This window comes from Delphinapterus leucas, chromosome 7 (assembly GCF_059928025.1).
Source record: "Delphinapterus leucas isolate spDelLeu-1000000601 "Yukka" chromosome 7, BTC_Dleu_Yukka2, whole genome shotgun sequence".
Lineage (NCBI taxonomy): Eukaryota > Metazoa > Chordata > Mammalia > Artiodactyla > Monodontidae > Delphinapterus > Delphinapterus leucas.
The window spans coordinates 110,159,323-110,303,501 of record NC_143135.1 but is presented as its reverse complement, the minus strand read 5'-3'; positions in this window follow the sequence as shown (position 1 = coordinate 110,303,501).

Sequence of the window (144,179 nt, the reverse complement as noted above, 5' to 3'; positions counted from 1 at the left end):
ACAAAACCGAACAGAGTCTCACATTTAGATAAAAACTTATGCTTGCTTAAGGGGAAAGTTGAGTTGGGGTGCTGTATAAAACCAGAGATTGTAATTAGCACACATACCGTTCCATAAGCCAAATATGTAATAGACAAGACCTACTCTTGGCTCAACGAAATAGACTCATCCATGGTGTATCACCTCACACCTGTTAGAATGGGCATCATCAGAAAATCTACAAACAACAGATGCTGGAAAGGGTGTGGAGATAAGGAACCCTCTTCCACTATTGTTGGGAATGTAAATTGATACAGTCACTGTGGAGAACATTATGGAGTTTCTTATAAAACTAAGAATAGAATTACCATATGATACAGCAATGCCACTACTGGGCATATACCCAGACAAAACCATAAATCAAAAAGAGACATTCACCGCAATGTTCATTGCATCACTATTTACAATATCCAGGTAATGGAAGCAACCTAAATGCCCACAGACAGACGAATGCATAAAGATGTGGTACATATATAAAATGGAATATCACTAAGCCATAAAAAGGAATGAAATTGGGTCATTTGTAGAGACGTTGATGGATCTAGAGACTGTCATACAGAGTGAAGTAAGTCAGAAATAGAAAAACAAATCTTGTATATTAATGCATATATGTGGAACCTAGAAAAATTGTACAGATGAACCGTTTTGCAAGGCAGAAATAGAGCAACAGATGTAGACAACAAACGTATGAACACAAAGGGAGGAAAGCTGTTGGGGGGTGGTGGTGGGAGGAGTTGAGAGATTGGGATTGGCATGTATACATTTATATGTATAAAATCGATAACCAAAAAGAACCTGCTGTATAAAAAAATAAAATAAAATTCCAAATTACAAAAAGTAAAACAGACAAAATATTCTTCCCTTCACATACATGTATTTATATGAATAAATTATTTCCATGCTTATATCTGTAAATACAAAAAAGAGGAATAAAATCTACCTTGAACCAAAAACGAAAGAAAGAAAACAAAAGAGAACCCACCAGTTACACAGAGGAAAACCGTATCAGGGCACTTGCTCCAGTTGTAAACAATTCTGAAGTTGGTCAGTGGTGGGGAATCATCTCCCATTCAGCCAGCAGGCCCCACACAACAAGCGTCCTCATTGCAAAGCTGGGGGACCGTGCCGAGGCATCTGTGAGTAAACGTGGGCTGAGCCCCAGGCCAGCTGCTGCTGAAATGTTCCCACCCTTCCCAGGTAAAACACCTGAATATGTACAAGGACTTGAAAGCCTAGAGGAAGGGCCATGGAGCCACATGAGCACCAGCATGCCAGCCGACTTGGTGCCTGCAGGCCAGCCAGGATGGTCCTGGCCCTGGGTGCTCTTCTGGAAGCTTTCCATTTCCCTGCCTGAGATACCCCTGCTGTCCCGGCCCCCACTGCTTTCTTCCTCACTCACCTCTGCCCAGGGAGAAATTCCAGCGGCAGGTATGGGTGACACATCCTCTTCTTTAGCAGGTGGCATCTTGGCAACTGCTGCAGAAAGTCCAGCAGAGCCCCACTCACACTGGGCCACCCACAAAGCCATGGCCTCTCACTCCCTCCCACCAGTCCAGCCCCGAGACTGCTGACAGGGCAGAGAAAATGGCGTCAGGCACAGCTGCAGGGGCTCTTGCTGCCTGGAGTGGTGTTTATATTGATCTCAACCCAGGCACACCTGGGGAGGGCTGGCCGGCACGGTCAGGCTTCCCAGGCCAGCCAATAATCACCCCTCAGGGGCTCACAGTTGCAGAAACTGGAACTTGCTGAATCGGCCCGGTCCAAGGAACAGGTGTGGGCTCCTGAGAGTCAGGATAGACAAGGGGCTGCAGCTCTGGCTTGTTTTCTAATTATATTATCTGGCCCATGAGTGGGAGACAACTTCAAGAAAACCCTCTCCTAATGAGAGGAACCCAGGAGTCAGGGAGAGGAGGGGTGGGTGGTGGGTGGAGACAGAGGCCTGGTGCCCCGGGTGCAGTGGAAGTCTCTGGAAGACCAGGTGGAGGGAGGCCACACAGAGTGATGCCCAGGGTCACAGACCTGTCGGAGCTGCCGTTTCTTAGTTCAAGTCCTGCTCTGAGGTGCTCTGTGTCAGATCTGAGTGACAGGTGAGCTGGGAGTGCTCTGCAATGAGGGCGATGTGCATGGTTCCTGTGTGCCCAGCCCTGCCACAGTACCTGCAAGGGTAGCTCTGTATCCGGGGAGGGGTCTGACCACGAGAGCCCCATGGGCTGCAGGGGAACCTGCCCAGGGAACCCCATATCCTGGGAGGGGCCTGAACACGAGAGCCCCGTGGGCTGGGGTGGGGGTGAGGTACCTGCCCAGGTGAGCTCCATATCCTGGGATTGGCCTGGCCTCGAGAGCCCCATGGGCTGCTGGAGTCCTGGTAAAGGATGTCAGGACAGTCAGTGAAGCCACCGAGGATAGACCTCCAGTAGTTCCTAAATCCTACATCCTGCTGGTCATTCTACCAACCACCAGGACATGGTATTCTGTATTAGTCTTCAATGATGCCTTCTTTTGTATTCTAGTAGTCCCAGAGTCACAAGAAATTTTGGCTTGTGAGTGGCAGGACTCAACATACAACTAAAACAATACTTCCGGGCCGTGTTGCCCCAAGGGTTCAAAAATTCCCACACCATCTTTGGGGAAAGCTCAGCTAAAGACCTAAAAGTTCTACCTCTGGAAAAGGAAACACTCCTTCAATATGCAGACGACATTCTGATCGCCAGCCCTACTAAGGAGACCTCTGAACTACCAAGCCAATAAAGGATACAAGTTGTCCAAGAAAAAGCTCAAATATCACAGACTACGGTGACCTGCCTGGGCTTCATTCGCACAGAAGGTCGGAGAAGCCCATCCCAGGAAAGGGAAGAAACAATTTACAGCCTTACCCATTTCTAAAACTAGAAGACAGCTTAGGGGTTCCTGGGAGGCCAGGGTTTGCTGCTTCTGGATCCCTAACTACAGTCTACTAGCTGGGCCTCTATATGAAACACTGAAAGGAAAAGATGATGATCCTTTTGAATAGAATCCAGAAGTGGCCTTTCAAGAATGGAAAGAGCAGTCAATTCAGACCCTTGCCCTGGAACTCCCTAATTTAGCTAAACCCTTTGACCTTTACATTCCTGGTGAACAGTGAATCGCCATTGGAGTATTAGTGCAAAACCTGGGACCACTTGAAATGGAACAATGCAAGAATGCCATCCAGGTAGGATAAACTACGGTCACCAAGGGGCTTGGCCCACCGCCACATCTGGCCAAGATACTGGCAGTATCTGAAAACCTGGAAATCAGCAGCCCAAAAGGCCACCTCCCTCCTAAGGGAAAAGGACCCCACGTGGTGATCCTAACCCCCAACCAGGCCCTGAAGTTGCAGGGTTTGCTCCGTGGGCACACTGACCTTGAGTGAGGAGGCCCTCCAACTCCAACCTCCAGAGAGATAACCGGGGCAAAGGGGCACCATGACGACTCGTGTGACCATCACTTGACCTGGAGTTTCTCTCATAAAACAACAAGAGTGTGTCCCAAAAGAGTAGACTACTGCTTGCAGGACTTACTGCACCCAGAGGGGAGGTAATAATCTTGGCGGGGGAACCGTATATCACGCTGTCACCATAGAAGAGCCTACAGACACTGTGATGATGGTGGCCAATAAGACCGGCTGGACTCCTGTTTACTTCAAAAGGCTGTTGACTCAGTGGCCATCATGGTCCTTCATCACCACTGACCCTGGACTGTCTGGGAGTTGAGCAGGCAGGGTCCTGACACCTGGTGCTGTTTTTACGTTAATTCAGGGGCCTAATTGAAGAAAGCGCAGACTACTGGTCAGAGCATCTAGGCTGGCAGAAACGGTCAGCCTAAGGTGGCCGAACAAATGTGGGGCGGGGTGAAACTGGACCTCACAGCGTCACTGCACATCTCCTTCCTGGACCCTTAAAGGTCATTAGAATCTATAACACTACCAATACTTGTGCTCAGGCGGACGAGCAGGGAGGCAGGAGGCCTGGGGACAATCAACGTCACCTGGAGGCTGCTGGGGAGAAGTTCTGACCCTCGCCCACGGGTATGAGGGCTCCTAACTCAGCACTCAGCAGTTACAGATGAAGGGTCTGCACCCTCAGCACTCTACGAATGAGGAAGGGGACAAAATGCAGAAGAGGGGTTTGTCCCAGGCAAAGCCCCTTAAAAATCCCTGGGAGATAAAAATAGAATCTGGGCAATAAAATAAAGTCTAACCTTTTTTATCCTTTGTGCTTTGTCTAATTTCACGTGCTCCTAGGGTCCCACATGCAGAGGTTCAACAGCCGGCACTTCAGACCAGATTTCCTAGTGCAGAATGGCTGGGTCGACACCTCAGCTCCTGGGGCACGGTGCAGACTCCGCGATATAGAGCCTGAGCTGCAGCCAACTGGGCCCTCGAGAGCTCCGCCCCCTCCCTCCCACTGACTCTGACAGGATCTCTACACAGCAGCCCAGCCCACAGCCCACGGGGTAGCACATGCTCTCACCTCTCCATTCTCTGATCAAAATATAAAGTTTCCTTTGCTTCTGAACCAAACTCAGTCTCAATCTGTTGGCTCCAATGACACTGGGCAGGGGGACACTTGTTGGGGTCCACTCTGGAGGATCAGTAACAGAAATTGAGAACATTGTAACTTCAATGAACAGATGTGTGAGCCAAACTGTAATTAACATAGAACAGTGTATAAGGCTCGGGCAAAATAAGATGTTTCTAACACTTCCATTTGATATTTCCATCACTTTATTATAAGCAAGTTCAGTGAAAAGGTCTTATTTGTCAGGTCAATACTAGAGAAACGAAGTGATTTCTTTCCAAGGATGTACATCTAATAATCTTGGTTAAAGCTTCAATCTTGTTTTAAATGCTTTTCCATTGAAAATGATACCTCTCTTTCAGCTCCCCCATTTCTGAGAAGTATAAAATCTTATAATTTATTAAGACCAAATGGGAAAGGTGGGAGGAGGGATAAATTAACAGTTTGGGATTAACACATACACACTGCTATGTATAAAATCGATCATCAACAAGGAACTACTGTATAGCACAGGGAACTACACTCAATATTTTGCAATAACCTATAAGGGGAAATAATCTGAAAAAGAATAGATGTTTTTATTGACATCATCTATTAATGACAGTTAAAATGGAACCTAAGGGAAGCCAGTGGTGAGTGCTTCTGACCCTGAAGACTTCAATCATCTAAAGTTTGGACTCTGCCTACTTCCCAAGGCCCTTAATGAACCTATGTGTAGCCGTAGCTTAAAAAATTCCCCAGTTTGGGTTGTGGAGAGACACTGATTTTGAAAAAGCCCTGGTGTTCTCCTCACATGAATGGGACACTTCCTACACCTAAAACATGCCTGTCACACCCAGAGGATGGTATACCGTCTGATCAGGAAGAGTTTGGAAAAGGCATCTCATCTCCTCATCTCCCGGTGCTCGGGTTCACCCCTCCAGCGTCTTTACGAACAGTCTCCCCACTTGGAGATGTCAGCACTGTCAACATCCTGTTTGGAATTTGTCCAGAGGATGAAGCAGAAGGAGGAGGAACAATGAGTGACAAGTCCTAGGTGTTCGGACAGGCACATGTCACTCTAATTTCCAATCAGGAAGACGAATTGACCAAAGGCTAGGGTTGCCCATGGAAACAGAATAGGGCTTGAGGAAATCCCGCTGCTTTGTGGCCAGTTCCCATAAACAGAAGTTGAAAAATGGAACTCAGGGACACTAAAATTCACGAAACTGCAGAGTTGAAAATATCTCTCACTGAAAAATGTCTTGAGGAAAGTCAGAGAAAAGGACTTGTAAGCAACGGAGAATGGCAGGAAAGGGATTGGAAGAGGTAGAAAGGACTCGCCATTAAGCACAAGAAAAGGGGCTGAACATTGCCAACATTGCAGTTGGCCAAAAAGGGTGTATGCGTCTTTTTCTGTATATATTCAAGAAAAGGGCATACACTTTTTTAGCCAACCAAACAGGTGGGCACTGGAAATCAATACTACAAAACATATCACTTCGCATCAGTCAGAAGAGCCTTCCTCGTAAAGTGTAAACACCAGAAATGCAGGACAGGGCAAGGAGAAAAGGGAGCCCTGTGAGGCTTATAGTGGAAATGTATATTGCCAACGGTCACTCTGGATAAGTGTATTGTGTTTACTAAAGCATCTAAAAAATGAGCTACAGAGCACAGGGCACTTGCACTCATGGACGTATATCTTGGGAAAAACAAAAATGGAGAGGACACAGGCACCCCAATGTTTACCGCCTCTCTGTTTAAAAGATCCTTGACTAGGATATAATTTATATGTCTGTGGAGGGAAAAAATGGATAGAGATGTGGCACTTATGTAGAGTGGAATATTACTCAGCCTGAAAATCAATGAAATATGTCCAGCTGTAACAACCCCAGAGGAGTTACGTATGATCATTCGAAGTCACATAATTCAAAAAGAAAAAGACATACGATACTACTAATACATGGAATATAAACGAGGCTACAAATGAACTGAATTACAAAACAGAACGGGGTCTCAGGTTTAGAAAACCAACTTATGCTTGCTTAAGGATAAAGGAGAGTTGGGGTGCTGCATAAAACCAGAGATTGAAATTAGCACAGATACCGTTCCATAAGCCAAATATGTAATAGAAAAAACCTACTCCCTGGCCAACGAAATGGACTCAACACCCCATATTCAGCACCTAGGAATATACGGGACGAGTAAGAGTCTTAATACCTATGGATTTATATGTCTCGGTAAGAGAATCAAGCGTGTGTACAGTGACATAAACGCAGCAGTGAAAATCAGCTAAATCCCATTATCAAAATAAATTTAAAAACAAAACACAATGACAGTGAAATAGAGAGCAATTCTTAAATAATTCATTCAGGGCTTGTGATGCAACCTGGATTTACCACATCTACACCCAGAGATGGGTGAGACATAAGGCTGGACACTTCGGGCTGATAGCATTGGTGAGGTTCCGTAAGCAAATGCAGACCCTTTGAAGTCATACTGCATGGTACCCATTCCATGGGTCCCAACTCTCCAGGTTTAAGGGATTCTTCCTTCAACTTAAACATGCTTGGGAACCCCAGAGTATGGTGTACCGTGTGACCGGGAAGTCTTTTCAAATGCATCTCAGTTTTCGTCCCCTTTTACCCGTGTTCACAATTCCAGACCATTTACTAACACTCTCACCACTTGGAGAGTCAGTGCCTTTAACCTCCTGTTTGGCACAGTTTGCAATTTCCGCACAAGATGAACAGGAATAGGGAGAACAAATGAGTGACTAGCTGTAGGTGTCTGCACGGACAAATTTTATGCTCATTTCCCACCAGGAAGAGGAATTAACCAAAGGCTCAGCATGCCGTGCGGGAACCAGATTAGGGCCTGAAGCAATCCTGCAGGTTTGCGGATAGCTCACAAGAAAGCGAGTTGAAGAAAGGAGCTCAGGGACACTGTAATTCACAAACGGGCAGAGTTATAATTGACAGCTATCGTCCAAAAATATATTGAAGGTAGGCTGCGAAGAGGACTTGAAAGCGGGGCAGAATTGCAGGAAAACGATTTCAGGGGGTAGACTGGAATTGCATTTAAAGCATAGGAAAAGAGGCAGAACGTCGACAATGATGCACTTGGCCAGAAAGGGCGTATGCGTTTTTTCCTGAATATATTCAGGAAAAAACGCATACGCCCTTTTTGGCCAACCAAGCAAGCATGTTAAAGTAATCTGCACTACAATGAAGTCTCACTGCCCCCCGGTCAAAAGGGCCATCTGAAAAAAGTGTAAAATCCAGAAAGGCAGCACAGGCCATGGAGAACAGGAAGCCTTGTTATGCTGATGGGCGGGATGTAAATTGCCAACAGCCACTCTGGAGAAGTGTATGGTGTTTCCTCAAACACCTAAAAAACAAAGCAACGGCACCTACGGCACTTCCACTTATGGTCCTATAGTTTAGGGAAATTAAAATAAAAAAGACGCAGCCACCCCAAATTTTCGAATGGCTCTGTTTACAATATACTCATCTATGGTACAAGTTAAATGTCCCAGAAAGCGGAAAATGGATAAAGAAGTTGTGCTACGAACGTACAATGGAATATCACTCAGCAATGAAATCTATGTCTTCAGGCCCGTCGCGGCATAATGAGTGGATTCAGGTATGAAGACTCTAAGTGAAATTAGTCACACAGAGAAAGAAACATCATAAGATATCACTAATACACGGAATGTAAACTTGGCTACACATGAACTGAATTACAAAACAGAACAGGGTCTCAAATTTAGCAAACCAACCAATGCTTGCTTAAGGCGAAAGGTGAGTTGGGGTGCTACATAAAACCAGAGATTGAAATTAGCACAGATACCGTTCCATAAGCCAAATATGCAATAGTCAAGAACTACTCCTTGCTCAATAAAATGGACTCAACACCCCAAATTCAACGCCTAGGAATATACCTGACTAGTAAGAATCTTAAAACCCATGGATTTATATGTCTCCATAAGTCAATCAAGCGTGTGTACAGCGGTATAAACGCAGCAGTGAAAATCCGATAAATCCCATTATCAAAATGAATTATAAAAACAAAACTCAATGACAGTGAAATAGAAAGCAATTCTTAAATAATTCATTCAGGACTTGTGATGCAACCTGGATTTACCATATCTACACCCAGAGCTGGGTGAGACATAAGGCTGGACACTTTGCGCAGATAGCATTGGTGAGGTTCGGTGAGCAAATGCAGACCCTTTGAAGTCATACTGCATGATACCCATTCCATGGGTCCCAACTCTCCAGGTTTAAGGGATTCTTCCTTTAGCTAAAACATGCATGGGAAACCCAGAGTATGGTCCCTGTGACTGCGCAACGTTTTTAAATGCATCTAAGTTTTCGTCCCCTGATACTCGGGTTGACCATTCCGGACGGTATAATAACACTCTCCCCGCTTGGAGAGTCAGTGCCTTTAACCTCCTGTTTGACACAGTGTGCAATTTCTGCGCAAGATGAACAGGAATAGGGAAAAACAATGAGAGACTAGCTGTAGGTGTCTGCACGGGCAAATTTATGTTCATTTCCCTCCAGGAAGTGGAATTAACCAAAGGCTCAGCATGCCGGGCCGGAACCAGATTAGGACCTGAAGCAATCCTGCGGTTTTGCGGCCAGCTCACAAGGAAACGAGTTGAAGAAAGGAGCTCAGGGGCACTGTCATTCACAAACCTGCAGAGTTATAAATGACAACTATCGTCCAGAAATACATTGAAGAAGGCTGCGAAGAGGACTTGACAGCGGGGCAGAATTGCTGGAAAACGATTTCAGGGGGTAGACTGGAATTGCATTTAAGGCATAGGAAAGAGTCATAACGTCGACAATGATGCACTTGGCCAAAAAGGGCGTATGCGTTTTTACCTGAATATATTCAGGAAATAACGCATACGCCCTTTTTGGCCAACCAAGCAAGCGTGTAAAGGAAATCTGCACTACAATGAAGTCTCACTGCCCCCCGGTCAAAAGGGCCTTCTGAAAAAAGTGTAAAATCCAGAAAGGCAGGACAGGCCATGGAGAACAGGGAGCCTTGTTATGCTGATGGACGGGATATAAATTGCCAACAGCCACTCTGGAGAAGTGTATGGTGTTTCCTGAAACACCTAAAAAACAAAGCAACGGAGCGTACGGCACTTCCACTTAAGCTCCTATAGCTTAGGGAAATTAAAATCCAAAAGACACAGCCACTCTAAAATTTCAGAAGGCTCTGTTTACAAGAACCTCATCTACGGTACAAGTTAAATATCCCAGAAAGCGAAAAATGGATAAAGAAGTTGTGGTACGAACGTACTTTGGAATAACACTCAGCAATGAAATCTAGGTCATCAGGCCCATCGCGGCATAATGAGTGGATTCAGGTACGATGATTCTAAGTGAAATAAGTCACACAAAACAAGAAACATCATAAGATATCACTAATACACGGAATGTAAACTTGGCTACACATGAACTGAATTACAAAACAGAACAGGGACTCAAATTTAGAAAAGCAACCAATGCTTGCTTAAGGGCAAAGGTGAGTAGGGGTGCTGCATAAAACCAGAGATTGAAATTAGCACAGATACCGTTCCATAAGCCAAATATGTAATAGTCAAGACCTACTCCTTGCTCAACGACATGGACTCAACACCGCATATTCAACGCCTAGGAATACACCTGACTAGTAAGAATCTTCAAACCCATGGATTTATATGTCTCTGTAAGAGAATCAAGCGTGTGTACAGCGGCATAAAAGCAGCAGTGAAAATCCGATAAATCCCGTCATCAAACTAAATTACAAAAACAAAACACAATGACAGTGAAATAGAGAGCAATTCTTAAATAATTCATTCAGGGCTTGTGATGCAACCTGGATTTACCACATCTACACCCAGAGCTGGGTGAGACATAAGGCTGGACACTTCTGACTGATAGTATTGGTGAGGTTCAGTGAGCAAATGCAGACCCTTTGAAGTCATACTGCATGGTACCCATTCCATGGGTCCCAACTCTCCAGGTTTAAGGAATTCTTCCTTCAGCTTAAACATGCTTGGGAATCCCAGAGTATGGTCCGCCGTGTGACTGGGAAACGATTTTAAATGCTTCTCAGGTTTCGTTCCCTGGTACTTGGGTTCACCATTCCAGACGCTTTACTAACTCTCTACCCACTTGGAGAGTCAGTGCCTTTAACCTCCTGTTTGGCACAGTTTGCAATTTCTGCGCAAGATGAACAGGAATAGGGAGAACCAATGAGAGACTAGCTTTAGGGTCTGCACGGGCAACTTAAATGTTCATTTCCCACCAGAAAGAGGAATTTACCAAAGTCTCAGCGTGCCGTGCCGAAACCATTTTAGGGCCTGAAGCAATCCTGTGGGTTTGCGGCCAGCTCACAAGCAAGCGAGTTGAAGAAAGGAGCTCAGGGACACTGTAATTAACAAACCTGCAGAGTTATAAATGACAGGTATCATACAAAAATATATTGAAGTAAGGCTGCGAAGAGGGCTTGAAACGGGGCAGAATTCCAGGAATATGATTTCAGGAGGTAGACGGGCAGCGCTCTGAAAGCATAGGAGAAGTGGCCGATCCTCGACAATGATGCACTTGGTCAAAAAGTGCATATGCGTTTTTTCAGGGCCCTCATTAAAGAGGGTAGGAGGCTCCCAGCATGCTTTCGTGGCCAACAGTGGGCCCACATCGCCAAGGCGATGTGAGCCAGCCAGGCAGGAGTGACCTCACATCCGAGGGCCCACCTCACAGAAGGGTAAGGAACCCAGCCAGGATCAGACTCTCACCAGAGTGCCCACATCAGCAAGGGGCTGTGAACCACGCAGGAGTATCATCACACCCGTGGGGCCACATCATCAAAAGTTGAGGTACACAAAAAATGTGGCCTCAAACCAGAGGACCCACATCACCATGAGTTTCGGAGCGAGGCAGGCAGGATTAACCTCACAACACATGGCCCATTGTATAAAAAAGGTGAGGAACCCAGCAGTTGGAACATCCCAGCAGGCGGCCCAGAGCACCGAGGCTATGGGATCCAGGCAGTGATGAACTCACAACAGAGGGCCCTCATCATGAAACTGTGAGCAAACCAGCCGTTGTGACCTCAGAGCACAAGGCCCACATCCCCATGGGGAAGGGAACCAAGCAGGAGTGTCATCGCACCAGTGGGCACACATCAGAAAATGTGGGGAGCCCAGCAGTTAGGGCCTGACGCCAGAGGGCTCTCATCACCGAGGAGAGGAGGCTCCCAGCAGGCTCCAACTGCTACCAGAGGGCCGCCATCGCCAATGCGGGATGTGCCAGCCAGGCAGGAGTGACCTCAGAGCAGAGGGCCCACCTCACAAAAGTGTGAGGAACCCAAAGAGGATCAGACTCTCACCACAGGGCCCACATCACCAAGGGAATGGGAACCAGGCTGGAGTGTCCTCACACCAGTGAGGCGTCATCACCGAAATGTGAGTGACCCAGCACACGTGGCCTCAAACCAGAGGACACACATCACCAAGGGGCTGGGAGTGAGGCAGGCAGGAGGAGCCTCAAAACATAGGGCCCATGGAATAAAAATGGTGAGGAATCCAGCAGCTGGAACCTCCCAGCAGGCGGCCAGGAGCAGCGAGGCTATGGGATCCAGACCTGACTGAACTCAAAACAGAGGGCCCTCATCATGAAACTCTGAGCAACCCAGCCGTTGGGACCTCAGAGCAGAAGGCCCACATTCCCATGTGGTTGGGAACATGGCATAAGTGTACTCGCACCACAGGGCACACATCAGAGAATTTTGGGAGCTCAGAAGTTAGGGCCTGATGCCAGAGGGCCCTCATTACCAAGGGGAGGAGACTCCAAGCAGGCACCAACTCCCAACTGAGGGCCCATGTCGCCAAGGGGACGTGTGACAGCCAGGCAGGAGTGACCTGACAGCAGAGGGCCTACCTCACAGAAGGGTGAGGAACCCAGCCAGGATAAGACTCTCACCAGAGGGCCCACATCACCAAGGGGATCAGAAACAGGCAGGACTGTCTTCACACCAGTGTGGCCACATCATAGAAAGGTGAGGAACCCAGCACATGTGGCCTAAACCAGAAGACCCACATCTCCAAGGGGCTCGGAGTGAGGCAGGCAGGAGGAGCCTCAAAACACAGGGCCCATAGAATAAAAAAGCTGAGGAATCCTGCAGTGGGAACCTCCCAGCAGGCGGCCCAGAGCACCGAGTCTATGCGATCCAGGCTGCAGTGAACTCACAGCAGAGGGCCCACATCATGAAACTGTGAGCAACCCATCCATTGGGACCTCAGAGCAGAAGGCCCACATCCCCATGGGGATGGGAACCTCGCAGGAGTGTCCTCGCACCACTTAGCACGTATCAGAAAATGTGGGTAACCAGCAGTTAGGGCCTGATGCAAGAGGGCCGTCATCACTGAGGGGAGGAGGCTCCCAGCAGGCTCCAACTGCCACAAGAGGGCCGATGTTGCCCTGGCGGGGTGTGCCAGCCAGGCAGGAGTGACCTCACAGCAGAGGGCCCACCTCACAGAAGGGTGAGGAACCCAGCCAGGATCAGACTCTCACCAGAGGGCCCACATCATCAAAGGGATAGGAACCAGGCAGGAGTGTCCTCACACCAGTGGGGCCACATCATCGAAAGGTGAGGGACCCAGCACACGTGGCCTCAAACAAGAGGACACACATCACCAAGGGGCTGGGAGTGAGGCAGGCAGGAGGAGTCTCAAAACAGAGGGCCCATAGAAGAAAAAAGGTGAGGAATCCCGCAGTTGGAACCTCCCAGCAGGTGGCCAGGAGCAGCGAGGCTATGGGATCCAGGCCGGAGTGAACTCACACCTGAGGGCCCTCATCATGAAACTGAGCAACCCAACGTTGGGACCTCAGAGCAGAAGGCCCACATTCCCATGGGGTTGGGAAACTGGCAGGAGTGTACTCGCGCCACAGGGCGCACATCAGAAAATTTTTGGAGCCCAGGAGTTACGGCCTGACGCCAGAGGGCCCTCATTACCGAGGGGAGGAGACTCCCAGCAGGCACCAACTCCCACCAGAGGGCCGACGTCGCCAAGGTGGGGTGTGCCAGCCAGGCAGGAGTGACCTCAGAGAAGAGGTCCCACCTCACAGAAGTGTGAGTAACCCAACCAGGATCTGACTCTCACCGGAGGGCCCACATCACCAAGAGGATGGGAACCAGGCAGGAGTGTCCTCACACCAGTGGGGCCACATCAGCCAAAGGTGAGGAACCCAGCACATGTGGCCTCAAACCAGAGGACACACATCACCAAGGGGCTGGGAGTGAGGCAGGTGTCTGGAGGGGCACATTTAACTCTAATTTCCCACCAGGAAGAGGAATTAACCAAAGGCTCAGAGTGACTTGCTGGACCCTGATTACGGCCTGAAGCAAACCTGCGGTTCTGTGGCCAGCTTTCAAGGAAACGAGTTTTAAAGGAAATCACGGGCACTGTAATTCACAAACCTGCAGAGTTATAAATGACAGCTATTGGCAAAAATATATTGAAGTAAGTCTGCAAAGAGGACTTGAAAACGAGGCAGAATTGCAGGAATCATATTTCAGGAGGTAGATTGGAATTGCATTTAAAGTATGTGAAAAGCGGCAGATCTTTGACAGTGATGCACTTGGACAAAAGGGCGTATACATTTTTTCCTGAATATATTCAGGAAAAAACGCATATGCCCTTTTTGGCCAACCAAGCACTCGAGCAATAGAAATCCGCACTACAATGAAGTCTCATTTCCCATTCGTCAAAAGGGCCATCTGAAAAAAGTGTAAAACCCAGATACACAGGACAGGCCATGGAGAACAGGGAGCCTTGTTATGCTGATGGGCGGGATGTAAGTTGCCAACAGACACTCTGGAGATGTTTATGGTGTATCCTGAAACATCTGAAAAACAAAGCTACAGACCCTAGGGCACTTCCACTTTTGGCCCTATAGCTTAGGAAAATTAAAATCAACAAGACACAGCCAACACAAAATTTAGGGCTGCTGTGTTTACAAGAACCTCGAATCCAGTACAAGTTAAATATCCCAGAAAGAAAAAAATGGATAAAGGAGTTGTGCTACTTACGTACAACGGAATATCACTCAGCAATGAAATCAATGTCATCAGGCCTGTAGCAGGAAATTGAGTGGATTTAAGTATGATGATTCTAAGAGAAATAGAGAAATATGTCACACAGAGTAAGATAATTATCATAAGATATCACTAATAGAGAGAGTGTAAACTTGGCTACACATAAACTGAATTACAAAACCGAACAGAGTCTCACATTTAGATAAAAACTTATGCTTGCTTAAGGGGAAAGTTGAGTTGGGGTGCTGTATAAAACCAGAGATTGTAATTAGCACACATACCGTTCCATAAGCCAAATATGTAATAGACAAGACCTACTCTTGGCTCAACGAAATAGACTCATCCATGGTGTATCACCTCACACCTGTTAGAATGGGCATCATCAGAAAATCTACAAACAACAGATGCTGGAAAGGGTGTGGAGATAAGGAACCCTCTTCCACTATTGTTGGGAATGTAAATTGATACAGTCACTGTGGAGAACATTATGGAGTTTCTTATAAAACTAAGAATAGAATTACCATATGATACAGCAATGCCACTACTGGGCATATACCCAGACAAAACCATAAATCAAAAAGAGACATTCACCGCAATGTTCATTGCATCACTATTTACAATATCCAGGTAATGGAAGCAACCTAAATGCCCACAGACAGACAAATGCATAAAGATGTGGTACATATATAAAATGGAATATCACTAAGCCATAAAAAGGAATGAAATTGGGTCATTTGTAGAGACGTTGATGGATCTAGAGACTGTCATACAGAGTGAAGTAAGTCAGAAATAGAAAAACAAATCTTGTATATTAATGCATATATGTGGAACCTAGAAAAATTGTACAGATGAACCGTTTTGCAAGGCAGAAATAGAGCAACAGATGTAGACAACAAACGTATGAACACAAAGGGAGGAAAGCTGTTGGGGGGTGGTGGTGGGAGGAGTTGAGAGATTGGGATTGGCATGTATACATTTATATGTATAAAATCGATAACCAAAAAGAACCTGCTGTATAAAAAAATAAAATAAAATTCCAAATTACAAAAAGTAAAACAGACAAAATATTCTTCCCTTCACATACATGTATTTATATGAATAAATTATTTCCATGCTTATATCTGTAAATACAAAAAAGAGGAATAAAATCTACCTTGAACCAAAAACGAAAGAAAGAAAACAAAAGAGAACCCACCAGTTACACAGAGGAAAACCGTATCAGGGCACTTGCTCCAGTTGTAAACAATTCTGAAGTTGGTCAGTGGTGGGGAATCATCTCCCATTCAGCCAGCAGGCCCCACACAACAAGCGTCCTCATTGCAAAGCTGGGGGACCGTGCCGAGGCATCTGTGAGTAAACGTGGGCTGAGCCCCAGGCCAGCTGCTGCTGAAATGTTCCCACCCTTCCCAGGTAAAACACCTGAATATGTACAAGGACTTGAAAGCCTAGAGGAAGGGCCATGGAGCCACATGAGCACCAGCATGCCAGCCGACTTGGTGCCTGCAGGCCAGCCAGGATGGTCCTGGCCCTGGGTGCTCTTCTGGAAGCTTTCCATTTCCCTGCCTGAGATACCCCTGCTGTCCCGGCCCCCACTGCTTTCTTCCTCACTCACCTCTGCCCAGGGAGAAATTCCAGCGGCAGGTATGGGTGACACATCCTCTTCTTTAGCAGGTGGCATCTTGGCAACTGCTGCAGAAAGTCCAGCAGAGCCCCACTCACACTGGGCCACCAACAAAACCATGGCCTCTCACTCCCTCCCACCAGTCCAGCCCCGAGACTGCTGACAGGGCAGAGAAAATGGCGTCAGGCACAGCTGCAGGGGCTCTTGCTGCCTGGAGCGGTGTTTATATTGATCTCAACCCAGGCACACCTGGGGAGGGCTGGCCGGCACGGTCAGGCTTCCCAGGCCAGCCAATAATCACCCCTCAGGGGCTCACAGTTGCAGAAACTGGAACTTGCTGAATCGGCCCGGTCCAAGGAACAGGTGTGGGCTCCTGAGAGTCAGGATAGACAAGGGGCTGCAGCTCTGGCTTGTTTTCTAATTATATTATCTGGCCCATGAGTGGGAGACAACTTCAAGAAAACCCTCTCCTAATGAGAGGAACCCAGGAGTCAGGGAGAGGAGGGGTGGGTGGTGGGTGGAGACAGAGGCCTGGTGCCCCGGGTGCAGTGGAAGTCTCTGGAAGACCAGGTGGAGGGAGGCCACACAGAGTGATGCCCAGGGTCACAGACCTGTCGGAGCTGCCGTTTCTTAGTTCAAGTCCTGCTCTGAGGTGCTCTGTGTCAGATCTGAGTGACAGGTGAGCTGGGAGTGCTCTGCAATGAGGGTGATGTGCATGGTTCCTGTGTGCCCAGCCCTGCCACAGTACCTGCAAGGGTAGCTCTGTATCCGGGGAGGGGTCTGACCACGAGAGCCCCATGGGCTGCAGGGGAACCTGCCCAGGGAACCCCATATCCTGGGAGGGGCCTGAACACGAGAGCCCCGTGGGCTGGGGTGGGGGTGAGGTACCTGCCCAGGTGAGCTCCATATCCTGGGATTGGCCTGGCCTCGAGAGCCCCATGGGCTGCTGGAGTCCTGGTAAAGGATGTCAGGACAGTCAGTGAAGCCACCGAGGATAGACCTCCAGTAGTTCCTAAATCCTACATCCTGCTGGTCATTCTACCAACCACCAGGACATGGTATTCTGTATTAGTCTTCAATGATGCCTTCTTTTGTATTCTAGTAGTCCCAGAGTCACAAGAAATTTTGGCTTGTGAGTGGCAGGACTCAACATACAACTAAAACAATACTTCCGGGCCGTGTTGCCCCAAGGGTTCAAAAATTCCCACACCATCTTTGGGGAAAGCTCAGCTAAAGACCTAAAAGTTCTACCTCTGGAAAAGGAAACACTCCTTCAATATGCAGACGACATTCTGATCGCCAGCCCTACTAAGGAGACCTCTGAACTACCAAGCCAATAAAGGATACAAGTTGTCCAAGAAAAAGCTCAAATATCACAGACTACGGTGACCTGCCTGGGCTTCATTCGCACAGAAGGTCGGAGAAGCCCATCCCAGGAAAGGGAAGAAACAATTTACAGCCTTACCCATTTCTAAAACTAGAAGACAGCTTAGGGGTTCCTGGGGAGGCCAGGGTTTGCTGCTTCTGGATCCCTAACTACAGTCTACTAGCTGGGCCTCTATATGAAACACTGAAAGGAAAAGATGATGATCCTTTTGAATAGAATCCAGAAGTGGCCTTTCAAGAATGGAAAGAGCAGTCAATTCAGACCCTTGCCCTGGAACTCCCTAATTTAGCTAAACCCTTTGACCTTTACATTCCTGGTGAACAGTGAATCGCCATTGGAGTATTAGTGCAAAACCTGGGACCACTTGAAATGGAACAATGCAAGAATGCCATCCAGGTAGGATAAACTACGGTCACCAAGGGGCTTGGCCCACCGCCACATCTGGCCAAGATACTGGCAGTATCTGAAAACCTGGAAATCAGCAGCCCAAAAGGCCACCTCCCTCCTAAGGGAAAAGGACCCCACGTGGTGATCCTAACCCCCAACCAGGCCCTGAAGTTGCAGGGTTTGCTCCGTGGGCACACTGACCTTGAGTGAGGAGGCCCTCCAACTCCAACCTCCAGAGAGATAACCGGGGCAAAGGGGCACCATGACGACTCGTGTGACCATCACTTGACCTGGAGTTTCTCTCATAAAACAACAAGAGTGTGTCCCAAAAGAGTAGACTACTGCTTGCAGGACTTACTGCACCCAGAGGGGAGGTAATAATCTTGGCGGGGGAACCGTATATCACGCTGTCACCATAGAAGAGCCTACAGACACTGTGATGATGGTGGCCAATAAGACCGGCTGGACTCCTGTTTACTTCAAAAGGCTGTTGACTCAGTGGCCATCATGGTCCTTCATCACCACTGACCCTGGACTGTCTGGGAGTTGAGCAGGCAGGGTCCTGACACCTGGTGCTGTTTTTACGTTAATTCAGGGGCCTAATTGAAGAAAGCGCAGACTACTGGTCAGAGCATCTAGGCTGGCAGAAACGGTCAGCCTAAGGTGGCCGAACAAATGTGGGGCGGGGTGAAACTGGACCTCACAGCGTCACTGCACATCTCCTTCCTGGACCCTTAAAGGTCATTAGAATCTATAACACTACCAATACTTGTGCTCAGGCGGACGAGCAGGGAGGCAGGAGGCCTGGGGACAATCAACGTCACCTGGAGGCTGCTGGGGAGAAGTTCTGACCCTCGCCCACGGGTATGAGGGCTCCTAACTCAGCACTCAGCAGTTACAGATGAAGGGTCTGCACCCTCAGCACTCTACGAATGAGGAAGGGGACAAAATGCAGAAGAGGGGTTTGTCCCAGGCAAAGCCCCTTAAAAATCCCTGGGAGATAAAAATAGAATCTGGGCAATAAAATAAAGTCTAACCTTTTTTATCCTTTGTGCTTTGTCTAATTTCACGTGCTCCTAGGGTCCCACATGCAGAGGTTCAACAGCCGGCACTTCAGACCAGATTTCCTAGTGCAGAATGGCTGGGTCGACACCTCAGCTCCTGGGGCACGGTGCAGACTCCGCGATATAGAGCCTGAGCTGCAGCCAACTGGGCCCTCGAGAGCTCCGCCCCCTCCCTCCCACTGACTCTGACAGGATCTCTACACAGCAGCCCAGCCCACAGCCCACGGGGTAGCACATGCTCTCACCTCTCCATTCTCTGATCAAAATATAAAGTTTCCTTTGCTTCTGAACCAAACTCAGTCTCAATCTGTTGGCTCCAATGACACTGGGCAGGGGGACACTTGTTGGGGTCCACTCTGGAGGATCAGTAACAGAAATTGAGAACATTGTAACTTCAATGAACAGATGTGTGAGCCAAACTGTAATTAACATAGAACAGTGTATAAGGCTCGGGCAAAATAAGATGTTTCTAACACTTCCATTTGATATTTCCATCACTTTATTATAAGCAAGTTCAGTGAAAAGGTCTTATTTGTCAGGTCAATACTAGAGAAACGAAGTGATTTCTTTCCAAGGATGTACATCTAATAATCTTGGTTAAAGCTTCAATCTTGTTTTAAATGCTTTTCCATTGAAAATGATACCTCTCTTTCAGCTCCCCCATTTCTGAGAAGTATAAAATCTTATAATTTATTAAGACCAAATGGGAAAGGTGGGAGGAGGGATAAATTAACAGTTTGGGATTAACACATACACACTGCTATGTATAAAATCGATCATCAACAAGGAACTACTGTATAGCACAGGGAACTACACTCAATATTTTGCAATAACCTATAAGGGGAAATAATCTGAAAAAGAATAGATGTTTTTATTGACATCATCTATTAATGACAGTTAAAATGGAACCTAAGGGAAGCCAGTGGTGAGTGCTTCTGACCCTGAAGACTTCAATCATCTAAAGTTTGGACTCTGCCTACTTCCCAAGGCCCTTAATGAACCTATGTGTAGCCGTAGCTTAAAAAATTCCCCAGTTTGGGTTGTGGAGAGACACTGATTTTGAAAAAGCCCTGGTGTTCTCCTCACATGAATGGGACACTTCCTACACCTAAAACATGCCTGTCACACCCAGAGGATGGTATACCGTCTGATCAGGAAGAGTTTGGAAAAGGCATCTCATCTCCTCATCTCCCGGTGCTCGGGTTCACCCCTCCAGCGTCTTTACGAACAGTCTCCCCACTTGGAGATGTCAGCACTGTCAACATCCTGTTTGGAATTTGTCCAGAGGATGAAGCAGAAGGAGGAGGAACAATGAGTGACAAGTCCTAGGTGTTCGGACAGGCACATGTCACTCTAATTTCCAATCAGGAAGACGAATTGACCAAAGGCTAGGGTTGCCCATGGAAACAGAATAGGGCTTGAGGAAATCCCGCTGCTTTGTGGCCAGTTCCCATAAACAGAAGTTGAAAAATGGAACTCAGGGACACTAAAATTCACGAAACTGCAGAGTTGAAAATATCTCTCACTGAAAAATGTCTTGAGGAAAGTCAGAGAAAAGGACTTGTAAGCAACGGAGAATGGCAGGAAAGGGATTGGAAGAGGTAGAAAGGACTCGCCATTAAGCACAAGAAAAGGGGCTGAACATTGCCAACATTGCAGTTGGCCAAAAAGGGTGTATGCGTCTTTTTCTGTATATATTCAAGAAAAGGGCATACACTTTTTTAGCCAACCAAACAGGTGGGCACTGGAAATCAATACTACAAAACATATCACTTCGCATCAGTCAGAAGAGCCTTCCTCGTAAAGTGTAAACACCAGAAATGCAGGACAGGGCAAGGAGAAAAGGGAGCCCTGTGAGGCTTATAGTGGAAATGTATATTGCCAACGGTCACTCTGGATAAGTGTATTGTGTTTACTAAAGCATCTAAAAAATGAGCTACAGAGCACAGGGCACTTGCACTCATGGACGTATATCTTGGGAAAAACAAAAATGGAGAGGACACAGGCACCCCAATGTTTACCGCCTCTCTGTTTAAAAGATCCTCGACTAGGATATAATTTATATGTCTGTGGAGGGAAAAAATGGATAGAGATGTGGCACTTATGTAGAGTGGAATATTACTCAGCCTGAAAATCAATGAAATATGTCCAGCTGTAACAACCCCAGAGGAGTTACGTATGATCATTCGAAGTCACATAATTCAAAAAGAAAAAGACATACGATACTACTAATACATGGAATATAAACGAGGCTACAAATGAACTGAATTACAAAACAGAACGGGGTCTCAGGTTTAGAAAACCAACTTATGCTTGCTTAAGGATAAAGGAGAGTTGGGGTGCTGCATAAAACCAGAGATTGAAATTAGCACAGATACCGTTCCATAAGCCAAATATGTAATAGAAAAAACCTACTCCCTGGCCAACGAAATGGACTCAACACCCCATATTCAGCACCTAGGAATATACGGGACGAGTAAGAGTCTTAATACCTATGGATTTATATGTCTCGGTAAGAGAATCAAGCGTGTGTACAGTGACATAAACGCAGCAGTGAAAATCAGCTAAATCCCATTATCAAAATAAATTTCAAAAACAAAACACAATGACAGTGAAATAGAGAGCAATTCTTAAATAATTCATTCAGGGCTTGTGATGCAACCTGGATTTACCACATCTACACCCAGAGATGGGTGAGACATAAGGCTGGACACTTCGGGCTGATAGCATTGGTGAGGTTCCGTAAGCAAATGCAGACCCTTTGAAGTCATACTGCATGGTACCCATTCCATGGGTCCCAACTCTCCAGGTTTAAGGGATTCTTCCTTCAACTTAAACATGCTTGGGAACCCCAGAGTATGGTGTACCGTGTGACCGGGAAGTCTTTTCAAATGCATCTCAGTTTTCGTCCCCTTTTACCCGTGTTCACAATTCCAGACCATTTACTAACACTCTCACCACTTGGAGAGTCAGTGCCTTTAACCTCCTGTTTGGCACAGTTTGCAATTTCCACACAAGATGAACAGGAATAGGGAGAACAAATGAGTGACTAGCTGTAGGTGTCTGCACGGACAAATTTTATGCTCATTTCCCACCAGGAAGAGGAATTAACCAAAGGCTCAGCATGCCGTGCGGGAACCAGATTAGGGCCTGGAGCAATCCTGCAGGTTTGCGGATAGCTCACAAGAAAGCGAGTTGAAGAAAGGAGCTCAGGGACACTGTAATTCACAAACGGGCAGAGTTATAATTGACAGCTATCGTCCAAAAATATATTGAAGGTAGGCTGCGAAGAGGACTTGAAAGCGGGGCAGAATTGCAGGAAAACGATTTCAGGGGGTAGACTGGAATTGCATTTAAAGCATAGGAAAAGAGGCAGAACGTCGACAATGATGCACTTGGCCAGAAAGGGCGTATGCGTTTTTTCCTGAATATATTCAGGAAAAAACGCATACGCCCTTTCTGGCCAACCAAGCAAGCATGTTAAAGTAATCTGCACTACAATGAAGTCTCACTGCCCCCCGGTCAAAAGGGCCATCTGAAAAAAGTGTAAAATCCAGAAAGGCAGCACAGGCCATGGAGAACAGGAAGCCTTGTTATGGTGATGGGCGGGATGTAAATTGCCAACAGCCACTCTGGAGAAGTGTATGGTGTTTCCTCAAACACCTAAAAAACAAAGCAACGGCGCCTACGGCACTTCCACTTATGGTCCTATAGTTTAGGGAAATTAAAATCAAAAAGACGCAGCCACCCCAAATTTTCGAATGGCTCTGTTTACAATATACTCATCTATGGTACAAGTTAAATGTCCCAGAAAGCGGAAAATGGATAAAGAAGTTGTGCTACGAACGTACAATGGAATATCACTCAGCAATGAAATCTATGTCTTCAGGCCCGTCGCGGCATAATGAGTGGATTCAGGTATGAAGACTCTAAGTGAAATTAGTCACACAGAGAAAGAAACATCATAAGATATCACTAATACACGGAATGTAAACTTGGCTACACATGAACTGAATTACAAAACAGAACAGGGTCTCAAATTTAGCAAACCAACCAATGCTTGCTTAAGGCGAAAGGTGAGTTGGGGTGCTACATAAAACCAGAGATTGAAATTAGCACAGATACCGTTCCATAAGCCAAATATGCAATAGTCAAGAACTACTCCTTGCTCAATAAAATGGACTCAACACCCCAAATTCAATGCCTAGGAATATACCTGACTAGTAAGAATCTTAAAACCCATGGATTTATATGTCTCCATAAGTCAATCAAGCGTGTGTACAGCGGTATAAACGCAGCAGTGAAAATCCGATAAATCCCATTATCAAAATGAATTATAAAAAGAAAACTCAATGACAGTGAAATAGAAAGCAATTCTTAAATAATTCATTCAGGACTTGTGATGCAACCTGGATTTACCATATCTACACCCAGAGCTGGGTGAGACATAAGGCTGGACACTTTGCGCAGATAGCATTGGTGAGGTTCGGTGAGCAAATGCAGACCCTTTGAAGTCATACTGCATGATACCCATTCCATGGGTCCCAACTCTCCAGGTTTAAGGGATTCTTCCTTTAGCTAAAACATGCATGGGAAACCCAGAGTATGGTCCCTGTGACTGCGCAACGTTTTTAAATGCATCTAAGTTTTCGTCCCCTGATACTCGGGTTGACCATTCCGGACGGTATAATAACACTCTCCCCGCTTGGAGAGTCAGTGCCTTTAACCTCCTGTTTGACACAGTGTGCAATTTCTGCGCAAGATGAACAGGAATAGGGAAAAACAATGAGAGACTAGCTGTAGGTGTCTGCACGGGCAAATTTATGTTCATTTCCCTCCAGGAAGTGGAATTAACCAAAGGCTCAGCATGCCGGGCCGGAACCAGATTAGGACCTGAAGCAATCCTGCGGTTTTGCGGCCAGCTCACAAGGAAACGAGTTGAAGAAAGGAGCTCAGGGGCACTGTCATTCACAAACCTGCAGAGTTATAAATGACAACTATCGTCCAGAAATACATTGAAGAAGGCTGCGAAGAGGACTTGACAGTGGGGCAGAATTGCTGGAAAACGATTTCAGGGGGTAGACTGGAATTGCATTTAAGGCATAGGAAAGAGTCATAACGTCGACAATGATGCACTTGGCCAAAAAGGGCGTATGCGTTTTTACCTGAATATATTCAGGAAATAACGCATACGCCCTTTTTGGCCAACCAAGCAAGCGTGTAAAGGAAATCTGCACTACAATGAAGTCTCACTGCCCCCCGGTCAAAAGGGCCTTCTGAAAAAAGTGTAAAATCCAGAAAGGCAGGACAGGCCATGGAGAACAGGGAGCCTTGTTATGCTGATGGACGGGATATAAATTGCCAACAGCCACTCTGGAGAAGTGTATGGTGTTTCCTGAAACACCTAAAAAACAAAGCAACGGAGCGTACGGCACTTCCACTTAAGCTCCTATAGCTTAGGGAAATTAAAATCCAAAAGACACAGCCACTCTAAAATTTCAGAAGGCTCTGTTTACAAGAACCTCATCTACGGTACAAGTTAAATATCCCAGAAAGCGAAAAATGGATAAAGAAGTTGTGGTACGAACGTACTTTGGAATAACACTCAGCAATGAAATCTAGGTCATCAGGCCCATCGCGGCATAATGAGTGGATTCAGGTACGATGATTCTAAGTGAAATAAGTCACACAAAACAAGAAACATCATAAGATATCACTAATACACGGAATGTAAACTTGGCTACACATGAACTGAATTACAAAACAGAACAGGGACTCAAATTTAGAAAAGCAACCAATGCTTGCTTAAGGGCAAAGGTGAGTAGGGGTGCTGCATAAAACCAGAGATTGAAATTAGCACAGATACCGTTCCATAAGCCAAATATGTAATAGTCAAGACCTACTCCTTGCTCAACGACATGGACTCAACACCGCATATTCAACGCCTAGGAATACACCTGACTAGTAAGAATCTTCAAACCCATGGATTTATATGTCTCTGTAAGAGAATCAAGCGTGTGTACAGCGGCATAAAAGCAGCAGTGAAAATCCGATAAATCCCGTCATCAAACTAAATTACAAAAACAAAACACAATGACAGTGAAATAGAGAGCAATTCTTAAATAATTCATTCAGGGCTTGTGATGCAACCTGGATTTACCACATCTACACCCAGAGCTGGGTGAGACATAAGGCTGGACACTTCTGACTGATAGTATTGGTGAGGTTCAGTGAGCAAATGCAGACCCTTTGAAGTCATACTGCATGGTACCCATTCCATGGGTCCCAACTCTCCAGGTTTAAGGAATTCTTCCTTCAGCTTAAACATGCTTGGGAATCCCAGAGTATGGTCCGCCGTGTGACTGGGAAACGATTTTAAATGCTTCTCAGGTTTCGTTCCCTGGTACTTGGGTTCACCATTCCAGACGCTTTACTAACTCTCTACCCACTTGGAGAGTCAGTGCCTTTAACCTCCTGTTTGGCACAGTTTGCAATTTCTGCGCAAGATGAACAGGAATAGGGAGAACCAATGAGAGACTAGCTTTAGGGTCTGCACGGGCAACTTAAATGTTCATTTCCCACCAGAAAGAGGAATTTACCAAAGTCTCAGCGTGCCGTGCCGAAACCATTTTAGGGCCTGAAGCAATCCTGTGGGTTTGCGGCCAGCTCACAAGCAAGCGAGTTGAAGAAAGGAGCTCAGGGACACTGTAATTAACAAACCTGCAGAGTTATAAATGACAGGTATCATACAAAAATATATTGAAGTAAGGCTGCAAAGAGGGCTTGAAACGGGGCAGAATTCCAGGAATATGATTTCAGGAGGTAGACGGGCAGCGCTCTGAAAGCATAGGAGAAGTGGCCGATCCTCGACAATGATGCACTTGGTCAAAAAGTGCATATGCGTTTTTTCAGGGCCCTCATTAAAGAGGGTAGGAGGCTCCCAGCATGCTTTCGTGGCCAACAGTGGGCCCACATCGCCAAGGCGATGTGAGCCAGCCAGGCAGGAGTGACCTCACATCCGAGGGCCCACCTCACAGAAGGGTAAGGAACCCAGCCAGGATCAGACTCTCACCAGAGTGCCCACATCAGCAAGGGGCTGTGAACCACGCAGGAGTATCATCACACCCGTGGGGCCACATCATCAAAAGTTGAGGTACACAAAAAATGTGGCCTCAAACCAGAGGACCCACATCACCATGAGTTTCGGAGCGAGGCAGGCAGGATTAACCTCACAACACATGGCCCATTGTATAAAAAAGGTGAGGAACCCAGCAGTTGGAACATCCCAGCAGGCGGCCCAGAGCACCGAGGCTATGGGATCCAGGCAGTGATGAACTCACAACAGAGGGCCCTCATCATGAAACTGTGAGCAAACCAGCCGTTGTGACCTCAGAGCACAAGGCCCACATCCCCATGGGGAAGGGAACCAAGCAGGAGTGTCATCGCACCAGTGGGCACACATCAGAAAATGTGGGGAGCCCAGCAGTTAGGGCCTGACGCCAGAGGGCTCTCATCACCGAGGAGAGGAGGCTCCCAGCAGGCTCCAACTGCTACCAGAGGGCCGCCATCGCCAATGCGGGATGTGCCAGCCAGGCAGGAGTGACCTCAGAGCAGAGGGCCCACCTCACAAAAGTGTGAGGAACCCAAAGAGGATCAGACTCTCACCACAGGGCCCACATCACCAAGGGAATGGGAACCAGGCTGGAGTGTCCTCACACCAGTGAGGCGTCATCACCGAAATGTGAGTGACCCAGCACACGTGGCCTCAAACCAGAGGACACACATCACCAAGGGGCTGGGAGTGAGGCAGGCAGGAGGAGCCTCAAAACATAGGGCCCATGGAATAAAAATGGTGAGGAATCCAGCAGCTGGAACCTCCCAGCAGGCGGCCAGGAGCAGCGAGGCTATGGGATCCAGACCTGACTGAACTCAAAACAGAGGGCCCTCATCATGAAACTCTGAGCAACCCAGCCGTTGGGACCTCAGAGCAGAAGGCCCACATTCCCATGTGGTTGGGAACATGGCATAAGTGTACTCGCACCACAGGGCACACATCAGAGAATTTTGGGAGCTCAGAAGTTAGGGCCTGATGCCAGAGGGCCCTCATTACCAAGGGGAGGAGACTCCAAGCAGGCACCAACTCCCAACTGAGGGCCCATGTCGCCAAGGGGACGTGTGACAGCCAGGCAGGAGTGACCTGACAGCAGAGGGCCTACCTCACAGAAGGGTGAGGAACCCAGCCAGGATAAGACTCTCACCAGAGGGCCCACATCACCAAGGGGATCAGAAACAGGCAGGACTGTCTTCACACCAGTGTGGCCACATCATAGAAAGGTGAGGAACCCAGCACATGTGGCCTAAACCAGAAGACCCACATCTCCAAGGGGCTCGGAGTGAGGCAGGCAGGAGGAGCCTCAAAACACAGGGCCCATAGAATAAAAAAGCTGAGGAATCCTGCAGTGGGAACCTCCCAGCAGGCGGCCCAGAGCACCGAGTCTATGCGATCCAGGCTGCAGTGAACTCACAGCAGAGGGCCCACATCATGAAACTGTGAGCAACCCATCCATTGGGACCTCAGAGCAGAAGGCCCACATCCCCATGGGGATGGGAACCTCGCAGGAGTGTCCTCGCACCACTTAGCACGTATCAGAAAATGTGGGTACCCAGCAGTTAGGGCCTGATGCAAGAGGGCCGTCATCACCGAGGGGAGGAGGCTCCCAGCAGGCTCCAACTGCCACAAGAGGGCCGATGTTGCCCTGGCGGGGTGTGCCAGCCAGGCAGGAGTGACCTCACAGCAGAGGGCCCACCTCACAGAAGGGTGAGGAACCCAGCCAGGATCAGACTCTCACCAGAGGGCCCACATCATCAAAGGGATAGGAACCAGGCAGGAGTGTCCTCACACCAGTGGGGCCACATCATCGAAAGGTGAGGGACCCAGCACACGTGGCCTCAAACCAGAGGACACACATCACCAAGGGGCTGGGAGTGAGGCAGGCAGGAGGAGTCTCAAAACAGAGGGCCCATAGAAGAAAAAAGGTGAGGAATCCCGCAGTTGGAACCTCCCAGCAGGTGGCCAGGAGCAGCGAGGCTATGGGATCCAGGCCGGAGTGAACTCACACCTGAGGGCCCTCATCATGAAACTGAGCAACCCAACGTTGGGACCTCAGAGCAGAAGGCCCACATTCCCATGGGGTTGGGAAACTGGCAGGAGTGTACTCGCGCCACAGGGCGCACATCAGAAAATTTTTGGAGCCCAGGAGTTACGGCCTGACGCCAGAGGGCCCTCATTACCGAGGGGAGGAGACTCCCAGCAGGCACCAACTCCCACCAGAGGGCCGACGTCGCCAAGGCGGGGTGTGCCAGCCAGGCAGGAGTGACCTCAGAGAAGAGGTCCCACCTCACAGAAGTGTGAGTAACCCAACCAGGATCTGACTCTCACCGGAGGGCCCACATCACCAAGAGGATGGGAACCAGGCAGGAGTGTCCTCACACCAGTGGGGCCACATCAGCCAAAGGTGAGGAACCCAGCACATGTGGCCTCAAACCAGAGGACACACATCACCAAGGGGCTGGGAGTGAGGCAGGTGTCTGGAGGGGCACATTTAACTCTAATTTCCCACCAGGAAGAGGAATTAACCAAAGGCTCAGAGTGACTTGCTGGACCCTGATTACGGCCTGAAGCAAACCTGCGGTTCTGTGGCCAGCTTTCAAGGAAACGAGTTTTAAAGGAAATCACGGGCACTGTAATTCACAAACCTGCAGAGTTATAAATGACAGCTATTGGCAAAAATATATTGAAGTAAGTCTGCAAAGAGGACTTGAAAACGAGGCAGAATTGCAGGAATCATATTTCAGGAGGTAGATTGGAATTGCATTTAAAGTATGTGAAAAGCGGCAGATCCTTGACAGTGATGCACTTGGACAAAAGGGCGTATACATTTTTTCCTGAATATATTCAGCAAAAAACGCATATGCCCTTTTTGGCCAACCAAGCACTCGAGCAATGGAAATCCGCACTACAATGAAGTCTCATTTCCCATTCGTCAAAAGGGCCATCTGAAAAAAGTGTAAAACCCAGATACACAGGACAGGCCATGGAGAACAGGGAGCCTTGTTATGCTGATGGGCGGGATGTAAGTTGCCAACAGACACTGTGGAGATGTTTATGGTGTATCCTGAAACATCTGAAAAACAAAGCTACAGACCTTAGGGCACTTCCACTTTTGGCCCTATAGCTTAGGAAAATTAAAATCAACAAGACACAGCCAACACAAAATTTAGGGCTGCTGTGTTTACAAGAACCTCGAATCCAGTACAAATTAAATATCCCAGAAAGAAAAAAATGGATAAAGGAGTTGTGCTACTTACGTACAACGGAATATCACTCAGCAATGAAATCAATGTCATCAGGCCTGTAGCAGGAAATTGAGTGGATTTAAGTATGATGATTCTAAGAGAATTAGAGAAATATGTCACAGAGTAAGATAATTATCATAAGATATCACTAATAGAGAGAGTGTAAACTTGGCTACACATAAACTGAATTACAAAACCGAACAGAGTCTCACATTTAGATAAAAACTTATGCTTGCTTAAGGGGAAAGTTGAGTTGGGGTGCTGTATAAAACCAGAGATTGTAATTAGCACACATACCGTTCCATAAGCCAAATATGTAATAGACAAGACCTACTCTTTGCTCAACGAAATAGACTCATCCATGGTGTATCACCTCACACCTGTTAGAATGGGCATCATCAGAAAATCTACAAACAACAGATGCTGGAAAGGGTGTGGAGATAAGGAACCCTCTTCCACTATTGTTGGGAATGTAAATTGATACAGTCACTGTGGAGAACATTATGGAGTTTCTTATAAAACTAAGAATAGAATTACCATATGATACAGCAATGCCACTACTGGGCATATACCCAGACAAAACCATAAATCAAAAAGAGACATTCACCGCAATGTTCATTGCATCACTATTTACAATATCCAGGTAATGGAAGCAACCTAAATGCCCACAGACAGACGAATGCATAAAGATTTGGTACATATATAAAATGGAATATCACTAAGCCATAAAAAGGAATGAAATTGGGTCATTTGTAGAGACGTTGATGGATCTAGAGACTGTCATACAGAGTGAAGTAAGTCAGAAATAGAAAAACAAATCTTGTATATTAATGCATATATGTGGAACCTAGAAAAATTGTACAGATGAACCGTTTTGCAAGGCAGAAATAGAGCAACAGATGTAGACAACAAACGTATGAACACAAAGGGGGGAAAGCTGTTGGGGGGTGGTGGTGGGAGGAGTTGAGAGATTGGGATTGGCATGTATACATTTATATGTATAAAATCGATAACCAAAAAGAACCTGCTGTATAAAAAAATAAAATAAAATTCCAAATTACAAAAAGTAAAACAGACAAAATATTCTTCCCTTCACATACATGTATTTATATGAATAAATTATTTCCATGCTTATATCTGTAAATACAAAAAAGAGGAATAAAATCTACCTTGAACCAAAAACGAAAGAAAGAAAACAAAAGAGAACCCACCAGTTACACAGAGGAAAACCGTATCAGGGCACTTGCTCCAGTTGTAAACAATTCTGAAGTTGGTCAGTGGTGGGGAATCATCTCCCATTCAGCCAGCAGGCCCCACACAACAAGCGTCCTCATTGCAAAGCTGGGGGACCGTGCCGAGGCATCTGTGAGTAAACGTGGGCTGAGCCCCAGGCCAGCTGCTGCTGAAATGTTCCCACCCTTCCCAGGTAAAACACCTGAATATGTACAAGGACTTGAAAGCCTAGAGGAAGGGCCATGGAGCCACATGAGCACCAGCATGCCAGCCGACTTGGTGCCTGCAGGCCAGCCAGGATGGTCCTGGCCCTGGGTGCTCTTCTGGAAGCTTTCCATTTCCCTGCCTGAGATACCCCTGCTGTCCCGGCCCCCACTGCTTTCTTCCTCACTCACCTCTGCCCAGGGAGAAATTCCAGCGGCAGGTATGGGTGACACATCCTCTTCTTTAGCAGGTGGCATCTTGGCAACTGCTGCAGAAAGTCCAGCAGAGCCCCACTCACACTGGGCCACCCACAAAGCCATGGCCTCTCACTCCCTCCCACCAGTCCAGCCCCGAGACTGCTGACAGGGCAGAGAAAATGGCGTCAGGCACAGCTGCAGGGGCTCTTGCTGCCTGGAGTGGTGTTTATATTGATCTCAACCCAGGCACACCTGGGGAGGGCTGGCCGGCACGGTCAGGCTTCCCAGGCCAGCCAATAATCACCCCTCAGGGGCTCACAGTTGCAGAAACTGGAACTTGCTGAATCGGCCCGGTCCAAGGAACAGGTGTGGGCTCCTGAGAGTCAGGATAGACAAGGGGCTGCAGCTCTGGCTTGTTTTCTAATTATATTATCTGGCCCATGAGTGGGAGACAACTTCAAGAAAACCCTCTCCTAATGAGAGGAACCCAGGAGTCAGGGAGAGGAGGGGTGGGTGGTGGGTGGAGACAGAGGCCTGGTGCCCCGGGTGCAGTGGAAGTCTCTGGAAGACCAGGTGGAGGGAGGCCACACAGAGTGATGCCCAGGGTCACAGACCTGTCGGAGCTGCCGTTTCTTAGTTCAAGTCCTGCTCTGAGGTGCTCTGTGTCAGATCTGAGTGACAGGTGAGCTGGGAGTGCTCTGCAATGAGGGCGATGTGCATGGTTCCTGTGTGCCCAGCCCTGCCACAGTACCTGCAAGGGTAGCTCTGTATCCGGGGAGGGGTCTGACCACGAGAGCCCCATGGGCTGCAGGGGAACCTGCCCAGGGAACCCCATATCCTGGGAGGGGCCTGAACACGAGAGCCCCGTGGGCTGGGGTGGGGGTGAGGTACCTGCCCAGGTGAGCTCCATATCCTGGGATTGGCCTGGCCTCGAGAGCCCCATGGGCTGCTGGAGTCCTGGTAAAGGATGTCAGGACAGTCAGTGAAGCCACCGAGGATAGACCTCCAGTAGTTCCTAAATCCTACATCCTGCTGGTCATTCTACCAACCACCAGGACATGGTATTCTGTATTAGTCTTCAATGATGCCTTCTTTTGTATTCTAGTAGTCCCAGAGTCACAAGAAATTTTGGCTTGTGAGTGGCAGGACTCAACATACAACTAAAACAATACTTCCGGGCCGTGTTGCCCCAAGGGTTCAAAAATTCCCACACCATCTTTGGGGAAAGCTCAGCTAAAGACCTAAAAGTTCTACCTCTGGAAAAGGAAACACTCCTTCAATATGCAGACGACATTCTGATCGCCAGCCCTACTAAGGAGACCTCTGAACTACCAAGCCAATAAAGGATACAAGTTGTCCAAGAAAAAGCTCAAATATCACAGACTACGGTGACCTGCCTGGGCTTCATTCGCACAGAAGGTCGGAGAAGCCCATCCCAGGAAAGGGAAGAAACAATTTACAGCCTTACCCATTTCTAAAACTAGAAGACAGCTTAGGGGTTCCTGGGGAGGCCAGGGTTTGCTGCTTCTGGATCCCTAACTACAGTCTACTAGCTGGGCCTCTATATGAAACACTGAAAGGAAAAGATGATGATCCTTTTGAATAGAATCCAGAAGTGGCCTTTCAAGAATGGAAAGAGCAGTCAATTCAGACCCTTGCCCTGGAACTCCCTAATTTAGCTAAACCCTTTGACCTTTACATTCCTGGTGAACAGTGAATCGCCATTGGAGTATTAGTGCAAAACCTGGGACCACTTGAAATGGAACAATGCAAGAATGCCATCCAGGTAGGATAAACTACGGTCACCAAGGGGCTTGGCCCACCGCCACATCTGGCCAAGATACTGGCAGTATCTGAAAACCTGGAAATCAGCAGCCCAAAAGGCCACCTCCCTCCTAAGGGAAAAGGACCCCACGTGGTGATCCTAACCCCCAACCAGGCCCTGAAGTTGCAGGGTTTGCTCCGTGGGCACACTGACCTTGAGTGAGGAGGCCCTCCAACTCCAACCTCCAGAGAGATAACCGGGGCAAAGGGGCACCATGACGACTCGTGTGACCATCACTTGACCTGGAGTTTCTCTCATAAAACAACAAGAGTGTGTCCCAAAAGAGTAGACGACTGCTTGCAGGACTTACTGCACCCAGAGGGGAGGTAATAATCTTGGCGGGGGAACCGTATATCACGCTGTCACCATAGAAGAGCCTACAGACACTGTGATGATGGTGGCCAATAAGACCGGCTGGACTCCTGTTTACTTCAAAAGGCTGTTGACTCAGTGGCCATCATGGTCCTTCATCACCACTGACCCTGGACTGTCTGGGAGTTGAGCAGGCAGGGTCCTGACACCTGGTGCTGTTTTTACGTTAATTCAGGGGCCTAATTGAAGAAAGCGCAGACTACTGGTCAGAGCATCTAGGCTGGCAGAAACGGTCAGCCTAAGGTGGCCGAACAAATGTGGGGCGGGGTGAAACTGGACCTCACAGCGTCACTGCACATCTCCTTCCTGGACCCTTAAAGGTCATTAGAATCTATAACACTACCAATACTTGTGCTCAGGCGGACGAGCAGGGAGGCAGGAGGCCTGGGGACAATCAACGTCACCTGGAGGCTGCTGGGGAGAAGTTCTGACCCTCGCCCACGGGTATGAGGGCTCCTAACTCAGCACTCAGCAGTTACAGATGAAGGGTCTGCACCCTCAGCACTCTAAGAATGAGGAAGGGGACAAAATGCAGAAGAGGGGTTTGTCCCAGGCAAAGCCCCTTAAAATCCCTGGGAGATAAAAATAGAATCTGGGCAATAAAATAAAGTCTAACCTTTTTTATCCTTTGTGCTTTGTCTAATTTCACGTGCTCCTAGGGTCCCACATGCAGAGGTTCAACAGCCGGCACTTCAGACCAGATTTCCTAGTGCAGAATGGCTGGGTCGACACCTCAGCTCCTGGGGCACGGTGCAGACTCTGCGATATAGAGCCTGAGCTGCAGCCAACTGGGCCCTCGAGAGCTCCGCACCCTCCCTCCCACTGACTCTGACAGGATCTCTACACAGCAGCCCAGCCCACAACCCACGGGGTAGCACATGCTCTCACCTCTCCATTCTCTGATCAAAATATAAAGTTTCCTTTGCTTCTGAACCAAACTCAGTCTCAATCTGTTGGCTCCAATGACACTGGGCAGGGGGACACTTGTTGGGGTCCACTCTGGAGGATCAGTAACAGAAATTGAGAACATTGTAACTTCAATGAACAGATGTGTGAGCCAAACTGTAATTAACATAGAACAGTGTATAAGGCTCGGGCAAAATAAGAGGTTTCTAACACTTCCATTTGATATTTCCATCACTTTATTATAAGCAAGTTCAGTGAAAAGGTCTTATTTGTCAGGTCAATACTAGAGAAACGAAGTGATTTCTTTCCAAGGATGTACATCTAATAATCTTGGTTAAAGCTTCAATCTTGTTTTAAATGCTTTTCCATTGAAAATGATACCTCTCTTTCAGCTCCCCCATTTCTGAGAAGTATAAAATCTTATAATTTATTAAGACCAAATGGGAAAGGTGGGAGGAGGGATAAATTAACAGTTTGGGATTAACACATACACACTGCTATGTATAAAATCGATCATCAACAAGGAACTACTGTATAGCACAGGGAACTACACTCAATATTTTGCAATAACCTATAAGGGGAAATAATCTGAAAAAGAATAGATGTTTTTATTGACATCATCTATTAATGACAGTTAAAATGGAACCTAAGGGAAGCCAGTGGTGAGTGCTTCTGACCCTGAAGACTTCAATCATCTAAAGTTTGGACTCTGCCTACTTCCCAAGGCCCTTAATGAACCTATGTGTAGCCGTAGCTTAAAAAATTCCCCAGTTTGGGTTGTGGAGAGACACTGATTTTGAAAAAGCCCTGGTGTTCTCCTCACATGAATGGGACACTTCCTACGCCTAAAACATGCCTGTCACACCCAGAGGATGGTATACCGTCTGATCGGGAAGAGTTTGGAAAAGGCATCTCATCTCCTCATCTCCCGGTGCTCGGGTTCACCCCTCCAGCGTCTTTACGAAGAGTCTCCCCACTTGGAGATGTCAGCACTGTCAACATCCTGTTTGGAATTTGTCCAGAGGATGAAGCAGAAGGAGGAGGAACAATGAGAGACAAGTCCTAGGTTTTCGGACAGGCACATGTCACTCTAATTTCCAACCAGGAAGACGAATTGACCAAAGGCTAGGGTTGCCCATGGAAACAGAATAGGGCTTGAGGAAATCCCGCTGCTTTGTGGCCAGTTCCCATAAAGAGAAGTTGAAAAATGGAACTCAGGGACACTAAAATTCACGAAACTGCAGAGTTGAAAATATCTCTCACTGAAAAATGTCTTGAGGAAAGTCAGAGAAAAGGACTTGTAAGCAACGGAGAATGGCAGGAAAGGGATTGGAAGAGGTAGAAATGACTCGCCATTAAGCACAAGAAAAGGGGCTGAACATTGCCAACATTGCAGTTGGCCAAAAAGGGTGTATGCGTCTTTTTCTGTATATATTCAAGAAAAGGGCATACACTTTTTTAGCCAACCAAACAGGTGGGCACTGGAAATCAATACTACAAAACATATCACTTCGCCTCAGTCAGAAGAGCCTTCCTCGTAAAGTGTAAACACCAGAAATGCAGGACAGGGCAAGGAGAAAAGGGAGCCCTGTGAGGCTTATAGTGGAAATGTATATTGCCAACGGTCACTCTGGATAAGTGTATTGTGTTTACTAAAGCATCTAAAAAATGAGCTACAGAGCACAGGGCACTTGCACTCATGGACGTATATCTTGGGAAAAACAAAAATGGAGAGGACACAGGCACCCCAATGTTTACCGCCTCTCTGTTTAAAAGATCCTCGACTAGGATATAATTTATATGTCTGTGGAGGGAAAAAATGGATAGAGATGTGGCACTTATGTAGAGTGGAATATTACTCAGCCTGAAAATCAATGAAATATGGCCAGTTGTAACAACCCCAGAGGAGTTACGTAGGATCATTCGAAGTCACATAATTCAAAAAGAAAAAGACATACGATACTACTAATACATGGAATATAAACGAGGCTACAAATGAACAGAATTACAAAACAGAACGGGGTCTCAGATTTAGAAAACCAACTTATGCTTGCTTAAGGATAAAGGAGAGTTGGGGTGCTGCATAAAACCAGAGATTGAAATTAGCACAGATACCGTTCCATAAGCCAAATATGTAATAGAAAAAACCTACTCCCTGGCCAACGAAATGGACTCAACACCCCATATTCAGCACCTAGGAATATACGGGACGAGTAAGAGTCTTAATACCTATGGATTTATATGTCTCGGTAAGAGAATCAAGCGTGTGTACAGTGACATAAACGCAGCAGTGAAAATCAGCTAAATCCCATTATCAAAATAAATTTCAAAAACAAAACACAATGACAGTGAAATAGAGAGCAATTCTTAAATAATTCATTCAGGGCTTGTGATGCAACCTGGATTTACCACATCTACACCCAGAGATGGGTGAGACATAAGGCTGGACACTTCGGGCTGATAGCATTGGTGAGGTTCCGTAAGCAAATGCAGACCCTTTGAAGTCATACTGCATGGTACCCATTCCATGGGTCCCAACTCTCCAGGTTTAAGGGATTCTTCCTTCAACTTAAACATGCTTGGGAACCCCAGAGTATGGTGCACCATGTGACCGGGAAGTCTTTTCAAATGCATCTCAGTTTTCGTCCCCTTTTACTCGTGTTCACAATTCCAGACCATTTACTAACACTCTCACCACTTGGAGAGTCAGTGCCTTTAACCTCCTGTTTGGCACAGTTTGCAATTTCCGCACAAGATGAACAGGAATAGGGAGAAGAAATGAGTGACTAGCTGTAGGTGTCTGCACGGGCAAATTTTATGCTCATTTCCCACCAGGAAGAGGAATTAACCAAAGGCTCAGCATGCCGTGCCGGAACCAGATTAGGGCCTGAAGCAATCCTGCGGGTTTGCAGATAGCTCACAAGAAAGCGAGTTGAAGAAAGGAGCTCAGGGACACTGTAATTCACAAACGGGCAGAGTTATAATTGATAGCTAACGTCCAAAAATATATTGAAGGCAGGCTGCGAAGAGGACTTGAAAGCGGGGCAGAATTGCAGGAAAACGATTTCAGGGGGTAGACTGGAATTGCATTTAAAGCATAGGAAAAGAGGCAGAACGTCCACAATGATGCACTTGGCCAAAAAGGGCGTATGCGTTTTTTCCTGAATATATTCAGGAAAAAACGCATACGCCCTTTTTGGCCAACCAAGCAAGCATGTTAAAGAAATCTGCACTACAATGAAGTCTCACTGCCCCCGGTCAAAAGGGCCATGTGAAAAAAGTGTAAAATCCAGAAAGGCAGCACAGGCCATGGAGAACAGGGAGCCTTGTTATGCTGATGGACGGGATGTAAATTGCCAACAGACACTCTGGTGATGTTTATGGTGTATGCTGAAACATCTAAAAAACAAAGCTACAGAGCCTAGGGCACTTCCACTTTTGGCCCTATAGCTTAGGAAAATTAAAATCAACAAGACACAGCCAACACAATATCCAGTGCTGCTGTGTTTACAAGAACCTCGAGTCCAGTACAAATTAAATATCCCAGAAAGAAAAAAATGGATAAAGGAGTTGTCCTACTTACGTACAACGGAATATCACTCAGCAATGAAATCAATGTCATCAGGCCTGTAGCAGCAAATTGAGTGGATTTAAGTATGATGATTCTAAGAGAAATACGTCACACAGAGAAACATAATTATCATAAGATATCACAAATAGAGGGAGTGTAAACTTGGCTACACATAAACTGAATTACAAAACCGAACAGAGTCTCACATTTAGATAAAAACTTATGCTTGCTTAACGGGAAAGTTGAGTTGGGGTGCTGTATAAAACCAGAGATTGAAATGAGCACACATACCGTTCCATAAGCCAAATATGTAATAGACAAGACCTACTCTTTGCTCAACGAAATAGACTAATCCATGGTGTATCACCTCACACCTGTTAGAATGGGCATCATCAGAAAATCTACAAACAACAAATGCTGGAAAGGGTGCGGAGATAAGGAACCCTCTTCCACTATTTTTGGGAATGTAAATTGATGCAGTCACTGTGGAGAACATTATGGAGTTTCTTATAAAACTAAGAATATAACTACCATATAATACAGCAATCCCACTACTGGGCATATACCCAGACAAAACCATAAAACGAAAAGAGACATTCACCGCAATGTTCATTGCATCACTATTTACAATATCCAGGTAATGGAAGCAACCTAAATGCCCACAGACAGACGAATGCATAAAGATGAGGTACATATTTAAAATGGAATATTACTAAGCCATAAAAAGGAATGAAATTGGGTCATTTGTAGAGACGTTGATGGATCTAGAGACTGTCATACAGAGTGAAGTAAGTCAGAAAGAGAAAAACAAATCCTGTATATAAATGCACATATGTGGAATCTAGAAAAGTTGTACAGATGAACCGTTTTGCAAGGCAGAAATAGAGCAACAGATGTAGACAACAAACGTATGGACACCAAGGGGGGAAAGCTGTTAGGGGGGTGGTGGTGGGAGGAGTTGAGAGATTGGGATTGGCATGTATACATTTCTATGTATAAAATAGGTAACCAAAAAGAACCTGCTGTATAAAAAAATAAAATAAAATTCAAAATTACAAAAAGTAAAACAGAAAAAATATTCTTCCCTTCACATACATGTATTTGTATGAATAAATTATTTCCATGCTTATATCTGTAAATACAAAAAAGAGGAATAAAATCTACCTTGAACCAAAAACGTAAAAAAGGAAAAAAAACAGAACCCACCATTTACACAGAGGAAAACCGTATCAGGGCACTTGCTCCAGTTGTAAACAATTCTGAAGTTGGTCAGTGGTGGGGAATCATCTCCCATTCAGCCAGCATGCCCCACGCAACAAGCGTCCTCATTGCAAAGCTGGGGGCCCGTGCCGAGGCATCTGTGAGTAAACGTGGGCCGAGCCCCAGGCCAGCTGCTGCTGAAATGTTCCCACCCTTCCCAGGTAAAACACCTGAATATGTACAAGGACTTGAAAGCCTAGAGGAAGGGCCATGGAGCCACATGAGCACCAGCATGCCAGCCGACTTGGTGCCTGCAGGCCAGACAGGATGGTCCTGGCCCTGGGTGCTCTTCTGGAAGCTTTCCATTTCCCTGCCTGAGATACCCCTCCTGTCCCGGCCCCCACTGCTTTCTTCCTTACTCACCTCTGCCCAGGGAGAAATTCCAGCGGCAGGTATGGGTGACACATCCTCTTCTTTAGCAGGTGGCATCTTGGCAACTGCTGCAGAAAGTCCAGCAGAGCCCCACTCACACTGGGCCACCCACAAAGCCGTGGCCTCTCACTCCCTCCCACCAGTCCAGCCCCGAGACTGCTGACAGGGCAGAGAAAATGGCGTCAGGCACAGCTGCAGGGGCTCTTGCTGCCTGGAGCGGTGTTTATATTGATCTCAACCCAGGCACACCTGGGGAGGGATGGCCGGCACGGTCAGGCTTCCCAGGCCAGCCAATAATCACCCCTCAGGGGCTCACAGTTGCAGAAACTGGAACTTGCTGAATCGGCCAGGTCCAAGGAACAGGTGTGGGCTCCTGAGAGTCAGGATAGACAAGGGGCTGCAGCTCTGGCTTGTTTTCTAATTATATTATCTGGCCCATGAGTGGGAGACAACTTCAAGAAAACCCTCTCCTAATGAGAAGTACCCAGGAGGCAGGGAGAGCAGGGGTGGGTGGTGGGTGGAGACAGAGGCCTGGTGCCCCGGGTGCAGTGGAAATCTCTGGAAGACCAGGTGGAGGGAGGCCACACAGAGTGATGCCCAGGGTCACAGACCTGCCGGAGCTGCTGTTTGTTAGTTCAAGTCCTGCTCTGAGGTGCTCTGTGTCAGATCTGAGTGACAGGTGAGCTGGGAGTGCTCTGCAATGAGGGCGATGTGCATGGTTCCTGTGTGCCCAGCCCTGCCACGGTACCTGAAAGGGTAGCTCTGTATCCTGGGAGCGGCCTGACCACGAGAGCCCCATGGGCTGCAGGGGAACCTGCCCAGGGAACCCCATATCCTGGGAGGGGCCTGAACACGAGAGCCCCGTGGGCTGGGGTGGGGGTGGGGTACCTGCCCAGGTGAGCTCCATATCCTGGGATTGGCCTGATCTCGAGAGCCCCATGGGCTGCTGGAGTCCTGGTAAAAGATGTCAGGACAGTCAGTGAAGCCACCGAGGATATACCTCCAGTAGTTCCTAAACCCTACACCCTGCTGGTCATTCTACTAACCACCAGGACATGGTATTCTGTATTAGTCTTCAATGAAGCCTTCTTTTGTATTCTATTAGTCCCAGAGTCACAAGAAATTTTGGCTTGTGAGTGGCAGGACTCAACATACAACTAAAACAATACTTCCGGGCCGTCTTGCTCCAAGGGTTCAAAAATTCCCACACCATCTTTGGGGAAAGCTCAGCTAAAGACCTAAAAGTTCTACCTCTGGAAAAGGAAACACTCCTTCAATATGCAGACGACATTCTGATCGCCAGCCCTACTAAGGAGACCTCTGAACTACCAAGCCAATAAAGGATACAAGTTGTCCAAGAAAAAGCTCAAATATCACAGACTATGGTGACCTGCGTGGGCTGCATTCTCACAGAAGGTCGGAGAAGCCCATCCCAGGAAAGGGAAGAAACAATTTACAGCCTTACCCATTTCTAAAACTAGAAGACAGCTTAGGGGCTCCTGGGGAGGCCAGGGTTTGCTGCTTCTGGATCCCTAACTACAGTCTACTAGCTGGGCCTCTATATGAAACACTGAAAGAAAAAGATGATGATCCTTTTGAATAGAATCCAGAAGTGGCCTTTCAAGAATGGAAAGAGCAGTCAATTCAGACCCTTGCCCTGGAACTCCCTAATTTAGCTAAACCCTTTGACCTTTACATTCCTAGTGAACGGTGAATCGCCATTGGAGTATTAGTGCAAAACCTGGGACCACTTGAAATGGAACAATGCAAGAATGCCATCCAGGTAGGATAAACTACGGTCACCAAGGGGCTTGGCCCACCGCCACATCTGGCCAAGATACTGGCAGTATCTGAAAACCTGGAAATCAGCAGCCCAAAAGGCCACCTCCCTCCTAAGGGAAAAGGACCCCACGTGGTGATCCTAACCCCCAACCATGCCCTGAAGTTGCAGTGTTTGCTCCGTGGGCACACTGACCTTGAGTGAGGAGGTCCTCCAACTCCAACCTCCAGAGAGATAACTGGGGCAAAGGGGCACCATGACGACTCGTGTGACCATCACTTGACCTGGAGTTTCTCTCATAAAACAACAAGAGTGTGTCCCAAAAGAGTAGACTACTGCTTGCAGGACTTACTGCACCCAGAGGGGAGGTAATAATCTTGGCAGGGGAACCGTATATCACGCTGTCACCATAGAAGAGCCTACAGACACTGTGATGATGGTGGCCAATAAGACCGGCTGGACTCCTGTTTACTTCAAAAGGCTGTTGACTCAGTGGCCATCATGGTCCTTCATCACCACTGACCCTGGACTGTCTGGGAGTTGAGCAGTCAGGGTCCTGACACCTGGTGCTGTTTTTACGTTAATTCAGGGGCCTAACTGAAGAAAGCACAGACTACTGGTCAGAGCATCTAGGCTGGCAGGAACGGTCAGCCTAAGGTGGCCGAACAAATGTGGGGCGGGGTGAAACTGGACTTCACAGCGTCACTGCACATCTCCTTCCTGGACCCTTAAAGGTCATTAGAATCTATAACACTACCAATACTTGTGCTCAGGCGGACGAGCAGGGAGGCAGGAGGCCTGCGGACAATCAACGTCACCTGGAGGCTGCTGGGGAGAAGTTCTGACCCTCGCCCACGGGTATGAGGGCTCCTAACTCAGCACTCAGCAGTTACAGATGAAGGGTCTGCACCCTCAGCACTCTAAGAATGAGGAAGGGGACAAAATGCAGAAGAGGGGTTTGTCCCAGGCAAAGCCCCTTAAAAATCCCTGGGAGATAAAAATAGAATCTGGGCAATAAAATAAAGTCTAACCTTTTTTATCCTTTGTGCTTTGTCTAATTTCACGTGCTCCTAGGGTCCCACATGCAGAGGTTCAACAGCCGGCACTTCAGACCAGATTTCCTAGTGCAGAATGGCTGGGTCGACACCTCAGCTCCTGGAGCACAGTGCAGACTCCGCGATATAGAGCCTGAGCTGCAACCAACCGGGCCCTCGAGAGCTCCGCCCCCTCCCTCCCACTGACTCTGACAGGATCTCTACACAGCAGCCCAGCCCACAGCCCACGGGATAGCACATGCTCTCACCTCTGCATTCTCTGATCAAAATATAAAGTTTCCTTTGCTTCTGAATCAAACTCAGTCTCGATCTGTTGGCTCCAATGACACTGGGCAGGGGGACACTTGTTGGGGTCCACTCTGGAGGATCAGTAACAGAAATTGAGAACATTGTAACTTCAATGAACAGATGTGTGAGCCAAACTGTAATTAACATAGGACAGTGTATAAGGCTCGGGTAAAATAAGATGTTTCTAACACTTCCATTTGATATTTCCATCACTTTATTATAAGCAAGTTCAGTGAAAGGTTTGTCTTATTTGTCAGGTCAATACTAGAGAAACGAAGTGATTTCTTTCCAAGGATGTACATCTAATAATCTTGGTTAAAGCTTCAATCTTGTTTTAAATGCTTTTCCATTGAAAATGATACCTCTCTTTCAGCTCCCCCATTTCTGAGAAGTATAAAATCTTATAATTTATTATTACCAAAGGGGAAAGGTGGGAGGAGGGATAAATTAACAGTTTGGGATTAACACATACACACTGCTATGTATAAAATCGATCATCAACAAGGAACTACTGTACAGCACAGGGAACTACACTCAATATTTTGCAATACCCTATAAGGGGAAATAATCTGAAAAAAGAATAGATATTTTTATTGACATCATCTATTAATGACAGTTAAAATGGAACCTAAGGGAAGCCAGTGGTGAGTGCTTCTGACCCTGAAGACTTCAATCATCTAAAGTTTGGACTCTGCCTACTTCCCAAGGCCCTTAATGAACCTATGTGTAGCCGTAGCTTAAAAAATTCCCCAGTTTGGGTTGTGGAGAGACAGTGATTTTGAAAAAGCCCTGGTGTTCTCCTCACATGAATGGGACCCTTCCTACAGCTAAAATATGCCTGTCACACCCAGAAGATGGTATACCATCTGATCGGGAAGAGTTTGGAAAAGGCATCTCATCTCCTCATCTCCTGGTGCTCGGGTTCACCCCTCCAGCGTCTTTACGAACAGTCTCCCCACTTGGAGATGTCAGCACTGTCAACATCCTGTTGCATACAGTTTGGAATTTGTCCAGAGGATGAAGCAGAAGGAGGAGGAACAATGAGAGACAAGTCCTAGGTGTTCGGACAGGCACATGTCACTCTAATTTCCAATCAGGAAGACGAATTGACTAAAAGCTAGGGTTGCCCATGGAAACAGAATAGGGCTTGAGGAAATCCCGCTGCTTTGTGGCCAGTTCCCATAAACACAAGTTGAAAAATGGAACTCAGGGCAGCTAAAATTCACGAAACTGCAGAGTTGAAAATATCTCTCACTGAAAAATGTCTTGAGGAAAGTCAGAGAAAAGGACTTGTAAGCAACGGAGAATGGCAGGAAAGGGATTGGAAGAGGTAGAAAGGACTCGCCATTAAGCACAAGAAAAGGGGCTGAACATTGCCAACATTGCAGTTGGCCAAAAAGGGTGTATGCGTCTTTTTCTGTATATATTCAAGAAAAGGGCATACACTTTTTTAGCGAACCAAACAGGTGGGCACTGGAAATCAGTACTACAAAACATATCACTTCGCATCAGTCAGAAGAGCCTTCCTCGTAAAGTGTAAACACCAGAAATGCAGGACAGGGCAAGGAGAAAAGGGAGCCCTGTGAGGCTTATAGTGGAAATGTATATTGCCAACGGTCACTCTGGATAAGTGTATTGTGTTTACTAAAGCATCTAAAAAATGAGCTACAGAGCACAGGGCACTTGCACTCATGGACGTATATCTTGGGAAAGACAAAAATGGAGAGGACACAGGCACCCCAATGTTTACCGCCTCTCTGTTTAAAAGATCCTCGACTAGGATATAATTTATATGTCTCTGGAGGGAAAAAATGGATAGAGGTGTGGAACTTATGTAGAGTGGAATATTACTCAGCCTGAAAATCAGTGAAATATGGCCAGTTGTAACAACCCCAGAGTAGTTACGTATGATCATTCAAAGTCACATAATTCAAAAAGAAAAAGACATACGATATTACTAATACATGGAATGTAAACGTGGCTACAAATGACCTGAATTACAAAACAGAATGGGGTCTCAAATTTAGAAGACCAACTTATGTTTGCTTAAGGAAAAAGGAGAGTTGGGGAGCTCCATAAAACCAGAGATTGAAATTAGCACAGATACCGTTCCATAAGCCAAATATGTAATAGAAAAAACCTACTCCCTGGTCAACGAAATGGACTCAACACGCCATATTCAACACCTACGAATACACCTGACTAGTAAGAATCTTCAAAATCATGGATTTATATGTCTCCGTAAGAGAATCAAGCGTGAGTACAGCGGCATGAACGCAGCAGTGAAAATGCGATAAATCCCATTATCAAAATAAATTACAAAAACAAAACACAATGAGAGTGAAATAGAGAGCAATTCTTAAATAATTCATTCAGGGATTGTGATGCAACCTGGATTTACCACATCTACACCCAGAGCTGAGTGAGACATAAGGTTGGGCACTTCGGGCTGATAGCATTGTTGAGGTTCGATGAGCAAATGCAGACCCTTTGAAGTCATACTGCATGGTACCCATTCCATGGGTCCCAACTCTCCAGGTTTAAGGGATTCTTTCTTCAGCTAAAACATGCATGGGAAACCCACAGTATGGTGCACCATGTGACCAGGAAAGGTTTTCAAATGCATCTCAGTTTTCGTCCCCTTTTACTCGGGTTCACCATTCCAGAACCTTTACTAACACTCTCCCCACTTGGAGAGTCAGTGCCTTTAACCTCCTGTTTGGCACAGTTTGCAATTTCTGCGCAAGATGAACAGGAATAGGGAGAACCAATGAGAGACTAGCAGTAAGTGTCTGCACGGGCAAATTTAATGCTCAATTCCCACCAGGAAGAGGAATTAACCAAAGGATCAGCATGCCGTGCCAGAACCAGATTAGGGCCTGAAGCAATCCTGTGGGTTTGGGGCCAGCTCACAAGCAAGCGAGTTGAAGAAAGGAGCTCAGGGGCACTGTAACTCACAAACATGCAGAGTTATAAATGACAGCTATCGTCCAAAAATATATTGAAGGAAGGCTGCGAAGACGACTTGTAAGCGGGGCAGAATTGCAGGAAAACGATTTCAGGGGGTAGACGGGAATTGCATTTAAAGCATAGGAAAAGAGGCAGAACGTCGACAATGATGCTCTTGGCCAAAAAGGGTGTATGCGTTTTTTCCTGAATTTATTCAGGAAAAAAAGCATATGCACTTTTTGGCCAACCAAGCAAGCATGTTAAAGAAATCTGCACTACAATGAAGTCTCATTGCCCCCCGGGCAAAAGGGCCATCTGAAAAAAGTGTAAGTCCAGAAAGGCAGCACAGGCAATGGAGAACAGGGAGCCTTGTTATGCTGATGGGCGGGATGTAAATTGCCAACAGCCACTCTGAAGAAATGTTTGGTGTTTTCTGGAACACCTAAAAAACAGAGCAACGGAGCCTACGGCATTTCTACTTATGGTCCTATAGTTTAGGGACATTAAAATCAAAAACACACAGCCACCCCAAAGTGTCGGACGGCTCTATTTACAAGAACCTCGTCTACGGTACAAGGTAAATATCCCAGAATGTGAAAAATGGATAAAGAAGTTGTGGTACGTACGTACAATGGAATATCACTCAGCAATGAAATCTATGTCATCAGGCCCGTCGCGGCATAATGAGTGGATTCAGGTACGATGATTCTAAGTGAAATAAGTCACACAGAAAATGAAACATCATAAGATATCACTAATACACGGAATGTAAACTTCGCTACACATGAACTGAATTACAAAACAGAACAGGGTCTCAAATTTAGAAAACCAACATATGCATGCTTAAGGGGAAAGGTGAGTTGGCGTGCTGCATAAAACCAGAGAAAGAAATTAGCACAGATAACTTTCCATAAGCCAAATATGTCATAGTCAAGACCCACCACTTGCTCAACGAAATGGACTAAACACCACATATTCAACACCTAGGAATACAGCTGACTAGTAAGAATCTTCAAACCCATGGATTCATATGCCTCCGTAAGAGAATGAAGCGTGTGTACAGCGGCATGAATGCAGCAGAGAAAATCCGATAAATCCCATTGTCAAAATGAATTACAAAAACAAAACACAAGGACAGTGAAATAGAGAGCAATTCTTAAATAATTCATTCAGGGCTTGTGATGCAACCTGGATTTACCACATATACACCCAGAGCTGAGTGAGACATAAGGTTGGACACTTTGGGCTGATAGCATTGTTGAGGTTCGATAAGCAAATGCAGACCCTATGAAGTCATACTGCATGGTAGCCATTCCATGGGTCCCAACTCTCCAGGTTTAAGGGATTCTTCCTTCAGCTAAAACATGCATGGGAAACACACATTATGGTGCACTATGTGACGGGGAAACGTTTTCAAATGCATCTCAGTTTTCGTCTCGTTTTACTTGGGTACACCATTCCAGACCCTTTAATAACACTCTCCCCACTGGGAGAGTCTGTACCTTTAACCTCCGGTTTGGCACAGTTTGCAATTTCTGCGCAAGATGAACAGGAATAGGGAGAACCAATGAGAGACTAGCTGTAGGTGTCTGCACGGGCAAATTTAATGCTCATTTCCCACCAGGAAGAGGAATTAACCAAAGGCTCAGCGTGCCGTGCCGGAACCAGTTTAGGGCCTGAAGCAATCCAGCAGTTTTGCGGCCAGCTTACAATAAAGCAAGTTGAAGAAAGGAGCTCAGGGACACTGTAACTCACAACCATGCAGAGTTATAAATGACAGCTATCGTCCAAAAATATATTGAAGGAAGGCTGCGAAGACGACTTGTAAGCGGGGCAGAATTGCAGGAAAACGATTTCAGGGGGTAGACGGGAATTGCATTTAAAGCATAGGAAAAGAGGCAGAACGTGGACAATGATGCTCTTGGCCAAAAAGGGCGTATGTGTTTTTTCCTGAATATATTCAGGAAAAAACGCATACACCCTTTTTGGCCAACCAAGCAAGCATGTTAAAGGAATCTGCCCTACAATGAAGTTTCACTGCCCCCGGGTCATAAGGGCCATCTGAAAAAAGTGTAAAATCCAGAAAGGCAGCACAGGCAATGGAGAACAGGGAGCCTTGTTATGCTGATGGGCGGGATGTAAATTGCCAACAGCCACTCTGGTGAAGTGTATGGTGTTTCCCGGACCACCGAAAAAACAAAGCAACGGAGCCTACGGCACTTCCACATATGGTCGTATAGCTTAGGGAAATTAAAATCAAAAACACACAGCCACCCCAAAGTGTCGGACGGCTCTGTTTACAAGAAACTCGTCTACAGTACAAGTTAAATATCCCAGAATGTGAAAAATGGATAAAGAAGTTGTGGTACGTACGTACAATGGAATATCACTCAGCAATGAAATCTATGTCATCAGGCCCGTCGCGGCATAATGAGTGGATTCAGGTACGATGATTCTAAGTGAAATAAGTCACACAGAAAATGAAACATCATAAGATATCACTACTACACGGAATGTAAACTTGGCTACACATGAACTGAATTACAAAACAGAACAGGGTCTCAAATTTAGAAAACCAACTTATGCTTGCTTAAGGGGAAAGGTGAGTTGGCGTACTGCATAAAACCACAGATAGAACTTAGCACAGATACCTTTCCATAAGCCAAATATGTCATAGTCAAGACCTACCCCTTGCTCAACGAAATGGACTAAACACCCCATATTCAACGCCTAGGAATACACCTGACTAGTAAGAATCTTCAAACACTTGGATTTATATGTCTCTGTAAGAGAATGAAGCGTGTGTACAGCGGCATGAATGCAGCAGAGAAAATCCGATAAATCCCATTATCAATATGAATTACACAAACAAAACCCAAGGACAGTGAAATAGAGAGCAATTCTTAAATAATTCATTCAGGGCTTGTGATGCAACCTGGATTTACCACATCTACACCCAGAGCTGAGTGAGACATAAGGTTGGGCACTTCGGGCTGATAGCATTGGTGAGGTTCGATGAGCAAATGCAGACCATTTGAAGTCATACTGCATGGTACCCATTCCATGGGTCCCAACTCTCCAGGTTTAAGCGATTCTTCCTTCAGGTAAAACATGCATGGGAAACCCACAGTATGGTGCATCGTGTGACCGGGAAACGTTTTCAAATGCATCTCAGTTTTCGTCCCCTTTTACTCGGGTTCACCATTCCAGACACTTTACTAACACTCTCCACACTTGGAGAGTCAGTGCCTTTAAACTGCTGTTGGGCACAGTTTGCAATTTCTGCGCAAGATTATCAGGAATAGGGAGAACCAATGAGAGACTAGCTGTGGCTGTCTGCACGGGTAAATTTAATGCTCATTTCCCACCAGGAAGAGGAATTAACCAAACGCTCAGCATGCCGTGCCGGAAAAAGATTAGGTCCTGAATCTATCCTGCGGGATTGCGGCCAGCTCACAAGAAAGCGATTTGAAGAAAGGAGCTCAGGGGCACTGTAATTCACAAACATGCAGAGTTATAAATGACAGCTATCGTCCAAAAATATATTGAAGGAAGGCTGCGAAGAGGACTTGAAAGGGGGGCAGAACTGCAGGAAAACGATTTCAGGGGGTAGACTGGAATTGCATTTAAAGCATAGGAAAAGAGGCAGAACGTCGACAATGATGCACTTGGCCAAAAAGGGCGTATGCCTGTTTTCCTGAATATATTCAAGAAAACACGCATACGCCCTTTTTGGCCAACCAAGCATGCATGTTAAAGAATTCTGCACTAAAATGAAGTCCCACTGCCCCTCGGTCAAAAGGGCCATCTGAAAAAAGTGTAAAATCCAGAAATGTAGCACAGGCCATGGAGAACAGGGAGCCTTGTTATGCTGATGGGTGGGATGTAAATTTCCAAGAGCCACTCTGGAGAAGTGCATGGTTTTTCCTGAAACACCTAAAAAACAAAGCAACGGAGCCTACGGCACTTCCACTTATGGTCCTATAGATTAGGGAAATTAAAATCAATAACACACAGCCACCCCAAAGTATCAGACGGCTCTGTTTACAAGAACCTCGTCTACGGTACAAGTTAAATATCCCAGAAAGCGAAAAATGGATAAAGAAGTTGTGGTACGTACGTACAATGGAATATCACTCACCAATGAAATCTATGTCATCAGGCCCGTCGTGGCATAATGAGTGGATTGAGGTACGATGATTCTAAGTGAAATATGTCACACAGAAAATGAAACATCATAAGATATCACTAATACACGGAATGGAATCTTGGCTACACATGAACTGAATTACAAAACAGAACAGGGTCTCAAGTTGAGAAAACCAACTTATGTTTGCTTAAGGGGAAAGGTGAGTTGGGGTGCTGCATAAAACCAGAGATAGAAATTAGCACAGATACCATTCCATAAGTCAAATATGTAATAGTCAAGACCTACCCCTTGCTCAACGAAATGGGCTAAACACCCTATATTCAACGCCTAGGAATACACCTGACTAGTAAGAATCTTCAAACCCATGGATTTATATGACTCGATAAGAGAATCAAGCATGTGTACAGCTGCATGAAGGCAGCAGAGAAAATCCGATAAATCCCATTATCAAAATGAATTAAAAAAACAAAAAATGACAGTGAAATAGAGAGCAATTCTTAAATAATTCATTCAGGGCTTGTGATGCAACCTGGATTTACCTCATCTACACCCAGAGCTCAGTGAGACATAAGGTTGGACACTTCGGGCTGATAGCATTGGTGAGGTTCGATGAGCAAATGCAGACCCTTTGAAGTCATACTGCATGGTACCCATTCCATGGGTCCCAACTCTCCAGGTTTAAGCGATTCTTCCTTCAGTTAAAACATGCATGGGAAACCCACAGTATGGTGCACCGTGTGACCGGGAAACGTTTTCAAATGCATCTCAGTTTTCGTCGCCTTTTACACGGGTACACAATTCCAGACCGTTTACTAACACTCTCCCCACTTGGAGAGTCAGTGCCTTTAACCTGCTGTTTGGCACAGTTTGCAATTTCTGCGCAAGATGAACAGGAATAGGGAGATCCAATGAGAGACTAGCTGTAGCTTTCTGCACCGGCAAATTTAACGCTCATTTCACACCAGGAAGAGGAATTAACCAAATGCTCAGCATTTCATGCCGCAACAAGATTAGGGCCTGAAGCAATCCTGCGGTTTTGCGGCCAGCTCACAAGAAAGCGATTTGTAGAAATGAGTTCAGGGGCACTGTAATTCACAAACCTGCAGAGTTATAAATGACAGCTACCATCCAAAAATATATTGAAGGAAGGCTGCGAAGAGGACTTGAAATCGGGGCAGAATTGCAGGAAAACCATTTCAGGGGGTAGACGGGAATTGCATTTAAAGCATAGGAAAAGAGGCAGAACGTCCACAATGATGCGCTTGGCCAAAAAGGGCGTATGCGTTTTTTCCTGAATATATTCAGGAAAAAACGCATACGCCCTTTCTGGCCAACCAAGAAAGCATGTTAAATAAATCTGCACTACAATGAAGTCTCACTGCCCCTCGGTCAAAAGGGCCATCTGAAAAAAGTGTAAAATCCAGAAAGGCAGCACAGGCCATGGAGAACAGGGAGCCTTGTTATGCTGATGGGCGAGATGTAAATTGCCAACAGCTACTCAGGAGAAGTGTATGGTGTTGCCCGGAACACCGAAAAAACAAAGCTACGGAGCCTACGGCACTTCCACATATGGTCCTATAGCTTAGGGAAATTAAAATCAAAAACACACAGCAACCCCAAAGTGTCGGACGGCTCTGTTTACAAGAACCTCGTCTACGGTACAAGTTAAATATCCCAGAATGTGAAAAATGGATAAAGAAGTTGTGGTACGTACGTACAATGGAATATCACTCAGCAATGAAATATATGTCATCAGGCCCATCGCGGCATAATGAGTGGATTCAGGTACGATGATTCTAAGTGAAATAAGTCACACAGAAAATGAAACATCATAAGATATCACTAATACACGGAATGTAAACTTGGCTACACATGAACTGAATTACAAAACAGAACAGGGTCTCAAATTTTGAAAACCAACTTATGCTTGCTTAAGGGGAAAGGTGAGTTGGGGTGCTGCATAAAACCAGAGATAGAAATTAGCACAGATACCTTTCCATAAGCCAAATATGTAATAGTCAAGACCTACCCCTTGCTCAACGAAATGGACTAAACACCCCATATTCAACGCCTAGGAATACACCTGACTAGAAAGAATCTTCAAACCCATGGATTTATATGTCTCCGTAAGAGAATGAAGTGTGTGTACAGCGGCATGAATGCAGCAGAGAAAATCCGATAAATCCCATTATCAAAATGAATTACACAAACAAAACCCAAGGACAGTGAAATAGAGAGCAATTCTTAAATAATTCATTCAGGGCTTGTGATGCAACCTGGATTTACCACATCTACACCCAGAGCTGAGTGAGACATAAGGTTGGGCACTTCGGGCTGATAGCATTGGTGAGGTTCGATGAGCAAATGCAGACCCTTTGAAGTCATATAGCATGGTACCCATTCCATGGGTCCCAACTCTCCAAGTTTAAGGGATTCTTCCTTCAGCTAAAACATGCATGGGAAACCCACAGTATGGTGCACCGTGTGACTGGCAAACGTTTTCAAATGCATCTCAGTTTTCGTCCCCTTTTACTCGGGTTCACCATTCCAGACCCTTTACGAACACTCTCCCCACTTGGAGAGTCAGTGCCTTTAACCTCCTGTTGGGCACAGTTTGCAATTTCTGCGCAAGATGAAAAGGAATAGGGAGAACGAATGAGAGACCAGCTCTAGGTGTCTGCACGGGCAAATTTAACGCTCATTTCCCACCAGGAAGAGGAATTAACCAAAGGCTCAGCATGCCGTGCCGGAACCAGATTAGGGCCTGAAGCAATCCTGTGGGTTTGCGGCCAGCTCACAAGATAGCGAGTTGAAGAAAGGAGCTCAGGGGCACTGTAACTCACAAACCTGCAGAGTTATAAATGACAGCTATCGTCCAAAAATATATTGAAGGTAGGCTGCGAAGACGATTTGTAAGTGGGGCAGAATTGCAGGAAAACGATTTCAGGGGGTAGACGGGAATTGCATTTAAAGCATAGGAAAAGAGGCAGAACGTCGACAATGATGCTCTTGGCCAAAAAGGGCGTATGCGTTTTTTCCTGAATATATTCAAGAAAAAACGCATACGCACTTTTTGGCCAACCAAGCAAGCATGTTAAAGAAATCTGCACTACAATGAAGTCTCACTGCCCCCCGGTCAAAAGGGCCATCTGAAAAAAGTGTAAAATCCAGAAAGGCAGCACAGGCCATGGAGAACAGGGAGCCTTGTTATGCTGATGGGCGGGATGTAAATTGACAACAGCCACTCTGGAGAAGTGTATGGTGTTTCCCGGAACACCGAAAAAACAAAGCTACGGAGCCTACGGCACTTCCACTTATGGTCCTATAGCTTAGAGAAATTAAAATCAAAAACACACAGCCACCCCAAAGCGTCGGACGGCTCTGTTTACAAGAACCTCGTCTACGGTACAAGTTAAATATCCCAGAATGTGAAAAATGGATAAAGAAGTTGTGGTACGTACGTACAATGGAATATCACTCAGCAATGAAATCTATGTCATCAGGCCCGTCGCGGCATAATGAGTGGATTCAGGTACGATGATTCTAAGTGAAATAAATCACACAGAAAATGAAACATCATAAGATATCTCTAATACACGGAATGTAAACTTGGCTACACATGAACTGAATTACAAAACAGAACAGGGTCTCAAATTTAGAAAACCAACTTATGCTTGCTTAAGGGGAAAGGTGAGTTGGGGTGCTGCATAAAACCAGAGATAGAAATTAGCACAGATACCTTTCCATAAGCCAAATATGTAATAGTCAAGACCTACCCCTTGCTCAACGAAATGGACTAAACACCCCATATTCAACGCCTAGGAATACACCTGACTAGTAAGAATCTTCAAACCCATGGATTTATATGTCTCCGTAAGAGAATGAAGCGTGTGTACAGCGGCATGAATGCAGCAGAGAAAATCCGATAAATCCCATTATCAAAATGAATTACACAAACAAAACACAAGGACAGTGAAATAGAGAGCAATTCTTAAATAATTCATTCAGGGCTTGTGATGCAACATGGATTTACCACATCTACACCCAGAGCTGAGTGAGACATAAGGTTGGGCACTTCGGGCTGATAGCATTGGTGAGGTTCGATGAGCAAATGCAGGCCCTTTGAAGTCATACAGCATGGTACCCATTCCATGGGTCCCAACTCTCCAAGTTTAAGGGATTCTTCTTTCAGCTACAACATGCATGGGAAACCCACAGTATGGTGCACCGTGTGACTGGCAAACGTTTTCAAATGCATCTCAGTTTTCGTCCCCTTTTACTCGGGTTCACCATTCCAGACCCTTTACGAACACTCTCCCCACTTGGAGAGTCAGTGCCTTTAACCTCCTGTTGGGCACAGTTTGCAATTTCTGCGCAAGATGAAAAGGAATAGGGAGAACCAATGAGAGACTAGCTCTAGGTGTCTGCACGGGCAAATTTAATGCTCATTTCCCACCAGGAAGAGGAATTAACCAAAGGCTCAGCATGCCGTGCCGGAACCAGATTAGGGCCTGAGGCAATCCTGTGGGTTTGCCACCAGCTCACAAGATAGCGAGTTGAAGAAAGGAGATCAGGGGCACTGTAACTCACAAACCTGCAGAGTTATAAATGACAGCTATCATCCAAAAATATATTGAAGGAAGGCTGCGAAGACGACTTGTAAGCGGGACAGATTTGCAGGAAAACGATTTCAGGGGGTAGACGGGAATTGCATTTAAAGCATAGGAAAAGAGGCAGAACGTCGACAATGATGCTCTTGGCCAAAAAGTGCGAATGCGTTTTTTCCTGAATATATTCAGGAAAAAACGCATACGCCCTTTTTGGCCAACCAAGCAAGCATGTTAAAGAAATCTGCACTACAATGAAGTCTCACTGCCCCCCGTCAAAAGGGCCATCTGAAAAAAGTGTAAAATCCAGAAACGCAGCACAGGCCATGGAGAACAGGGAGCCTTGTTATGCTGATGGGCGGGATGTAAATTGCCAACAGCCACTCTGGAGAAGTGTATGGTGTTTCCCGGAACACCGAAAAAACAAAGCTACGGAGCCTACGGCACTTCCACTTACGGTCCTATAGCTTAGGGAAATTAAAATCAAAAACACACAGCCTCCCAAAAGTGTCGGACGGCTCTGTTTACAAGAACCTCGTCTACGGTACAAGTTAAATATCCCAGAATGTGAAAAATGGATAAAGAAGTTGTGGTACGTACGTACAATGGAATATCACTCAGCAATGAAATCTATGTCATCAGGCCCGTCGCGGCATAATGAGTGGATTCAGGTACGATGATTCTAAGTGAAATAAGTCACACAGAAAATGAAACATCATAAGATATCACTAATACACGGAATGTAAACTTGGCTACACATGAACTGAATTACAAAACAGAACAGGGTCTCAAATTTAGAAAACCAACTTATGCTTGCTTAAGGGGAAAGGTGAGTTGGGGTGCTGCATAAAACCAGAGATAGAAATTAGCACAGATACCTTTCCATAAGCCAAATATGTAATAGTCAAGACCTACCCCTTGCTCAACGAAATGGACTAAACACCCCATATTCAACGCCTAGGAATACACCTGACTAGTAAGAATCTTCAAACCCATGGATTTATATGTCTCCGTAAGAGAATGAAGCGTGTGTACAGCGGCATGAATGCAGCAGAGAAAATCCGATAAATCCCATTATCAAAATGAATTACACAAACAAAACCCAAGGACAGTGAAATAGAGAGCAATTCTTAAATAATTCATTCAGGGCTTGTGATGCAACCTGGATTTACCACATCTACACCCAGAGCTGAGTGAGACATAAGGTTGGGCACTTCGGGCTGATAGCATTGGTGAGGTTCGATGAGCAAATGCAGACCCTTTGAAGTCATACAGCATGGTACCCATTCCATGGGTCCCAACTCTCCAAGTTTAAGGGATTCTTCCTTCAGCTAAAACATGCATGGGAAACCCACAGTATGGTGCACCGTGTGACTGGCAAACGTTTTCAAATGCATCTCAGTTTTCGTCCCCTTTTACTCGGGTTCACAATTCCAGACCCTTTACGAACACTCTCCCCACTTGGAGAGTCAGTGCCTTTAACCTCCTGTTGGGCACAGTTTGCAATTTCTGCGCAAGATGAAAAGGAATAGGGAGAACGAATGAGAGACTAGCTCTAGGTGTCTACACGGGCAAATTTAATGCTCATTTCCCACCAGGAAGAGGAATTAACCAAAGGCTCAGCATGCCGTGCCGGAACCAGATTAGGGCCTGAGGCAATCATGTGGGTTTGCGGCCAGCTCACAAGATAGCGAGTTGAAGAAAGGAGCTCAGGGGCACTGTCACTCACAGACCTGCAGAGTTATAAATGACAGCTATCGTCCAAAAATATATTGAAGGAAGGCTGCGAAGACGACTTGTAAGTGGGGCAGAATTGCAGGAAAAGGATTTCAGGGGGTAGACGGGAATTGCATTTAAAGCATAGGAAAAGAGGCAGAACGTCGACAATGATGCTCTTGGCCAAAAAGCGCGTATGCGTTTTTTCCTGAATATATTCAGGAAAAAACGCATACGCCCTTTTTGGCCAACCAAGCAAGCATGTTAAAGAAATCTGCACTACAATGAAGTCTCACTGCCCCCCGGTCAAAAGGGCCATCTGAAAAAAGTGTAAAATCCAGAAAGGCAGCACAGGCCATGGAGAACAGCGAGACTTGTTATGCTGATGGGCGGGATGTAAATTGCCAACAGCCACTCTGGAGAAGTGTATGGTGTTTCCCGGAACACCGAAAAAACAAAGCTACGGAGCCTACGGCACTTCCACTTATGGTCCTATAGCTTAGGGAAATTAAAATCAAAAACACACAGCCACCCCAAAGTGTCGGACGGCTCTGTTTACAAGAACCTCGTCTACGGTACAAGTTAAATATCCCAGAATGTGAAAAATGGATAAAGAAGTTGTGGTACGTACGTACAATGGAATATCACACAGCAATGAAATCTATGTCATCAGGCCCGTCGCGGCATAATGAGTGGATTCAGGTACGATGATTCTAAGTGAAATAAGTCACACAGAAAATGAAACATCATAAGATATCACTAATACACGGAATGTAAACTTGGCTACACATGAACTGAATTACAAAACAGAACAGGGTCTCAAATTTAGAAAACCAACTTATGCTTGCTTAAGGGGAAAGGTGAGTTGGGGTGCTGCATAAAACCAGAGATAGAAATTAGCACAGATACCTTTCCATAAGCCAAATATGTAATAGTCAAGACCTACCCCTTGCTCAACGAAATGGACTAAACACCCCATATTCAACGCCTAGGAATACACCTGACTAGTAAGAATCTTCAAACCCATGGATTTATATGTCTCCGTAAGAGAATGAAGCGTGTGTACAGCGGCATGAATGCAGCAGAGAAAATCCGATAAATCCCATTATCAAAATGAATTACACAAACAAAACCCAAGGACAGTGAAATAGAGAGCAATTCTTAAATAATTCATTCAGGGCTTGTGATGCAACCTGGATTTACCACATCTACACCCAGAGCTGAGTGAGACATAAGGTTGGGCACTTCGGGCTGATAGCATTGGTGAGGTTCGATGAGCAAATGCAGACCCTTTGAAGTCATACAGCATGGTACCCATTCCATGGGTCCCAACTCTCCAAGTTTAAGGGATTCTTCCTTCAGCTAAAACATGCATGGGAAACCCACAGTATGGTGCACCGTGTGACTGGCAAACGTTTTCAAATGCATCTCAGTTTTCGTCCCCTTTTACTCGGGTTCACCATTCCAGACCCTTTACGAACACTCTCCCCACTTGGAGAGTCAGTGCCTTTAACCTCCTGTTGGGCACAGTTTGCAATTTCTGCGCAAGATGAAAAGGAATAGGGAGAACCAATGAGAGACTAGCTCTAGGTGTCTGCACGGGCAAATTTAACGCTCATTTCCCACCAGGAAGAGGAATTAACCAAAGGCTCAGCATGCCGTGCCGGAACCAGATTAGGGCCTGAGGCAATCCTGTGGGTTTGCGGCCAGCTCACAAGATAGCGAGTTGAAGAAATGAGCTCAGGGGCACTGTAACTCACAAACCTGCAGAGTTATAAATGACAGCTATCGTCCAAAAATATATTGAAGGAAGGCTGCGAAGACGACTTGTAAGCGGGGCAGAATTGCAGGAAAACGATTTCAGGGGGTAGACGGGAATTGCATTTAAAGCATAGGAAAAGAGGCAGAACGTCGACAATGATGCTCTTGGCCAAAAAGGGCGTATGCGTTTTTTCCTGAATATATTCAGGAAAAAACGCATACGCCCTTTTTGGCCAACCAAGCAAGCATGTTAAAGAAATCTGCACTACAATGAAGTCTCACTGCCCCCCGGTCAAAAGGGCCATCTGAAAAAAGTGTAAAATCCAGAAAGGCAGCACAGGCCATGGAGAACAGGGAGCCTTGTTATGCTGATGGGCGGGATGTAAATTGCCAACAGCCACTCTGGAGAAGTGTATGGTGTTTCCCGGAACACCGAAAAAACAAAGCTACGGAGCCTACGGCACTTCCACTTATGGTCCTATAGCTTAGGGAAATTAAAATCAAAAACACACAGCCACCCCAAAGTGTCGGACGGCTCTGTTTACAAGAACCTCGTCTACGGTACAAGTTAAATATCCCAGAATGTGAAAAATGGATAAAGAAGTTGTGGTACGTACGTACAATGGAATATCACTCAGCAATGAAATCTATGTCATCAGGCCCGTCGCGGCATAATGAGTGGATTCAGGTACGATGATTCTAAGTGAAATAAGTCACACAGAAAATGAAACATCATAAGATATCACTAATACACGGAATGTAAACTTGGCTACACATGAACTGAATTACAAAACAGAACAGGGTCTCAAATTTAGAAAACCAACTTATGCTTGCTTAAGGGGAAAGGTGAGTTGGGGTGCTGCATAAAACCAGAGATAGAAATTAGCACAGATACCTTTCCATAAGCCAAATATGTAATAGTCAAGACCTACCCCTTGCTCAACGAAATGGACTAAACACCCCATATTCAACGCCTAGGAATACACCTGACTAGTAAGAATCTTCAAACCCATGGATTTATATGTCTCGGTAAGAGAAAGAAGCCTTTGTACAGTAGCATGAATGCAGCAGAGAAAATCCGATAAATCCCATTATCAAAATGAATTACACAACAAAACCCAAGGACAGTGAAATAGAGAGCAATTCTTAAATAATTCATTCAGGGCTTGTGATGCAACCTGGATTTACCACATCTACACCCAGAGCTGAGTGAGACATAAGGTTGGGCACTTCGGGCTGATAGCATTGGTGAGGTTCGATGAGCAAATGCAGACCGTTTGAAGTCATACAGCATGGTACCCATTCCATGGGTCCCAACTCTCCAAGTTTAAGGGATTCTTCCTTCAGCTAAAACATGCATGGGAAACCCACAGTATGGTGCACCGTGTGACTGGCAAACGTTTTCAAATGCATCTCAGTTTTCGTCCCCTTTTACTCGGGTTCACCATTCCAGACCCTTTACGAACACTCTCCCCACTTGGAGAGTCAGTGCCTTTAACCTCCTGTTGGGCACAGTTTGCAATTTCTGCGCAAGATGAAAAGGAATAGGGAGAACGAATGAGAGACTAGCTCTAGGTGTCTGCACGGGCAAATTTAACGCTCATTTCCCACCAGGAAGAGGAATTAACCAAAGGCTCAGCATGCCGTGCCGGAACCAGATTAGGGCCTGAGGCAATCCTGTGGGTTTGCGGCCAGCTCACAAGATAGCGAGTTGAAGAAATGAGCTCAGGGGCACTGTAACTCACAAACCTGCAGAGTAATAAATGACAGCTCTCGTCCAAAAGTATATTGAAGGAAGGCTGCGAAGACGACTTGTAAGCGGGGCAGAATTGCAGGAAAACGATTTCAGGGGGTAGACGGGAATTGCATTTAAAGCATAGGAAAAGAGGCAGAACATCGACAATGATGCTCTTGGTCAAAAACGGCGTATGCGTTTTTTCCTGAATATATTCAGGAAAAAACGCATACGCCGTTTTTGTCCAACCAAGCAAGCATGTTAAAGAAATCTGCACTACAATGAAGTCTCATTGCTCCCCGGTCAAAACGGCCATCTGAAAAAAGTGTAAAATCCAGAAAGGCAGCACAGGCCATGGAGAACAGGGAGCCTTGTTATGCTGATGGGCGGGATGTAAATTGCCAACAGCCACTCTGGAGAAGTGTATGGTGTTTCCCGGAACACGGAAAAAACAAAGCTACGGAGCCTACGGCACTTCCACTTATGGTCCTATAGCTTAGGGAAATTAAAATCAAAAACACACAGCCACCCCAAAGTGTCGGACGGCTCTGTTTACAAGAACCTCGTCTACGGTACAAGTTAAATATCCCAGAATGTGAAAAATGGATAAAGAAGTTGTGGTACGTACGTACAATGGAATATCACTCAGCAATGAAATATATGTCATCAGGCCCGTTGCGGCATAATGAGTGGATTCAGGTACGATGATTCTAAGTGAAATAAGTCACACAGAAAATGAAACATCATAAGATATCACTACTACACGGAATGTAAACTTGGCTACACATGAACTGAATTACAAAACAGAACAGGGTCTCAAATTTAGAAAACCAACTTATGCTTGCTTAAGGGGAAAGGTGAGTTGGGGTGCTGCATAAAACCAGAGATAGAAATTAGCACAGATACCTTTCCATAAGCCAAATATGTAATAGTCAAGACCTACCCCTTGCTCAACGAAATGGACTAAACACCCCATATTCAACGCCTAGGAATACACCTGACTAGTAAGAATCTTCAAACCCATGGATTTATATGTCTCCGTAAGAGAATGAAGCGTGTGTACAGCGGCATGAATGCAGCAGAGAAAATCCGATAAATCCCATTATCAAAATGAATTACACAAACAAAACACAAGGACAGTGAAATAGAGAGCAATTCTTAAGTAATTCATTCAGGGCTTGTGATGCAACCTGGATTTACCACATCTACACCCAGAGCTGAGTGAGACATAAGGTTGGGCACTTCGTGCTGATAGCATTGGTGAGGTTCGATGAGCAAATGCAGACCATTGAAGTCATACTGCATGGTACCCATTCTATGGGTCCCAAATCTCCAGCTTTAAGGGATTCTTCTTTCAGCTAAAACATGCATGGGAAACCCACAGTATGGTGCACCGTGTGACAGACAAACGTTTTCAAATGCATCTCAGTTTTCGTCCCCTTTTACTCGGGTTCACCATTCCAGACACTTTACTAACACTCTCCCCACTTGGAGAGTCAGTGCCTTTAAACTCCTGTTGGGCACTGTTTGCAATTTCTGAGCAAGATGAACAGGAAGAGGGAGAACCAGTGAGAGACTAGCTGTAGGTGTCTACACGGGCAAATTTAACGCTCATTTCACACCAGGAAAAGGAATTAACCAAAGGCTCAGCATGCCGTGCCGGAACCAGATTAGGGCCTGAAGCTATCCTGCGGGTTTGCGGCCAGCTCACAAGATAGCGAGTTGAAGAAAGGAGCTCAGGGGCACTGTAACTCACAAACATGCAGAGTTATAAATGACAGCTATCGTCCAAAAATATATTGAAGGAAGTCTGCAAAGACGACTTGTAAGCAGGACAGATTTGCAGGAAAACGATTTCTGGGGGTAGACGGGAATTGCATTTAAAGCATAGGAAAAGAGGCAGAACGTCGACAATGATGCTCTTGGCCAAAAAGGGCGTATGCGTTTTTTCTTGAATATATTCAGGAAAAAACGCATACGCCCTTTTTGGCCAACCAAGAAAGCATGTTCAAGAAATCTGCACTACAATGAAGTCTCACTGCTCCACGGTCATAACGGCCATCTGAAAATAGTGTAAAATCCAGAAAGGCAGCACAGGCCATGGAGATCAGGGAGCCTTGTTATGCTGATGGGCGGGATGTAAATTGCCAACTGTCACTCTGGAGAAGTGTATGGTGTTTCCCGGAACACCGAAAAAACAAAGGTATGGAGACTACGGCACTTCCACTTTTGGTCCTATAGCTTAGGGAAATTAAAATCAAAAACACACAGCCACCCCAAAGTGTCGGACGGCTCTGTTTATCAGAATCTCGTCTACGGTACAAGTTAAATATTGTAGAATGTGAAAAATGGATAAAGAAGTTCTGGTACGTACGTACAATGGAATATCACTCAGCAATGAAATCTATGTCAGCAGGCCCGTCGCGGCATAATGAGTGGATTCAGGTACGATGATTCTAAGTGAAATAAGTCACACAGAAAATGAAACATCATAAGATATCTCTAATACACGGAATGTAAACTTGGCTACACATGAACTGAATTACAAAACAGAACAGGGTCTCAAATTTAGAAAACCAACTTATGCTTGCTTAAGGGGAAAGGTGAGTTGGGGTGCTGCATAAAACCAGAGATAGAAATTAGCACAGATACCTTTCCATAAGCCAAATATGTAATAGTCAAGACCTACCCCTTGCTCAACGAAATGGACTAAACACCCCATATTCAACGCCTAGGAATACACCTGACTAGTAAGAATCTTCAAACCCATGGATTTATATGTCTCCGTAAGAGAATGAAGCGTGTGTACAGCGGCATGAATGCAGCAGAGAAAATCCGATAAATCCCATTATCAAAATGAATTACACAAACAAAACCCAAGGACAGTGAAATAGAGAGCAATTCTTAAATAATTCATTCAGGGCTTGTGATGCAACCTGGATTTACCACATCTACACCCAGAGCTGAGTGAGACATAAGGTTGGGCACTTCGGGCTGATAGCATTGGTGAGGTTCGATGAGCAAATGCAGACCCTTTGAAGTCATACAGCATGGTACCCATTCCATGGGTCCCAACTCTCCAAGTTTAAGGGATTCTTCCTTCAGCTACAACATGCATGGGAAACCCACAGTATGGTGCACCGTGTGACTGGCAAACGTTTTCAAATGCATCTCAGTTTTCGTCCCCTTTTACTCGGGTTCACCATTCCAGACCCTTTACGAACACTCTCCCCACTTGGAGAGTCAGTGCCTTTAACCTCCTGTTGGGCACAGTTTGCAATTTCTGCGCAAGATGAAAAGGAATAGGGAGAACCAATGAGAGACTAGCTCTAGGTGTCTGCACGGGCAAATTTAATGCTCATTTCCCACCAGGAAGAGGAATTAACCAAAGGCTCAGCATGCCGTGCCGGAACCAGATTAGGGCCTGAGGCAATCCTGTGGGTTTGCGGCCAGCTCACAAGATAGCGAGTTGAAGAAAGGAGCTCAGGGGAGCTCAGGGGCACTGTAACTCACAAACCTGCAGAGTTATAAATGACAGCTATCATCCAAAAATATATTGAAGGAAGGCTGCGAAGACGACTTGTAAGCGGGACAGATTTGCAGGAAAACGATTTCAGGGGGTAGACGGGAATTGCATTTAAAGCATAGGAAAAGAGGCAGAACGTCGACAATGATGCTCTTGGCCAAAAAGGGCGTATGCGTTTTTTCCTGAATATATTCAGGAAAAAACGCATACGCCCTTTTTGGCCAACCAAGCAAGCATGTTAAAGAAATCTGCACTACAATGAAGTCTCACTGCCCCCCGTCAAAAGGGCCATCTGAAAAAAGTGTAAAATCCAGAAAGGCAGCACAGGCCATGGAGAACAGGGAGCCTTGTTATGCTGATGGGCGGGATTTAACTTGCCAACAGCCACTCTGGAGAAGTGTATGGTGTTTCCCGGAACACCGAAAAAACAAAGCTACGGAGCCTACGGCACTTCCACTTATGGTCCTATAGCTTAGGGAAATTAAAATCAAAAACACACAGCCACCCCAAAGTGTCGGACGGCTCTGTTTACAAGAACCTCGTCTACGGTACAAGTTAAATATCCCAGAATGTGAAAAATGGATAAAGAAGTTGTGGTACGTACGTACAATGGAATATCACTCAGCAATGAAATCTATGTCATCAGGCCCGTCGCGGCATAATGAGTGGATTCAGGTACGATGATTCTAAGTGAAATAAGTCACACAGAAAATGAAACATCATAAGATATCACTAATACACGGAATGTAAACTTGGCTACACATGAACTGAATTACAAAACAGAACAGGGTCTCAAATTTAGAAAACCAACTTATGCTTGCTTAAGGGGAAAGGTGAGTTGGGGTGCTGCATAAAACCAGAGATAGAAATTAGCACAGATACCTTTCCATAAGCCAAATATGTAATAGTCAAGACCTACCCCTTGCTCAACGAAATGGACTAAACACCCCATATTCAACGCCTAGGAATACACCTGACTAGTAAGAATCTTCAAACCCATGGATTTATATGTCTCGGTAAGAGAAAGAAGCCTTTGTACAGTAGTATGAATGCAGCAGAGAAAATCCGATAAATCCCATTATCAAAATGAATTACACAACAAAACCCAAGGACAGTGAAATAGAGAGCAATTCTTAAATAATTCATTCAGGGCTTGTGATGCAACCTGGATTTACCACATCTACACCCAGAGCTGAGTGAGACATAAGGTTGGGCACTTCGGGCTGATAGCATTGGTGAGGTTCGATGAGCAAATGCAGACCGTTTGAAGTCATACAGCATGGTACCCATTCCATGGGTCCCAACTCTCCAAGTTTAAGGGATTCTTCCTTCAGCTAAAACATGCATGGGAAACCCACAGTATGGTGCACCGTGTGACTGGCAAACGTTTTCAAATGCATCTCAGTTTTCGTCCCCTTTTACTCGGGTTCACCATTCCAGACCCTTTACGAACACTCTCCCCACTTGGAGAGTCAGTGCCTTTAACCTCCTGTTGGGCACAGTTTGCAATTTCTGCGCAAGATGAAAAGGAATAGGGAGAACGAATGAGAGACTAGCTCTAGGTGTCTGCACGGGCAAATTTAACGCTCATTTCCCACCAGGAAGAGGAATTAACCAAAGGCTCAGCATGCCGTGCCGGAACCAGATTAGGGCCTGAGGCAATCCTGTGGGTTTGCGGCCAGCTCACAAGATAGCGAGTTGAAGAAATGAGCTCAGGGGCACTGTAACTCACAAACCTGCAGAGTAATAAATGACAGCTCTCGTCCAAAAGTATATTGAAGGAAGGCTGCGAAGACGACTTGTAAGCGGGGCAGAATTGCAGGAAAACGATTTCAGGGGGTAGACGGGAATTGCATTTAAAGCATAGGAAAAGAGGCAGAACGTCAACAATGATGCTCTTGGCCAAAAAGGGCGTATGCGTTTTTTCCTGAATATATTCAGGAAAAAACGCATACGCCCTTTTTGGCCAACCAAGCAAGCATGTTAAAGAAATCTGCACTACAATGAAGTCTCACTGCCCCCCGGTCAAAAGGGCCATCTGAAAAAAGTGTAAAATCCAGAAAGGCAGCACAGGCCATGGAGAACAGGGAGCCTTGTTATGCTGATCGGCGGGATGTAAATTGCCAACAGCCACTCTGGAGAAGTGTATGGTGTTTCCCGGAACACCAAAAAAACAAAGCTACGGAGCCTACGGCACTTCCACTTATGGTCCTATAGCTTAGGGAAATTAAAATCAAAAACACACAGCCACCCCAAAGTGTCGGTCGGCTCTGTTTACAAGAACCTCGCCTACGGTACAAGTTAAATATCCCAGAATGTGAAAAATGGATAAAGAAGTTGTGGTACGTACGTACAATGTAATATCACTCAGCAATGAAATCTATGTCATCAGGCCCGTCGCGGCATAATGAGTGGATTCAGGTACGATGATTCTAAGTGAAATAAGTCACACAGAAAATGAAACATCATAAGATATCACTAATACACGGAATGTAAACTTGGCTACACATGAACTGAATTACAAAACAGAACAGGGTCTCAAATTTAGAAAACCAACTTATGCTTGCTTAAGGGGAAAGGTGAGTTGGGGTGCTGCATAAAACCAGAGATAGAAATTAGCACAGATACCTTTCCATAAGCCAAATATGTAGTAGTCAAGACCTACCCCTTGCTCAACGAAATGAACTAAACACCCCATATTCAACGCCTAGGAATACACCTGACTAGTAAGAATCTTCAAACCCATGGATTTATATGTCTCCGTAAGAGAATGAAGCGTGTGTACAGTGGCATGAATGCAGCAGAGAAAATCCGATAAATCCCATTATCAAAATGAATTACACAAACAAAACCCAAGGACAGTGAAATAGAGAGCAATTCTTAAATAATTCATTCAGGGCTTGTGATGCAACCTGGATTTACCACATCTACACCCAGAGCTGAGTGAGACATAAGGTTGGGCACTTCGGGCTGATAGCATTGGTGAGGTTCGATGAGCAAATGCAGACCCTTTGAAGTCATACAGCATGGTACCCATTCCATGGGTCCCAACTCTCCAAGTTTAAGGGATTCTTCCTTCAGCTAAAACATGCATGGGAAACCCACAGTATGGTGCACCGTGTGACTGGCAAACGTTTTCAAATGCATCTCAGTTTTCGTCCCCTTTTACTCGGGTTCACCATTCCAGACCCTTTACGAACACTCTCCCCACTTGGAGAGTCAGTGCCTTTAACCTCCTGTTAGGCACAGTTTGCAATTTCTGCGCAAGATGAAAAGGAATAGGGAGAACCAATGAGAGACTAGCTCTAGGTGTCTGCACGGGCAAATTTAACGCTCATTTCCCACCAGGAAGAGGAATTAACCAAAGGCTCAGCATGCCGTGCCGGAACCAGATTAGGGCCTGAGGCAATCCTGTGGGTTTGCGGCCAGCTCACAAGATAGCGAGTTGAAGAAAGGAGCTCAGGGGCACTGTAACTCACAAACCTGCAGAGTTATAAATGACAGCTATCGTCCAAAAATATATTGAAGGAAGGCTGCGAAGACGACTTGTAAGCGGGGCAGAATTGCAGGAAAACGATTTTGGGGGTAGACGGGAATTGCATTTAAAGCATAGGAAAAGAGGCAGAACGTCGACAATGATGCTCTTGGCCAAAAAGGGCGTATGCGTTTTTTCCTGAATATATTCAGGAAAAAACGCATACGCCCTTTTTGGCCAACCAAGCAAGCATGTTAAAGAAATCTGCACTACAATGAAGTCTCACTGCCCCCCGGTCAAAAGGGCCATCTGAAAAAAGTGTAAAATCCAGAAAGGCAGCACAGGCCATGGAGAACAGGGAGCCTTGTTATGCTGATGGGCGGGATGTAAGTTGCCAACAGCCAGTCTGGAAAAATGTATGGTGTTTCCCGGAACATCTAAAAAACAAAGCAATGGAGCCTACGGCAATTCCCCTTATTGCCCTATAGCTTAGGGAAATTAAAATCAAAAACACACAGCCACCCAAAAGTGTCGGACGGCTCTGTTTACAAGAACCTCGTCTACGGTACAAGTTAAATATCCCAGAATGTGAAAAATGGATAAAGAAGTTGTGGTACGTACGTACAATGGAATATCACTCAGCAATGAAATCTATGTCATCAGGCCCGTCGCGGCATAATGAGTGGATTCAGGTACGATGATTCTAAGTGAAATAAGTCACACAGAAAATGAAACATCATAAGATATCTCTAATACACGGAATGTAAACTTGGCTACACATGAACTGAATTACAAAACAGAACAGGGTCTCAAATTTAGAAAACCAACTTATGCTTGCTTAAGGGGAAAGGTGAGTTGGGGTGCTGCATAAAACCAGAGATAGAAATTAGCACAGATACCTTTCCATAAGCCAAATATGTAATAGTCAAGACCTACCCCTTGCTCAACGAAATGGACTAAACACCCCATATTCAACGCCTAGGAATACACCTGACTAGTAAGAATCTTCAAACCCATGGATTTATATGTCTCCGTAAGAGAATGAAGCGTGTGTACAGCGGCATGAATGCAGCAGAGAAAATCCGATAAATCCCATTATCAAAATGAATTACACAAACAAAACCCAAGGACAGTGAAATAGAGAGCAATTCTTAAATAATTCATTCAGGGCTTGTGATGCAACCTGGATTTACCACATCTACACCCAGAGCTGAGTGAGACATAAGGTTGGGCACTTCGGGCTGATAGCATTGGTGAGGTTCGATGAGCAAATGCAGACCCTTTGAAGTCATACAGCATGGTACCCATTCCATGGGTCCCAACTCTCCAAGTTTAAGGGATTCTTCCTTCAGCTACAACATGCATGGGAAACCCACAGTATGGTGCACCGTGTGACTGGCAAACGTTTTCAAATGCATCTCAGTTTTCGTCCCCTTTTACTCGGGTTCACCATTCCAGACCCTTTACGAACACTCTCCCCACTTGGAGAGTCAGTGCCTTTAACCTCCTGTTGGGCACAGTTTGCAATTTCTGCGCAAGATGAAAAGGAATAGGGAGAACCAATGAGAGACTAGCTCTAGGTGTCTGCACGGGCAAATTTAATGCTCATTTCCCACCAGGAAGAGGAATTAACCAAAGGCTCAGCATGCCGTGCCGGAACCAGATTAGGGCCTGAGGCAATCCTGTGGGTTTGCGGCCAGCTCACAAGATAGCGAGTTGAAGAAAGGAGATCAGGGGCACTGTAACTCACAAACCTGCAGAGTTATAAATGACAGCTATCATCCAAAAATATATTGAAGGAAGGCTGCGAAGACGACTTGTAAGCGGGACAGATTTGCAGGAAAACGATTTCAGGGGGTAGACGGGAATTGCATTTAAAGCATAGGAAAAGAGGCAGAACGTCGACAATGATGCTCTTGGCCAAAAAGTGCGAATGCGTTTTTTCCTGAATATATTCAGGAAAAAACGCATACGCCCTTTTTGGCCAACCAAGCAAGCATGTTAAAGAAATCTGCACTACAATGAAGTCTCACTGCCCCCCGTCAAAAGGGCCATCTGAAAAAAGTGTAAAATCCAGAAAGGCAGCACAGGCCATGGAGAACAGGGAGCCTTGTTATGCTGATGGGCGGGATGTAAATTGCCAACAGCCACTCTGGAGAAGTGTATGGTGTTTCCCGGAACACCGAAAAAACAAAGCTACGGAGCCTACGGCACTTCCACTTATGGTCCTATAGCTTAGGGAAATTAAAATCAAAAACACACAGCCACCCAAAAGTGTCGGGCGGCTCTGTTTACAAGAACCTCGTCTACGGTACAAGTTAAATATCCCAGAATGTGAAAAATGGATAAAGAAGTTGTGGTACGTACGTACAATGGAATATCACTCAGCAATGAAATCTATGTCATCAGGCCCGTCGCGGCATAATGAGTGGATTCAGGTACGATGATTCTAAGTGAAATAAGTCACACAGAAAATGAAACATCATAAGATATCACTAATACACGGAATGTAAACTTGGCTACACATGAACTGAATTACAAAACAGAACAGGGTCTCAAATTTAGAAAACCAACTTATGCTTGCTTAAGGGGAAAGGTGAGTTGGGGTGCTGCATAAAACCAGAGATAGAAATTAGCACAGATACCTTTCCATAAGCCAAATATGTAATAGTCAAGACCTACCCCTTGCTCAACGAAATGGACTAAACACCCCATATTCAACGCCTAGGAATACACCTGACTAGTAAGAATCTTCAAACCCATGGATTTATATGTCTCCGTAAGAGAATGAAGCGTGTGTACAGTGGCATGAATGCAGCAGAGAAAATCCGATAAATCCCATTATCAAAATGAATTACACAAACAAAACCCAAGGACAGTGAAATAGAGAGCAATTCTTAAATAATTCATTCAGGGCTTGTGATGCAACCTGGATTTACCACATCTACACCCAGAGCTGAGTGAGACATAAGGTTGGGCACTTCGGGCTGATAGCATTGGTGAGGTTCGATGAGCAAATGCAGACCCTTTGAAGTCATACAGCATGGTACCCATTCCATGGGTCCCAACTCTCCAAGTTTAAGGGATTCTTCCTTCAGCTAAAACATGCATGGGAAACCCACAGTATGGTGCACCGTGTGACTGGCAAACGTTTTCAAATGCATCTCAGTTTTCGTCCCCTTTTACTCGGGTTCACCATTCCAGACCCTTTACGAACACTCTCCCCACTTGGAGAGTCAGTGCCTTTAACCTCCTGTTTGGCACAGTTTGCAATTTCTGCGCAAGATGAAAAGGAATAGGGAGAACGAATGAGAGACTAGCTCTAGGTGTCTGCACGGGCAAATTTAACGCTCATTTCCCACCAGGAAGAGGAATTAACCAAAGGCTCAGCATGCCGTGCCGGAACCAGATTAGGGCCTGAGGCAATCCTGTGGGTTTGCGGCCAGCTCACAAGATAGCGAGTTGAAGAAATGAGCTCAGGGGCACTGTAACTCACAAACCTGCAGAGTTATAAATGACAGCTATCGTCCAAAAATATATTGAAGGAAGGCTGCGAAGACGACTTGTAAGCGGGGCAGAATTGCAGGAAAATGATTTCAGGGGGTAGACGGGAATTGCATTTAAAGCATAGGAAAAGAGGCAGAACGTCGACAATGATGCTCTTGGCCAAAAAGGGCGTATGCGTTTTTTCCTGAATATATTCAGGAAAAAACGCATACGCCCTTTTTGGCCAACCAAGCAAGCATGTTAAAGAAATCTGCACTACAATGAAGTCTCACTGCCCCCCGGTCAAAAGGGCCATCTGAAAAAAGTGTAAAATCCAGAAAGGCAGCACAGGCCATGGAGAACAGGGAGCCTTGTTATGCTGATCGGCGGGATGTAAATTGCCAACAGCCACTCTGGAGAAGTGTATGGTGTTTCCCGGAACACCTAAAAAACAAAGCTACGGAGCCTACGGCACTTCCACTTATGGTCCTATAGCTTAGGGAAATTAAAATCAAAAACACACAGCCACCCAAAAGTGTCGGGCGGCTCTGTTTACAAGAACCTCGTCTACGGTACAAGTTAAATATCCCAGAATGTGAAAAATGGATAAAGAAGTTGTGGTACGTACGTACAATGGAATATCACTCAGCAATGAAATCTATGTCATCAGGCCCGTCGCGGCATAATGAGTGGATTCAGGTACGATGATTCTAAGTGAAATAAGTCACACAGAAAATGAAACATCATAAGATATCACTAATACACGGAATGTAAACTTGGCTACACATGAACTGAATTACAAAACAGAACAGGGTCTCAAATTTAGAAAACCAACTTATGCTTGCTTAAGGGGAAAGGTGAGTTGGGGTGCTGCATAAAACCAGAGATAGAAATTAGCACAGATACCTTTCCATAAGCCAAATATGTAATAGTCAAGACCTACCCCTTGCTCAACGAAATGGACTAAACACCCCATATTCAACGCCTAGGAATACACCTGACTAGTAAGAATCTTCAAACCCATGGATTTATATGTCTCCGTAAGAGAATGAAGCGTGTGTACAGCGGCATGAATGCAGCAGAGAAAATCCGATAAATCCCATTATCAAAATGAATTACACAAACAAAACCCAAGGACAGTGAAATAGAGAGCAATTCTTAAATAATTCATTCAGGGCTTGTGATGCAACCTGGATTTACCACATCTACACCCAGAGCTGAGTGAGACATAAGGTTGGGCACTTCGGGCTGATAGCATTGGTGAGGTTCGATGAGCAAATGCAGACCCTTTGAAGTCATACAGCATGGTACCCATTCCATGGGTCCCAACTCTCCAAGTTTAAGGGATTCTTCCTTCAGCTAAAACATGCATGGGAAACCCACAGTATGGTGCACCGTGTGACTGGCAAACGTTTTCAAATGCATCTCAGTTTTCGTCCCCTTTTACTCGGGTTCACCATTCCAGACCCTTTACGAACACTCTCCCCACTTGGAGAGTCAGTGCCTTTAACCTCCTGTTGGGCACAGTTTGCAATTTCTGCGCAAGATGAAAAGGAATAGGGAGAACCAATGAGAGACTAGCTCTAGGTGTCTGCACGGGCAAATTTAACGCTCATTTCCCACCAGGAAGAGGAATTAACCAAAGGCTCAGCATGCCGTGCCGGAACCAGATTAGGGCCTCAGGCAATCCTGTGGGTTTGCGGCCAGCTCACAAGATAGCGAGTTGAAGAAATGAGCTCAGGGGCACTGTAACTCACAAACATGCAGAGTTATAAATGACAGCTATCGTCCAAAAATATATTGAAGGAAGGTTGCGAAGACGACTTGTAAGTGGGGCAGAATTGCAGGAAAACGATTTCAGGGGGTACACGGGAATTGCATTTAAAGCATAGGAAAAGAGGCAGAACGTCGACAATGATGCTCTTGGCCAAAAAGGGTGTATGCGTCTTTTGCTGAATATCTTCAGGAAAAAACGCATACGCCCTTTTTGGCCAAGCAAGCATGCATGTTAAGGAAATCTGCACTACAATGAAGTCTCACTGCCCCCAGGTCAAAAGGGCCATCTGAAAAAAGTGTAAAATCCAGAAAGGCAGCACAGGCCATGGAGAACAGGGAGCCTTGTTATGCTGATGGGCGGGATGTAAATTGCCAACAGCCACTCTGGAGAAGTGTATGGTGTTTCCCGGAACACCAAAAAAACAAAGCTACGGAGCCTACGGCACTTCCACTTATGGTCCTATAGCTTAGGGAAATTAAAATCAAAAACACACAGCCACCCCAAAGTGTCGGACGGCTCTGTTTACAAGAACCTCGTCTACGGTACAAGTTAAATATCCCAGAATGTGAAAAATGGATAAAGAAGTTGTGGTACGTACGTACAATGGAATATCACTCAGCAATGAAATCTATGTCATCAGGCCCGTCGCGGCATAATGAGTGGATTCAGGTACGATGATTCTAAGTGAAATAAGTCACACAGAAAATGAAACATCATAAGATATCACTAATACACGGAATGTAAACTTGGCTACACATGAACTGAATTACAAAACAGAACAGGGTCTCAAATTTAGAAAACCAACTTATGCTTGCTTAAGGGGAAAGGTGAGTTGGGGTGCTGCATAAAACCAGAGATAGAAATTAGCACAGATACCTTTCCATAAGCCAAATATGTAATAGTCAAGACCTACCCCTTGCTCAACGAAATGGACTAAACACCCCATATTCAACGCCTAGGAATACACCTGACTAGTAAGAATCTTCAAACCCATGGATTTATATGTCTCCGTAAGAGAATGAAGCGTGTGTACAGCGGCATGAATGCAGCAGAGAAAATCCGATAAATCCCATTATCAAAATGAATTACACAAACAAAACCCAAGGACAGTGAAATAGAGAGCAATTCTTAAATAATTCATTCAGGGCTTGTGATGCAACCTGGATTTACCACATCTACACCCAGAGCTGAGTGAGACATAAGGTTGGGCACTTCGGGCTGATAGCATTGGTGAGGTTCGATGAGCAAATGCAGACCCTTTGAAGTCATACAGCATGGTACCCATTCCATGGGTCCCAACTCTCCAAGTTTAAGGGATTCTTCCTTCAGCTAAAACATGCATGGGAAACCCACAGTATGGTGCACCGTGTGACTGGCAAACGTTTTCAAATGCATCTCAGTTTTCGTCCCCTTTTACTCGGGTTCACCATTCCAGACCCTTTACGAACACTCTCCCCACTTGGAGAGTCAGTGCCTTTAACCTCCTGTTGGGCACAGTTTGCAATTTCTGCGCAAGATGAAAAGGAATAGGGAGAACCAATGAGAGACTAGCTCTAGGTGTCTGCACGGGCAAATTTAACGCTCATTTCCCACCAGGAAGAGGAATTAACCAAAGGCTCAGCATGCCGTGCCGGAACCAGATTAGGGCCTGAGGCAATCCTGTGGGTTTGCGGCCAGCTCACAAGATAGCGAGTTGAAGAAATGAGCTCAGGGGCACTGTAACTCACAAACCTGCAGAGTTATAAATGACAGCTATCCTCTAAAAATATATTGAAGGAAGGCTCGAAGACGACTTGTAAGTGGGGCAGAATTGCAGGAAAACGATTTCAGGGGGTAGACGGGAATTGCATTTAAAGCATAGGAAAAGAGGCAGAACGTCAACAATGATGCTCTTGGCCAAAAAGGGCGTATGCGTTTTTTCCTGAATATATTCAGGAAAAAACGCATATGCCCTTTTTGGCCAACCAAGCAAGCATGTTAAAGAAATCTGCACTACAATGAAGTCTCACTGCCCCCCGGTCAAAAGGGCCATCTGAAGAAAGTGTAAAATCCAGAAAGGCAGCACAGGCCATGGAGAACAGGGAGCCTTGTTATGCTGATGGGCGGGATGTAAATTGCCAACAGCCATTCTGGAAAAATGTATGGTGTTTCCCGGAACATCTAAAAAACAAAGCAACGGAGCCTATGGCACTTCCCCTTATGGTCCTATAGCTTAGGAAAATTAAAATCAAAAACACACAGCCACCCAAAAGTCTCGGGCGGCTCTGTTTACAAGAACCTCGTCTACGGTACAAGTTAAATATCCCAGAATGTGAAAAATGGATAAAGAAGTTGTGGTACGTACGTACAATGGAATATCACTCAGCAATGAAATCTATGTCATCAGGCCCGTCGCGGCATAATGAGTGGATTCAGGTACGATGATTCTAAGTGAAATAAGTCACACAGAAAATGAAACATCATAAGATATCACTAATACACGGAATGTAAACTTGGCTACACATGAACTGAATTACAAAACAGAACAGGGTCTCAAATTTAGAAAACCAACTTATGCTTGCTTAAGGGGAAAGGTGAGTTGGGGTGCTGCATAAAACCAGAGATAGAAATTAGCACAGATACCTTTCCATAAGCCAAATATGTAATAGTCAAGACCTACCCCTTGCTCAACGAAATGGACTAAACACCCCATATTCAACGCCTAGGAATACACCTGACTAGTAAGAATCTTCAAACCCATGGATTTATATGTCTCCGTAAGAGAATGAAGCGTGTGTACAGCGGCATGAATGCAGCAGAGAAAATCCGATAAATCCCATTATCAAAATGAATTACACAAACAAAACCCAAGGACAGTGAAATAGAGAGCAATTCTTAAATAATTCATTCAGGGCTTGTGATGCAACCTGGATTTACCACATCTACACCCAGAGCTGAGTGAGACATAAGGTTGGGCACTTCGGGCTGATAGCATTGGTGAGGTTCGATGAGCAAATGCAGACCCTTTGAAGTCATACAGCATGGTACCCATTCCATGGGTCCCAACTCTCCAAGTTTAAGGGATTCTTCCTTCAGCTAAAACATGCATGGGAAACCCACAGTATGGTGCACCGTGTGACTGGCAAACGTTTTCAAATGCATCTCAGTTTTCGTCCCCTTTTACTCGGGTTCACCATTCCAGACCCTTTACGAACACTCTCCCCACTTGGAGAGTCAGTGCCTTTAACCTCCTGTTGGGCACAGTTTGCAATTTCTGCGCAAGATGAAAAGGAATAGGGAGAACCAATGAGAGACTAGCTCTAGGTGTCTGCACGGGCAAATTTAACGCTCATTTCCCACCAGGAAGAGGAATTAACCAAAGGCTCAGCATGCCGTGCCGGAACCAGATTAGGGCCTGAGGCAATCCTGTGGGTTTGCGGCCAGCTCACAAGATAGCGAGTTGAAGAAATGAGCTCAGGGGCACTGTAACTCACAAACCTGCAGAGTTATAAATGACAGCTATCGTCCAAAAATATATTGAAGGAAGGCTGCGAAGACGACTTGTAAGTGGGGCAGAATTGCAGGAAAACGATTTCAGGGGGGACACGGGATTTGCATTTAAAGCATAGGAAAAGAGGCAGAACGTCGACAATGATGCTCTTGGCCAAAAAGGGCGTATGCGTTTTTTCCTGAATATATTCAGGAAAAAACGCATACGCCCTTTTTGGCCAACCAAGCAAGCATGTTAAAGAAATCTGCACTACAATGAAGTCTCACTGCCCCAAGGTCAAAAGGGCCATCTGAAAAAAGTGTAAAATGCAGAAAGGCAGCACAGGCCATGGAGAACAGGGAGCCTTGTTATGCTGATCGGCGGGATGTAAATTGCCAACAGCCACTCTGGAGAAGTGTATGGTGTTTCCTGGAACACCGAAAAAACAAAGCTACGGAGCCTACGGCACTTCCACTTATGGTCCTATAGCTTAGGGAAATTAAAATCAAAAACACACAGCCACCCCAAAGTGTCGGACGGCTCTGTTTACAAGAACCTCGTCTACGGTACAAGTTAAATATCCCAGAATGTGAAAAATGGATAAAGAAGTTGTGGTACGTACGTACAATGGAATATCACTCAGCAATGAAATCTATGTCATCAGGCCCGTCGCGGCATAATGAGTGGATTCAGGTACGATGATTCTAAGTGAAATAAGTCACACAGAAAATGAAACATCATGATATCACTAATAGACGGAATGTAAACTTGGCTACACATGAACTGAATTACAAAACAGAACAGGGTCTCAAATTTAGAAAACCAACTTATGCTTGCTTAAGGGGAAAGGTGAGTTGGGGTGCTGCATAAAACCAGAGATAGAAATTAGCACAGATACCTTTCCATAAGCCAAATATGTAATAGTCAAGACCTACCCCTTGCTCAATGAAATGGACTAAACACCCCATATTCAACGCCTAGGAATACACCTGACTAGTAAGAATCTTCAAACCCATGGATTTATATGTCTCCGTAAGAGAATGAAGCGTGTGTACAGCGGCATGAATGCAGCAGAGAAAATCCGATAAATCCCATTATCAAAATGAATTACACAAACAAAACCCAAGGACAGTGAAATAGAGAGCAATTCTTAAATAATTCATTCAGGGCTTGTGATGCAACCTGGATTTACCACATCTACACCCAGAGCTGAGTGAGACATAAGGTTGGGCACTTCGGGCTGATAGCATTGGTGAGGTTCGATGAGCAAATGCAGACCCTTTGAAGTCATACAGCATGGTACCCATTCCATGGGTCCCAACTCTCCAAGTTTAAGGGATTCTTCCTTCAGCTAAAACATGCATGGGAAACCCACAGTATGGTGCACCGTGTGACTGGCAAACGTTTTCAAATGCATCTCAGTTTTCGTCCCCTTTTACTCGGGTTCACCATTCCAGACCCTTTACGAACACTCTCCCCACTTGGAGAGTCAGTGCCTTTAACCTCCTGTTGGGCACAGTTTGCAATTTCTGCGCAAGATGAAAAGGAATAGGGAGAACCAATGAGACACTAGCTCTAGGTGTCTGCACGGGCAAATTTAACGCTCATTTCCCACCAGGAAGAGGAATTAACCAAAGGCTCAGCATGCCATGCCGGAACCAGATTAGGGCCTGAGGCAATCCTGTGGGTTTGCGGCCAGCTCACAAGATAGCGAATTGAAGAAATGAGCTCAGGGGCACTGTAACTCACAAACCTGCAGAGTTATAAATGACAGCTATCGTCCAAAAATATATTGAAGGAAGGCTGCGAAGACGACTTGTAAGTGGGGCAGAATTGCAGGAAAACGATTTCAGGGGGTAGACGGGAATTGCATTTAAAGCATAGGCAAAGAGGCAGAACATTGACAATGATGCTCTTGGCCAAAAAGGGCGTATGCGTTTTTTCCTGAATATATTCAGGAAAAAACGCATACGCCCTTTTTGGCCAACCAAGCAAGCATGTTAAAGAAATCTGCACTACAATGAAGTCTCACTGCCCCCCGGTCAAAAGGGCCATCTGAAAAAAGTGTAAAATCCAGAAAGGCAGCACAGGCCATGGAGAACAGGGAGCCTTGTTATGCTGATGGGCGGGATGTAAATTGCCAACAGCCACTCTGGAAAAATGTATGGTGCTTCCCGGAACATCTAAAAAACAAAGCAACGGAGCCTACGGCACTTCCCCTTATGGTCCTATAGCTTAGGAAAATTAAAATCAAAAACACACAGCCACCCAAAAGTGTCGGACGGCTCTGTTTACAAGAACCTCATCTACGGTACAAGTTAAATATCCCAGAATGTGAAAAATGGATAAAGAAGTTGTGGTACGTACGTACAATGGAATATCACTCAGCAATGAAATCTATGTCATCAGGCCCGTCGCGGCATAATGAGTGGATTCAGGTACGATGATTCTAAGTGAAATAAGTCACACAGAAAATGAAACATCATAAGATATCACTAATAGACGGAATGTAAACTTGGCTACACATGAACTGAATTACAAAACAGAACAGGGTCTCAAATTTAGAAAACCAACTTATGCTTGCTTAAGGGGAAAGGTGAGTTGGGGTGCTGCATAAAACCAGAGATAGAAATTAGCACAGATACCTTTCCATAAGCCAAATATGTAATAGTCAAGACCTACCCCTTGCTCAACGAAATGGACTAAACACCCCATATTCAACGCCTAGGAATACACCTGACTAGTAAGAATCTTCAAACCCATGGATTTATATGTCTCCGTAAGAGAATGAAGCGTGTGTACAGCGGCATGAATGCAGCAGAGAAAATCCGATAAATCCCATTATCAAAATGAATTACACAAACAAAACCCAAGGACAGTGAAATAGAGAGCAATTCTTAAATAATTCATTCAGGGCTTGTGATGCAACCTGGATTTACCACATCTACACCCAGAGCTGAGTGAGACATAAGGTTGGGCACTTCGGGCTGATAGCATTGGTGAGGTTCGATGAGCAAATGCAGACCCTTTGAAGTCATACAGCATGGTACCCATTCCATGGGTCCCAACTCTCCAAGTTTAAGGGATTCTTCCTTCAGCTAAAACATGCATGGGAAACCCACAGTATGGTGCACCGTGTGACTGGCAAACGTTTTCAAATGCATCTCAGTTTTCGTCCCCTTTTACTCGGGTTCACCATTCCAGACCCTTTACGAACACTCTCCCCACTTGGAGAGTCAGTGCCTTTAACCTCCTGTTGGGCACAGTTTGCAATTTCTGCGCAAGATGAAAAGGAATAGGGAGAACCAATGAGAGACTAGCTCTAGGTGTCTGCACGGGCAAATTTAACGCTCATTTCCCACCAGGAAGAGGAATTAACCAAAGGCTCAGCATGCCGTGCCGGAACCAGATTAGGGCCTGAGGCAATCCTGTGGGTTTGCGGCCAGCTCACAAGATAGCGAGTTGAAGAAATGAGCTCAGGGGCACTGTAACTCACAAACCTGCAGAGTTATAAATGACAGCTATCGTCCAAAAATATATTGAAGGAAGGCTGCGAAGACGACTTGTAAGTGGGGCAGAATTGCAGGAAAACGATTTCAGGGGGGACACGGGAATTGCATTTAAAGCATAGGAAAAGAGGCAGAACGTCGACAATGATGCTCTTGGCCAAAAAGGGCGTATGCGTTTTTTCCTGAATATATTCAGGAAAAAACGCATACGCCCTTTTTGGCCAACCAAGCAAGCATGTTAAAGAAATCTGCACTACAATGAAGTCTCACTGCCCCCCGGTCAAAAGGGCCATCTGAAAAAAGTGTAAAATCCAGAAAGGCAGCACAGGCCATGGAGAACAGGGAGCCTTGTTATGCTGATGGGCGGGATGTAAATTGCCAACAGCCACTCTGGAGAAGTGTATGGTGTTTCCCGGAACACCGAAAAAACAAAGCTACGGAGCCTACGGCACTTCCACTTATGGTCCTATAGCTTAGGGAAATTAAAATCAAAAACACACAGCCACCCCAAAGTGTCGGACGGCTCTGTTTACAAGAACCTCGTCTACGGTACAAGTTAAATATCCCAGAATGTGAAAAATGGATAAAGAAGTTGTGGTACGTACGTACAATGGAATATCACTCAGCAATGAAATCTATGTCATCAGGCCCGTCGCGGCATAATGAGTGGATTCAGGTACGATGATTCTAAGTGAAATAAGTCACACAGAAAATGAAACATCATAAGATATCACTAATACACGGAATGTAAACTTGGCTACACATGAACTGAATTACAAAACAGAACAGGGTCTCAAATTTAGAAAACCAACTTATGCTTGCTTAAGGGGAAAGGTGAGTTGGGGTGCTGCATAAAACCAGAGATAGAAATTAGCACAGATACCTTTCCATAAGCCAAATATGTAATAGTCAAGACCTACCCCTTGCTCAACGAAATGGACTAAACACCCCATATTCAACGCCTAGGAATACACCTGACTAGTAAGAATCTTCAAACCCATGGATTTATATGTCTCCGTAAGAGAATGAAGCGTGTGTACAGCGGCATGAATGCAGCAGAGAAAATCCGATAAATCCCATTATCAAAATGAATTACACAAACAAAACCCAAGGACAGTGAAATAGAGAGCAATTCTTAAATAATTCATTCAGGGCTTGTGATGCAACCTGGATTTACCACATCTACACCCAGAGCTGAGTGAGACATAAGGTTGGGCACTTCGGGCTGATAGCATTGGTGAGGTTCGATGAGCAAATGCAGACCCTTTGAAGTCATACAGCATGGTACCCATTCCATGGGTCCCAACTCTCCAAGTTTAAGGGATTCTTCCTTCAGCTAAAACATGCATGGGAAACCCACAGTATGGTGCACCGTGTGACTGGCAAACGTTTTCAAATGCATCTCAGTTTTCGTCCCCTTTTACTCGGGTTCACCATTCCAGACCCTTTACGAACACTCTCCCCACTTGGAGAGTCAGTGCCTTTAACCTCCTGTTGGGCACAGTTTGCAATTTCTGCGCAAGATGAAAAGGAATAGGGAGAACCAATGAGAGACTAGCTGTAGGTGTCTGCACGGGCAAATTTAACGCTCATTTCCCACCAGGAAGAGGAATTAACCAAAGGCTCAGCATGCCGTGCCGGAACCAGATTAGGGCCTGAGGCAATCCTGTGGGTTTGCGGCCAGCTCACAAGATAGCGAGTTGAAGAAATGAGCTCAGGGGCACTGTAACTCACAAACCTGCAGAGTTATAAATGACAGCTATCGTCCAAAAATATATTGAAGGAAGGCTGCGAAGACGACTTGTAAGTGGGGCAGAATTGCAGGAAAACGATTTCAGGGGGTAGACGGGAATTGCATTTAAAGCATAGGAAAAGAGGCAGAACGTCGACAATGATGCTCTTGGCCAAAAAGGGCGTATGCGTTTTTTCCTGAATATATTCAGGAAAAAACGCATACGCCCTTTTTGGCCAACCAAGCAAGCATGTTAAAGAAATCTGCACTACAATGAAGTCTCACTGCCCCCCGGTCAAAAGGGCCATCTGAAAAAAGTGTAAAATCCAGAAAGGCAGCACAGGCCATGGAGAACAGGGAGCCTTGTTATGCTGATGGGCGGGATGTAAATTGCCAACAGCCACTCTGGAGAAGTGTATGGTGTTTCCCGGAACACCGAAAAAACAAAGCTACGGAGCCTACGGCACTTCCACTTATGGTCCTATAGCTTAGGGAAATTAAAATCAAAAACACACAGCCACCCAAAAGTGTCGGACGGCTCTGTTTACAGGAACCTCGTCTACGGTACAAGTTAAATATCCCAGAATGTGAAAAATGGATAAAGAAGTTGTGGTACGTACGTACAATGGAATATCACTCAGCAATGAAATCTATGTCATCAGGCCCGTCGCGGCATAATGAGTGGATTCAGGTACGATGATTCTAAGTGAAATAAGTCACACAGAAAATGAAACATCATAAGATATCACTAATAGACGGAATGTAAACTTGGCTACACATGAACTGAATTACAAAACAGAACAGGGTCTCAAATTTAGAAAACCAACTTATGCTTGCTTAAGGGGAAAGGTGAGTTGGCGTGCTGCATAAAACCAGAGATAGAAATTAGCACAGATACCTTTCCATAAGCCAAATATGTAATAGTCAAGACCTACCCCTTGCTCAACGAAATAGACTAAACACCCCATATTCAACGCCTAGGAATACACCTGACTAGTAAGAATCTTCAAACCCATGGATTTATATGTCTCCGTAAGAGAATGAAGCGTGTGTACAGTGGCATGAATGCAGCAGAGAAAATCCGATAAATCCCATTATCAAAATGAATTACACAAACAAAACCCAAGGACAGTGAAATAGAGAGCAATTCTTAAATAATTCATTCAGGGCTTGTGATGCAACCTGGATTTACCACATCTACACCCAGAGCTGAGTGAGACATAAGGTTGGGCACTTCGGGCTGATAGCATTGGTGAGGTTCGATGAGCAAATGCAGACCCTTTGAAGTCATACAGCATGGTACCCATTCCATGGGTCCCAACTCTCCAAGTTTAAGGGATTCTTCCTTCAGCTAAAACATGCATGGGAAACCCACAGTATGGTGCACCGTGTGACTGGCAAACGTTTTCAAATGCATCTCAGTTTTCGTCCCCTTTTACTCGGGTTCACCATTCCAGACCCTTTATGAACACTCTCCCCACTTGGAGAGTCAGTGCCTTTAACCTCCTGTTGGGCACAGTTTGCAATTTCTGCGCAAGATGAAAAGCAATAGGGAGAACGAATGAGAGACTAGCTCTAGGTGTCTGCACGGGCAAATTTAACGCTCATTTCCCACCAGGAAGAGGAATTAACCAAAGGCTCAGCATGCCGTGCCGGAACCAGATTAGGGCCTGAGGCAATCCTGTGGGTTTGCGGCCAGCTCACAAGATAGCGAGTTGAAGAAATGAGCTCAGGGGCACTGTAACTCACAAACCTGCAGAGTTATAAATGACAGCTATCGTCCAAAAATATATTGAAGGAAGGCTGCGAAGAGGACTTGAAAGCGGGGCAGAATTGCAGGAAAACGATTTCAGGGGGTAGACTGGAATTGCATTTAAAGCATAGGAAAAGAGGCAGAACGTCGACAATGATGCTCTTGGCCAAAAAGGGCGTATGCGTTTTTTCCTGAATATATTCAGGAAAAAACGCATACGCCCTTTTTGGCCAACCAAGCAAGCATGTTAAAGAAATCTGCACTACAATGAAGTCTCACTGCCCCCCGATCAAAAGGGCCATCTGAAAAAAGTGTAAAATCCAGAAAGGCAGCACAGGCCATGGAGAACAGGGAGCCTTGTTATGCTGATGGGCGGGATGTAAATTGCCAACAGCCACTCTGGAGAAGTGTATGGTGTTTCCCGGAACACCGAAAAAACAAAGCTACGGAGCCTACGGCACTTCCACTTATGGTCCTATAGCTTAGGGAAATTAAAATCAAAAACACACAGCCACCCCAAAATGTCGGACGGCTCTGTTTACAAGAACCTCGTCTACGGTACAAGTTAAATATCCCAGAATGTGAAAAATGGATACAGAAGTTGTGGTACGTACGTACAATGGAATATCACTCAGAAATTAAATCTACGTCACCAGGCCCGTAGAGGCATAATGAGTGGATTCAGGTAGGATGATTCTACGAGAGATAAGTCACACAGAAAAAGAAACATTATAAGATATCACTAATACACGGAATGTAAACTTGGCTACACATGAACTGAATTACAAAACAGAACAGGGTCTCAAATTCAGAAAACCAACTTATGCTTGCTTATGGGGAAAGGTGAGTTGGGTTGCTGCATAAAACCAGAGATTGAAATTAGCACAGATACCTTTCCATAAGCCAAATATATAAGAGACAAGACCTACTCCTTGCTAAACGAAATGGGCTCAACACCCCATATTCAACGCCTGGGAATATACCTGACAAGTAAGAATCTTAAAACCCATGGATTTATATGTCTCCATAAGGAAATCAAGCATGTGTACAGCAGCCTAAACGCAGCAGTGAAAATCCGATAAATCCCATTATCAAAATAAATTTCAAAAACAAAACACAATGACAGTGAAATAGAGAGCAATTCTTAAATAATTCATTCAGGGCTTGTGATGCAACCTGGAATTACCAAATCTACACCCAGAGCTGGGTGAGACATAAGGCTGGACAGTTCGGGCTGATAACATTGGTGAGGTTCAGTGAGCAAACGCAGACCCTTTGAAGTCACACTGCATGGTACCCATTCCATGGGTCCCAACTCTCCAGGTTTAAGGGATTCTTCCTTCAGCTAAAACATGCATGGGAAACCCAGAGTATGGTCCACCATGTGATTGGGAAACGTTTTCAAATGCATCTCAGGTTTCGTCCCCTGGTACTCGGGCTCACGGTTCCAGACGCTTTACTAACACTCTCCCCACTTGGAGAGTCAGTGCCTTTAACCTCCTGTTTGGCACAGTTTGCAATTTCTGTGCAAGATGAACAGGAATAGGGAGAACCAATGAGAGACTAGCTGTAGGTGTCTGCACGGGCAAATGGAATGCTCATTTCCCACCAGGAAGAGTAATTAACCAAAGGCTCAGCATGCCCTGCCCGAGCCAGATTAGGGCCTGAAGCAATCCAGCGGTTTTGCGGCCAGCTCACAAGAAAGCGAGTTGAAGAAAGGAGCTCAGGGGCACTGTAATTCACAAACCTGCAGAGTTATGAATGACAGCTATCGTCCAAAAATGTATTGAAGTAAGTCTTCGAAGAGGACTTGAAAGTGGGGCAGAATTTCAGGAAAACGATTTCAGGGGGTAGACTGGAATTGGCACTTAAAGCATAGGAAAAGAGGCTGAATGTCGACAATGAGGCACTTGGCCAAAAAGGGCATATGCGTTTTTTCCTGAATATATTCAGGAAAAAACGCATATGCCCTTTTTGGCCAACCAAGCAAGCCTGTAATGAAATCTGCACTACAATGAAGTCTTACTGCCCCCAGGTCACAAGGGCTATCTGAAAAAAGTGTAAAATCCAGAAAGGCAGGACAGGTCATGGAGAACAGGGAGCCTTGTTATGCTGATGGGCGGGATGTAAATTGCCAACAGCCACTCTGGAGAAGTGTATGGTGTTTCCTGAAACACGTAGGAAACAAAGCAACACAGCCTATGGCACTTTCACTTATGGTCCTGTAGCTTAGGGAAATTAAAATCAAAAACATACAGCCACCCCAAAGTTTGGGACGGCTCTGTTTACAAGAACCTCGTCTACGGTACAAGTTAAATATCCGAGAAAGCAAAAAATGGATAAAGAAGTTGTGGTACGTACGTACAATGGAATATCACTCAGCAGTGAAATCTATGTCATCAGGCCCGTAGCGGCATAATGAGTGGATTCAGGTACGATGATTCTACGAGAAATAAGTCACACAGAAAAAGAAACATCATAAGATATCACTAATACACGGAATGTAAACTTGGCTACACATGAACTGAATTACAAAACAGAACAGGGTCTCAAATTTAGAAAACCAACTTATGCTTGCCTATGGGGAAAGGTGAGTTGGGGTGCTGCATATAACCAGAGATTGAAATTAGCACAGAGAGAACACCTACTGAAGGCTGGCAGAAGACCTCAGACCTCCCAAAAGGCAAGAAACTCCCCTCGTACCTGGGTAGGGCAAAAGAAAAAAAGAAAAAACAGAGACAAAAGAATAAGGACGGAACCTGCAGCAGTGGGAGGGAGCTGTGAAGGAGGAAAAGTTTCCACACACTAGGAAGCCCCTCCGGGGGCGGAGTCCGCGGGAGGCGGAGGGGGGAGCTTCGGGACCGCGGAGTAGTGCACAGCGAGGGGTGCGGAGGGCAAAGCGGGGAGATTCCCGCACAGAGGATCGGTGCCCACCGGCACTCACCAGCCCGAGAGGCTTGTCTGCTCACCCGCCGGGGCGGGCGGGGCTGCGAGCTGTGGCTCGGGTTTCGGTTTTGGACGGAGCTCAGGTAGAGGACTGGGGTTCGCGGCTTGAACATAGCCTAAAGGGGTTAGTGCACCACGACTAGCTGGGAGGGTGTTCGGGGAAAAGCCTGCCCCTGCCGAAGAGGCAAGAGACTTTTTCTTCCCTCTTTGTTTCCTGGTGCGCGAGGAGAGAGGTTTAAGAGCGCTGCTTAAAGGAACTCCAGAGACGGGTGCGAGCCGCGGCTAAAAGCGCGAACCCCAGAGACGGGCGCGAGCCGCGGCTAAAAGCGCGAACCCCAGAGACGGGCGCGAGCCGTGGCTAAAAGCGCGGACCCCAGAAACGGGCGGGAGACGCTAAGGCTGCTGCTGCCGCCACCAAGGGGCCTGTGTGCGAGCACAGGTCACTCTCCACACCCCTCTTCCGCGGAGCCTGTGCAGCCCGCCACTGCCAGGTTCCGGGAACCAGGGACAACTTCCCCGGGAGAACGCACGGCGGGCCTCAGGCTGGTGCAACGTCACACCGGCCTCTGCCGCAACGTCACGCCGCCTCTGACGCCGCAGGCCCGCCCCGCACGCAGTGCCCCTCCTCCCCCCCCCCCCCCGGCCTGAGTGAGCCAGAGCCCCCGAATCAGCGGCTCCTTTAACCCTGTCCTGTCTGAGCAAAAAACAGACGCCCTCCAGCGACCTACACGCAGAGGCAGGGCCAAATCTAAAGCTGAGCTCCTTCCTGTAAGCTGTGAGAACAAAGAAGAGAAAGGGAAATCTCTCCCAGCAGCCTCAGAAGCAGCGGATTAAAGCTCCACAATCAACTTGATATACCCTGCATCTGTGGAATACCTGAATAGACAAGGAATGATCCCAAATTGAAGAGGTGGAATTTAGGAGCGAGATCTATGATTTTTTTCCCTTTTCCTCTTTTTGTGAATGTGTACGTGTATGCTTCTGTGTGAGACCGTGCCTGTATACTCTTGCTTCCACCATTTGTCCTAGGGCTCTATCTGTCCATGGTTTTTTAAAAAACTTTTTTTCTCAATAATTAATTTTAATTGTAATAACTTTATTATACTTTACCTTCGTTCTTTCTTTCTTTCTTTCCTTCCTTCCTTCCCTCCTTTAGACAACGAATCACCCCAAATTGAGGAGGTGGTCTCTGAGAGCAAGATTTATGATTTTTCCCCCTTTACCTCTTTTTGTGAAGGTGTATGTGTATGCTTCTGTGTAAGATTTTCTCTGTATAGCTTTGCTTCCAACATTTGTCCTAAGGTTCTATCCGTCCCCTTTTTTTTTTCTAAATATTTTTTAATTCAATAACTATATTATACTTTATTTTATTTTTACTTATCTTCTTTCTTTCTGTCTTTTTTCCTTCTTTCCGTCCTTCCTTCCTTCCTTCCTTCCTCCCTCCCTCCCTCCTTTCTTTCCTTCTTTGCTTCTTTCTTCCTTCCTTCCTTTCCTCCTTTCCTTCTTTCTTTCCTCATACTTCTACTAATTCTCTCTACTTTTTCTCCCTTTTATTCTGAGCCGTGTGGACGAAAGGCTCTTGGTGCTCCAGCCAGGAGTCAGGGCTCTGCCTCTGAGGTAGGAGAGCCAACTTCAGGGCACTGGTCAACAAGAGGCCACCCAGCTCCACATAATATTAAATGGTGGAAATCTCCCAGTGACCTCCATCTTAACACCAGCACCCAGCTTCACTCAACGACCAGCAAGCCACAGTGCTAGACAACCTATGCCAAACAACTAGCAAAACAGGAACACAACCCCACCCATTAGCAGAGAGGCTGCCGAAAATCATAATAAGGCCACAGACACCCCAAAACACACCACCAGAAGTGAACCTGCCCACTAAAGAGACAAGATCCAGCCTCATCCACCAGAACACAGGCACTAGTCCCCTCCACCAGGAAGCCTACACAACCCACTGAAACAACCTTATCCACTGGAGACAGACATCAAAAACAACGGGAACACGTACGTGCAGCCTGCAAAAAGGAGACCCCAAACACAGTAAGATAAGCAAAATGAGAAGACAGAAAAACACACAGCAGATGAAGGAGCAAGATAAAAATGCACCAGACCTAACAAATGAAGAAGAAATAGGCAGTCTACCTGAAAAAGAATTCAGAATAATGATAGTAAGGATGATCCGAAATCTTGGAAGTAGAATGGACAAAATGCAAGAAACAGTTAACAAGGACCTAGAAGAAATAAAGATGAAACAAGCAATGATGAACAATGCAATAAATGAAATTAAAAGTACTCTAGATGGGATCAATAACAGAATAACTGAGGCAGAAGAACGGATAAGTGACCTGGAAGATAAAATAGTGGAAATAACTACTGCAGAGCAGAATAAAGAAAAAAGAATGAAAAGAACTGAGGACAGTCTCAGAGACCTCTGGGACAACATTAAACGCAACAACATTCGAATTATAGGGGTTCCAGAAGAAGAAGAGAAAAAGAAAGGGACTGAGAAAATATTTGAAGAGATTATAGTTGAAAACTTCCCTAATATGGGAAAGGAAATAGTTAATCAAGTCCAGGAAGTACAGAGAGTCCCATACAGGATAAATATAAGGAGAAATACACCAAGACACATATTAATCAAACTGTCAAAAATTAAATACAAAGAAAGCATATTAAAAGCAGCAAGGGAAAAACAACAAATAACACACAAGGGAATCCCCATAAGGTTAACAGCTGATCTCTCAGCAGAAACCCTACAAGCCAGAAGGGAGTGGCAGGACATACTGAAAGTGATGTAGGAAAAAAACCTGCAACCAAGACTACTCTACCCAGCAAGGATCTCATTCAGATTTGATGGAGAAATTAAAACCTTTACAGACAAGCAAAAGCTGAGAGAGTTCAGCACCACCAAACCAGCTTTACAACAAATGCTAAAGGAACTTCTCTAGACAAGGAACACAAGAGAAGGAAAAGACCTATAATAACGAACCCAAAACAATATAGAAAATGGGAATAGGAACATACATATCGATAATTACCTTAAATGTAAATGGACTAAATGTTCCCACCAAAAGACACAGATTGGCTGAATGGATACAAAAACAAGACCCTTATATATGCTGTCTACAATAGACCCACTTCAGACCTAGAGACACATACAGACTGAAAATAAGGGGATGGAAAAAGATATTCCATGCAAATGGAAACCAAAAGAAAGCTGGAGTAGCAATTCTCATATCAGACAAAATAGACTTTAAAATAAGGACTATTACAAGAGACAAAGAAGGACACTACGTAATGATCAAGGGATCGATCCAAGAAGAAGATATAACAATTGTAAATATTTATGCACCCAACATAGGAGCACCTCAATACATAAGGCAAATACTAACAGCCATAAAATGGGAGATCGACAGTAACACATTCATAGTAGGGGACTTTAACACCCCACTTTCACCCATGGACAGATCATCCAAAATGAAAATAAATAAGGAAACACAAGCTTTAAATGATACATTAAACAAGATGGACTTAATTGATATTTATAGGACACTCCATCCAAAAACAACAGAATACACATTTTTCTCAAGTGCTCATGGAACATTCTCCAGGATAGATCATATCTTGGGTCACAAATCAAGCCTTGGTAAATTTAAGAAAATTGAAATTGTATCAAGTATCTTTTCTGACCACAACGCCATGAGACTAGATATCAATTACAGGAAAAGATCTGTAAAAAATACAAACACATGGAGGCTAAACAATACACTACTTAATAATGAAGTGATCACTGAAGAAATCAAAGAGGAAATTAAAAAATACCTAGAAACAAATGACAATGGAGACACAACGACCCAAAACCTATGGGATGCAGAAAAAGCAGTTCTAAGGGGGAAGTTTATAGCAATACAAGCCCACCTTAAGAAGCAGGAAACATCTCGAATAAACAACCTAACCTTGCACCTCAAGCAATTAGAGAAAGAAGAACAAAAAAACCCCAAAGCTAGCAGAAGGAAAGAAATCATAAAAATCAGATCAGAAATAAATGAAAAAGAAATGAAGGAAATGATAGCAAAGATCAATAAAACTAAAAGCTGGTTCTTTGAGAAGATAAACAAAATAGATAAACCACTAGCCAGACTCATCAAGAGAAAAAGGGAGAAGACTCAAATCAATAGAATTAGAAATGAAAAAGGGGAAGTAACAACTGACACTGCAGAAATAAAAAAAATCATGAGAGATTACTACAAGCAACTCTATGCCAATAAAACGGACAATCTGGAAGAAATGGACAAATTCTTAGAAATGCACAACCTGCCAAGACTGAATCAGGAAGAAATAGAAAATATGAACAGACCAATCACAAGCACAGAAATTGAAACTGTGATTAAAAATCTTCCAACAAACAAAAGCCCAGGACCAGATGGCTTCACAGGTGAATTCTATCAAACGTTTAGAGAAGAGCTAACACCTCTCCTTCTCAAACTCTTCCAAAATATAGCAGAGGGAGGAACACTCCCAAATTCCTTCTACGAGGCCACCATCACCTTGATACCAAAACCAGACAAGGATGTCACAAAGAAAGAAAACTACAGGCCAATATCACTGATGAACATAGATGCAAAAATCATCAACAAAATACTAGCAAACAGAATCCAACAGCACATTAAAAGGATCATACACCATGATCAAGTGGGGTTTATTCCAGGAATGCAAGGATTCTTTAATATACGCAAATCTATCAATGTGATAAACCATATTAACAAATTGAAGGAGAAAAACCATATGATCATCTCAATAGATGCAGAGAAAGCTTTCGACAAAATTCAACACCCATTTATGATAAAAACCCTGCAGAAAGTAGGCATAGAGGGAACTTTCCTCAACATAATAAAGGCCATATATGACAAGCCCACAGCAAACATCATCCTCAATGGTGAAAAACTGAAAGCATTTCCACTAAGATCAGGAACAAGACAAGGTTGCCCACCCTCACCACTCTTATTCAACATAGTTTTGGAAGTTTTAGCCACAGCAATCAGAGAAGAAAAGGAAATAAAAGGAATCCAAATCGGAAAAGAAGAAGTAAAGCTGTCACTGTTTGCAGATGACATGATACTATACATAGAGAATCCTAAAGATGCTACCAGAAAACTACTAGAGCTAATCAATGAATTTGGTAAAGTAGCAGGATACAAAGTTAATGCACAGAAATCTCTGGCATTCCTATATACTAATGATGAAAAATCTGAAAGTGAAATCAAGAAAACACTCCCATTTACCATTGCAACAAAAAGAATAAAATATCTAGGAATAAACCTACCTAAGGAGACGAAAGACCTGTATGCAGAAAATTATAAGACACTGATGAAAGAAATTAAAGATGATACAAATAGATGGAGAGATATACCATGTTCTTGGATGGGAAGAATCAACATTGTGAAAATGACTCTACTACCCAAAGCAATCTACAGATTCAATGCAATCCCTATCAAATTACCACTGGCATTTTTCACAGAACTAGAACAAAAAATTTTGCAATTTGTATGGAAACACAAAAGACCCCGAATAGCCAAAGCAATCTTGAGAACGAAAAAAGGAGCTGGAGGAATCAGGCTCCCTGACTTCAGACTATACTACAAAGCTACAGTAATCAAGACAGTATGGTACTGGCACAAAAACAGAAAGATAGATCAATGGAACAGGATAGAAAGCCCAGAGATAAACCCACACACATATGGACACCTTATCTTTGATAAAGGTGGCAGGAATGTACAGTGGAGAAAGGACAGCCTCTTCAATAAATGGTGCTGGGAAAACTGGACAGGTACATGTAAAAGTATGAGATTAGATCACTCCCTAACACCATACACAAAAATAAGCTCAAAATGGATTAAAGACCTAAATGTAAGGCCAGAAACTATCAAACTCTTAGAGGAAAACATAGGCAGAACACTCTATGACATAAATCACAGCAAGATCCTTTCTGACCCACCTCCTAGAGTAATGGAAATAAAAACAAAAATAAACAAATGGGACCTAATGAAACTGCAAAGCTTTTGCACAGCAAAGGAAACCATAATCAAGACCAAAAGACAATCCTCAGAATGGGAGAAAATATTTGCAAATGACAAAGGATTAATCTCCAAAATTTACAAGCAGCTCATGCAGCTCAATAACAAAAAAACAAACAACCCAATCCAAAAATGGGCAGAAGACCTAAATAGACATTTCTCCAAAGAAGATATACAGAATGCCAACAAACACATGAAAGAATGCTCAACATCATTAATCATTAGAGAAATGCAAATCAAAACTACAATGAGATATCATCTCACACCAGTCAGAATGGCCATCATCAAAAAATCTAGAAACAATAAATGCTGGAGAGGGTGCGGAGAAAAGGGAACACTCTTGCACTGCTGGTGGGAATGTGAATTGGTTCAGCCACTATGGAGAACAGTATGGAGGTTCCTTAAAAAACAACAAATAGAATTACCATATGAACCAGCAATCCCACTACTGGGCATATACCCTGAGAAAACCAAAATTCAAAAAGAGTCATGTACCAAAATGTTCATTGCAGTTCTATTTACAATAGCCCGGAGATGGAAACAACCTAAGCGCCCATCATCGGATGAATGGATAAAGAAGATGTGGCACATATATACAATGGAATATTACTCAGCCTTAAAAAGAAATGAAATTGAGCTATTTGTAATGAGATGGATAGACCTAGAGTCTGTCATACAGAGTGAAGTAAGTCAGAAAGAAAAAGACAAATACCATATGCTAACACATATATATGGAATTTAAGGGGAAAAAAAGTCATGAAGAACCTAGGGGTAAGAGAGGAATAAAGACACAGACCTACTGGAGAACGGACTTGAGAATATGGGGAGGGGGAAGGGTGAGCTTTGACAGGGCGAGAGAGAGTCATGGACATATACACACTAACAAATGTAGTAAGGTAGATAGCTAGGGGGAAGCAGTCGCAAGGCATAGGGATATTAGCTCGGTGCTTTGGGAAAGCCTGGAGGGGTGGGATAGGGAGAGTGGGAGGGATGGAGACGCAAGAGGGAAGACATATGGGAACATATGTATCTGTATAACTGATTCACTTTGTTATAAAGCAGAAACTAACACACCATTGTAAAGCAATTATACCCCAATAAAGACGTTTAAAAAAAAAAGAAATTAGCACAGATACCGTTCCATAAGCCAAATATATAATAGAAAAGACCTACTCCTTGCTCAATGAAATGGACTCAACACCCGATATTCAATGCCTCGGAATATACCTGACAAGTAAGAATCTTAAAACCCATGGATTTATATGTCTCCATAAGGAAATCAAGCGTGTGTACAGCGGCCTAAACGCAGCAGTGAATATCCGATAAATCCCATTATCAAAATAAATTTCAAAAACAAAACACAATGACAGTGAAATAGAGAGCAATTCTTAAATAATTCATTCAGGGCTTGTGATGCAACCTGCATTTACCACAACTACACCCAGAGCTGGGTGAGACATAAGGCTGGACACTTCGGGCTGATAACATTGGTGAGGTTCGGTGAGAAAATGCAGACCCTTTGAAGTCATACTGCATGGTACCCATTCCATGGGTCCCAACTCTCCAGGTTTAAGGGATTCTTCCTTCAGCTAAAACATGCATGGGAATCCCAGAGTATGGTCCACCATGTGATTGGGAAACGTTGTCAAATGCATCTCAGGTTTCGTCCCCTGGTACTCGGGTTCACCATTCCAGACGCTTTACTAACACTCTCCCCACTTGGAGAGTCAGTGCCTTTAACCTCCTGTTTGGCACAGTTTGCAATTTCTGCGCAAGATGAACAGCAATAGGGAGAACCAATGAGGGACTAGCTGTAGATGTCTGCACGGGCAAACGTAACGCTCATTTCCCACCAGGAAGAGGAATTAACCAAAGGCTCAGCGTGCCCTGCCGGAAACAGATTAGGGCCTGAAGCAATCCTGTGGTTTTGCGGTCAGCTCACAAGAAAGCGATTTGAAGAAAGGAGCTCAGGGGCACTGTAATTCACAAACCTGCAGAGTTATGAATGACAGCTATCGTCCAAAAATGTATTGAAGTAAGTCTTCGAAGAGGACTTGAAAGCGGGGCAGAATTTCAGGAAAACGATTTCAGGGGGTAGACTGGAATTGCACTTAAAGCATAGGAAAAGAGGCAGAATGTCCACAATGATGCACTTGGCCAAAAAGGGTGTATGCGTTTTTTCCTGAATATATTCAGGAAAAAACGCATACGCCATTTTTTGGCCAACCAAGCTAGCGTGTAATGGAAATCTGCACTACAATGAAGTCTCACTGCCCCCCAGTCAAAAGGGCCATCTGAAAACAGTGTAAAATCCAGAAAGGCAGGACAGGTCATGGAGAACAGGGTGAATTGTTATGCTGATGGGCGGGATGTAAATTGCCAACAGCCACTCTGGAGAAGTGTATGGTGTTTCCTGAAACACGTAGGAAACAAAGCAACACAGCCTATGGCACTTCCACTTATGTTCCTATAGCTTACGGAAATTAAAATAAAAAACACACAGCCACCCCAAAGTTTGGGACGGCTCTGTTTACAAGAACCTCCTCTACGGTACAAGTTAAATATCCGAGAAAGCAAAAAATGGATAAAGAAGTTGTGGTACGCATGTACAATGGAATATCACTCAGCAATGAAATCTATGTCACCAGGCCGGTAGCGGCATGATGAGTGGATTCAGGTAGGATGATTCTACGAGAAATAAGTCACACAGAAAAAGAAACATCATAAGCTATCACTAATACACGGAATGTAAACTTGGCTACACATGAACTGAGTTACAAAAGAGAACAGGGTCTCAAATTTAGAAAACCAACTTATGCTTGCTTATGGGGAAAGGTGAGTTGGGGTGCTGCATAAAACCAGAGATTGAAGTTAGCACAGATACCGTTCCATAAGCCAAATATATAAGAGACAAGACCTACTCCTTGCTCAACGAAATGGACTCAAAACCCCATATTCAACGCCTGGGAATATACCTGACAACTAAGAATCTTAAAACCCATGGATTTATATGTCTCCATAAGGAAATCAACTGTGTGTACAGTGGCCTAAACGCAGCAGTGAAAATCCGATAAATCCCATTATCAAAATAAATTTCAAAAACAAAACACAATGACAGTGAAATAGAGAACAATTCTTAAATAATTCATTCAGGGCTTGTGATGCAACCTGGATTTACCACATCTAGACCCAGAGCTGGGTGAGACATAAGGCTGGATACTTCGGGCTGATAGCATTGGTGAGGTTCGGTGAGCAAACACAGACCCTTTGAAGTCACACTGCATGGTACCCATTCCATGGGTCCCAGCTCTCCAGGTTTAAGGGATTCTTTCTTCAGGTAAAACATGCATGGGAAACCCAGAGTATGGTCCACCGTGTGATTGGGAAACGTTTTCAAGTGCCTCTCATGTTTCGTCCCCTGGTACTCGGGTTCACCATTCCAGAAGCTTTGCTAACACTCTCCCCACTTGGAGAGTCAGTGCCTTTAACCTCCTGTTTGGCACAGTTTGCAATTTCTGCACAAGATGAACAGGAATAGGGAGAACCAATGAGAGACTAGCTCTAGGTGTCTGCACGGGCAAGTGTAACGGTCATTTCCCACTAGGAAGAGGAATTAACCAAAGGCTCAGCGTGCCCTGCCGGAAACAGATTAGGGCCTGAAGCAATCCTGCGGTTTTGCGGCAAGCTCACAAGACAGCGATTTGAAGAAAGGAGCTCAGGGGCACTGTAATTCACAAACCTGCAGAGTTATGAATGACAGCTATCGTCCAAAAATGTATTGAAGTAAGTCTTCGAAGAGGAGTTGAAAGTGGGGCAGAATTTCAGGAAAACGATTTGAGGGGGTGGACTGGAATTGCACTTAAAGCATAGGAAAAGAGGCAGAATGTCGACAATGATGCACTTGGCCAAAAAGGGCGTATTTGTTTTTTCCTGAATATATTCAGGAAAAAACGCATACACACTTTTTGGCCAACCAAGCAAGCGTGTAAAGGAAATCTTCACTATAATGAAGTCTCACTGCCCCCTGGTCAAAAGGGCCACCTGAAAAAAGTGTAAAATCCAGAAAGGCAGGACAGGTCATGGAGAACAGGGAGCCTTGTTATGCTGATGGGCGGGATGTAAATTGCCAACAGCCACTCTGCAGAAGAGTATGGTGTTTCCTGAAACACGTAGGACACAAAGCAACACAGCCTATGGCACTTCCACTTATGGTCCTATAGCTTAGGGAAATTAAAATCAAAAACACACAGCCACCCCAAAGTTTGGGATGGCTCTGTTTATAAGAACCTCCTCTATGGTACAAGTTAAATATCCGAGAAAGCAAAATATGGATAAAGAAGTTGTGGTACGTACGTACAATGGAATATCACTCAGCAATGAAATCTATGTCATCAGGCCTGTTGCAGCATAATGAGTGGATGCAGCTACGATGATTCTAAGTGAAATTAGTCACACAGAGAAAGAAACATCATAAGATATCAGTAATAGACGGAATGTAAACTTGGCTACACATGAACTGAATTACAAAACAGAACAGGGTCTCAAATTTAGAAAACCAACTTATGCTTGCTTAAGCGGAAATGTGAGTTGGGGTGCTGCATAAAACCAGAGATTGAAATTACCACAGATACCCTTCCATAAGCCAAATACATTAGAGTCAAGGCCTACTCCTTGCTCAACGAAATGGACTCAACACCACACATTCAACGCCTAGGAATACACCTGACTAGTAAGAATCTTACAACCCATGGATTTATATGTCTACGTAAGAGAATCAAGCGTGTGTACAGCGGAATAAATGCAGCAGTGAAAATCCGATAAATCCAGTTATCAAAATAAATTACAAAAACAAAACACAATGACAGTGAAATAGAGAGCAATTCTTAAATAATTCATTCAGGGCTTGTGATGCAACCTGGATTTACCACATCTACACCCAGAGCTTGGTGAGACATAAGGCCGGACCCTTCAGGCTGATAGCATTGGTGAGGTTCGGTGAGCAAATGCAGACCCTTTGTAGTCATACTGCATGGTACCCATTCCATTGGTCCCAACTCTCCAGGTTTAAGGGATTCTTCCTTCAGCTAAAACATGCATGGGAAACCCAGAGTATCGTCCACCGTGTGACCGGTAAACATTTTTAAATGCATCTCAGTTTTCGTCCCCTGGTACTCGGGTTCACCATTCCAGACACTTTACTAACACTCTCCCCACTTGGAGAGTCAGTGCCTTTAACCTCCTGTTTGGCACAGTTTGCAATTTCTGTGCAACATGAACAGGAATAGGGAGAACCAATGAGAGACTAGCTGTAGGTATCTGCACGGGCAAATTTAACGCTCATTTCCCACTAGGAAGAGGAAATAGCCAAAGGCTCAGCATGCCGTGCCAGAACCAGATTAGGGCCTGAAGCAATCCTGCGGTTTTGTGGCCAGCTCACAAGAAAGCGAGTTGAAGAAAGGAGCTCAGAGCCACTGCCATTCACAAATCTGCAGAGTTATAAATGACAGCTATCGTCCAAAAATATCTGAAGTAAGGCTGCGAAGAGGACTTGAAAGCGGGGCAGAATTCCAGGAATACGATTTCAGGAGGTAAACGGGAAGTCCTTTGAAAGCATATTAAAGAGGCAGAACCTCGACAATGATGCCCTTGGTCTAAAGGGCATATCCGGTTTTTCCAGGGCCCTCATTAAAGAGGGTAGGAGGCTCCCAGCATGCTTCAGTGGCCAACAGAGGGCCCACCTCGCCAAGGCGACGTGAGCCAACCAGGCAGGAATGACCTCACATCAGAGGGCCCACCTCACAGAAGGTTAAAGTACCCAGCCAGGATCAGACTCTCACCAGAGTGCCCACATCAGCTAGGGGCTGGGAACCAGGCAGGAGTGTCTTCACACCCATGGGGCCACATCATCGAAAGTTGAGGTATCCAACACATGTTGTCTCAAACCAGAGGACCCACATCACCATGGATCTCGGATCGAGTTAGGCAGGAGTAGCCTCACAACACAGGGCCAATAGAATAAAAAAGCTGAGGAATCCTGCAGTGGGAACCTCCCAGCAGGTGGCCCAGAGCACCGAGTCTATGCGATCCAGGCAACAGTGAACTCACAGCAGAGGGCCCACATCATGAAACTGTGAGCAACCCAGCCATTGTGACCTCAGAGGAGAAGGCCCACATTCCCATGGGGTTGGGAACATGGCACGAGTGTCCTCACACCACTTAGCATGTATCAGAAAATGTGGGTACCCAGCAGTTAGGGCCTGACGCCAGAGGGCCCTCATCACGGAGGGGAGGAGGCTCCCAGCAGGCTCCAACTGACACAAGAGGGCCGACGTTGCCAAGGCGGGGTGTGCCAGCCAGGCAGGAGTGACCTCACAGCAGAGGGCCCACCTCACAGAAGGGTGAGGAACCCAGCCAGGATCACACTCTCATCAGAGGACCCACATCACCAAGGGGATAGGAACCAGGCAGGAGTGTCCTCACACCAGTGGGGCCACATAATTGAAAGGTGAGGGACCCAGCACACGTAGCCTCAAACCAGAGCACACACTTCACCATGGGGCCTGGAGTGAAGCAGGCAGGAGGAGTCTCAAAACAGAGGGCCCATAGAAGAAAAAAGGTGAGGAATCCCGCAGTTGGAACCTCCCTGCAGTCGGCCAGCAGCAGCGAGGCTATGGGATCCAGGCCGGAGTGAACTCACACCAGAGGGCCCTCATCATGAAACTGAGCAACCCAATGTTGGGACCTCAGAGCAGAAGGCCAACATTCCCATGGGGTTGGGAACCTGGCAGGAGTGTACTCGCACCACAGGGTGCACATCAGAAAATTTTGGGAGCTCAGGAGTTAGGGCCTGACGTCAGCGGTCCCTCATTACCGAGGGGAGGAGACCCTCAGCAGGCACCAACTCCCAACTGAGGGCCCATGTATCCAAGGTGACGTGTGCCAGTCAGGCAGGAGTGACCTCACAGCAGAGGGCCTACCTCACAGAAGAGTGAGGAACCCAGCCAGGATAAGACTCTCACCAAAGAACCCACATCACCAAGGGGATCGGAAAAAGGCAGGAGTGTCCTCACACCAGTGGGGCCACATTATACAAAGGTGAGGAACCCAGCACATGTGGCCTAAACCAGAGGACCCACATTTCCAAGGGGCTCCGAGTGAGGCAGGCAGGAGTAGCCTAACAACACAGGGCCCACAGAATAAAAAATGTGAGGAATCCAGCAGTTTGAACCTCCCAGCAGGTGGCCCAGATCATGGAGTCTATGGGACCCAGGCCACAGTGAACTCACAGCAGAGGGCCCACATCATGAAACTGTGAGCAACCCAGCCGGTGGGACCTCAAAGCAGAAGGCCCACATCCCCATGGGGATGGGAACCTCACAGGAGTGTCCTCGCACAACTTAGAACATATCAGAAAATGGGGGAACCCAGCAGTTAGGGCCTGACGCCAGAGGGCCCTCATCACCGAGGAGAGGAGGCTACCAGCAGGCTCCAAATGCCACCAGAGGGCCGACGTCACCAAGGCAACGGGAGCAAGCCAGGCAGGAGTTACCTCACAGCAGAGGGCTCACCTCACAGGAGTGTGAGGAACCCAACCAGGATCAGACTCTAACCAGAGGGCCCACATCACCAAGGGGATGGAAACCAGGCAGGAGTGTCCTCACACCAGTGGGGCCACATCAGCAAAAGGTGAGGAACACAGCACATGTGGCCTCAAACAAGGGGACACACATCACGAAAGGGCTGGGAGTGAGGCATGCAGGAGGAGACTCAAAACAGAGGGCCCATGGAATAAAAAAGGTGAGGAACCCCGCAGTTGGAAGCTCCAAGCAGGTGGCCCAGAGCACCGAGGCTATGGGATCCATGCCGGAGTGAACTCACAGTAGACGGCCCACATTCTGACACTGTGAGCAACCCAGCCGTTGGGACCTCACAGCAGAAAGCCCACATCCCCATGGGGATGGGACCCTGGCAGGAGTGTACTCGCACGACAGGCCGCACATCAGAAAATTTTGGGAGCCCATGAGCTAGGGCCTGACGCCAGTGGGTCCTCATTACCATGGGGAGGAGACTCCCATTAGGCACCAACTCCCAAGTGAGGGCGCACATCGCCAAGGTGACGTGTGCCAGCCAGGCAGGAGTGACCTCACAGCAGAGGGCCCACCTCCCAGAAGTGTGAGGAATCCAGCCAGGATCAGACTCTCACCAGAGGGCCCCCATCACCAAGGGGATGGGAACCAGGCAGGAGTGTCCTCACACCAGTGGGGCCACATCAATAAAAGTGAGGAAACTGGCACAGGTGGCCTCAAACCAGAAGACCTACATCACAAATGGGCTGGGAGTGAGTCAGGAAGGAGGAGCGTGAAAACACAGGACCCAAAGAATAAAAAAGGTAAGGAATCCAGCAGTAGGAACCTCCCAGCAGGCAGCTCAGAGCACAGAGTCTATGGGATCTAGGCCTGAGTGAACTAACACCAGAGAGCCAACATCATGAAACGGTGAACAACACAGGTGTTGGGACCTTAGAGCAGAAGGCCCACATGCCCATGGGAATGGGAAACTGGCAGGAGTGCCCTCGCACCACTTAGCATGTATCAGAAAATGTGGGAACCCAGCAGTTAGGGCCTGATGCCAGAGGGCCTCATCACCGAGGGGAGGAGGCTCCCAGCAGGCTCCAACTGCCACCAGAGGGCCGACGTCGCCAAGGTGGGGTGTGCCAGCCAGGCAAGAATGACCTCAGAGAAGAGGGCCCACCTCACAGAAGTGTGAGGTACCCAACCAGGATCAGACTCTCGCCGGAGGGACCACATCACCAAGGGGATGGGAAGCAGGCAGGAGTGTCCTCACACCAGTGGGGCCACATCATCAAAAGATGAGGAACCCATCACATGTGGCCTCAAACCAGAGGACACATATCACCAAGGGGCTGGGAGTGAGGCAGGTGTCTGGAGCAGCACATTTAACTCTAATTTCCCACCAGGAAGAGGAATTAACCAAAGGCTCAGAGTGCCGTGCCACACCCTGATTACGGCCTGAAGCAAACCTGTGGTTTTGTGGCCAGCTTTCAAGGAAGCGAGTTAAGAAAGGAAATCACGGGCGCTGTAATTCACAAACCCGCAGAGTTATAAATGACAGCTATTGGCAAAAATATATTGAAGTAAGTCTGCAAAGAGGACTTGAAAACGAGGCAGAATTGCAGGAATCATATATCAGGAGGTAGATTGGAATTGCGTTTAAAGCATGTGAAAAGCGGCAGATCTTTGACAGTGATGCACTTGGACAAAAAGTGCGTATACACTTTTTCCTGAATATATTCAGAAAAAACGCATATGCACTTTTTGGCCAACCAAGCACTCCAGCAATGGAAATCCACACTACAATGAAGTCTCATTTCCCATTCGTCAAAAGGGCCATCTGAAAAAAGTGTAAAAACCAGAAACACAGGACAGGCCATGGAGAACAGGGAGCCTTGTTATGCTGATGGGCGGGATGTAAATTGCCAACAGACACTCTGGAGATGTTTATGGTGTATCCTGAAACATCTGAAAAACAAAGCTACAGAGCCTAGGGCACTTCCACTTTTGCCCCTATAGCTTAGGAAATTTAAAATCAACAAGACACAGCCAACACAAAATTTAGGGCTGCTGTGTTTACAAGAACCTCCAGTCCAGTACAAATTAAATATCCCAGAAAGAAAAAAATGGATAAAGAAGTTGTGCTACCTACATACAACGGAATATCACTCAGCAATGAAATCAATGTCATCAGGCCTGTAGCAGCAAATTGAGTGGATTTAGGTATGATGATTCTAAGAGAAATATGTCACACACAGAAAGATAATTATCATAAGATATCACTAATAGAGGGAGTGTAAACTTGGCTACACATAAACTAAATTACAAAACCGAACAGAGTCTCACATTTAGATAAAAAACTTATGCATCCTTAAGGGGAAAGTTGAGTTGGGGTGCTGTATAAAACCAGAGATTGAAATTAGCACACATACCGTTCCATAAGCCAAACATGTAATAGACAAGACCTACTCTTTTCTCAACAAAATAGACTCCTCCATGGTGTATCACCTCACACCTGTTAGAATGGGCATCATCAGAAAATCTACAAACAACAAATGTTGGAATGGGTGTGGAGATAAGGAACCCTCTTCCACTATTTTTGGGAATGTAAATTGATACAGTCACTGTGGAGAACGTTATGGAGTTTCTTATAAAACTAAGAATAGAATTACCATATGATACAGCAATCCCAGTACTGGGCATATACCCAGACAAAACCATAAATCAAAAAGAGACATTCACCGCAATGTTCATTGCATCACTATTTACAATATCCAGGTAATGCAAGCAACCTAAATGTCCACAGACAGACGAATGCATAAAGATGTGGTACAAGTATAAAATGGAATATTACTAAGCCATAAAAAGGAATGAAATTGGGTCATTTGTAGAGACGTTGATGGATCTAGAGACTGTCATACAGAGTGAAGTAAGTCAGAAAGAGAAAAACAAATCTTGTGTATTAATGCATATATGTGGAACCTAGAAAAATTGTACAGATGAACCGTTTTGCAAGGCAAAAATACAGCAACAGATGTAGACAACAAACGTATGGACACCAAGGGGGGAAAGCTGTTGGGGGTGGTGGTGGGAGGAGTTGACATATTGGGATTGGCATGTATACATTTATATGTATAAAAGAGATAACCACAAAGAACCTGCTTTATAAAAAAATAAAATAAAATTCAAAGTTAAAAAAATAAAATTAAAAAAATTAAAACAGAAAAAATATTCTTCCCTTCACATACATGTATTTATATGAATAAATTATTTCCATGCTTATATCTGTAAATACAAAAAAGAGGAATAAAATCTACCTTGAACCAAAAATGGAAAAAAGAAAAAAAAAACAGAACCTACAAGTTACACAGAGGAAAACCGTATCAGGGCACTTGCTCCAGTTGTAAACAATTCTGAAGTTGGTCAGTGGTGGGGAATCATCTCCCATTCAGCCAGCAGGCCCTACGCAACAAGCGTCCTCATTGCAAAGCTGGGGGACCGTGCCGAGGCATCTGTGAGTAAACGTGGGCCAAGCCCCAGGCCAGCTGCTGCTGAAATGTTCCCACCCTTCCCAGGTAAAACACCTGAATATGTACAAGGACTTGAAAGCCTAGAGGAAGGGCCATGGAGCCACATGAGCACCAGCATGCCAGCCGACTTGGTGCCTGCAGGCCAGCCAGGATGGTCCTGGCCCTGCGTACTCTTCTGGAAGCTTTCCATTTCCCTGCCTGAGATACCCCTGCTGTCCCGGCCCCCACTGCATTCTTCCTTCCTCACCTCTGCCCAGGGAGAAATTCAAGCGGCAGGTATGGGTGACACATCCTCTTCTTTAGCAGGTGGCATCTTGGCAACTGCTGCAGAAAGTCCAGCAGAGCCCCACTCACACTTGGCCACCCACAAAGCCGTGGCATCTCACTCCCTCCCACCAGCCCAGCCCCGAGACTGCTGACTGGGCAGAGAAAATGGCGTCAGGCACAGCTGCAGGGGCTCTTGCTGCCTGGAGCGGTGTTTATATTGATCTCAACCCAGGCACACCTGGGGAGGACTGGCCGGCATGGTAAGGCTTCCCAGGCCAGCCAATAATCACCCCTCAGGGGCTCACAGTTGCCGAAAATGGAACTTGCTGAATCGGCCAGGTCCAAGGAACAGGTGTGGGCTCCTGAGAGTCAGGATAGACAAGGGGCTGCAGCTCTGGCTTGTTTTCTAATTATATTATCTGGCCCATGAGTGGGAGACAACTTCAAGAAAACCCTCTCCTAATGAGAGGAACCCAGGAGTCAGGGAGAGGAGGGGTGGGTGGTGGGTGGAGACAGAGGCCTGGTGCCCCGGGTGCAGTGGAAGTCTCTGGAAGACCAGGTGGAGGGAGGCCACACAGAGTGATGCCCAGGGTCACAGACCTGTCGGAGCTGCTGTTTGTTAGTTCAAGTCCTGCTCTGAGGTGCTCTGTGTCAGATCTGAGTGACAGGTGAGCTGGGAGTGCTCTGCAATGAGGGCGATGTGCACGGTTCCTCTGTGCCCAGCCCTGCCACCATAACTGCAAGGGTAGCTCTGTATCCTGAGAGGGGCCTGACCACGAAAGCCCCATGGTCTGGGGTGGGGGGGGTAGGGTACCTGCGCAGGTGATCTCCATATCCTGGGATTGGCCTGATCTCGAGAGCCCCATGGGCTGCTGGAGTCCTGGTAAAGGATGTCAGGACAGTCAGTGAAGCCACCAAGGATATACCTCCAGTAGTTCCTAAAACCTACACCCTGCTGGTCATTCTACCAACCACCAGGACATGGTATTCTGTATTAGTCTTCATTGATGCCTTCTTTTGTATTCCGTTAGTGTCAGAGTCACAAGAAATTTTGGCTTGTGAGTGGCAGGACTCAACATACAACTAAAACAATACTTCTGGGCCGTCTTGCCCCAAGGGTTCAAAAATTCCCACACCATCTTTGGGGAAAGCTCAGCTAAAGACCTAAAAGTTCTACCACTGGAAAAGGAAACACTCCTTCAATATGCAGACGACATTCTGATCACCAGCCCTACTAAGGAGACCTCTGAACTACCAAGCCAATAAAGGATACAAGTTGTCCAAGAAAAAGCTCAAATATCACAGACTACGGCGACCTGCCTGGGCTTCATTCTCACAGAAGGTCGGAGAAGCCCATCCCAGGAAAGGGAAGAAACAATTTACAGCCTTACCCATATCTAAAACTAGAAGACAGCTTAGGGGTCCCCAGGGAGGCCAGGGTTTGCTGCTTCTGGATCCCTAACTACAGTCTACTAGCTGGACCTCTATATGAAACACTGAAAGGAAAAGATGATGATCCTTTTGAATAGAATCCAGAAGTGGCCTTTCAAGAATGGAAAGAGCAGTCAATTCAGACCCTTGCCCTGGAACTCCCTAATTTAGCTAAACCCTTTGATCTTTACATTCCTGGTGAAAAGGGAATTGCCATTGGAGTATTAGTGCAAAAACTGGGACCACTTGAAATGGAACAATGCAAGAATGCCATCCAGGTAGGATAAACTACAGTCACCAAGGGACTTGGCCCACTGCCACATCTGGCCAAGATACTGGCGGTATCTAAAAACCTGGAAATCAGCAGCACAAAAGGCCACCTCCCTCCTAAGGGAAAAGGACCCCACGTGGTGATCCTAACCCCCAACCATGCCCTGAAGTTGCAGGGTTTGCTCCGTGGGCACACTGACCTCGAATGAGGTGGCCCTCCAACTCCAACCTCCAGAGAGATAACCGGGAGCAACGGGGCACCATGACGACTCATGTGACCATCAATTGACCTGGAGTTTCTCTCATAAAACAACAAGAGTGTGTCCCAAAAGAGTAGACTACTGCTTGCAGGACTTACTGCACCCAGAGCGGACCTAATAATCTTGGCAGGGGAAAAGTATATCACGCTGTCAGCATAGAAAAGCCTACAGACACTGTGATAATGGTGGCCAATAAGACCGGCTGGACTCCTGTTTACTTCAAAAGGCTGTTGACTCAGTGGCCATCATGGTCCTTCATCACCAGTGACCCTGGATTGTCTGGGAGTTGAGCGGACAGGGTCCTGACACCTGGTGCTGTTTTTACGTTAATCCAGGGGCCTAATTGAAGAAAGCGCAGACTACTGTTCGGAGCATCTAGGCTGGCAGAAACGGTCAGCCTAAGGTGGCCGAACAAATGCGGGGCGGGGTGAAACTGGACCTCACAGCGTCACTGCACATCTCCTTCCTGGACCCTTAAAGGTCATTAGAATCTATAACACTTCCAATACTGGTGCTCAGGCGGACGAGCAGGGAGGCAGGAGGCCTGGGGACAATCAACATCACCTGGAGGCTGCTGGGAAGTTCTGACCCTCGCCCACAGGTATGAGGGCTCCTAACTCAGCACTCAGCAGTTACAGAAGAAGGGTCTGCACCCTCAGCACTCCAAGAATGAGGAAGGGGACAAAAGGCAGAAGAGGGGTTTGTCCCAGGCAAAGCCCCTTAAAAATCCCTGGGAGATAAAAATAGAATCTGGGCAATAAAATAAAGTCTAACCTTTTTTATCCTTTGTGCTTTGTCTAATTTCACGTGCTCCTAGGGTCCCGCATACAGAGGTTCCACACCCGGCACTTCAGACCAGATTTTCTAGTGCAGAATGGCTGGGTCGACACCTCAGCTCCTGGGGCACAGTGCACACTCCGTGATATAGAGCCTGAGCTGCAGCCAGCCGGGCCCTCAAGAGCTCCGCCCCCTCCCTCCCACTGACTCTGACAGGATCTCTACACAGCAGCCCAGACCACAGCCCACGGGGTAGCACATGCTCTCACCTCTCCATTCTCTGATCAAAATATAAAGTTTCCTTTGCTTCTGAACCAAACTCAGTCTCGATCTTTTGGCTCCAATGACACTGGGCAGGGGGACACTTGTTGGGATCCACTCTGGAGGATCAGTAACAGAAATTGAGAACATTGTAACTTCAATGAACAGATGTGTGAGCCAAACTGTAATTAACATAGAACAGTGTATAAGGCTCGGGTAAAATAAGATGTTTCTAACACTTCCATTTGATATTTCCATCACTTTATTATAAGCAAGTTCAGTGAAAAGGTTTGTCTTATTTGTCAGGTCAATATTAGAGAAACGAAGTGATTTCTTTCCAAGGATGTACATCTAGTAATCTTGGTTAAAGCTTCAATCTTGTTTTAAATGCTTTTCCATTGAAAATGATACCTCTCTTTCAGCTCCCCCATTTATGAGAAGTATAAAGTCTTATAATTTATTATTACCAAAGGGGAAAGGTGAGAGGAGGGATAAATTAACAGTTTGGGATTAACACATACACACTGCTATGGATAAAATCGATCATCAACAAGGAACTACTGTATAGCACCGGGAACTACACTCAATATTTTACAATAACCTATAAGGGGAAATAATCTGAAAAAGAATAGATATTTTTATTGACATCATCTATCAATGACAGTTAAAATGGAACCTAAGGGAAGCCGGTGGTGAGTGCTTCTGACCCTGAAGACTTCAGTCATCTAAAGTTTGGACTCTGCCTACTTCCCAAGGCCCTTAATGAACATATGTGTAGCCGTAGCTTAAAAAATTCCCCAGTTTGGGTTGTGGAGAGACACTGATTTTGTAAAAGCCCTGGTGTTCTCCTCATATGAATGGGACACTTTCTACAGCTAAAACATGCCTGTCACACCCAGAGGATGGTATACCATCTGATCGGGAAGAGTTTGGAAAAGGCATCTCATCTCCTCATCTCCTGGTGCTCGGGTTCACCCCTCCAGCGTCTTTACGAACAGTGGAGGAACAATGAGAGACAAGTCTTAGGTGTTCGGACAGGCACATGTCACTCTTATTTCCAATCAGGAAGACGAATTGACCAAAGGCTAGGGTTGCCCATGGAAACAGAATAGGGCTTGAGGAAATCCCGCTGCTTTGTGGCCAGTTCCCATAAACACAAGTTGAAAAATGGAACTCAGGGACACTAAAATTCACGAAACTGCAGAGTTGAAAATATCTCTCACTGAAAAATGTCTTGAGGAAAGTCAGAGAAAAGGATGTGTAAGCAACGGAGAATGGCAGGAAAGGGATTGGAAGAGGTAGAAAGGACTCGCCATTAAGCACAAGAAAAGGGGCTGAACATTGCCAACATTGCAGTTGGCCAAAAAGGGTGTATGCGTCTTTTTCTGTATATATTCAAGAAAAGGGCATACACTTTTTTAGCCAACCAAACAGGTGGGCACTGGAAATCAATACTACAAAACATATCACTTCGCATCAGTCAGAAGAGCCGTCCTCATAAAGTGTAAACACCAGAAATGCAGGACAGGGCAAGGAGAAAAGGGAGCCCTGTGAGGCTTATACTGGAAATGTATATTGCCAACGGTCACTCTGGAGAAGTGTATTGTGTTTACTAAAGCATCTAAAAAATGAGCTACAGAGCACAGGGCACTTGCACTCATGGACGTATATCTTGGGAAAAACAAAAATCGAGAGGACACAGGCACCCCAATGTATACCGCCTCACTGTTTAAAAGATCCTCGACTAGGATATAACTTAAATGTCTCTGGAGGGAAAAAATGGATACAGATGTGGTGCTTATGTAGACTGGAATATGACTCAGCCTGGAAATCAATGAAATATGGCCACTTGTAACAACTCCAGAGGAGTTACGTTTGATCATTCAAAGTCAGAGAATTCAAAAACAAAAAGACATACTATATCACTAATACATGGAATGTAAACTTGGCTACACATGAACTGAATTACAAAACAGAACAGGGTCTCAAATATAGAAAACCAACTTATTCTTGCTTAAGGATAAAGGTGAGTTGGGGTGCTGCATAAAACCAGAGATTGAAATTAGCACAGATACAGTTCCATAAGCCAAATATGTAATAGTCAAGACCTACAACTTGCTCAACAAAATGGACTCAACACCCCATATTCAACGCCTAGGAATATACCTGACTAATAAGAATCTACAAACCCATGGTTTTATATGTCTCTGTAAGAGAATCAAGCGTGTGTACAGTGGCATGAACACATCAGTGAAAATACGATAAATCCCATTATCAAAATAAATTACAGAAACAAAAAACCCAAGGACAGTGAAATAGAGAGCAATTCTTAAATAACTCATACAGTGCCTGTGATGCAACCTGGATTTACCACATCTACACCCAGAGCTGAGTGAGACATAAGGCTGGACACCAGGCTGATAACATTGGTGAGGTTCGGTGAGCAAATTCAGACCCCTTGAAGTACCCATTCCATGGGTCCCAACTCTCCAGGTTTAAGGGATTCTTCCTTCAGCTAAAACATGCCTGGGAAACCCACAGTATAGTGCACCGTGTGACTGGCAAACGTTTTCCAATGCATCTCAGGTTTCGTCCCCTTTTACACGGGTTCACCATTCCAGATGCTTTACTAACACTCTCCCCACTTGGAGAGTCAGTGCCTTTAAACTCCTGTTTGGCACAGTTTGCAATTTCTGCGCAAGATGAACAGGAATAGGGAGAACCAATGAGAGACTAGCTGTAGGTGTCTGCCCGGGCAAATGTAATGCTCATTTCCCACCAGGAAGAGGAATTATCCAAATTCACAAACCTGCAGAGTTATAAATGACAGCTATCGTCCAAATATATATAGAAGGAAGTCAGCGAAGAGGACTTGAAAGTGGGGCAGAAATTCAGGAAAACGATTTCAGTGGGTAGACTGGAATTGCATTTAAAGCATAGGAAAAGAGGCAGAAGGTCGACAATGGTGCACTTGGCCAAAAAGTACGTATGCGTTTTTTCCTGAAAATATTCAGGAAAAAACGCATACGCACTTTTTGGCCAACCAAGCAAGCATGTTAAAGAAATCTGCACTACAGTGAAGTCTCACAGCCCCCCAGTCAAAAGGGCCATCTGAAAAAAGTGTAAAATCCAGAAAGGCAGCACAGGCCATGGAGAACAGAGAGCCGTGTTATGCTGATGGACGGGATGTAAATTGCTAACAGCCACTCTGGAGAAGTGTATAGTGTTTCCTCAAACACCTAAAAAACAAAGCAATGGAGCCTACGGAACTTCCACTTATGGTCCTATAGCTTAGGGAAATTAAAATCAAAATCACACAGCCACCCCAAAGTTTCCAACGGCTCTGTTTACAAGAACCTTGTCTATGGTACAAGTTAAATATCCCAGAATGAAAAAATGGATAAAGAAGTTGTGGTATGTACGTACAATGGAATATCACTCACCAATGAAATCTATGTCATCAGGTCCGTCGTGGCATAATGAGTGGATTCAGGTACGATGATTCTAAGTGAAATAAGACACACAGAAAATGAAAAATCATAAGATATCACTAATACACGGAACATAAACTTGGCTACACATGAACTGAATTACAAAACAGAACAGGGTCTCAAATTTAGAAAACCAACTTATGCTTGCTTGTGGGGAAAGGTGAGTTGGGGTGCTGCATAAAACCAGAGATTGAAATTAGCACAGATAATGTTCCATAAGCCAAATATATACTAGACAAGACCTACACCTTGCTCAACGAAATGGACTCAACACCCCATATTCAACGCCTAGGAATATACCTGACAAGTAAGAAACTTAAGACCCATGGATTTATATGTCTCCATAAGGAAGTCAAGCGTGTGTACAGTGGCCTAAATGCAGCAGTGAAAATCCGATAAATCCCATTAACAAAATAAATTTCAAAAACAAAACACAATGACAGTGAAATAGAGAGCAATTTTTAAATAATTCATTCAGGGCTTGTGATGCAACCTGGATTTACCACATCTACACCCAGAGCTGGTTGAGACATAAGGCTGGACACATCGGGCTCATAGCATTGGTGAGGTTTGGTGAGCAAACGCAGACCCTTTGAAGTCATATTGCATGGTAGCCATTCCATGGGTCCCAACTCTCCAGGTTTAAGGGATTCTTCCTTCAGCTAAAACATGCATGTGAAACCCAGAGTATGGTCCGCCGTGTGATTGGGAAACGTTTTCAAATGCATCTCAGGTTTCGTCCCCTGGTACTCGGGTTCACCGTTCCAGACGCTTGACTAACACTCTCCCCACTTGGAGAGTCAGTGCCTTTAACCTCCTGTTTGGCACAGTTTGCAATTTCTGCGCAAGATGAACAGGAATAGGGAGAACCAATGAGAGACTAGCTGTAGGTGTTTGCACGGGCAAATGAAACGCTCATTTCCCACCAGGAAGAGGAATTAACCAAAGGCTCAGCGTTCCCTGCTGGAACCAGATTAGGGCCTGAAGCAATCCTGCGGTTTTGCGGCAAGCTCACAAGAAAGCGAGTTGAAGAAAGGAGCTCAGGGGCACTGTAATTCACAAACCTGCAGAGTTATGAATGACAGCTATCATCCAAAAATGTATTGAAGTAAGTCTTAAAAGAGGACTTGAAAGCGGGGCAGAATTTCAGGAAAAGGATTTCAGGGGGTAGACTAGAATTGCACTTAAAGCATAGGATAAGAGGCAGAATGTCGACAATGATGCACTTGGCCAAAAAGTGCGTATGCGTTTTTTCCTGAATATATTCAGGTAAAAACGCATACGCACTTTTTGGCCAACCAAGCAAGCGTGTAAAGGAAATCTGCACTACAATGAAGTCTCACTGCCCCCCGGTCCAAAGGGCCATCTGAATCAAGTGTAAAATCCAGAAAGGCAGGACAGGTCTTGGAGAACAGGGAGCCTTGTTATGCTGATGGGCGGGATGTAAATTGCCAACAGCCACACTGGAGTAGTGTATGGTGTTTCCTGAAACACGTAGGAAAGAAAGCAACACAGCCTATGGCACTTCCACTTAGGGCCCTATAGCTTAGGGAAATTAAAATAAAAAACACACAGCCACCCCAAAGTTTGGGACGGCTCTGTTTACAAGAACCTCGTCTACGGTACAAGTTAAATATCCGAGAAAGCAAAAAATGGATAAAGAAGTTGTGGTACGCACGTACAATGGAATATCACTCAGCAATGAAATCTACGTCATCAGGCCTGTAGCGGCATAATGACTGGAATCAGGTACGAAGATTCTATGAGAAATAAGTCACACAGAAAAAGAAACATCATAAGGTATCACTAATACACGGAATGTAAACTTGTCTACACATGAACTGAATTACAAAACAGAACAGGGTCTCAAATTTAGAAAACCAACTTATGCCTGCTTATGGGGAAAGGTGAGTTGGGGTGCTGCATAAAACCAGAGATTGAAATTAGCACAGATACCGTTCCATAAGCCAAATATATAAGAGACAAGACCTACTCCTGGCTCAACGAAATGGACTCAACACCCCATATTCAACGCCTGGGAATATACCTGACAAGTAAGAATCTTAAAACCCATGGATTTATATGTCTCCATAAGGAAATCAAGTGTATGTACAGTGGCCTAAACGCAGCAGTGAAAATCCGATAAATCCCATTATCAAAATAAATTTCAAAAACAAAACACAATGCCAGTGAAATAGAGAGCAATTCTTAAATAATTCATTCAGGGCTTCTGATGCAACCTGGATTTACCACATCTACACCCGGAGCTGGGTGAGACATAAGGCTGGACACTTCGGGCTCATAGCATTGGTGAGGTTCGGTGAGCAAACGCAGACCCTTTGAAGTCATACTGCATGGTACCCATTCTATGGGTCCCAACTCTCCAGGTGTAATGGATTCTTCCTTCAGCTAAAACATGCATGGGAAACCCAGAGTATGGTCCACCATGTGTTTGGGAAACGTTTTCAAATGCATCTCAGTTTTCGTCCCATGGTACTCGTTTTCACCATTCCAGACGCTTTACTAACACTCTCCCCACTTGGTGAGTCCGTGCCTTTAACCTCTTCTTTGGCACAGTTTGCAATTTCTACGCAAGAGGAACAGGAATAGGGAGAACCAATGAGAGTCTAGCTGTAGGTGTCTGCACAGGCAAATGGAACGCTCATTTACCACCAGGAAGTGGAATTAACCAAAGGCTCAGCATGCCCTGCCGGAAACACATTAGGGCCTGAAGGAATCCTGCGGTTTTGCGGCCAGCTCACAAGAAAGCGAGTTGAAGAAAGGAGCTGAGGGCCACTGTAATTCACAAACCTGCAGAGTTATGAATGACAGCTCTCATCCACAAATGTATTGAAGAAAGTCTTGGAAGAGGACTTGAAAGCAGGGCAGAATTTCAGGAAAACGATTTCAGGGGGTAGACTGGAATTGCACTTAAAGCATAGGAAAAGAGGCAGAATGTCGACAATGATACACTTGGCCAAAAAGGGCGTATGCGTTTTTTCCTGAATATATTCAGGATAAAATGCATACGCCCTTTATGGCCAACCAAGCAAGCGTGTAAAGGAAATGTGCACTACAATGAAGTCTCACTGCCCCCCGGTCAAAAGGGCCATCTGAAAAAAGTGTAAAATCCAGAAAGGCAGGACAGGTCATGGAGAACAGGGAGCCTTGTTATGCTGATGGGCGGGATGTAATTTGCCAACAGCCACTCTGGAGAAGTGTATGGTGTTTCCTGAAACACGTAGGAAACAAAGCAACACAGCCTATGGCACTTCCACTTATGGTCCTATAGCTTACGAAAATTAAAATCAAAAACACACAGCCACCCCAAAGTTTGGGACGGCTCTGTTTACAAGAACTTCGTCTACGGTACAAGTTAAATATCCGAGAAAGCAAAAAATGGGTAAAGAAGTTGTGGTACGCACGTAGAATGTAATATCACTCAGCAATGAAATCTACATCATCAGGCCCGTAGTGGCATAATGAGTGGATTCAGGTACAACGATTCTACGAGAAATAAGTCACACAGAAATAGAAACATCATAAGTTATCACTAATACACGGAATGTAAACTTGGCTACACATGAACTGAATTACAAAACAGAACAGGGTCTCAAATTTAGAAAACCAACTTATGCTTGCTTATGGGGAAAGGTGAGTTGGGGTGCTGCATAAAACCAGAGATTGAAATTAGCACAGATACCGTTCCATAAGCCAAATATATAATAGACAAGACCTACTCCTTGCTCAACGAAATGGACTCAACAGCCCATATTCAACGCCTGGGAATATACCTGACAAGTAATAATCTTAAAACCCATGGATTTATATGTCTCCATAAGGAAATCAAGCATGTGTACAGCAGCCTAAACGCAGCAGTGAAAATCCGATAAATCCCATTATCAAAATAAATTTCAAAAACAAAACACAATGACAGTGAATTAGAGAGCAATTCTTAAATAATTCATTCAGGGCTTGTGATGCAACCTGCATTTACCACATCTACACCCAGAGCTGGGTGAGACATAAGGCTGGACACTTCGGGTTGATAGCATTGGTGAGGTTCGGTGAGCAAACGCAGACCCTTTGAAGTCATACTCCATGGTACGCATTCCATGGGTCCCAACTCTCCAGGTTTAAGGGATTCTTCCTTCAGCTAAAACATGCATGGGAAACACAGTGTATGGTCCACCATGTGGTTGGGAAACGTTTTCAAATGCATCTCAGTTTTCGTCCCCTGGTACTCGGGTTCACCATTCCAGACGCTTTACTAACACTCTCCCCACTTGGAGAGTCAGTGCCTTTAACCTCCTGTTTGGCACAGTTTGCAATTTCTGCGCAAGATGAACAGGAATAGGGAGAACCAATGAGAGACTAGCTGTATGTGTCTGCACGGGCAAATGGAACGCTCATTTCCCACCAGGAAGAGTAATTAACCAAAGGCTCAGCATGCCCAGCCGGAAACAGATTAGGGCCTGAAGCAATCCTGCGGCATTGCGGCCAGCTCACAAGAAAGCGAGTTGAAGAAAGGAGCTCAGAGGCACTGTAATTCACAAACATGCAGAGTTATGAATGACAGCTATTGTCCAAGAATGTATTGAAGTAAGTCTTCGAAGAGGACTTGAAAGTGCGGCAGAATTTCAGGAAAATGATTTCAGGGGGTAGACTAGAATTGCACTTAAAGCATAGGAAAAGAGGCAGAATGTCGACAATGATGCACTTGGACAAAAAGGGCGTATGCGTTTTTTCCTGAATATATTCATGAAAAGACGCATACGCACTTTTTGGCCAACCAAGCAAGCGTGTAAAGGAAATCTGCACTACAATGAAGACTCACTGCCCCCCGGTCAAAAGGGCCATCTGAAAAACGTGTAAAATCCAGAAAGGCAGGACAGGTCATGGAGAACAGGGAGCCTTGTTATGCTGATGGGCGGGATGTAAATTGCCAACAGCCATTCTGGAGAACTGTATGGTGTTTCCTGAAACACGTATGAAACAAAGCAACACAGCCTATGGCACTTCCACTTATGGTCCTATAGCTTAGGGAAATTAAAATCAAAAACACACAGCCACCCCAAAGTTTGGGACGGCTCTGTTTACAAGAACCTCGTCTACGGTACAAGTTAATTATCCGAGAAAGCAAAAAATGGATAAAGAAATTGTGGTATGCACGTACAATGGAATATCACTCAGCAATGAAATCTACGTCATCAGGCCCGTAGAGGCATAATGAGTGTATTCAGGTATGATGATTCTACGAGAAATAAGTCACACAGAAAAAGAAACATCATAAGATATCACTAATACACGGAATGTAAACTTGGCTACACATGAACTGAATTACAAAACAAAACAAGGTCTGAAATTTAGAAACCCAACTTATGCTTGCTTATGGGGAAACGTGAGCTGGGGTGCTGCATAAAACCAGAGATTGAAATTAGCACAGATACCGTTCCATAAGCCAAATATATAAAAGACCAAACCTACTCCTTGCTCAACGAAATGGACTCAACACCCCATATTCAACGCCTGGGAATATACCTGTCAAGCAAGAATCTTAAAACCCACGGATTTATATGTCTCCATAAGGAAATCAAGCATGTGTACAGTGGCCTAAACGCAGCAGTGAAAATCCGATAAATCCCATTACCAAAATAAATTTCAAAAACAAAACACAATGACAGTGAAATAGAGAGCAATTCTTAGAGAGCAATTCTCAAATAATTCATTCAGGGCTTGTGATGCAACCTGGATTTACCACATCTACACCCAGAGCTGGGTGAGACATAAGGCTGGACACTTCGGGCTGATAGCATTGGTGAGATTCGGTGAGCAAACTCAGACCCTTTGAAGTCATACTGCATGGTACCCATTCCATGGGTCCCAACTCTCCAAGTTTAAGGGATTCTTCCTTCAGTTAAATCATGCATGGGAAGCCCAGAGTACGGTCCCCTGTGTGATTGGGAAACGTTTTCATATGCATCTCAGTTTTTGAGCCCAGGGACTCGGCTTCACCATTCCAGACGCTTTACTAACACTATCCCCACTTGGAGAGTCAGTGCCTTTAACCTCCTGTTTGGCACAGTTTGCAATTTCTGCACAAGATGAACAGGAATAGGTAGAACCAATGAGGGACTAGCTGTAGGTGTCTGCACGGGCAAATGGAACGCTCATTTCCCACCAGGAAGAGTAATTAACCAAAGGCTCAGCATGCCCGGCCGGAACCAGATTAGGGCCTGAACCAATCCTGCGGTTTTGCGGCCAGCTCACAAGAAAGCGAGTTGAAGAAAGGAGCTCAGGGTCACTGTAATTCACAAACCTGCAGAGTTATGAATGACAGTTATCGTCCCAAAACGTATTGAAGTAAGTCTTAAAAGAGGACTTGAAAGCGGGGCAGAATTTCAGGAAAACGATTTCAGGGGGTAGACTGGAATTGCACTTAGAGCATAGGAAATGAGGCAGAATGTCGACAATGATGCACTTGGACAAAAAGGGCGTATGCGTTTTTTCCTGAATATATTCAGGAAAAAACGCATACGCACTTTTTGGCTAACCAAGCAAGCGTGTAAAGGAAATCTGCACTACAATGAAGTCTCACTGCCCCCCGGTCAAAAGGGCATTCTGAAAAACGTGTAAAATGCAGAAAGGCAGGACAGGTCATGGAGAACAGGGAGCCTTGTTATGCTGATGGGCGGGATGTAAATTGCCAACAGCCACGCTGGAGAAGTGTATGGTGTTTCCTGAAACACGTAGGAAACAAAGCAACACAGCCTATGGCACTTCCACTTATGGTCCTATAGCTTAGGGAAACTAAAATCAAAAACACACAGCCACCCCAAAGTTTGGGACGGCTCTGTTTACAAGAACCTCGTCTACGGAAAAAGTTAGATATCCGAGACAGCAAAAAATGGATAAAGAAATTGTGGTACGCACGTACAATGGAATATCACTCAGCAATGATATCTACGTCATCAGGACCGTAGCGGCATAATCAGTGGATTCAGGTACGATGATTCTACGAGAAATATGTCACACAGAAAAAGAAACATCATAAGATATCAGTAATACACGGAATATATACTTGGCTACACATGAACTGAATTACAAAACAGAACAGGGTCTCAAATTTAGAAAACCCACTTATGCTTGCTTATGGGGAAAGGTGAGTTGGGGTGCTGCATAAAACCAGAGATTGAAATTAGCACAGATACCGTTCCATAAGCCAAATATATAATAAACAAGACCTACTCCTTGCTCAACGAAATGGACTCAACAGCCCATATTCAACGCCTGGGAATATACGTGACAAGTAATAATCTTAAAACCCATGGATTTATATGTCTCCATAAGGAAATCAAGCGTGTGTACAGCGGCCTAAACGCAGCAGTGAAAATCCGATAAATCACATTATCAAAATAAATTTCAAAAACAAAACACAATGACAGTGAAATAGAGAGCAATTCTTAAATAATTCATTCAGGGCTTGTGATGCAACCTGCATTTGCCACATCTACACCCAGAGCTGGGTGAGACATAAGGCTGGACACTTCGGGCTGATAGCATTGGTGAGGTTCGGTGAGCAAACGCAGACCCTTTGAAGTCATATTCTATGGTACGCATTCCTTGGGTCCCAACTCTCCAGGTGTAAGGGATTCTTCCTTCAGCTAAAACATGCATGGGAAACACAGTGTATGGTCCACCATGTGGTTGGGAAACGTTTTCAAATGCATCTCAGTTTTCGTCCCCTGGTACTCGGGTTCACCATTCCAGACGCTTTACTAACACTCTCCCCACTTGGAGAGTCAGTGCCTTTAACCTCCTGTTTGGCACAGTTTGCAATTTCTGCGCAAGATGAACAGGAATAGGGAGAACCAATGAGAGACTAGCTGTAGGTGTCTGCACGGGCAAATGGAACGCTCATTTCCCACCAGGAAGAGGAATTAACCAAAGGCTCAGCATGCCCGACCGGAAACAGATTAGGGCCTGAAGCAATCCTGCGGTATTGCGGCCAGCTCACAAGAAAGCGAGTTGAAGGAAGGAGCTCAGAGGCACTGTAATTCACAAACCTGCAGAGCTATGAATGACAGCTATCGTCCAAAAATATATTGAAGTAAGTCTTCGAAGAGGACTTGAAAGCGCGGCAGAATTTCAGGAAAACGATTTCAGGGGGTAGACTAGAATTGCACTTAAAGCATAGGAAAAGAGGCAGAATGTCGACAATGATGCACTTGGACAAAAAGGGCGTGTGCGTTTTTTCCTGAATATATTCATGAAAAAACGCATACGCACTTTTTGGCCAACCAAGCAAGCGTGTAAAGGAAATCTGCACTACAATGAAGACTCACTGCCCCCCGGGCAAAAGGGCCATCTGAAAAACGTGTAAAATGCAGAAAGGCAGGACAGGTCATGGAGAACAGGGAGCCTTGTTATGCTGATGGACGGGATGTAAATTTCCAACAGCCACTCTGGAGAACTGTATGGTGTTTCCTGAAACACGTAGGAAACAAAGCAACACAGCCTATGGCACTTCCACTTATGGTCCTATAGCTTAGGGAAATTAAAATCAAAAACACACAGCCACCCCAAAGTTTGGGACGGCTCTGTTTACAAGAACCTCGTCTACCATACAAGTTAATTATCCGAGAAAGCAAAAAATGGATAAAGAAATTGTGGTACGCACGTACAATGGAATATCACTCAGCAATGATATCTACGTCATCAGGCCCTTAGCGGCATAATGAGTGTATTCAGGTATGATGATTCTACGAGAAATAAGTCACACAGAAAAAGAAACATCATAAGATATCACTAATACACGGAATGTAAACTTGGCTACACATGAACTGAATTACAAAACAGAACAGGGTCTCAAATTTAGAAAACCAACTTATGCTTGCTTAAGGGGAAAGGTGAGTTGGGGTGCTGCATAAAACCAGAGATAGAAATTAGCACAGATACCTTTCCATAAGCCAAATATGTAATAGTCAAGACCTACCCCTTGCTCAACGAAATGGACTAAACACCCCATATTCAACGCCTAGGAATACACCTGACTAGTAAGAATCTTCAAACCCATGGATTTATATGTCTCCGTAAGAGAATGAAGCGTGTGTACAGTGGCATGAATGCAGCAGAGAAAATCCGATAAATCCCATTATCAAAATAAATTTCAAAAACAAAACACAATGACAGTGAAATAGAGAGCAATTCTTAGAGAGCAATTCTCAAATAATTCATTCAGGGCTTGTGATGTAACCTGGATTTACCACATCTACACCCAGAGCTCGGTGAGACATAAGGCTGGACACTTCAGGCTCATAGCATTGGTGAGGTTCAGTGAGCAAACGCAGACCCTTTGAAGTCATACTGCATGGTACCCATTCCATGGGTCCCAACTCTCCAGGTTTAAGGGATTCTTCCTTCAGCTAAAACATGCATGGGAAACCCAGAGTAAGGTCCACCGTGTGATTGGGAAACGTTTTCAAATGCATCTCAGTATTCGTCCCCTGGTACTCGGGTTCACAATTCCTGACGCTTTACTAACACTCTCCCCACTTGGAGAGTCAGTGCCTTTAACCTCCTGTTTGGCACAGTTTGCAATTTCTGCGCAAGGTGAACAGGAATAGGGAGAACCAATGAGAGACTAGCTGTAGGTGTCTGCACGGGCAAATGGAACGCTCATTTCCCATCAGGAAGAGGAATTAACCAAAGGCTCTGCATGCCATGCCGGAACCAGATTAGGGCCTGAAGCAATCCTGCGGTTTTGGGGGCAGCTCACAAGAAAGCGAGTTAAAGAAAGGAGCTCAGGGGCACTGTAATTCAGAAACCTGCAGAGTTATGAATGACAGCTATCATCCAAAAATGTATTGAAGTAAGTCTTCAAAGAGGACTTGAAAGCGGGACAGAATTTCAGGAAAACGATTTCAGGGGGTAGACTGGAATTGCACTTAAAGCATAGGAAAAGAGTCAGAATGTCAACAATGATGCACTTGGCCAAAAAGGGCGTATGCGTTTTTTCCTGAATATATTCAGGAAAAAACGCATACGCGCTTCTTGGCCAACCAAGCAAGCCTGTAAATGAAATCTGCAATACAATGAAGTCTCACTGTCCCCTGGTCAAAAGGGCCATCTGAAAAAAGTGTAAAATCCAGAAAGGCAGGACAGGTCTTGGAGAACAGGGAGCCTTGTTATGCTGATGGGAGGGATGTAAATTGCCAACAGTCACTATGGAGAAGTGTATGGTGTTTCCTGAAACACGTAGGAAACAAAGCAACACAGCCTATGGCACTTCCACTTAGGGCCCTATAGCTTAGGGAAATTAAAATAAAAAACACACAGCCACCCCAAAGTTTGGGACGGCTCTGTTTACAAGAACCTCGTCTACGGTACAAGTTAAATATCCGAGAAAGCAAAAAATGGATAAAGAAGTTGTGGTACGCACGTACAATGGAATATCACTCAGCAATGAAATCTACGTCATCAGGCCTGTAGCGGCATAATGACTGGAATCAGGTACGACGATTCTATGAGAAATAAGTCACACAGAAAAAGAAACATCATAAGGTATCACTAATACACGGAATGTAAACTTGTCTACACATGAACTGAATTACAAAACAGAACAGGGTCTCAAATTTAGAAAACCAACTTATGCCTGCTTATGGGGAAAGGTGAGTTGGGGTGCTGCATAAAACCAGAGATTGAAATTAGCACAGATACCGTTCCATAAGCCAAATATATAAGAGACAAGACCTACTCCTGGCTCAACGAAATGGACTCAACACCCCATATTCAACGCCTGGGAATATACCTGACAAGTAAGAATCTTAAAACCCATGGATTTATATGTCTCCATAAGGAAATCAAGTGTGTGTACAGTGGCCTAAACGCAGCAGTGAAAATCCGATAAATCCCATTATCAAAATAAATTTCAAAAACAAAACACAATGCCAGTGAAATAGAGAGCAATTCTTAAATAATTCATTCAGGGCTTGTGATGCAACCTGGATTTACCACATCTACACCCAGAGCTGGGTGAGACATAAGGCTGGACACTTCGGGCTCATAGCATTGGTGAGGTTCGGTGAGCAAACGCAGACCCTTTGAAGTCATACTCCATGGTACGCATTCCATGGGTCCCAACTCTCCAGGTTTAAGGGATTCTTCCTTCAGCTAAAACATGCATGGGAAACACAGTGTATGGTCCACCATGTGGTTGGGAAACGTTTTCAAATGCATCTCAGTTTTCGTCCCCTGGTACTCGGGTTCACCATTCCAGACGCTTTACTAACACTCTCCCCACTTGGAGAGTCAGTGCCTTTAACCTCCTGTTTGGCACAGTTTGCAGTTTCTGCGCAAGATGAACAGCAACAGGGAGAACCAATGAGAGACTAGCTGTAGGTGTCTGCACAGGCAAATGGAACGCTCATTTCCCACCAGGAAGAGTAATTAACCAAAGGCTCAGCATGCCCGGCCGGAACCAGATTAGGGCCTGAAGCAATCCTGCGGTATTGCGGCCAGCTCACAAGAAAGCGAGTTGAAGAAAGGAGCTCAGAGGCACTGTAATTCACAAACATGCAGAGTTATGAATGACAGCTATCGTCCAAGAATGTATTGAAGTAAGTCTTCGAAGAGGACTTGAAAGCGCGGCAGAATTTCAGGAAAATGATTTCAGGGGGTAGACTAGAATTGCACTTAAAGCATAGGAAAAGAGGCAGAATGTCGACAATGATGCACTTGGACAAAAAGGGCGTATGCGTTTTTTCCTGAATATATTCATGAAAAAACGCATACGCACTTTTTGGCCAACCAAGCAAGCGTGTAAAGGAAATCTGCACTACAATGAAGTCTCACTGCCCCCCGGTCAAAAGGGCCATCTGAAAAACGTGTAAAATCCAGAAAGGCAGGACAGGTCATGGAGAACAGGGAGCCTTGTTATGCTGATGGGCGGGATGTAAATTGCCAACAGCCACTCTGGAGAAGTGTATGGTGTTTCCTGAAACACGTAGGAAACAAAGCAACACAGCCTATGGCACTTCCACTTATGGTCCTATAGCTTAGGGAAATTAAAATCAGAAACACACAGCCACCCCAAAGTTTGGGACGGCTCTGTTTACAAGAACCTCGTCTACGGTACAAGTTAATTATCCGAGAAAGCAAAAAATGGATAAAGAAATTGTGGTACGCACGTACAATGGAATATCACTCAGCAATGAAATCTACGTCATCAGGCCCGTAGCGGCATAATGAGTGCATTCAGGTATGATGATTCTACGAGAAATAAGTCACACAGAAAAAGAAACATCATAAGATATCACTAATACACGGAATGTAAACTTGGCTACACATGAACTGAATTACAAAACAAAACAAGGTCTCAAATTTAGAAACCCAACTTATGCTTGCTTATGGGGAAACGTGAGCTGGGGTGCTGCATAAAACCAGAGATTGAAATTAGCACAGATACCGTTCCATAAGCCAAATATATAAAAGACCAAACCTACTCCTTGCTCAACGAAATGGACTCAACACCCCATATTCAACGCCTGGGAATATACCTGTCAAGCAAGAATCTTAAAACCCATGGATTTATATGTCTCCATAAGGAAATCAAGCATGTGTACAGCGGCCTAAACGCAGCAGTGAAAATCCGATAAATCCCATTACCAAAATAAATTTCAAAAACAAAACAAAATGACAGTGAAATAGAGAGCAATTCTTAAATAATTCATTCAGGGCTTGTGATGCAACCTGGTTTACCATATCTACACCCAGAGCTGGGTGAGTATAAGGCCGGACACTTCGGGCTGATAGCATTGGTGAGGTTCGGTGAGCAAACACAGACCCTTTGAAGTCATACTGCATGGTACCCATTCCATAGGTCCCAACTCTCCAGGTATAAGGGATTCTTCCTTCAGCTAAAACATGCATGGGAAACCCAGAGTATGGTCCACCGTGTGATTGGTAAACGTTTTCAAATGCATCTCAGTTTTCGTCCCCTGGTACTCGGGTTCACCATTCCAGACGCTTTACTAACACTCTCCCCACTTGGAGAGTCAGTGCCTTTAACCTCCTATTTGACACAGTTTGCAAATTCTGCGCAAGATGAACAGGAATTGGGAGAACCAATGAGAGACTAGCTGTAGGTGTCGGCACGGGCAAATGTAACGCTCATTTCCCACAGGAAGAGGAATTAACCAAAGCCTCCGCATGCCGTTCCGGAAGCAGACTGGGGCCTGAAGCAATCCTGCGGGTTTGCGGCCAGCTCACAAGGAAGCGAGTTGAAGAAAGGAGCTCAGGGTCACTGTAATTCACAAATCTGCAGAGTTATAAATGACAGCTATCGTCCAAAAATATATTGAAGGAAGGCTCCGAAGAGGCTTGTAAGTGGGGCAGTTGCAGGACCCAGGACTGCCAAAAAGGGCATATGCGTTTTTTCCTGAATATATTCAGGAAAAAACGCATATGCCCTTTTTGGCCAACCAAGCAAGCATGTTAAAGAAATCTGCACTACAATGAAGTCTCACTGACCCCGGATCAAAAGGGCCATTTGAAAAATGTGTAAAATCCAGAAAAGCAGCACAGGCCCTGGAGAACAGGGAGCCTTGTTATGCTGATGGGCGGGATGCAAATTGCCAACAGCCACTCTGGAGAAGTGTATGGTGTTTTCTGAAACACGTAGAAAACAAAGCAACACAGCCTATGGCACTTCCACTTATGGTCCTATAGCTTAGGGAAATTAAAATCAAAAACACACAGCCACTCCAAATTTCGGACAGCTCTGTTTACAAGAACCTCGTCTATGGTACAAGCTAAATATCTCAGAAAGCGAAAAATGGATAAAAAAGTTGTGGTACGTACGTACAATGGTATATCATTCAGCAATGAAATCTATGTCATCAGGCCCGTAGCGGCATAATGAGTGGATTCAGGTACGATGATTCTACATGAAATAAGTCACACAGAAAAAGAAACATCATAAGATATCACTAATACACGGAATGTAAACTTGGCTACACATGAAGTGAATTACAAAACACAATAGGGTCTCACATTTAGAAAACCAAATTACGTTTGCTTATGGGGAAAGGTGAGTTGAGGTGCTGCATAAATCCAGAGAATGAAATTAGCACAGATACCGTTCCATAAGCCATATATGTAATATACATGATCTACTCCTTGCTCAACGAAATGGACTCAACATCACATATTCAACCCCAAGAATATACGTGACTAGAACGAGTCTTAAAACCTATGTATTTATATGTCTCCATAAGGGAATCCAGTGTGTGTACATCGGCATAAACGCAGCATTGAAAATCAGCTAAATCCCATTATACAAATAAATTTTAAAAACTATCACAAAGACTGTGAAATAGAGAGCAATTCTTAAATAATTCATTCATGGCTTGTGATGAGACCTGGGTTTACCACATCCACACCCACAGCTGGGTTAGACATAAGGCTGGACACTTGGGGCTGATAGGATTGGTGAGGTTCGGTCAGCAAATGCAGACCATTAGAAGTAATACTGCATGGTACCTATTCCAAGGTTCCCAGCTTTCCCGGTTTAAGGGATTCGTCCTTCAGCTCAAACATGCATGGGGAATGCCGAGTATGGTCCACCGTGTGATCAGAAAACGTTTTTAAATGCATCTCTGTTTTCGTCCCCTGGTCCTCGGGTTCACCATTCAAGACACTTTACTAACACTCTCCCCACTTGGAGAGTCAGTGCCTTTAACCTCCTGTTTGGTACAGTTTGCAATTTCTGCGAAAGATGAACAGGAATAGGGAGAACCAATGAGAGACTAGCTGTGGGTTTGTGGACAGGCACATTTAACTCTCATTTCCCTCCAGGAAGAGGAACTAACCACAGGCTCAGCGTTCCATGCCGGAACCAGATTAAGGCCTGAAGCAATCCTGCGGTTTTGCGGCCAATTCACAAGAAAGCGAGTTGAAGTAAGAGGCTCAGGGGCACTGTAATTCACAAACCTGCAGAGTTATAAATGACAGCTATCGTCCAAAAATATATTCAAGTAAGGCTGCAAAGAGGACTTGAAAACGGGGCAGAATTGCCGGAATGCGATTTCAGGAGGTAGACGGGAATTGCTCTGAAAGCATAGGAAAAGAGGCAAAACCTCGACAATGATGCACTTGACCAAAAAGTGCATATGCGTTTTTTTCCAGGGCCCTCATTTACGAGGGTAGGAGGCTCTCAGCATGCTCCAGGGGCCAACAGAGGCCCCACGTTGCCAAGGTGACGTGACCCAGCCAGCCACGTGTGACCTCACATCAGAGGGCCCACCTCACAGAAGGGTAAGGAACCCAGCCAGGATCAGACTCTCACCAGAGGGCCCACATCACCAAGGGGATGGGAACCAGGCAGGAGTGTCCTCACACCCGTGGGGCCACATCATCGAAAGTTGAGGTACCCAGCACATGTAGCCTCAAACCAGAGGACCCACATCACCATGGGTCTCGGAGTGAGGCAGGCAGGATTAACCTCACAACACATGGCCCACTGTATAAAAAAGGTGAGGAATCCAGCAGTTGGAACTTCCCAGCAGGCGGCCCAGAGCACCGAGGGTATGAGATCCAGGCCACAGTGAACTCACAGCAGAGGGCCCTCATCGTGATACTGTAAGCAACCCAGCCCTTGTGACCTCAGAGCACAAGGCCCACATCCCCATGGGGAAGGGAACCAAGCAGGAGTGTCATCGCACCAGTGGGCACACATCAGAAAAGGTGGGGAGCACAGCAGTTAGGGCCTGATGCCAGAGAGCCCTCATCACTGAGGGGACGTAGCTCCCAGAAGGCTCCAACTGCTACCAGAGGCCCGATGTCACCAATGCGGGGTGTGCCAGCCAGGCAGGAGTGACCTCAGAGCAGAGGGCCAACTTCACAGAAGTGTGAGGAAACCAAAGATGATCAGACTCTCACCAGAGGGCCCACATCACCAAGGGAATGGGAACAGGGCAGGAGTGTCCTCACACCAGTGGGGCCACATCACCGAAATGTGAGGGACCCAGCACACGTGGCCTCAAACCAGAGGACACACATCAAAAAGGAGCTGGGAGTGAGGCAGGCAGGAGGAGCCTCAAAACAGCGGGACCATAGAATAAGAAAGGTGAGGAATCCCACAGTTGGAACCTCCCATCAGGCAGCCAGCAGCAGCGAGGCTATGGGATCCAGTCCTGACTGAACTCACAACAGAGGGCCCTCATCATGAAACTGTGAGCAACCCAGCCGTTAGGACCTCAGAGCAGAAGGCCCACATTTCCATGGGGTTGGGAACCTGTCAGAAGTGTACTCACACCACAGGGCACACATCAGAGAATTTTGGGAGCCCAGAAGTTAGGGCTTGACGCCAGAGGGCCCTCATTACCGAGGGGAGGAGACTCCAAGAAGGCACCAACTCCCAATTGAGGGCCCAGGTCACCAAGGTAACGTGTGACAGCCAGGCAGGAGTGAGCTCACAGCACAGGGCCTACCTCACAGAAGGGTGAGGAACAAAGCCAGGATAAGACTCTCACCAGAGGGCCCACATTACCAAGGGAATCAGAACCAGGCAGGAGTGTCCTCACGCCAGTGTGGCAATATCATAGAAAGGTGAGGAACCCAGCAAATGTGGCCTAAACCAGAGAACCCACATCTCCAAGGGGCTCGGAGTGAGGCAGGCAGGAGTAGCCTCACAACACAGGGCCCATAGAATAAAAAAGCTGAGGAATCCAGCAGTGGGAACCTCCCAACAGACGGCCCAGAGCACCCAGTCTATGCGATCCAGGCCTCAGTGAACTCACAGCAGAGGACCCATATCATGAAACTGTGAGCAACCCAGACGTTGGGACCTCAGAGCAGAAGGCCCACATCCTCATGGGGTTGGGAACATGGTAAGAGTGTCCTCGCACCACTTAGAACGTATCAGAAAATGTGGGTACCCAGCAGTTAGGGCCTGACACCAGAGGGCCCTCATCACCAAGGGGAGGAGGCTCACAGCAGGCTCCAACTGCCACAAAAGGGCCGACGTCGCCAAGGCGGGGTGTGCCAGCTGGGCAGGAGTGACCTCAGAGCAGAGGGCCCACCTCAAAGAAGTGTGAGGAACCCAACCAGGATCAGACTCTCACCAGAGGGCCCACATCCCCAAGGGGATGGGAACCAGGCAGGAGTGTCCTCACACCAGTGGGGCCACATCAGCGAAAGGTGAGGAACCCAGAACACGTGGCCTCAAAGCAGAGGACCCACATCACCAAGAGGCTCAGAGTGAGGCAGGCAGGAGTTGTCTCACAACACAGGGCCCATAGAATAAAAAAGGTGAGGAATCCAGCAGTTGGAAGCTCCAAGCAGGTGGCCCAGAGCACCGAGGCTATGGGATCAATGCCGGAGTGAACTCACAGCAGAGGGCCCACATCCTGACACTGTGAGCAACCCAGGCGTTGGGACTTCAGAGTAGAAGGCCCAAATCCCCATGGGGATGGGAACCTGGCAGGAGTGTCATCGCACCAGTGGGCACACATCAGAAAATGTGGGGATACCAGCAGTTAGGGCCTAACGCCAGACGGCCCTCATCACAGAGGGGAGGAGGCTCCCAGCATGCTCCAACTGCAACCAGAGGCCCCATGTGGCCAAGGCCATGTGTGCCAGCCAGGCAGGAGTGACCTCACAGCAGAGGGCCTTCCTCCCAGAAGTGTGAGGAATCCAGCCAGGATCAGACTCTCAGCAGAGGGCCCACATCACCAAGGGGATGGGAACCAGGCAGGAGTGTCCTCACACCAGTGGGGCCACATCAATAAAATGTGAGGAAACCGGCACATGTGGCCTCAAACCAGAGGACCTACATCACAAAGGGGCTGGGAGTGAGGCAGGCAGGATGAGCCTCACAACACAGGGTCCAAAGAATAAAAAAGATGAGGAATCCAGCAGTTGGAACCTCCCAGCAGGCAGTCCACAGCACAGAGGCTATGGGATCTAGGCCTGAGTTAACTAACACCAGAGAGCCAACATGAGGAAACTGTGAGTAACCCAGGCGTTGGGACCTCAGACCAGAAGACCCACATCCGCATGGGGATGGGAACCTTACAGGAGTGTCCTGGCATCACTGGACTCACATCAGAAAACGTGGGGAGCCCAGCAGTTAGAGCCTGACGCCAGAGGGCCCTCATCACCGAGGAGAGGAGGCTCCAGGCAGGCTCCAACTGCCACCAGAGGGCCAAAGTCACCAGGCAATGGGAGAAAGCCAGGCAGGAGTTACCTCACAGCAGAGGGCCTACCTCAAAGAAGGGTGAGGAACCCAGCCAGGATAAGACTCTCACCAGAGAGCCCACATCACCAAGGGGATCGGAAGAAGGCAGGAGTGTCCTCACACCAGTGTGGCCACATTATAGAAAGGTGAGGAACCCAGCACATGTGGCCTAAACCAGAGGACCCACATCTCCAAGGTGCTTAGAGTGAGGCAGGCAGGAGTAGCCTCACAACACAGGGCCCATAGAATAAAAAATGTGAGGAATCCCGCAGTTGGAACCTCCCAGCAGGCGGCCAGAAGCAGTGAGGCTATGGGATCTAGGCCTGACTGAACTCACAACAGAGGACCCTCATCATGAAACTGTGAGCAACCCAGACGATGGGACCTCAGAGCAGAAGGCCCACATTCCCATGGGGTTGGGAACCTGGCAGGAGTGTACTCGCACCACAGGGCGCACATCAGAAAATTTTGGGAGCCCAGGAGTTAGGGCCTGACGCCAGAGGGCCCTCATTACCCAGGGGCGGAGACTCCCAGCAGGCACCAACTCCCAACTGAGGGCCCACGTCGCCAAGGTAACGTGTGCCAACCAGGCAGGAGTGACCTCACCGCAGAGGGCCTACCTCACAGAAGGGTGAGGAAACCAGCCAGGATAAGACTCTCACCAGTTTGTCCACCTCACCAAGGGGATCAGAACCAGGCAGAAGGGTCCTCACGCCAGGGTGGCCACATCATAGAAAGGTGAGGAACCCAGAACGTGTGGCCTAAATCAGAGGACCCACATCTCCAAGGGGCTAGGAGTGAGGCAGGCAGGAGTAGCCTCACAACACAGAGCCCATAGAATAAAAAATGTGAGGAATCCAGCAGTTGGAACCTGCCAGCAGGCGGCCCACAGCATGGAGTCTATGGGATCCAGGTCACAGAGAACTCACAACAGAGGGCCCACATCATGAAACTGTGAGCAACTGAGCCGTTGGGACTTCAGAACAGAAGGCCCACATCCCCATAGGGATGGGAACCTGGCAGGAGTGTCCTCGCATCACTTAGCACGAATCAGAAAATGTGGGAACCCAGCAGTTAAGGCCTGAGGGCAGAGGGCCCTCATCACTGAGGGGAGGAGGCTCCCAGCAGGCTCCAATTGCCACCATAGGGCCGACGTCGCCAAGGAGGGGTGTGCCAGCCAGACAGGAATGACCTCAGAGCAGAGGGCCCACCTCAAAGAAGTGTGAAGAAACTCAACAAGGATCAGACTCTCACCAGAGGGCCAACATCACCAAGGGGATGGGAACCAGGCAGGAGTGTCCTCACACCAGTGGGGCCACATCAGCAACAGGTGAGGAGCCCAGCACATGTGACCTAAAACCAGAGGACCCACATCACCAAGTGGCTCAGAGTGAGGCAGGCAGGAGTTGTCTAACAACACAGGGCCCATAGAATAAAAAAGGTGAGGAATCCAGCAGTTTGAACCTCCCAGCAGGTGGCCCAGAGCACCCAGTCTATGGGATCCAGGCCACAGTGAACTCACAGCAGAGGGCCCACATCATGAAACTGTGAGCAACCCAGCCGGTGGGACCTCAGAGCAGAAGGCCCACATCACCATGGTGATGGGAACCTCGCAGGAGTGTCCTCGCACCACTTAGCATGTATCAGAAAATGTGGGAACCCAGCAGTTAGGGCCTGACGCCAGAGGGCCCTCATCACCAAGGGGAGGAGGCTCCCAGCAGGCTCCAACTGCCACCAGCCGGCCGACGTTGCCAAGGCAGTGTGTGCAAGCCAGGCAGGAGTGACCACAGAGCAGAGGGCCCACCTCACAGAAGTGTGAGGATCCCAACCAGGATCAGACTCTCACCAGAAGGTCCACATCACCAAGGGGATGGAAACCAGGCAGGAGTGCCCTCACACCAGTGGGGCCACATCAGCGAAAGATGAGGAACACAGCACATGTGGCCTCAAACAAGGGGACACACATCACGAAGGGGCTGGGACTGAGGCATGCAGGAGGAGACTCACAACAGAGGGCACATAGAATAAAAAAGGTGAGGAATCCAGGAGTTGGAAACTCCAGGCAGGCGGCCCAGAGCACCGACGCTATGGGATACAGGCCAGAGTGAACTCACAGCAAAGGGCCCACATCATGAAACTGTGAGCAACCCAGCCGTTGGGACCACAGAACAGAAGTCCCACATGCCCATGGGGATGGGAACCTGGCAGGAGTGTCCTCGCACCACTGGGCACACATCAGAAAATGTGTGGAGCCTAGCACTTAGGGCCTGACACCAGAGGGCCCTCATCACTGAGGGGAGGAGGCCCCAGCACGCTCCAACTGCCACCAGAGTGCCCACGTCACCAAGGCGATGTGTGCCAGCCAGGCACGATTGACCTCACAGCAGAGGGCCCACATCATGAAAGTGTGAGCAACCCAGCCGTTGGGACCTCAGAATAGAAGGCCCACAGCCCCATGTGGATGGGAACCTGGCAGGAGTGTCATCGCACCACTGGGCACACATCAGAAAATGTGGGGAGCCCAGCAGTTAGGCCCTGACGTCACTGGGCCCTCATCACCGAGGGGAGGAGGCTCCCAGCACGCTCCATCTGCAACCAGTGGGCCCATGTGGCCAAGGCGGGTTGTGCCAGTCAGGCAGGAGTGACCTCAGAGAAGAGGGCCCACCTCAAAGAAGTGTGAGGAACCCAGCCATGATCAGACTCTCACCAGAGGGCCCACATCACCAAGGGGATGGGAACCAGGCAGGAGTGTCCTCACACCAGTGGGGTCACATCATCAAAAGATGAGGAACCCAGCACATGTGGCCTCAAACCAGAGGACACACATCACCAAGGGGTTGGGAGTGAGGCAGGTGTCTGGACGGGCACATTTAACTATAATTTCCCACCAGGAAGAGGAATTAACCAAAGGGTCAGAGTGCCGTGCCGGACCCTGATTACGGCCTGAAGCAAACCTGTGGTTTTGTGGCCAGCTTACAAGGAAGCGAGTTAAGAAAGGAACTCAGGGGCACTGTCATTCACAAACCTGCAGTTATAAATGACAGCTATCGTCCAAAAATATATTGAAGTAAGGCAGCAAAGAAGACCTGAAAGTGGGGCAGAATTGCAGGAAACCAATTTCATGATGTAGACAGTAATTGCTTTTAAAGCATAGGAAAAGAGGCAGAACGTCTACAGTGATGCACTTGGCCAAGAAGGGCATATGCGTTTTATAGAGGGCCCTCATTAATGAGGGGAGGAGGCTCCCAGCACACACCAAAGGCCAACAGACGGCCCATGTCATCAAGGCGACGTGTGCCAGCCAGGCAGGAGAGACCTCATATCACAGGGTCTACCTCACAGAAGGGTGAGGTACCCAGCGAGGATCAGACTCTCACCAGAGGGCCCACATCACCAAGGGGATGGGAACCAGTCAGGAGTGTCCTCACACCAGTGGGGCCACATCATCCAAAGTTGAGGAACACAGCACATGTGACCTCAAACCAGAGGACACACATCACCAAGGGACTGGGAGTGAGGCAGGCAGGAGGAGCCTCAAAACAGAGGGCCCATAGAATAAAAAAGGTGAGGAATCGCGCAGTTGGATCCTCCCAGCAGGCGGCCAGGAGCAGCGAGGCTATGGGATCCAGGCCGGAATGAGCTCACACCAGAGGGCCCTCATCATTATACTGTGAGCAACCCAGCCGTTGGGACCTCAGAGCAGAAGGCCCACATCCACATGGGTATGGGAAACTGGCAGGAGTGCCATCACACCAGTGGGCACACATCAGAAAATATGGGTACCCAGCAGTTAGTGACTGACGCCACAGGGCCCTCATCACCGAGGGGAGGAGGCTCCCAGCAAGCTCCAACTGCCACCAGAGGGCCGACGTCACCAAGGCAACGGGAGCAAGCCAGGCAGGAGTGACCTCACAGCAGAGGGCCCACCTCCCAGAAGTGTGACGAAACCAGTCAGGATCAGACTCTCACCAGACGGCCCACATCACCAAGGGGATGGGAACCAGGCAGGAGTGTCCTCACACCAGTGGGTCCACATCACTAAAAGGTGAGTAAACCAGCACATGTGGCCTGAAACCACAGGACCCACATCACCAAAGGGCTGGGAGTAAGGCAGGCAGGAGGAGCCTCACAACACAGGGCCCAAAGAATAAAAAAGGTGAGGTATCCAGCAGTTGGAACCTCGCAGCAGGCGGCCCAGAGCACAGAGACTATGGGATCCTGGCCTGAGTGAACTAACACCAGAGAGCCTATATCATGGAACTGTGAGCAACCCAGACGTTGGAACCACAGAGCAGAAGGCCCACATCCCCATGGGGATGGGAAACTTACAGGAGTGTCCTGTTATCACTGGGCTCACATCAGATAACATGGGGAGCCCAGCAGTGATGGCCTCACGCCAGAGGGCCCTCATCACCGAGGGGAGGAGGCTCCCAGTAGGTTCCAACTGCCACCAGAGGGCCGATGTCACCAAGGCAATGGGAAGCCAGGCAGGAGTTACCTCACAGCAGAGGGCCCACCTCACAGAAGGGTGAGGAACCCAGCCAGGATCAGACTCTCACCAGAAGGCCCACATCACCATGGTGATGGGAACCTCGCAGGAGTGTCCTCGCACCACTTAGCATGTATCAGAAAATGTGGGAACCCAGCAGTTAGGGCCTGACGCCAGAGGGCCCTCATCACCAAGGGGAGGAGGCTCCCAGCAGGCTCCAACTGCCACCAGCCGGCCGACGTTGCCAAGGCAGTGTGTGCAAGCCAGGCAGGAGTGACCACAGAGCAGAGGGCCCACCTCACAGAAGTGTGAGGATCCCAACCAGGATCAGACTCTCACCAGAAGGTCCACATCACCAAGGGGATGGAAACCAGGCAGGAGTGCCCTCACACCAGTGGGGCCACATCAGCGAAAGATGAGGAACACAGCACATGTGGCCTCAAACAAGGGGACACACATCACGAAGGGGCTGGGACTGAGGCATGCAGGAGGAGACTCACAACAGAGGGCACATAGAATAAAAAAGGTGAGGAATCCAGGAGTTGGAAACTCCAGGCAGGCGGCCCAGAGCACCGACGCTATGGGATACAGGCCAGAGTGAACTCACAGCAAAGGGCCCACATCATGAAACTGTGAGCAACCCAGCCGTTGGGACCACAGAACAGAAGTCCCACATGCCCATGGGGATGGGAACCTGGCAGGAGTGTCCTCGCACCACTGGGCACACATCAGAAAATGTGTGGAGCCTAGCACTTAGGGCCTGACACCAGAGGGCCCTCATCACTGAGGGGAGGAGGCCCCAGCACGCTCCAACTGCCACCAGAGTGCCCACGTCACCAAGGCGATGTGTGCCAGCCAGGCACGATTGACCTCACAGCAGAGGGCCCACATCATGAAAGTGTGAGCAACCCAGCCGTTGGGACCTCAGAATAGAAGGCCCACAGCCCCATGTGGATGGGAACCTGGCAGGAGTGTCATCGCACCACTGGGCACACATCAGAAAATGTGGGGAGCCCAGCAGTTAGGCCCTGACGTCACTGGGCCCTCATCACCGAGGGGAGGAGGCTCCCAGCACGCTCCATCTGCAACCAGTGGGCCCATGTGGCCAAGGCGGGTTGTGCCAGTCAGGCAGGAGTGACCTCAGAGAAGAGGGCCCACCTCAAAGAAGTGTGAGGAACCCAGCCATGATCAGACTCTCACCAGAGGGCCCACATCACCAAGGGGATGGGAACCAGGCAGGAGTGTCCTCACACCAGTGGGGTCACATCATCAAAAGATGAGGAACCCAGCACATGTGGCCTCAAACCAGAGGACACACATCACCAAGGGGTTGGGAGTGAGGCAGGTGTCTGGACGGGCACATTTAACTATAATTTCCCACCAGGAAGAGGAATTAACCAAAGGGTCAGAGTGCCGTGCCGGACCCTGATTACGGCCTGAAGCAAACCTGTGGTTTTGTGGCCAGCTTACAAGGAAGCGAGTTAAGAAAGGAACTCAGGGGCACTGTCATTCACAAACCTGCAGTTATAAATGACAGCTATCGTCCAAAAATATATTGAAGTAAGGCAGCGAAGAAGACCTGAAAGTGGGGCAGAATTGCAGGAAACCAATTTCATGATGTAGACAGTAATTGCTTTTAAAGCATAGGAAAAGAGGCAGAACGTCTACAGTGATGCACTTGGCCAAGAAGGGCATATGCGTTTTATAGAGGGCCCTCATTAATGAGGGGAGGAGGCTCCCAGCACACACCAAAGGCCAACAGACGGCCCATGTCATCAAGGCGACGTGTGCCAGCCAGGCAGGAGAGACCTCATATCACAGGGTCTACCTCACAGAAGGGTGAGGTACCCAGCGAGGATCAGACTCTCACCAGAGGGCCCACATCACCAAGGGGATGGGAACCAGTCAGGAGTGTCCTCACACCAGTGGGGCCACATCATCCAAAGTTGAGGAACACAGCACATGTGACCTCAAACCAGAGGACACACATCACCAAGGGACTGGGAGTGAGGCAGGCAGGAGGAGCCTCAAAACAGAGGGCCCATAGAATAAAAAAGGTGAGGAATCGCGCAGTTGGATCCTCCCAGCAGGCGGCCAGGAGCAGCGAGGCTATGGGATCCAGGCCGGAATGAGCTCACACCAGAGGGCCCTCATCATTATACTGTGAGCAACCCAGCCGTTGGGACCTCAGAGCAGAAGGCCCACATCCACATGGGTATGGGAAACTGGCAGGAGTGCCATCACACCAGTGGGCACACATCAGAAAATATGGGTACCCAGCAGTTAGTGACTGACGCCACAGGGCCCTCATCACCGAGGGGAGGAGGCTCCCAGCAAGCTCCAACTGCCACCAGAGGGCCGACGTCACCAAGGCAACGGGAGCAAGCCAGGCAGGAGTGACCTCACAGCAGAGGGCCCACCTCCCAGAAGTGTGACGAAACCAGTCAGGATCAGACTCTCACCAGACGGCCCACATCACCAAGGGGATGGGAACCAGGCAGGAGTGTCCTCACACCAGTGGGTCCACATCACTAAAAGGTGAGTAAACCAGCACATGTGGCCTGAAACCACAGGACCCACATCACCAAAGGGCTGGGAGTAAGGCAGGCAGGAGGAGCCTCACAACACAGGGCCCAAAGAATAAAAAAGGTGAGGTATCCAGCAGTTGGAACCTCGCAGCAGGCGGCCCAGAGCACAGAGACTATGGGATCCTGGCCTGAGTGAACTAACACCAGAGAGCCTATATCATGGAACTGTGAGCAACCCAGACGTTGGAACCACAGAGCAGAAGGCCCACATCCCCATGGGGATGGGAAACTTACAGGAGTGTCCTGTTATCACTGGGCTCACATCAGATAACATGGGGAGCCCAGCAGTGATGGCCTCACGCCAGAGGGCCCTCATCACCGAGGGGAGGAGGCTCCCAGTAGGTTCCAACTGCCACCAGAGGGCCGATGTCACCAAGGCAATGGGAAGCCAGGCAGGAGTTACCTCACAGCAGAGGGCCCACCTCACAGAAGGGTGAGGAACCCAGCCAGGATCAGACTCTCACCAGAGGGCTCATATCACCAAGGGGATGGGAACCAGGCACAAGTATCCTCACACCAGTGGGGCCACATCATCGAAAGGTGAGGGACCCAGCACACGTGGCCTCTAATCAGAGGACACACATAAACAAGGGGCTGGGAATGAGGCAGGCAGGAGGAGCCTCAAAAGAGAGGGCCCATAGAATAAAAAAGGTGAGGAATCCCGCAGTTGGAACCTCCCAGCAGGCGGCCTGGAGTAGCGAGGCTATGGGATCCAGGGTGAGTGAACTCACACCAGAGGGCCCTCATCATGAAACTGTGAGAAATCCAGACGTTGGGACCTCACAGCAGAAGGCCCACATTCCCATGGGCTTGGGAACCTGACAGGAGTGTACTCGCACCACAGGGCGCACATCAGAAAATTTTGAGAGCCCAGGAGTTAGGGCCTGACGCCAGAGAGCCCTCATTACCGAGGGAAGGAGACTCCCAGCAGGCACCAACACACAATTGAGGGCCCACGTCGCCAAGATGACGTGTGCCAGTCAGGCAGGAGTGACATCACAGCACAGGGCCTACCTAACAGAAGGGTGAGGAAACCAACCAGGATAAGACTCTCGCCAGAGGGCCCACATCACCAAGGGGATCGGAACCACGCAGGAGTGTCCTAACACCAATGTGGCCACATCATAGAAAGGTGAGGAACCCAACACATGTGGCCTCAAAGCAGAGGACCCACATCTCCAAGGGACTCGGAGTGAGGTAGGCAGGAGTAGCCTTACAACACAGGGCCCATAGAATAAAAAGGTGAGGAATCCAGTAATTGGAAGCTCCCAGCAGGCGGCCCAGGGCACCCAGTCTATGAGATCTAGGCCGCAGTGAACTCACAGCAGAGGGCCCACATCATGATACTGTGAGCAACCCAGCCATTGGGACCTCAGAGCAGAAGGCCCACATCCCCATGGGGATGGGAAACTGGCAGGAGTGTCATCGCACCAGTGGGCGCACATCAGAAAATGTGGGGAGCCCAGCAGTTAGGGCCTGATGCCAGAGGGCCCTCATCACCGAGGGGAGGAGGCTCCCATCCCGCTCCAACTGCAACCAGAGGGCCCACTTGGCCAAGGCGACGTGTGCCATCCAGGCACGAGTGACCTCACAGCAGAGAGCCCACCTCCCAGAAGTGTGAGGTATCCAGCCAGGATCAGACTCTCACCAGAGGGCCCACATCACCAAGGGGATGGGAACCAGGCAGGAGTGTCCTCACACCAGTGGGGCCACATCAATAAAAGGTGAGGAAACCGGCACATGTAGCCTCAAACCACAGGACCTACATCACCAATGGGGGGAGTGAGGAAGGCAGGAGGAGCCTCACAACACAGGGCACAAAGAATAAAAAAGGTGAGGAATCCAGCAGTTGGAACCTCGCAGCAGGCGGCCCAGAACACAGGGGCTATGGGATCTAGGCCTGAGTGAACTAACATCACAGAGCCAACACCATGAAACTGTAAGGAACCCAGGCGTTGGGACCTCAGAGCAGAAGGCCCACATCCCAATGGGGATGGGAACCTGGCAGGAGTGTCCTGGCATCACTGGGCTCACATCAGAAAACGTGAGGAGCACAGCAGTTAGAACCTGACGCCAGAGGGCACTCATCACTGAGGAGAGGAGGCTCCCAGCAGGCTCCAACTGCCACCAGAGGGCCTACGTCTCCAAGGCAATGGGAGCAAGCCAGGCAGGATTTACCTAAGAGCAGAGGGCCCACCACACAGAAGGGTGAGGAACGCAGCCAGTGTCAGACTCTCACCAGAGGGCCCACAACACCAAGGGGATGGGAACCAGGCAGGAGTTTCCTCACACCATTGGGGCCACATCATTGAAAGGTGAGGAACCCAGCACATGTGGTCTCGAACCAGAGGACACACATCACCAAGGGGCTGCGAATGAGGCAGGTGTCTGGACGGGCACATTTAACTCTCATTTCCCACCAGGAAGAGGAATTAACCAAACGCTGAGCATGCCGTGCCGGAACCAGATTACAGCCTGAAGCAAACCTGCGGTTTTGTGGCCAGCTCACAAGGAAGCGAGTTAAGAAAGGAAATCAGGGGCACTGTAATTCTCAAACCTGCAGAGTTATAAATGACAGCTATTGTCAAAAATATATTGAAGTAAGGCTGCAAAGAGGACTTGAAAACGAGGCAGAATTGCAGGAATCAGATTTCAGGAGGTAGATTTGAATTGCATTTAAAGCATATGAAAAGCAGCAGATCTTTGACAGTGATGCACTTGGACAAAAAGTGCATATACATTTTTTCCTGAATACATTCAGGAAAAAACGCATATGCTCTTTTTTGTCAACCAAGCACTCGAGCAATGGAAATCTGCACTACAATGAAGTCTCTTTTCCCATTCGTCAAAATGGCCATCTGAAAAAAGTGTAAAAACAAGAAACACAGGACAGGCCATGGAGAACAGGGAGCCTTGTTATGCTGATGGGTGGGATGTCAATTGCCAACAGACACTCTGGAGATGTTTATGATGTATCCTGAAACATCTAAAAAACAAAGCTACAGAGCCTAGGTCACTTCCACTTATGGCCCTATAGCTTAGGAATATTAAAATCAACAAGACACAGCCAACACAAAATTTAGGGCTGCTGTGTTTACAAGAACCTTGAGTCCTGTGCACATTAAATATCCCAGAAAGAAAAAAATGGATAAAGAAGTTGTGCGACTTATGTACAACGGAATATCACTCAGCAATGAGATCAATGTCATCAGGCCTGTAGCAGCAAATTGAGTGGATTTAAGCACGATGATTCTAAGAGAAATATGTCACACAGAGAAAGATAGTTATCATAAGATATCACTAATAGAGGGAGTGTAAACTTGGCTCCACATGAACTGGATTACAAAACCGAACAGAGTCTCACATTTAGATAAAAAACTTATGCTTGCTTAAGGGGAAAGTTGAGTTGGGGTGCTGTATAAAACCAGAGATTGAAATTAGCACAGATACCTTTCCATAAGCCAAAAATGTAATAGACAAGACCTACTCCTTGCTCAACGAAATAGACTCATCCATGGTGTTTCACCTCACACTGGTTAGAATGGGCATCATCAGAAAATCTACAAACAACAAATGCTGGAAAGGGTGTGGAGATATGGAACCCTCTTCCAGTATTGTTGGGAATGTAAATTGATACAGTCACTGTGGAGAACATTATGGAGTTTCTTATAAAACTAACAATAGAATTACCATATGATACAGCAATCCCACTACTGGTCATATACCCAGACAAAACCATAAATTAAAAAACAACATTCAGCGCAATGTTCATTGCATCACTATTTACAATATCCAGGTAATGGAAGCAACCTAAATGCCCACAGACAGACGAATGCATAAAGATGTGGTACATATATAAAATGGAATATTACTAAGCCATAAAAAGGAATGAAATTGGGTCACCTGTAGAGACGTTGATGAATCTAGAGACTGTCATACACAGTGAAGTAAGTCAGAAAGAGAAAAACAAAACAAATCTTGTATATTAATGCATATATGTGGAACCTAGAAAAATTGTACAGATGAACCGTTTTGCAAGGCAGAAATAGAGCAACAGATGTAGACAACGAACGTATGGACACCAAGGGGGGAAAGCTGTTGGGGGGATGGTGGTGGGAGGTGTTGAGAGATTGGGATTGGCATGTATACATTTATATGTATAAAAGAGATAACCAAAAAGAACCTGCTGTATAAAAAATAAAATAAAATTCAAAATTAAAAAAAATAAAATTAAAAAAAGTAAAACAGAAAAAATATTCTTCCCTTCACATACATGTATTTATATGAATAAATTATTTCCATGCTTATATCTGTAAATACAGAGGAGAAGAATAAAATCTACCTTGAACCAAAAACGAAAAAAAGAAAAAGAAAAACAGAACCCACCAGTTACACAGAGGAAAACCCTATCAGGTCACTTGCTCCAGTTGTAAACAATTCTGAAGTTGGTCAGTGGTGGGGAATCATCTCCCATTCAGCCAGCAGGCCCCACGCAACAAGCGTCCTCATTGCAAAGCTGGGGGACCATGCCGAGGCATCTGTGAGTAAACGTGGGCCGAGCCCCAGGCCAGCTGCTGCTGAAATGTTCCCACCCTTCCCAGGTAAAACACCTGAATATGTACAAGGACTTGAAAGCCTAGAGGAAGGGCCATGGAGCCACACGAGCGACAGCATGCCGGCCGACTTGGTGCCTGCAGGCCAGCCAGGATGGTCCTGGCCCTGGGTGCTCTTCTGGAAGCTTTCCATTTCCCTGCCTGAGATACCCCTCCTGTCCTGGCCCCCACTGCTTTCTTCCTTCCTCACCTCTCCCCAGGAAGAAATTCCAGCGGCAGGTATGGGTGACACATCCTCTTCCTTAGCAGGTGGCATCTTGGCAACTGCTGCAGAAAGTCCAGCAGAGCCCCACTCACACTGGACCACCCACAAAGCCGTGGCCTCTCACTCCCTCCCACCAGTCCAGCCCCGAGACTGTTGACAGGGCAGAGAAAATGGCGTCAGGCACAGCTGCAGGGGCTCTTGCTGCCTGGAGCGGTGTTTATATCGATCTCAACCCAGGCACACCTGGGGAGGTCTGGCCGGCACGGTCAGGCTGCCCAGGTCAGCCAATCATCACCCCTCAGGGTCTCACAGTTGCAGAAAATGGAACTTGCTGAATCGGCCAGGTCCAAGGAACAGGTGTGGGCTCTTGAGAGTCAGGATAGACAAGGGGCTGTAGTTCTGGCTTGTTTTCTAATCATTTTATCTGGCCCATGAGTGGGAGACAACTTCAAGAAAACCCTCTGCTAATGAGAGGAACCCAGGAGTCAGGGAGAGGAGGGGAGGGTGGTGGGTGGAGACAGAGGCCTGGTGCCCCGGGTGCAGTGGAAGTCTCTGGAAGACCAGGTGGAGGGAGGCCGCACAGAGTGATCCCCAAGATCACAGACCTTTTGGAGCTGCTGTTTGTTAGTACAAGTACTGCTCTGAGGTGCTCTGTGTCAGATCTGAGCGACAGGTGAGCTGGGAGTGCTTTGCAATGTGCGCTATGTGCACGGTTCCTGTTTGCACAGACTTGCCACGGAACATGCAAGGGTAGCTCTGTATCCTGGGAGGGACGTGACAACGAGAGCCCCATGGGCTGCAGGTGACCTGCCCAGGGAACACCATATCCTGGGAGGGGCCTGAACACGAGGGCCCTGTGGGCTGGGGTGGGGGTGGGGTACCTGCCTGGGTGAGCTCCATATCCTGGGATTGGCCTGACTTTGAGAGCCCCATGGGCTGCAGCAGTCAAGGTAACGGATGTCAGGAGAGTCAGTGAAGCCACCGAGGATATACCTCCAGTAGTTCCTAAATCCTATACCCTGCTGGTTATTCTACCAACGACCAGGACTTGGTATTCTGTATTAGTCTTCAATGATGCCTTCTTTTACACTTTTTTCACATGGCCCTTTTGACCGGGGGGCAGTGAGACTTCATTGTAGTGCAGATTTCCTTTAAACGCTTGCATGGTTGGCCAAAAAGTGCGTATGCGTTTTTTCCTGAATATATTCAGGAAAAAACCAATATGCTCTTTTTGGCCAAGTGCATCATTGTCGACATTCTGCCTCTTTTCCTATGCTTTAAGTGCAATTCCAGTCTACCCCCTGAAATCGTTTTCCTGAAATTCTGCACCGCTTTAAAGCCCTCTTCACAGACTTACTTGAATATATTTTGGACGATAGCTATCATTCATAACTCTGCAGGTTTGTGGATTACAGTGCCCTTGAGCTCTTTTCTTCAAATCGCTTACTTGTGAGCTGACCGCAAAACCGCAGGATTGCTTCAGGCCCTAATCTGTTTCCAGCAGGGCACGCTGAGCCTTTGGTTAATTCCTCTTCCTGGTGGGAAATAAGCGTTCCATTTGTCCGTGCAGACACCTACAGCTAGTCTCTCATTGGATCTCCAAATTCCTGTTCATCTTGCACAGAAATTGCAAAGTGTGCCAAACAGGAGGTTAAAGGCACTGACTCTCCAAGTGGGGAGAGTGTTAGTAAAGCGTCTGGAATGGTGAACCCGAGTACCAGGGGACGAAAACTGAGATGCATTTGAAAACGTTTCCCAATGACATGGTGGAACGTACTCTGGGTTTCCCATGCATGTTTTAGCTGAAGGAAGAATCCCTTAAACCTGGAGAGTTCGGACCCATGGAATGGGTACCATGCAGTATGACTTCAAAGGGTCTGCATTTGCTCATCGAACCTCACCAATGCCATCAGCCCGAAGTGTCCAGCCTTATGTCTCAACCTAACCCTTACCCGTACCCTTACCCTTATCCGTCCCCTAATCATACGCTAACACTAACCCGTATCCTAACACGTACGCTCATCTTAAACCGTTGTCTTACCCTAACCTGTACCCTAAACCATCCCCGTCCCCAAACCCTAACAAACCCTAACCCTAACTCTTACCCAAAGCCTTACCCTAAACCATCTGCTAATCATAAGACGTATGCTAACACTAACCTGTACCCTAACATGTACTCTCACCCTAAACCGTGGTCGTACCCTAAGCTGTACCCTAAACCGTCCCCATCCAGTAACCCTAAAACTAAACCTAACCCTAACGATAACCCTTACCCGAAACCTTACCCTAACCCGTCCCCTAATCCTAACCCGTACGCTAACACTAAACCATACCCTAACACGTACGCTCACCCTAAACCGTTTTTGTACCCTAACCTGTACCCTAAACCATCCGTGTCCCAGTCCCCTAACCCAAACCCTAACCCTAATCCTTACCCGAAGCCTTACTCTAACCCTTCCTTTAATCCTAACCCGTACGCTAACACTAACCCATACCCTAAAACGTACGCTCACCCTAAACCGTTGTCGTACCCTAACCTGTAACCTAAACCGTCCCCGTCCCCTAACCCTAACCCTAACCTTAACCCTTACCCGAAGCCTTACACTAACCCGTCCCCTAATCCTAACCCGTGCGCTAACACTAACCCGTACCCTAAATGTACGCTCACCCTAAACCATTGGCGAATCCTAACCTGTACTCTAAACCGTCCCCGTCCCCGTCCCCTAATCCTAACCCTGACCCTTACTCAAAGCCTTAGCCTAACACGTCCCCTAATCCTAACCCGTACGCTAACACTAACCCATACCCTAACACTTACGCTCACCCTAAACCGTTGTCGTACCCTAACCGGAACCCTAACCCTAACCCTAACTCTAACCCTAACCCTTACCCGAAGCCTTACCCTAACCCGTCCCCTAATCCTAACCCGTACGCTAACACTAATCCATACCCTAACACGTATGCTCACCCTAATCCTTTGTCATACCCTAACCTGTACCCTAAACCGTCCCCGTCCCCGTCCCCGTCCCTTAACCCTAACCGTAACCCTAACTCTTACCCGAAGACTTACCCTCACACGTCCCCTAATGCTAACCCGTACGCTAACACTAAACCGTACCCTAACAAGTACGCTCACCCTAAACCGTTGTCGTACCCTAACCTGTACCCTAAACTGCCCCCATCCCCTAACCCTAACCCTAACCCTAACACTAACCCTAACCCTTACCCGAAGCCTTACCCTCACCCGTCCCCTAATCCTAACCCGTACGCTAACACTAACCCGTACCCTAACACGGACGCTCAACCTAAATCGTTGTCGTACCCTAACCTGTACCCTAAACCGTCCCCGTCCCCGTCCCCTAAAGCTAACCCTAACCCTAACCCTAACTCTTACCCGAAGCCTTACCATCACCCGTCACCTAATCCTAAACCGTACGCTAACACTAACCCATACCCTAACTCGTACGCTCACCCTAAACCGTTGTCGTACCCTAACCTGTACCCTAAACCGTCCCCGTCCCCGTCCCCTAACCCTAACCCTAACCCTAACCCTAACCCTTACCCGAAGCCATACCCTCACCCGTCTCCTAATCCTACCCCGTACGCTAACACTAACCCGTACCCTAACACGTACTCTCACCCTAAACCATGTCGTACCCTAAACTGTACCCTAAACCGTCCCCGTCCCCTAACCCTAACCCTAACCCTAATCCTAACCCTAACACTTACCCGAAGCCTTCCACTCACCTGTCACCTAATCGTAACCCGTACGCTAACACTAACCCGTACCCTAACACGTACGCTCACCCTAAACCGTTGTGGTACCCTAACCTGTACCCTAAATCGTCCCCGTCCCCGTCCCCGTCCCCGTCCCCTAACCCTACACCTAACACTTACCCGAAGCCTTACCCCCGCAACCCGTACCCGAACCCGTCCTGTCCCTGTCCCCTAACCCTAACCCTAACCCTAACCCTAACCCCGAAGCCTTACCCTCACCCGTCTCCTAATCCTACCCCGTACGCTAACACTAATCCGTACCCTAACACATACGCTCACCCTAAACCGTTGTTGTACCCTAACCTGTACCCTAAACCGTCCCCGTCCCCTAACCCTAACCCTAACCCTAACCATAACCCTTACCCGAAGCCATACCCTCATCCGTCCCCTAATCCTAACACGTACGTTAACACTAACACGTACCCTAACATGTACGCTCACCCTAAAGCTTTGTCGTACCCTAACCTGTACCCTAAACCGTCCCCTTCCCCGTCCCCTAACCCTAAACCTAACCCTAACCCTAACCCTTACCCGAAGCCTTACCCTCACCCATCCCCTAATCCTAACCGTACGGTAACACTAACCCGTATCCTAACACGTACGCTCACCCTAAACCGTGTCGTACCCTAACCTGTACCCTAAACCGTCCCCGTCCCCTAACCCTAACACTAACCCTAACCGTTACCCGAAGCCTTACCCTCACCCGTCCCCTAATCCTAACCCTTACGCTAACACTAACCCGTACCCTAACACGTACGCTCACACTAAACCGTTGTTCTACACTAACCTGTACCCTAAACCGTCCCCTAACCCTAACCCTAACCCTAACCCTAAACCTAAACCTTACCTGAAGCCTTACCCTCACACGTCCCCTAATCCTAACCCGTACGCTAACACTAACCCGAACCCTAACACATACGCTCACCCTAAACCGTTGTCGTACGCTAACCTGTACCCTAAACCGTCCCAGTCCCCGTCCACTAACCCTAACCCTAACCCTAACCCTAACCCTTACCCGAAGCCTTACCCTCACCCGTCCCCTAATCCTAACACGTACGCTAACACTAACCCGTACCCTAACACGTACGCTCACCCTAAACCGTTGTCGTACCCTAACCTGTACCCTAAACCGTCCCCGTCCCCTAACCCTAACCCTAACCCTAACCCTAACCCTTACCCGAAGCCTTACCCTCACCCGTCCCCTAATC